The sequence below is a fragment of the Cupressus sempervirens genome, chromosome 2 (genome assembly GCF_028749045.1).
Source record: "Cupressus sempervirens isolate cs-2001-9-10 chromosome 2, ASM2874904v1, whole genome shotgun sequence".
NCBI classification, from domain to species: Eukaryota; Viridiplantae; Streptophyta; class Pinopsida; order Cupressales; family Cupressaceae; genus Cupressus; species Cupressus sempervirens.
Genome location: NC_143119.1, coordinates 475,357,412 through 475,501,590, shown reverse-complemented (window position 1 = coordinate 475,501,590; position 144,179 = coordinate 475,357,412). Strand labels below are relative to the sequence as shown.

Genomic DNA, 144,179 nt, shown 5'->3' with positions numbered 1-144,179 from the left:
TGTAGTTGTTGCAGCTAAAATTCTCATTTCTTTAATAATTATGAAATTGTATTATATTAAAAACACATTCTTGTATGTATGTATGTATATCTTATATATAAATATTATAAAGAAATATTTAATTATAAATTTATTTAAATCATTACTCTAAAAAAATTATTTTGTTATCTTTATTTTATATGTATAAATTTATACAATATAGATAAAAATTATATCTATGATATGCATAATTTAAATCTGTAACAATTTATGATCAAGAAAAACAATGTCTAATCATTTTTATGTGTTTTCTTTTTCCAAAAACAAGACTTAAAAGGTCGGGCAAACAGAAAAGCTCAAAGATAGGGAAATATAATGTTCCAAAAGTAGATATTTATTTTGCAGCCAAGAACTATCAGAGATGACTCGTGGATTATAATGTGTGCTTTAAGTGGATATTTTACTAAGGAATATGTTAGTTATGAAGCTCGTGAGACATTTTAGAATAGAATAAAGTTGAGATACATTTAAGCTATGAAGTAATGGTAAAATATGTGTTAGATATATATTTTATTAAGATGTATGTTAATTTAAATGGGTGGTTAGATTTGTGAAACTACTTATTCAATTCTTTTGACAAAGATTTTATATTTAGATAACACTGTTTATTAAAAGTAAATTTTTACTTAGAATGAATTAAAAAATATTAAAAAGAATTATAGTAGAAATGGAGGAAATTAAGTTGTCTATTTTATAATAAAATTATAGTTTAATTAAAAAGGTAGAAATTGTATATAAAGTGTGCATGTTTTACTTAAAAATTGAGTATTTTTATTTTGATATTCTTATGAATGTTGATTGCAAGTTTTTTTCCAATTCTTGATTTTAAGTAATTTATTTTTTTATTATTGTAATTGAATCTTTATTCTCTTTTTAAACTTATTATTTTATTTCTTTTAATACTGAAACTAAATAATAATTTATATAATAGTGTTCATTTTAGTTTATGTGATTTTCCTATTGATCATATTTTAACATGAAGGAAAATATTTTGTATTGAAGTCTAATAGTAAATCTCTTACAATCTTAAAGAAAAGGGAATGAGTTTTTGTCTATGGGGTGGGAAGGGTTTATCCTTTTTGGCTAACTTTCTTTTATCTATACACCAAAAGTATCATGATCTTTTGCAATTATTGCAGTATGAATTTGGTATGACTTATAAAATTGCTCCATAAGATCTAGATTTATTTTTATAGGTGTTTGAACTTTTAGATAACTCCTATATACTATCAATAACACATGACATGAGTATATCATATATTGAAAACTTGATAAAACAACAAAACAAACACTACTAACATAATATCTTAAGGAATATTGCACAATAAATGATAAATACTTTTTAAAAATATTATATTATATATCGATTGATCAAAAAGATAGGTACAAAAATGGAAGGGGAGGTAGGGCCTCAACCTAGCAAGTTTACATCGTAAAAAGTAGATACAAAATAAGACTAGATCAAAAGAAGATACAACAGATGTCGAGAGAGAAGCACCTGAAAGGGAGCCACAAAAAATTAGTGCAAAACATCACTAAAATCTTCAACCCAGGTTGTCCACCCTTGGTTACCTTCGATCCAAACAAATTTCTTCGTATCAAGGACATGAGCAAATAACTCTAGCTTGTCAAAATAGAGTCCTTTGGTATCCCTGATTTCCTGAATCAACTTTTTGAGAGCATCATCAAATGTAGCCTAATCATCTGCAATAGCACCCCATTCATAACCATTCTTCATTTTATTTATGAACATAGTGGCATGGTCATCATGAAGAAATCTTTTTAGCTTCTCCCGCTCAAGCTGCATCATGGAGGGAGACTTACCGAAGGAGGATTCAAAATTATTATTTGACTTCCTTGCGGAAGATTGGGCAAACATCCTGCTGGGGAGGAAAGAGGCCAAGAAGCGTTAATGGCTCCCTCCTTCTATTTTTAAATGTTGTTTATCTATTGGTTCCTAGACTTGGTTGGGTTTAAGGCTATTATGCTTTTGTTCATATATTTAAATAGCTTTTCTAGACTTAATACAGGAAATGTTAGGCATGTTGATACTATTTTAGCTATGTTTTCAAACTATATGTTTTTGTTTTTCAAGTGGTAGGGGGTTGTTTTAGTTGTTGGTAATCTGCTGGTAGTTGATCAATTTAACTGTTTATGGGTCAGCCCCCTAGTTTTGGCTGCTTTTAATTCAAAAACAAGCATTCCACAAATAATGAAGCTTAAGACTTTATCTTGTGAATGAATGCACAAGTTTAGAAAATGATGGAACCTATTATTAAATAAAATTTTTAGGTCAAAATTTAAGTATATATTATCTTTTTCAATAATCATTAATTCAAGGAACTTGCTTGGTCCCAATATGTTGTTTGTGATGAGGTCATCACATCATCTAATCCAAGATGGGTTATCATTAAAAATGTTTCATCTTTTCTATGGCATTTTCTTCCACAACTTCTTGAACCCTTTGGAAACATCATTCAAATTGATAAAACTACCAAACTTATCTCTAATATTGATGCCAGGTTACTTATGCCGATTAAACCAGGAATAGAGATTCCTCAATGTCTCAATCTCAACATTAATGGAGATATCTTCTCTTGCCCGATTGATATTCTTGGAGGTTAAATACTTGCTTCCTCTATAAGCAAGAAGGGCACCTTCAAAAGAATTATCCTATTATTTTGAGAAATAAACCTAAACTTAACTTGGCTGAAACCCATGCTGACCCACCTGTTCCTACCACTACCACGACCAAATCTTGCTCTCTAGATTCTAGCGATTCTACTCTTAACCCCAAGCAGAACCAAGCTCAATGAGTGGATAAAAGCTTGGAGGTTGTTAATTGTAGGAAAAACTTGGCTATGTCTCCATAGCTCCCACCCCCCAATTGTTAATCCTTTCCCTCTCGTGAATAATACTGCCCTTGACACCAACAAAACTTTAGCCCCCAATATTTTGTTTCAAAGTGCCACTATCCCTGATATAGAAAGCTTTCAAATAGTAAATAAGAAAAAGTGAAGGTGAAAGAATGCCTAGCAGCTTGCCTTGGAACAACTATGCTCTACTAATCATAGTTCTAATCCATTTTTGACATTGTCTTCCCCTTCCATGCTTATTGAGGATACGGCCTATACTCCTAATGGTGTTGATGTTTCTAACAATCTCTCTCACACTTGAGGATGTTTCAACCCTTGTGACTTTGCACCAAGAACAATAGGTTGCTATATAAATAATAGGACTGATGATGTTGTCATGAGCAAGATCCCTGCAACCAAGTATAGTGAAATTGTGGCTCCTATAGGTTCTAACTCCAATTTTGTTGCAGCGACTCCCCTGATGCTAACATCATCAACCCTCCTATTTCGGCTCTTAATGAACATGATGATGAGTATGTTATTGAGGTTATCTATTGCAAATCAAACCCCCCCTACTCTACTATTCAAGATCCTATGGGTTTCTGTGTTATTTGAGACTCTAGTACGAATAACTCTCATGCTACCAATCTTCAAGTTGATGATAATAAAATTGATGAAGACCTCCTAATTAGAACTAGTACTTCTAAAAAAAATGGAATGCATCTTGGTTCTAAGAACAAAAAGAAGAATAAAGAGCTTATTGCTCCTCTTACTAGCCCTGCTCCCAATTCTTCATCATGAAGTGTATTTCTTGGAATATTCGATGCCTTAATTCTCCTGAGAGGAAGTTTATTATCAAAGATTTTTTAATGGGTCATAATCATGTTTATTTTCTTATGCTTCTCTCTTACTTTTGTTCTCAACTGTATATGGAAAGATTCTGTTAAAATTGTCACTAATCATTCTAAAGGAAAGGGTGGAGCTACTTTGTTTATTAGCCCCTAGTGGACTAAATTTATTCATTATTCTAGTATCTCTCCTTGTAACCGAGTGGCTTGGGCCACTTTTGATTTTAAAGGCTCCTTCTTTGGTGTCTGCTCTTTATATGCCTATAATGATTTTAAGGAAAGGTGTTCTCTTTGGAATTGGCTTTTTGATCTACCTAATGTCCCTTGGATTGTGGTTGGGGACTTTAACATGATTGAGAATCAAGATGATAAAAGTGGGGGTGCTCCCTCTGAATGGAAACACCTTGAAAGGATCCACTAGGATCATTTTAAACATCATCTCCATCTCTTTGATCCCCTTGAAGGCCTTAAGCCTAAGTATTCTAGTCTTTGGTTTACCTAGTGCAATTTCCAGAAAGACCCTAATCGAATCTACTCTAGAATTGATAGGTTTTATGTTAATTCTAATTTTTTTTCTTTCTCCTCCAGTTGTCTTAACTCCCCAATTCTTGTTGCCGCTTCTACCCTCTCTGATCAACTCCCCATTTTCTCCACTATCAAGCTTAGGAACTCTATTGATTTTTGCAATTCCTCTAATTAAAAATTTATTCTCAACTCCTCGCTTTTGAAGGGTCAGGATGCCCTTATTGCCATCAGAATGGTTAGATCTTTCAATCTATTCTAGCACTACCCTACCCTCATTGCCCATTGGAATATAAATGTCTCCTCTTGGCATAAAATTTTTCGAACCTTAAGGCAAAAGAAGGCTAAGGATTTTTGGTCTTAGGAAACCATTCTTAAGAATCAACTTCTTCTGGTTGAGTAGGGAATCCAGCTTAATTCCTCCTCCCCTATTCTCACTAATCATGTCTCTCATGCCAAAGATTGTCTTAGAAAGCATCAACAAGTTTGTGTTAGGGGGGCCTGCACTAGGGCTCGCAAACACTGGCTCTAGTATGGTGATAAAGGATCCAAATTCTTCTTTAACCTCTTGAGAAAAAAACAAGTTAGAGAAAGGATTGATAGGTCTATTGTTCATAATATTGATCTCCTTAGCATTAATGACATCACTACTGCCTTTGAGAATTTTTGTAAATCCCTATTTACTTCAAAGGATAATGATGTTTCTAAGCTATTAGGCACAAATGTAAATCATTAATTCCCAACAAGATCTCTAAGGTGGATGTTGTCTTACTTAACTCCAGGGTCTTCCTCCAAGAAATTATTAGTTCCATCAACTCTCTTAAAGATGATAAATCTCCTAGCCTTGATGGCCTTCCTACTAAATTTTACAAGGCTAATGTTGATTGGATTGCAAAAGACCTCTATGATCTATATTTTGAAGCTTTTGATTCAGGTACTCTTGGTCAATACATCAACACTGGCATTATTAAGCTTATCCCTAAGGATGGGGATAAGGCCTTTATGAAAAACTAGCACCCTATCCGTCTTCTTAACATTTCTTATAAAATTATTGCTGAGGTCCTTATCTCCCACCTGGTACATATTCTCCCCAAGTTTATCTGCTCTACTCAAACTAGCTTCATCAAGGGGTGTCATATTTTGGAAAACCTCCTCACTAGCTAGGAGGCCACGGAGTGGGCCAATTCTTCCAGCCAACATGTTGCTATGTTCCTTATTGATTTTGAAAAATCTTATGACCGTGTTGAATGGGACTTTGTTCTCATCATGCTCTCTACTTTTGGATTTTCTAACATTTTTTGCAGATATATTAAGGTCCTCCTTCCAGATGCTTCTACCCTCGTTGAAGTCAATGGGAATCTCTCTCATCCTATACCCCTCTCCCACTCCATTAGGAAAGGTTTCCCTCTTGCCCCTCCCCTCTTCGTTATTTCCTCTTAGGACTTGTTTTACCTACTAAGAGATAGTACATTGTCTCCTAAGGTCCAAGGCATTACCCTTCCTGATAATTCTGAACTGCTTAATATCTAATTTGTTGATGACACCTCGATCTTTCTTGAACTTACCCATCATAGTATTCAAAACCTCGCCCAAAAACTTGATTTATTTGAAAAGGCTTCTGGTGCCCATATCTCTACCTCTAAATCCATTCTCTTTGGCTGGGATGAGATCCCCTCGGATTGGCTTCAACATACTGGCCTCTCCTAGGGTGGCTCCCATAAAATTGTTGATATTTGGGTATACCCTTCTCTATTTCCCCCTCTCTCAAAGATATGTGACTTTGGATTAAGGAAAGGATTAGTAAGAAGCTTACTAAATGGGATAGTAGAGTGCTTACTCTTGTCGGTAGGATCCAAGTTTGTCAAAAGATCCTTTCAACATACATCATCTATTATTCACCCACTTGGATGTTTAGCAATTATCAGATCTATGAAATCCAAAAGAAAGGGAAAAGGAAAACTCATGCTATTAGATGGAGCTGGTGTCATATTGATAAGTCTCTTAGCGGCTTTGGTTCAAAGGATCTTAAATTGTAGGGGATCTCCTTGTTGCTAAGTGGATTTTCCAAGTCCTTGATGGTCATGAACCTTGGAAAGTGCTTGTTAGAAACTATATCCAAGTTGGTGTCCCTAAACATGCCAAATCTTGGAAAAATCTCCCATTTAGTGATCCTATTGCTGGTTCCTTTCCTATTTCTATTTGGGGTACTTCAGTTTTCAAATCCATTTGGAGAGCTTGGGGACATGTTCGTGGCCATATATATAACTCTAAGTTTGACAACTATAATTTCCTACATGGTGAACATTTTATCTGGTGGAACCTCCAACATAATGGTAAACCCCTTGCTTTGACCCGAGGATGTTCTGCTAGATACTAGCATAATAAATAGATTGAATGTTTTATGGATATTATGGTCAATGGTAACCTTATCAGCTGACCTACTCTTGTTAACAATTTTGATCTTCCTACTACCCACAAGAGAACTTACAATATTATTAAAGATGCTTGTTCCCTTCTTAATTTTCCTTGCAGCATTGATGTGGACTCCCACAGATTTCTCTCTTTTCGTTGGTTTGATGGATCCCTCCTCCCTCTAGTCAAGGCTAAAGACATTTATCTAGTTTGTAACAAGGACTCCTTAATCTTGAATCACCTTAACTCGACTTGGTCTATCAATATTAACCCCTCTAACTGGAAAAAAAATCCTGAGTAAAATTTGGAAATCTTTGATCCCCCCAAGGTTAAATGCTTTAGATGGCATCTCATACTAGATAAGTTGCCAACTAAGACTCAACATGGTGGATCTCCTACTCAAGTCTTGTTTGTAACATGCCTGAAAGTATGCAGCATATTTTCTTTAACTGTTCTTTTGCCAGAGATATTTGGCATTTATTTGGAATCTCCCTAACTGATCATGCTTTTCCTTTTAATATCATTACTAGCTTTATTCTTGGTCTCAAAAAAGATGCTAATCTTTTTTGGCATATTCTATCTTCTTACATTCTTTGGTTTATTTCAAAATTTAGAAATGAGGATAGCTTTCAAAATATTGACAGAGTTCTTACTGAGTTTCATAGGAAATTCACATTTTAAAATCATTTCTTAGGTGTACTATGTGATGTGGCTTGAGTGGGAGAACCAAAAAAGATTTCTTCATGATGGTCATGCCACTATGTTCATCTATGAAATGAAGAATGGTTATGAATGGGGTGCTATTGCGGATGATTAGGCTATGTTTGATGATGCTCTCAAAAAGTTGATTCAGGAAATCAAGGATACCAAAGGACCCTATTTTGACAAGCTGGAGTTATTTGCTCATGTCCTTGATACGATTTTTTTTTTTTGGATGGAAGGTAACCAAGGGTGGACAACCTGGGTTGAAGATTTTAGTGATGTTTTGCACCGATTTTATGTGGCTCCTTTTCAGGTGCTTCTCTCTCGACATCTGTTGTATCTTCTTTTGATCTAGTCCTATTTTTATCTACTTTTTATGATGTAAACTTGCTAGGTTGAGGCCCTACCTCCCCTCCCATTTTTGTACCTATCTTTTTGATCAATCGATATATAATATAATATTTTTAAAAATTATTTATCATTTATTGTGCAATATTCCTTAAGATATTATGTTAGTAGTGTTTGTTTTGTTGTTTTATCAAGTTTTCAATATATGATATACTCATGTCATGTGTTATTGATAGTATATAGGAGTTATCTAAAAGTTCAAACACCTATACAAATAAATCTAGATCTTATGGAGCAATTTTATAAGTCATACCAAATTCATACTGCAATAATTACAAAAGATCATGATACTTTTGGTGTATGGATAAAAGAAAGTTAGCCAAAAAGGATAAACCCTTCCCACCCCATAGACAAAAACTCATTCCCTTTTCTTTAAGATTGTAAGAGATTTACTATTAGACTTCAATACAAAATATTTTCCTTTATGTTAAAATATGATCAATAGGAAAATCACATAAACTAAAATGAACACTTTTATATAAATTATTATTTAGTTTCAGTATTAAAATAAATAAAATAATAAGTTTAAAAAGAGAATAAAGATTCAATTAGAATAATAAAAAAATAAACTACTTAAAATCAAGAATTGGAAAAAAACTTGTAATCAACATTCATAAGAATATCAAACCTAACATTGTTGGACAACGATGGGAGCGGACAGCGATGGGAGCAGAGAGAGCGGGTGTTTTCAAAATTTGAATTCATGCAAGAGCAAGAATTCCATGAATGGTTAGTTTCGGGCCCCTGGACTGGAGCACAGACAGCAAGATGGAGGCTATATGGCTGCTCCTGGCACTGGGGACAAGTTGGAAAGCACGGTAGGGGGTCTAGCTGTCCTAATCAAGGAAGCAACCAAGTTTCCTCTGGCCTCCAAATCAAACGTGCTAGGACCTAAAAAATGGTCCTCACTCTTCAGGGTTAAACCCTCTAGTAATTCCTCTTTCTCGCTTGTTAAAACTATTCAGAATTTGGCGATTGGTTCTTGTGCGATAGCCATCCCAGATGAGATTGTGGATCACAATATTCAGACTATGGCTTCTACTTTGGTTGGGAAATTTTTGGGACCTAGACCGAGCATTGATGAAGTTAGGCAGCTCATAAAGTATAAATGGGCTCTCAAGGGCTAGGTCTCGGTCACAGCTATGGCGAAAGGCTTTATGTCTTTCGAGTTCACTTGCTCAGAAGACCTTGATAGCATTCTGAGTGAAGGGCCATGGGTCATTCTTCCCTTGTGCTCTAGAAATGGTCCTCTGGCATGAGCTTGAACGATTCTTTCTTCGCCCAAGCTCCAATGTGGGTAAGACTGCCAGAACTGCCACTTGAATACTGAAATGAGGACGTCTTTGGAGGTATAGCTAGGACCTTTGGGGAACTTCTCTCAACGAATCCGATAACTGCTTCCAAGCGTCGCCTTAACTTTGCACGCATCTGCATTGGGGTGAGAGATGGAACTGACATGCCTGAGTTCGTTGAACTTCATTCCAAACTTGGAGTGCACAACCAGAAAATTATCTACGAAACGATCCCCTTTGCGTGTTTCCTCTGTCTAAAGGCAGGTCATAAGGTCCACCAATGCCCCAATGAAGTAAAGAAGAAGATCACGGAACCAGTCATCCCTGATCAAACCAAGAAAATTGCTACACACCCTTCTGGTAAGGGAAAGATGAAGATGCTATGGAGGCGCAAACTTTCTGTGGCGCAGGGGAGAAAAGTTGTTAGCCTAAAAGATGCAGTAGCGAAGAACACTATTCAAAAGGATCCCCCCAAGGAAAATGTCATCTCCCCCCCCTTTGAAGAGGGCCCTGTTTTGGAAAGGACAATCTCTATCCTGTTGAATGACCCTAAGGTGCGGGTTAGCTCCCCCTCCTTAGCCACAAGTCCCATTGTTATCTCTGACAGCGGAGGAAGTCCCTTTTTTGGGTACTACTGTGTTGAATTGCCTGGAACGGGAGTTCCCAGCCCGGATCGAGGAAACCCAAGCTAAGTGTCTTCCTCTTGGGAACACTTTGGCTTCTCCGAGGGTCATCTCCGGTAAGGGGGAAGATTCTGCAGCCCCAATAGGTATTGAGGCCAAGCTTCATCTCCTCATTAAGAACACTGATCCATCTTAGCTAGCCCTTTGGGAAGATAGGTTAGCTAACAGTGCGACGGATAGCCTTGATGACTGGTGCATGGTCAAGAAGAAAAAGAAGAACCAGAAGAAAATTCCCCCCCCCCTCTATCGCCTGCTTCAACTAGAAGTAGGGTTAAAGCTCATATTGGATCACCCCCCAAGGGAGTAGGAAGAAAGAACTTAAATCAGATACTACAAGAAGAAACAAGAAGGAACCTGGCAGATGGAAGCCAGAGGTCCATCAAGGATTTCTCAGGAAGTAAGAAATGAAAGTTATCTCATGGAACATAAGGGGCCTTAATGGGGCTCACAAACAGGAACTCATTAGAAATATGATTAGAGACCAAAGACCTGACTTTTTGTTGTTACAGGAAACTAAGATGAAAAGTGACCTGGTAAGAAGGATATCTTTTAGTAAAACTTTTGGCTGTGAAGCTTTTGATTCGAATGGAGCTTCAGGTGGTGTCCTAACCTTGTATAATACCAGAGCTTTCAAATTAACTACTCTTTACAGCTCAACTAATGCTCTTCTTTGTAATGTATTTCACATCCAAAGCAATGATTCTTGGATAATCCTTAACCTGTACGCCCCCAATACCAAGAAAGAAAGGAATTGCTTCTGGACTAAGCTCCTTGGCATCTTATCTAATTGTAACTTGAATAAAGGGATTATAATGGGGGACTTCAACTCGCCTCTATCTGATGCAGACAAAAGGGGGGGCCAGGCCTCGAATCAGGATAGCAAACGCGACCTTGCTTCTTTCATTTAGAATCTTGCTTTCTTAGATTTGGACCTTCAAGGTGGCAGCTTCACTTGGTCTAACAGAAGAATTGGGGGAGATAGTATCCAGGTTCGCCTTGATAGAGCCCTCATTTCCCCCGAATGGCTCCTCTCCCACTCCTGTCGATTATCCCTCCTCCCCAGGGTGGGCTTTGATCACTCCTCGATTTCTCTTTCTGCTTCCCCCCTTTCCAGCAACAAGGCTTTCCCTTTCCGCTTTGAGAAAATGTGGCTCTCACACCCTGCGCTGGAAGACAATATTTCCCTTTGGTGGAGCATTGAGGTTGAAGGCACTGCTATGTACAGAGTTGCCCAGAAGCTGAAAAATGTGAAAAGAAACATCAAATCATGGAATAGAACTGACTTTGGACACATTTTCAAGGAGAAAGACAAGGTTTCTGATCAACTCTCTTCTATTTAGGATGAAATCCAACATTCAGGATACAATGGACATAATAGCCAGCAAGAAAAGGCCATCCTTTCGGATCTGCACAACATCATATCTAAGGAAGAGCTTTTCTAGAAACAGAGATCAAGAGTCAGTTGGTTGAAGGAAGGAAACCGCAATACCAAATTTTTTCACCTAACCACCCTTAAGCATCAGGCTAATAATAGAATATCCAACATTGTAAAGGGCCAGGATCAGATTACCAAAGAGGATGAAATTGAGAAGGAAGATGTCTGCTTCTTCTCATCTCTCCTCTCTGTTGATCCTTCCCTCTCTAGGTCTGAACAAGAGGAAATCCTTGCGACCATTCCCCCAATTCTTCAAGATTACCACAACTCCATGCTAAACGCTATCCCCTCCTTAGAGGAAATCCATCAGGCCCTCTTCTCTCTCCCGGGGGATAAAGCTCCTAGCTCAGATGGTTTCCATAATTTTTTCTTTCAGATCTTTTAGAATGTTGTGAAATTGGATGTGGTTAAAGCAGTTCAGGAGTTCTTTGGAGCCAGGAATTTGCTTAAAGAACTTAATGCTACCTTTCTAGTTCTCATCCCTAAAATCTCGGGTGCTGATTCCCTGGATAATTTCAGGCCCATTAGCCTCTGCAATTCCTTCTATAAGATCATTGCCAAGGTTCTCACTTCCAGGCTCCTCAGAGTTCTCCCTCTGATTATCTGTCCTCAGCAAACTGGCTTTGTCCTTGGCAGGCAGATCCTTGATTCGATTGTTTTGGTTCATGAGGTCATCCACTCCCTTGAGGCAGGTAAAAAGGAAGGATTCCTTCTTAAGCTGGACCTGTCAAAAGCTTATGATAGGGTTGACTAGAAGTTTCTCTTTGTTGTTCTTCGTGCCTTTGGCCTCGATGATCAGGTTTGCAAACTCATCTCTCAACTTGTTTCTTCTCCCTCTTTATCGGTTCTGGTCAATGGCCACCCCTCTCCTTTTTTCTCCCCCTCTAGGGGTCTAAGGCAAGGAGACCCAATCTCTCCACTCCTGTTTGTTATCATGGCAGAGTGCCTTGGCAGACTCATTTAGAAGAAGATCAGGGATAGGTGTTTAGTGGGTTTGAGACCTTCTTCGGGTCCTTCCTCTTTCACTCATCAACAATTTGTGGATGACACTATTTTAGGGGGTGAAGCTTCAGTCCGGGAGGCTAGAATCTTCAAAAGCATCCTTAATTCCTACACCTGGGGTTTTGGCCAAGCTATTAACTTAGACAAAAGCTTTGTCTTCTTCCTCAACACTCCTCCAGAGAGGCAGAGGAAAATTGCTCGAATTTTGGGTTGTGGCATTGGGTCCCTACTGGCGACTTATCTTGGGCTTCCTCTTGGCTCCAAACCCCTGGACTCCTTTTGGACTGGCATTATAGACAACTTCAACAAGAAACTTGCTGGCTAGAAAGGGGCCACCCTCAGTCAGGCAGGTAAATGCACCCTGGTTAACTCGATTCTCCATAACCTCCCCACCTATGCCCTCAGTCTCTTTGGAATTTCGACTAAGTTCGTGGACAGAATGGAGAGGATTCAGAGGGACTTTCTCTGGACTGGAACTGATGACCACAAGAGATACCACCTGGTAGCCTGGGACCAGGTTTACTTGCCCAAAAGCCAGGGAGGTCTTGGTATCAAGAAAATTTCTCACCTCAATCAATCCCTCTTAGCTAAACTCCCTTGGCGCATCTTCCATGGCACAGGGGTCTGGAGGGATATTTTGGCTGAGAAGTACCTGGGAGGCCTGTCTCTCTCATCCATTTTTCAGGGGGCCGAGCTGCCGATGGGTTCTTACATTTAGAAAGGTATTATGAAGACCCTTCCCCTTGCCAAATCTAGGGCCAAATGGAAAGCTGGAATGGGAGACAAAATCCTTTTCTGGCAAGACAGCTGGCTTTTTTAGGAACCTCTCATTAACCATCCTTCTTTTGGCAGATGGGATGATCAGGCAATAGGCAGATATGGCATGCTGGTTAGGAACTACATAAATGGGAATGATTGGCACAATCTGGTAGATCTCTCACAGGATCTCAAGCCTTTGATGGCCTCTTTGAATGCTATTAACATCAACCAGAAAGGCAATGCCTTAGTCTAGGGAGACTCTTCTGGAGGCCATTATACTGTAGCCTCAGGCTATCTTTCCCTAGTGGGAATAGGGGAGAAACCTATTTGGGCCAAGGCTTGGACCCCTGGATTAACACCCAAAATCAACATTTTCTTTTGGCTCCTCTTGCAAGACAAGATCCTTACCTTGGATAATTTAGCCAAAAGAGGCAAAATTATTCCCAACAGATGATGCCTCTGTAAAATTGACCTGGAAACGGTTAATCACATTTTCATTCACTACCCCTTTTCATCTAGAGTGTGGAGTCTTCTGACTTCCAATATGAACTCCTACTGGTGCCTGCCAGCCAACATCCAGAATTTCTTCATTCAGTGGAGAAGCAACCACAAAGGCCTAGAATCCCAAATTTTGAGTTCCTAGATTATCCCACACTTTTGTTGGGGAATCTAAAAGGAGCACAACAATAGGACATTCAGAGACAGAGAAGCTCCTGAGGGTATTATAGCAGAGAAAATTGATAGCCTCATGAAAGAGAACTATTCCAGAACTAGAGATGGAAACATAAAGGACGAATGGAAAATTAAGACCAGGAAAGAAGACAGGATTAAAAGAAGACAATAGGCTTCTTGGTCCTCCCCCCCCCCCCCGAAAATTGGCATAAGGCAAATTTCGATGGAGCGGCTAAGGGGAACCCTAGTCCCACCGGATGCTGTGGAATCATAAGAAACAGCTTGGGAGGGGGCATTGCTACTATCTCCTCCCCTATTGGTCACCAAACCAACAATTTGGCTGAAGCCAGTGTGGCCAGACTCACTGTTAAGCTGGCCCTGGACTCAGGGATCGAACAATTGTGGCTTGAAGGTGACTCCCTAAATATAATTAATTGTATTTTAGGAGTTACCAAACCATCATGGACCATAGAAAGCATAATAGAGGACCTCAAAATGGACTTGAGCAAATTTAAAAATTACCACGTCGACCATGTCTACCGTGAAGCTAACGTGGTTGTTGATTGGTTTGCAAACATAACGGTCACATTAAACTCGATGATGACGTGGGGGAACAATACTCATTTTCCGACGACGGCTATTGAGCTCATCCAAAAGGAGAAAATTCAAGGTACTAACTCAAAATCTTTTTATGATGATGACACATGCTAAATCATGTTTTAAAAAGGGAATCAATAGGAGTTATGCGGAACCCCCACCATTTCATAATATCGTGTATGAATTACACGAGCAGAAGAAAGCCAATGTTAAACCCAAAAACACGCGCATTAATGCTCTCGTCCTTAGTGATTTGTCCATATTTGAGCTCTACAATTCTGTTTAGGGTTTAGGGTTAGAGCGGCATAATTTTGCAATGGTGGGAGAAAGGATAAGAAGAGAGCCATGGGGAGAAACAGAGAGCTGGAAAGAAAAAGGGAAGGTTTGGAAAAAACTCCAGAAGGGCGGCATAACCAGCTTCATGGAGAGGCTCCATGGTTTCGACGCGAGGGTTACCAAGATAATGATTGAAACCTGGCACAACGAAAAGGTCATAATTGATGGCATCTCCCACCAAATTACAAAGGGTCTCATTGCGAAAGTGACTGGCTTCTCCCAGGAAGGCATTAGCTTCTTCAGGGATAAGAAGATGTCCGCCAATGCTGTCAACGCGTTTGTCAAGAACGACAAGGAGAAAAGAAAACTGGTGAAGATTGACACTTTTTACGACATAGAGTCCATCAAGAAGTTTTGGGGGCTTGTTCTGAGGATCATCATAGAGTATGTCACTTTGGAGCCCAGGTTTGATAGAGTTAGAACCCATCATTTTGTTCTGCTTAATCATTTTAGACATAAAGTGAAAATCTCCTTTCCTTTCTACATTTTTACTTCTATGACTAAGAATATAGAGAGTTACAAAAAATGTCCTGTCAAGAATCCCGCCCTTCATGAAGGTCTTCTGCTCCTCATCTTTGAGTTTCTGAAAACCCAAACAAGAGTCAGGCCCATTGGGGCTTCGAGTGGCTCCTCGGAGGACACTGCTAGCTCAGAATCAGGGGAAGTGCGCGTTGTGAAATCTGTCAAGTCTGAAACCCCAAAAGCCAAACCCTCTCCCCACTTCCCTAGCAGGAAGAGCCCCAAGGTGCCCTCCCCCTAACCCCCCTACCCCTCATCCTAAGGAGCCTAGTGAGGAGTCGGATACAGAGTCGGAGGAAGCGGATTTGATGGCAAAGAAGGAAAGTGAGTTGGAAGATGATAAGGAAAAAGACAATGTTAAGAAGGAGGTGACCCCCTTGGTTACCTAGGATAACCCCAAGAAAATAAAATTGGACCAAACCTCAACCCATGATCACCTCAGCGACAACGCTGATTTGCCCCCCAGCCCCACTGCGCCCACCTCCCCCCTAGAGATCCCCATTTCGCCCCCAGAAGAGATGATAGAAATTATGGTTGAAAAGGGAGGGGAGGCCATCAGGAAAAATAAGGTAAGAGCCTAGCGAAATTTCAATATGGATAATGTTAGTATGGGCATTGTTAGAGAACCTGCTAAAATCCAGGTGTTGGGGGATCTCGACAATAGCACCCACTATGACGAGCTCCTTGACCCGACTCTTCTGGTTCTCTCTAACAATGCCTATGAAACAGGTTTCAACTTCCTGAACAATGCAAAGAACAGCCTGATTGACAACTTTCGCTCCATCAAGTGGCTTTTTCAAGAAATTGAGACTCTGAAGGACAGGTCCAACCAGACCAACAATAGGAGGGAAGTCAAGGATCATGAGGCCAGAGGCAACAAAGACCAGGTGGGCAGCCAGGAAAAAGACAGAAGCAAGGACCCCAGTGACAATCAGGAGGACAGAATCACCCGGCTAGAGCAGAAGGTCCAAAGGCTGGACTCTGTCCACCAGAGCACAGAGAACGGAACCAACCGGGAGGATCCTCAGAAAGAGACTAGAATCCAAGAAAGCTAGGGGGATCAACTGCATTTCCCCCCCGTGACCTAGGAGGAGGAGGCTATCCAAAAGGAAAGTGACACTGCAGAAATCCTGCAGGCAATGGAGAAGAAGGGACACTAGTCTGCCCGCCAGGCTCATTTCCTGGCCTTTGTTTCCCTAGCTTCGAGCCTTTTTGATTCTGGCCTTTTGAAGTTGTTTATGTTTTTTCTGACTTTTTATGCTTTATGCTGTTTAATGCTGTAAAACTTTGGGTTTCAGGATCCCTGTAAAACCTGTTTTCCAAATAAAAAACATTCATAAGAATATCAAAATAAAAATACTCAATTTTAAAGTAAAACATGCACACTTTATATACAATTTCTACCTTTTTAATTAAACTATAATTTTATTATAAAATAGACAACTTAATTTCCTCCATTTCTACTATAATTCTTTTTAATATTTTTTAATTCATTCTAAGTAAAAATTTACTTTTAATAAATAGTGTTATCTAAATATAAAATCTTTGTCAAAATAATTGAATAAGTAGTTTCACAAATCTAACCACCCATTTAAATTAACATACATCTTAATAAAATACATATCTAACACATATTTTACCATTACTTCACAGCTTAAATGTATCTCAACTTTATTCTATTCTAAAATGTTTGACGACCTTCATAACTAACATATTCCTTAGTACAATATCCACTTAAAGCACACATTATAATCCACGAGTCATCTCTGACAGTTCTCGGTTGCAAAATAAATATCTACTTTTGGAACATTATATTTCCCTGTCTTTGAGCTTTTCTCCTTGCCCTACCTTTTAAGTCTTGTTTCTGGAAAAAGAAAACAAATAAAAATGATTAGACATTGTTTTTCTTGATCATATATTGTTATAGATTTAAATTATGCATATCATACATATAATTATTATCTATATTGTATAAATTTATACATATAAAATAAAGAAAACAAAATAATTTTTTTAGAGTAATGATTTAAATAACTTTATAATTAAGTATTTCTTTATAATATTTATATATAAGATATACATACGTACACAAATGTGTTTTTAATATAATACAATTTCATAATTATTAAAGAAATGAGAATTTTAGCTGCAACAACTACATTATAAAAGTTAACTATTATTTATGTTATAATCAATTACTACTAGTAGATTATTATAATTTTCAATCACAATATATATAAATTTTTTTGTAAGAATAACAACAATGTTAAGAAAATCAACCATTATTATATTATGAAAAACTACAATCATAAAATATAATACTTAAAAAAAAAAAACTAAATTTTTTAAAATATTATAGAGGTTAATTTTATTTAATTAATATTATTTATTATAGATTTAAAAAAATGGATATAAGATATTTAATTAAACATATATTATTTACAATCCACTTTGAAACATTATAACTATATCAAATATCATTAACATCATAAATACATTTATGTGATCACTTTCTCGATGTCTATACTTCACATTTTATTCACATTTTATTGAAAATAAATATATGTAGCTATTAAACAGATTGATGTTAGACATTTAAATTATTATTATTGTTATTGTTATTGTTAATCATTTACTATCCATTACCTGAATCCCTGTGGGAACACCAATTTCATAATTTTTTTCGGAGGCGAGTTGATTATATATAAAAGAACTATTTGCATAGTTACCATTCTTTACGTAGTCCAATACCATGTTGCCGGTATTTATTCCTGTACATTAGGAGATGACATTTCTTTAGATATATACAATTTTTTATTTCTTATCTTGCCTTTAAAAGGTTAAAAATTACCTTCAAGATAAGCACCGTGCACATATCCATTATGTTCTTGACTGACATGTTCTCCAGTGAAATATACAGGCCCTACTGGTGCTTGTACAAGAAGAAGAACAAAATGAGCACCAAAGAAAGATAGTTATGGAGATCATGATGCTTTAATTGAAGAAATACATCAGTTATGAGATGAACAACCTTTAATTCGTAAAAGTCTTGGACAATGACACCAATTGGCGAGTTGGAATAGGTTCCCTTGTAAAATCGATCATGTGACCATTTGGGAATCAAGATATCTGTCATCTCTGGAATGTCATCGCCAAACATCTTTCTCAAAACCACCATTATCTCAACTTTTGTTTCCTCCTCTGGTTGTTGTTCTCCTGATATAAATTACCAAATGGTCTGACTATAGTGGAAATGAGCAACAAAGTAATAACCCCTTCTCACAAGTAGGAGTGCAAATTCAAAAATGAAATTCAAATCTAACTGCAGTTGTCCCTATCACCGTCTAACTGCAACTGTCCTATCACTCGCAAGAGTTAAAAAGATCCGTAATGGGAAATGAAATAGGGACAAAATGTTGGATGGGCCCACACTAGCCACCTAAGTGGTCAAAGCTTAGTGTGTGATGGTTAAGCCAGGCCCTTTGGAAGGGACAAACATTTTTAAAAACAAATAACGTGCAATGTTCCTCTTATAGTAGTGTTGGCATTCAAACATTCTTTATCCGTGTGGGATGATGATTCAATGCAAGCATGGCTTATTAATTCTTAAACACTAATGTCTACGCACATCAAAGGTGAGGCTTGGATCATGGAATGACTCACCAAGTGTGAAAATCTTCTATAGTGAATGCTTTGGAACTGTCAAATATGGGCCACAAACCAAATGTAACATTGTCCTCATCGAGTGAGCCAATAAACATTCTCTTTGCATATAGTGGCTCCAAGTCATTGGGAAGTAACATACCATGAGCTGGAGGTGGCCATTATTTCGGTGATTGCTATCGTGCTTTAGTATTACTAAACATCATGGTGATGATTTACTGCCTTTATACTCACATGGGATACCAAAATTGGGTGTAGAATGTGTTACCAATCTCTTCATGCCAATGCAATTATGCCTAACTGGTTTGAGATGGTTCATCTTTCAATTCTCATTCTTTATCAACTTGGACAAAGAGGTGGACTTCAATCTTAACCTTTTTTTAATTTTGGAGCTTAAGGTTTATGATACAAACACGTGTTTGAGAAGTTTATCTTAACTCTTTTCTTTCGATGAGAGGTTAAGATTTTAGATTAAAAATAAACATTTTGTACTCTGAACTAGGTTAATGATGTGGATGAAAAACATGTATCTCAACACCTTTCATTAACCTACGATATCTTGAGACTTGAGCACCAAAATTCAAAAATTCAAATGCTGGGCAAAGCTGGGGATGAGCTAGTATCATTAAGATCACAAATTAATTCAAAGGGTCATTGATCATAAGATGCTTTAGACTTTGAATTACAACACATTTGGACTTCCTTAAGTTGATGGATGCCACATAACCAAATCTATGTTTTTTTGAGTAAACTTGCTGGAAATCACATATAAGACCTATTTTGGATGTCCAAGCATTAGGATTGGCAATCTTCATTGAAGACCACAACGTGTACATGCTATTTAAATTTGAAAAATTGGCATTTTGTTTCTATTTTTAAATAGCATGTAAGCACTATTTAAATTTGAAAAATTGGACCTTTTTTTTTCTATTTTTAAATAGCACATATGTACTATAGTGCCTATGTGCTATATTTTGCCATACAAAGCATAGTGTGTATGCACTATAGTGCATATGCACTATGTCTTAAATTGGGGAAAAACAAAAAGTGACAATACCCAACACAAAACATATATCAACAAAGAGACAAGGGAAGAGTTAAGCCATCTTCTTTAGGGTCTCCATAACTTCCTCCTCAAGCACATGCATCCTTTGCACAACCTTTTTTAAATGAACAATATCCTAGGGTAGAATGAAACTCTTATTTCTAGTCCTTTTGCTGGGACCTTCAATCTTATATGTGATTAAGTCATTGTCCTAATCCACATCCAATATATTGCATTTATGATGAAACACCTCTAGCTTGGTAACTAAAGTGTCCATATTCTCCTTTGAGGATTCAATAGTTTGGTCCCTTATCTTGTGCAAAGTAGTATCACATTTACTAACCTTGTTGTTCAACTCATCAATTTTCCTATCATAACGCTTCCTAGTCAATTCAATAGCTTCAACATTCTTTGTCAACAAGCACATTTATTTTTTGTCTCCATCCAAAGAGTATAGGTGGAAGATTCATCATTTTTTTCCTTTGGGTCAGTAAGGGCTTGATTATTGCAACCCTCTTAGCAGCTGATTCAACAACCTTAGTCTCCATCTCTTCAAATTTAGAGGAAAATGCCCTATAAGTGAAGATTTTTTTATTTCATGAAATGCCCACCTCACCAACTCAAATGAATAGAGAGAGCTCACCATAGCTATTTCAAGAACACCAAACTCCCCTTTAACCTTAGCCTCAAAAACTTCCACACTCAAATTAACTGAAAAGAGTTCTCTATATCAACAACATTGAGATAATGGGCAAATTCCCAAAACCCATTAGAGAAGATGGGGCCTCTTGGTCATTGAAGAAGTCGTAAGCAACCAAAACAAGATTCTTAGCAACATCATTCTCAATGCCTTGAGGGACAATATTTATCTGAGGGGAACCCTTCCTCCTTTAAGAAAGGGTAGGCTTAGCTTTATTTGCAAATCTTTGAGCAACATGACCCTTACCCTTGGGTATAGACTCTTCCTTACAGGGGTGCTTGGGTTGTGATATTGCTATCACAATTTAACTATATGTAGTTTTTGAGACAAACTTATTGACCCACATTTAATGAGTAGTGATTCACACAAATCCATCTCTCATGAGAATAAATGAAACACTCAAAACTCAGTGGATTTAGGTGACGCTCACATAGGTGAAGCACCAAGACTTCCTAGGAGGTCACCCATCCTAGTACTACTCCAGCTTGAGCATGCTCAACTACAAAGTTTCCTCCATGGTTAAGCCCACTCTACTTGCAACCCTATTGGGATTTTTATTGGGAGAAGGAGGGGCTTCATCTTCATCGTCCTTAATAGCGCACCTAGCGAAGGGAGGGGGCGGGTAACTCTATCCTCAAAGTACTTAGAAGTCATCAGAATAGAACCTTGACAAAGCACAAGACATTTAGTAAGGCAATATGATGAAATACATTTTATTATTTATTTAATAATGTTGTAAAAGTGTATTTAAAAATAAGAAATATTAAATATAGAAATTAGCATAAATAAAATATGTGATAAATAATTATTTTTATTACAATTATAATAAAAATATAATGCAAATATTATACTAGTAGTTGCTAATTTTTGTACGTGCAACAATAAGCTGATATGAATGATATAAGGTTGTCGAGAAGGACATAGAAATAATTAATAATTTTTTTTTGATGAAACAAATAGATACATTGATTCTTAACAGAAAACAACAAATTTATTTCATATGGGTTTCAGGACCCCTTAAAACCTGTTTATCTTATCAAAAACAAATTTATTTCATAATCATAATAAAATTGTACGATTTTTGAGCCTCATCTTATACTTATATATAAATATTGTAATAAAATTGGATTTTTTTTATAAAATTACACAAATGTTCATACATCAGCCCTAGTATATTTGTGTCCACCAAAAAAAAATGATGTTATGTGTTAATTTTTATAATAATTAGTTCACTTTTATATCCAAAAAAATTATTTTTAAAATTTAATGTCAAATAAAATAATAATTACCCCTTTTTTTTATTCATACATCATCTACTTCATCTATTATTATTAGAACTATTTTAAAGTGTGACAAAAATTTAGTCTTATTTGAGGTTAAAATGTTAGAAAGCTAAATATATATTTCAATTATAATCTTTAAAATTAATTAAATTATACACTTTTTTTAATCCTATCATGCGAATCTTATTTTTTATTTCATATTGTTGGATTTTTACTAAATATTGGTCTTATCATATAAGCATTTAATCATGTCCAATACCTTCTAATTAAATTTACTTTAAAAAAAGAAATAATGATAAATTGAAACAATTCTTTAACATTATTACTTTCAATTCATCTAAGACTACTAGTTTCAAATAGTAATATAAATTAATTGTGTGTATATACATGATTCACTTTTCAAATTTAAATCATAAGAGATTATTAATAATAGTACATAAGAACTCTTCAATAATTTTTTTTAAATATTTAAAAAATATATTTCTAATAATTATTATAAAAATGTTAAAAAACTATTCATATAGTTGCATTTTATAAACATTTCAAAAAAATTGGAAAGATCTTTCAAATAATTTATACATATAAGAGAAATATTGTGTTATTATATTTATATTAATAGATATGAAAATATACTATTATAATAATTTCTTTCAAAAATAAAGTAAGCTATTTTGATATTCTCTTTTTACTTTTTTAATATATTCTCTGTTCTAAAGGAGAATAAAGATTTTTCTAATTGAAAAGTCCAAAATGAATATAGAAACATCTAATTACAAAAAAACTAATAGACAAATAGAAACTAATGCAGTACTGCTCTGATACCACTGACGAAGGGCCACACCACCCTTACCAACTCACAACCAAGAATGCAACAATATGGAGACAACAAGATGACAAAATGTTTCAAACAATTTTATTATACTTGAAATCCAATAGCAATTACAATAACATTTCTGCAAGATCTCTCAAGATCCAATCCAAATCGAAGCTAGTCCAGATCCACACTCTGGTAGAAACCTCCGAGATCTCAACTTGTGCTCACAAGCCACCAAGCAACCTCCTTGTTTCTAAACCGCAGTCACTAGCTCTTCTCCAACCTTATCCAAGATCCAAGTGTAAATTGCCTCACATTCGACGCTCTATCTACACACTCACAAGTCCATCACAATCCTTCTGTAAACTGTCTCACATTCGACACTCTTCCACAGACTCAAGAAAACTCACTCTTCACTTCCTCCTTCTCTTTCACACCTTAAAGCCTTCAGACCTTCCAACTTTCACACCTTGAAGCTTTTCCTTCCAAAGCTTTCACCTTTCCAAGCTTCACCTTCCACAACTTCTACTTCTCAAGCTTCTCCTTCTCGAACTTGATTATAAATGCTCATATGCCTTGCTTAAATAGGCACTTACCACCCAATGAGTGACTTATCCACAACCTTCTAGAATTCCTCCTACACAATATCCACAACCTTCTACAACTTCCATAACCTTCTACAATATCCACAACTTTCTACAATATCCATAACTTTCTAGAATTCTACCCACACACCTCGATAAATGGAATGACAACCATTTTTTATTTTTTATTTTTACTTTTCTATTTTATGCCATCTATGCACTTTGAAAATAGAAATTCCTCTTTTCTTTTCTTTTCTCCTTTTCCCCTTTTTTATTTTTATTTTTAATTTCTCCTCTAATTTTCGTCGCTTTCTCTCTCCTCTACAATTTTTTTTTTTTGTAATTTTTTTTTCCCATGCAAGATGCTCCTGCATCAAATATTATTTTATTATATTTATATTAATAGATATGAAAATATACTATTCTAATAATTTCTTTGAAAAATAAAGTAAGATATTTTGATATTCTCTTTTTACTTTTTTAATATATTCTCTGTTCTAAAGGAGAATAAAGATGTTTCTAATTGAAAAGTCCAAAATGAATATAGAAACATCTAATTACAAAAAACTAATAGACAAATAGAAACATGTCAATTTTTAATAAGAAAAATAAGATATTTCTAATTATTGTATTATTAGTATGCATCTTTATTTTCAAATTATCTTCTTATTATTATATAAATTTTCAAAGAAGAGATTTTAATATTTATAAATATAAAATGATTTAATTTATGTCAAATAACTAATTAATAGAATTAAAGACATCAAATAGAAAAAAAATTGTTTCTTAATGATATTTAAAAATATGAAAAAATAATGTAAAAATAATTTTCTAAAATCTATCTTATCTATAAAATTTTAATAAGATCTTATGATATTTTTTTTCTATTCTTTTAATATTTTTATTTTCTAACTCAGAATAAAGATACTTCTAATTGAAAAGTACAAAATGACATCTAAATACAAAAAATTTAAGAAAATATAGGAACATGTCTATTTTTAATAAGAAAAATAAGATGTTTCTAATTGCATTTTTATTGTATAAGTAGTATGACCTTTATTTTCAAATTATCTTGTTATTGTATAAATTTTATAGGTTTTTCAATGAAGAAATCTTAGTATTGATAAATATGAAATGATTAAATTTATGTCAAATAATTATATAATAGAATGAAAGACAAAAAATAGAAATAAAAAATATGTTTCTTAATGATAGACTTCATTTTATTCTAATGAAAAAATCTATTAATAAACTATTTTTTTCTAAATTTTATGCAACCTACTATAATCACGTCAAACTTGTTTGTATGTCCAATTTGTTTGGCACATTCAAATTTCCAATCTCTCAAAAATATGGCTACAATGGCATACAATGATTGTAAAATTTGTATATAAAAAATATGTAGAATATGTCATCGATTTAAAAATATTTTCTTTTGGCTCATTCCTCTTAATTGATTCTAATGAAAGCTTTTAATAGGACATGAATTGTGTCAAAAATAACATTTCCTAAGGATTTGTATCAAATAATATAGCCACAAATGTTGTCAACATGCATGCAAAACAAAGAAGCTCAAAGAAAGCACAATGTTTTTCATGCATGCAAAGCAAAGAAGGATAAAGCACATAGAATGTTTTTTTAACATAAACATATTTAAAAATGGCTTTCTGAGTCTCTTGAAAAATGTTTATAACTAAAATATAATAAAAATAGGTCACATACCATCATATTCCAAATCTAAGCCAGATAAGAATAAGACCAAAAGAATCATCCTGCAAAGATTTAAAATTCTCTGTCATTAAAAATAGGCCACCATCAATAATTATAGCAATCTAGGAATTATTAATGGCTTAGATTATTAATACTCAAAATATTTGATCACAGGTCATGTTAGGCACTGTTGGATACGATCCATTCATGCAACCTACATTTTAGACAACCACATTTCAGATAACTGATCTAATTAGAGAACTAACTATTCAATATAGGCTACAAAATAAATCATATAAATAAAGTTTCTTAGAAAATCAAAGATCTTGAATCTACTATCAATCTTAGCTCACCAATCTTTCAAAATTTCAGAGTATTGTAGAAAAAATCAAACATTCAAATGTATTCCTTCATGCAAAAATGAATATACCTATCTCATTAGGCTCGTTTGAGAATGTTTCATGCAAATGTATTTCACCTTTTTGTTGTCCATTCGAATTTAGCAATGATATTTGAGAATGATTAAAATGCATCATTTCGTCATATGTATTTACATCCAAACAACATTGTTGAATCTAATTTAAGCCTATTTTTTCAAGCTTTCTTTTCAGTTTTTCTTAATTTTGAAATTGTGAGTTGGCAATAGAATAGAAAGGGTTGGAAATATAAATAATTCTAAAATAACTGAAAAAAGTTAACTATAAATAAATTTTTAGGCATGGGGATGACAATTTTCTGGCGAAATTTTGTAAAATTCGGGAGCAAAGCTCCCACATATAAGCCTATTGACTTAATTATCTTTTATTAATAATTTAAAAATAAAAAATATTAAATTCACTGTACTTGTTTAAATTATTTGATATCTATTCATTTTACAAATACAACATATAAACTATTTTAAATGTATAATTATACAATATATTATATTTCTAAATATGTCAACAAATTGCAGTAAAAGTAAGGCTAAATTTTCTTCAACAAGTTATAAATATATTCTTTTAAATTTATAAAAATTCAAAAGATATCAAATCTATAAATGACAAAAGTTAAGTTTTCAAACATAAAACAGCTAAAGTAGAAAATTGCCACCAATAATAGTAATATCTAAAAACTCATATAGACCTAAATAAATAAATCAATAAGACTCCAAAAGTTTCATGCAAGAAAATAAATTTAAATAACATATTTGGTCAACATAAATCCAAACCTCAACCATGGAAAATTATAGCACTGAATTAATTAATAGGCGCAAAAATCAAGAAGCAATTATTATAATTATAATTATTATTAAGAAATGGAGGATTCAATTCGGTACAAATAATAAAACTGGTGGCCACCCAGGAGCAGCGACACAAGGGAGGCAGACACATCCCATGTCATAATCCACGTGCTGGTTGGAAAAATACAGAGACAGTCTTGCATGAAATTGCTCCTGTGAAGAGGAGCAGTTAGTGCCGTCTGTGACTAGGATTCCACCCCCACTCTCACACCTGTCCCAGAGTCGGCATAGTTGGCTGGGCCAAAAGAAAAAGAGAGAAAACATAGTCCCTCGTAAGATTGAAGCAATCATTCCGTAAGAAGAAGAAGAAGAAGAAGAGGCATCAGCAGAAGCAAGCGGAGATATGAGATTGGAATCAATCATGGTGTGGCTGGGGCAGGTGAAGGGGCTGCCTGTTTACGGCGAGATTTCTGTGCTGGCTAACATCTTGGTTCTCATCATAAGCGTGGTGTCAGGGGCAGAGAGGGCGTCGAGAGGTTGTCGAAAAGGGAAGAGGCTTCAGAATCGAGGGGATGGAGGGTCCGGGCGTTATGAAAACAAAATTGTAGCGGGGGTGGTGTACAGAGTGGCGGTGGCGTGCTGTATGTACATTGTGGGTTGTGAAATCGCGGTGTTGGCATGGGAGGCTTGGGCGAGATCAGAGTGGTGGGTGGTGTTGTCTCAGGCATTGCAGGTGGGAGTGTGGGTGGTCACCACCAGCGGTACATGGAGGCTCAAGAGGCAGGGGCTGCCCCTGTTTCTCAGAACATGGTGGCCTCTCTCCTTGGCTCTCTGCCTCTGCACTCTTATCAAATACAAGAACACCTTGCCCACCACATATCTCCTCCTCAAAGCCCTCTCTTCCCCCGCCCTCGCTTTCCTTTGCTTCATGGCCGCTCGTGGGAGCCTGGGAATTCTCAATAGTGTGAACTCGGATCTACAGGAGCCCCTTCTGGAGGAGAATAGCGATTTGAATGTGAATGGGAATGGGAATGTGACCCCCTATAGCGGGGCTGGTTTGGTGAGCGCGGCGACTCTGTCTTGGCTTAATCCGATCCTTAAAGTGGGTTACAGGCGGGCACTGGAGCTTAAGGATGTGCCTCTGTTGGCCCCAAAAGACAGAGCAGAGAGCGCGTATAAGGACTTGACGGAGAACTGGGGCAAACTGAAGGCCGCCAAGCCCGAGGAGCATCCGTCGCTGGCGAAGGCCATTGGCATGTCCTTCTGGAGGGAGGCCATGCGGAATGGGGTGTTTGCAGGGGTGAATACAGTGGTGTCCTACGTGGGTCCCTTCATGATAAGCTATTTCGTGGATTATTTGGGCGGAAAGGAAATGTTTCCGCACGAAGGTTACATTTTGGCCTCTGTATTCTTCGGGGCCAAAGTGGTGGAGATCGTGACGACGAGGCAATGGTACCTGGGTGTGGACATTTTGGGAATGCACGTCCGCGCGGCTCTGACTGGGCAGGTGTTCGAAAAGGGCATGCGCCTGTCGAGCGTGGCAAGGCAGAGGCATAGCAGCGGCGAAATCATCAATTACATGGCCGTGGATGTGCAACGAATCGGTGATTTTTCGTGGTACTTGCACGACATCTGGGTGCTGCCTCTCCAAATCGTCCTCGCCCTGGCAATTCTGCTCAAGAATGTGGGCCTCGCGTCGCTTGCTACCCTTGTCGCCACCGTCATCTCCATTCTTATCAACACTCCGCTTGCCAAACTGCAAGAAGATTACCAGGACAATCTCATGGCTGCTAAGGATGACCGGATGAGGAGCACCTCCGAGTGTCTCAGGAATATGCGCATAATGAAATTGCAGGCGTGGGAGGAGCGCTATAGATTGAAATTGGAGGACTTGCGACAGACGGAGTTTGCGTCGCTGAGGAAGGCGCTCTATGCACAGGCGTGTGTCACTTTCATCTTCTGGGGCTCCCCCATTTTTGTGTCTGTGGTGACTTTTGGGACCTCTATATTGTTGGGTGGACAACTGACTGCAGGAGGAGTGCTATCCGCATTGGCCACTTTTAGAATTCTTCAGGAGCCTCTGAGGAATTTTCCCGACTTGTTGTCCATGATTGCTCAGACCAAAGTGTCCCTCGATCGCATTTCAAGATTTTTGGAAGAGGAGGAACTGCCTCATGATGCAACGATATCACTGCCTAATGATTCGTCGGAGCTTGCTGTCGAAATTAAGGATGGAGATTTTAGCTGGGATCCTAGTTCAGACAATTTAACCTTGTCCGGAATTAATTTGCAAGTGAAGAAGGGTATGCGGGTGGCAGTTTGTGGCGTGGTGGGAGCCGGAAAGTCGAGCTTTCTGTCGTGTATATTGGGAGAAATTCCTAAAGTGTCAGGTCAAGTAGGTTCTCTTGAAACTTCAATTCTCTTTTTAATCAAATCCTGCATTTGATTGACGGTTTGTCATATCAACTTCAATGTCGATTTGGGTTTCAATTTCAGTCCACTGTCTTTACCGTACAGCAAGTCTATCAATTGGATACCTTGCTGGAAACATCGCTTTGGCCTCTAGTCTCAGAAGCGTATCCACGATTATGTGTTCCACTATATCGTTGTCTTATCAGATTGGCCCTGCTAATCAGTTATGTTGCTGTGGAACTACAGGTAAAGATTAGTGGGAGTACAGCGTATGTGTCACAGTCTGCATGGATTCAGACTGGTAACATTGAGGAAAACATTCTTTTTGGTGATGAAATGGATAAAGCGAAGTACAAGAATGTTCTTCAAGCTTGTGCTTTGAAGAAAGACTTGGGGTTGTTTTCACATGGCGATCAAACGATCATTGGCGAGAGAGGGATCAATCTAAGTGGTGGACAAAAGCAAAGAGTACAGCTTGCTCGGGCACTTTATCAGGATGCTGACATATATCTTCTTGACGATCCTTTTAGTGCAGTTGATGCCGAGACAGGCACAGAACTGTTCAAGGTATGACCAGATAGTGTCTCTTACTGTTTGGTTAACTTGTTCATTAATTCTTTTATTAAAAGCGATCCCCGTTGTTTACGGGGATTTCCAGCAAACTTAAGCTATTGAATTGAAAGAGCAATCGACTTCAAGTATAAAGCGACCATTCAATCGACTTCAAGTGTGAAGTGACCATCCAATGACTGTTTAATATTGTGGACTTGTCGTGCAGGAGTACATATTGGGAGCTTTAGCGACAAAGACTGTGGTGTATATTACACATCAAGTAGAATTTTTGCCCACAGCCGATCTTATTCTGGTATACGAACTAATTTTTTCATATTACAGATATTATTTAACTTGCTATACTTTCGTTCTTTCTAGAGGCTCCGACTACTTCACATCTGTTGTTTCATAACTGATTCAATGTTACAGTACATGTTCTTTGGTCCTCTTTCCAGCATATTAACTTTGTATAGACGATATTCCGTCAAACTTTATCTGCTTGCTGATTAACCAGGCCAGTTTGCAATGAATCATACTGACTGCTATTCCCAGAGTTTCAATTTTGTGATGGAATCTCTTATATTAAATTTAATTTTCATTCCGACACTAAAAGCTTTGATCCCAACTTAAAATTAACAACTTGTACTGATATTATGAAATCGCTTCAAATTACGCTTGATATGGATATATAGATGGAGGTAACAAAGTTTGTTGAAAGTGCCTATCTATGTTCATTTTGCGTTTCATCTTGATCTGTTTTGACTTTTGAGTCCTTTTTGTGTTTTTATATTTTCCTCAGTTCAGTTAGTACCAAAAACGTTTCTGTCGAATTTTAACTTGATGATTTTACCAGGTGCTACGCGGTGGCAGAATCATACAGGCGGGCAAATATGAAGATCTTCTGCAAGCTGGTACTGATTTCAACACGCTGGTATCCGCACATCATGACGCTATAGAAGCTATGGATGTTGCAGAGTACCTGATGGATGAACCAGATGAAGAAAAGGAGTCTGTCGGGGTTATCAAAGAAGAAGATCCAAAACCTTGTGAAATCAGCAATCTGCCGATGCAAAAGGCAGATAAGGAATCGTCTTCTGATAAACAACGAAAGAAGGAGAAGAAAGCCAAGCGAATGCGAAAGAAACAGCTCATACAGGAAGAAGAACGTGAGAGGGGAAATGTCAGCTTTAATGTGTATTGGTCTTATTTGACTGCAGCCTATAAGGGTGCTTTAGTCCCTCTCATCATACTTGCACAAACATTATTTCAAGTTTTGCAAATAGGAAGCAACTGGTGGATGGCATGGGCAAATCCACAGACAGATAGAGACGAGCCCCGAACAAGTAGCTTCACACTTATTCTGGTTTACATGGGCCTGGCATTTGGAAGCACAGTGTTTGTATTCATAAGGGCTCTACTTGTGGCAACCTTTGGTCTAAAGGCATCACAAAAGCTGTTTGCTAATATGCTACGGAGTATTTTCCGTGCTCCAATGTCTTTCTTTGATTCAACACCAACTGGGCGTATCCTCAGCCGTGTAAGTATATTTTATGATTGCATAGCATTCTTTTGTAAGAATGAGGTTGTGCATGATGGTGGTTTGGTATTTTTCTAAAGTTTAACAATGACATGTGATATTCCATTAAAACTCAGCATCCTCTGATGTACATTGTAATTCCCGTTTTGATCAGGTTTCTATTGATCAAAGTGTTGTAGATCTAGATATTCCCTTCAGACTGGGTGGATTCGCTTCTACTACCATTCAACTGCTTGGCATAATTGCTGTTATGTCAAAAGTCACATGGCAAGTTCTAGTATTGTTTGTACCCATGTCAATGGCTTGTTTATGGATGCAGGTATGGACTTTATCAGTTATTTTTTATTAGATGTTGCAAATCATATCTATCTACTTAATTATATCATGTCATTCTTTATTAGAGCAGGGCTTTCTTAGATCAGTGCATCATTTAAGGTGTCCTTTACACAAAATAAAATTTTAATTCTTTTTTTTGTCTCTGAAGTGCCTTATGTGGTCAATTTTCATTTAAATTTATATACCAAAAGCAAAAATTTTTCACGGCGCTCTTAAGTACCTTGATTTTACAATAGTTGGAGCGTGTTTACTCATAATATGATTCATGACTTATCTACTTTCTCAGTTCATATTATATTACCAATTGAAGTATTCTATATAATAACAGCCCTTTGTTTGGTCAAATGGGAGTTTGGATGTATAATTTAGTACCTCTTATCGTTTGTGATGTTTTAGTTTGTGTATGCATTTTAAGTGTAAGTTATGGTAATGCACCATCTAAAGTGGCATGCCATAGACTTTCAGGACATCCTCAAAGTAAGATACTCTTTTAATGGCATAAAAAGTGGAATAGGTAAGCAATGCCATGGTGTATGGAATAATAAAGGGACAAGATAATGTTTATGCAAATGCCTTGTCATAATGTTTCAGGTGGCATCACTTTTGGAAATGTCCCTACCAAGATAATACAATAGACTTGCAATTTTTCTGATTTTAACTCAAATATTCAATAAAATAGTTGCCAAACAATGATGTATTCAATATCTCTAATCTAAATACGCATAGCAGCTGCAGCTAACTCACAATACATTGACATAATCACAAATACTTTGCGTCCATTGAGTTTTACTGGGGCATTCTATAAAACAGGTGTGAAACAAATCATTTACTAATATCATTGAATGAGTATGACATAATCAAATGCTATTTTAATGGCATAAAAATTGGAATAGGTAAGCAATGCCATGGTGTATAGAAAAATAAAGGATGAGATAATTTTTTTGCAAAGGCCTTGTAAGAAATGTTTCAGGTGGCATCACTTTTTTAATGGAGGTCCTCCAGGAAATATTTGTAGCTACCGAATGCGGGAGCACAAGCCTTATGGCTGAACCTCTTCGGCTAAGAGCCAAGGACTAAGGGATATCCATTCTGCCAAATTTGCATGGGGCACGATCCTAGCCTCATCCTTTTACAATGTTGGAGCCACGCACTCAGCGAGACTTGATCCTTGGTGGGCTCTTAGAACCTTTCAACTTCACTGGTAGACTAAGGCCCATTGACAGGTGGCATCATTTTTGAAAACATCCTTACCAAGATAATATAATAGACTTGCAACTTTTTCAATTTTAACTCAAATATTTATCAAATAGTTGGCAAGCAATGATGAATTCAACATATCTGATCTAAATACTCATAGCAGCTGCAGCTAACTTATAATACATTGACATAACTTCAAATACTTTGTGTCCATCGAGTGACACTGGGGCGTTCTAGAAAACAGTTGTCAAACAAATCATTTACTAATATCATCAAATGAGTACATGACATAATCAAATCCAACCTCAAGATGCTGGACAACATTACTAAAGTAGTTGCAAGTCACTGTAAGTTGAAACAGGCTTAATCCATATCTTTTCAAAGATGTCTTCTTTCTACTAAAATGCTCTTACAGACATAACCAGGACTTCTGATCTGCTTGAAACTGTCTGAAGTTATACAAATTATGCCCAAATTTTCTGTTAGCCACCTCAGATAGCTGTGTGAGGTTGAAATAATGATGTGATTGGGTGTTAGGAGCACCAACATGCTAGTCCCAGGCAGTGACCTCCTCCTGAAGCTCTCATGCCTTCCTCTGGGTACTGCGACCAGCAATCAATGATGCTAGGGCTGCCATATGGGGGCTGGAAGTTAGTTTTTAAAAAGCTTAAAATATATGCAGCTGCCACTCCAAGAGAAACTCACTTCTTCTCAGTAAATAAACTGATAAAATCTTTTTAAATATCTTCACAACTCCACAATGCCTCTACTTCATGGTACGGCCCAGATTGTAGAATGATATGATTCACATAATAACAAAATCTTAAATCTTACCAATAATTTCACCCTCAAATCACTCTTATTGTCCAATATGATTTGTGTGCAAATGATTTATTTTGATTAACTTACAATCTTTAACCTGCACCTGCACTGGAAACCAAATAAGGCAAACTGTAAATGATATTTCAATTTTCCATTGCAAATTTTTAAAAATCTTGCAACTTTCAGCACTTTGACAACCTTTGAATGAGATTTCAAATTACTCCAATGAATGTCAAGATTTTTTCTGCCCAAAGCCAATTATCTTCAGCCTATAGGTGACTTCTAGATGAATTCACTCTTTAATGGCTAGGAAGGTTTTAATCCCCAAAACTATTTGTACCTCATCTTTTTCATCCTAGGCATAGAATATGGACAGAGTTCAATCTTGCAAGAAAAGTTCATTTGATAATGAACAAGTGATGCTTAACCTCTTGTCCAAACCCTCCTTAAATAGATTTCTAAGGCTATTTTGTTCAATTCAAACTTTATTTTGAGTGCTAGAATAAGTGACATTTATGTCTCCTTATATAACAACTCCTTTGTAAACAATTAAATATAAGATAAATAAGACAAGATAAATTTATTAATGTCCAATATGAGACCACAAATGGATCTACGGGACTGCAAAGAGTACAACAAAGCTGTAGCCAACAACGGTAACACCAAACAATGTCCGTAGAAAGAACAAAACAAGAAAGCAAAAAGACAAAAAGCAAGTGGACAAAACAAGTGGCAAGAAAAGCCTAAGTACTTCCTACAGGTAAGAAGTAACCAAGAACCGAGGGATAAGGCCTCAGACGAAGGCGAGTATAAATAAGTCTTGGGCCTCCTTGAAGAGCTTATGAGTGTAGGGTGGAGTAGCCGAGTGTAACCATTGCGAGGTCTCACTGATCTGTTGTGACTTGGAGAAGTAAAGGGACAACCAAGCGGCCTCTTCCTCCCCTAGGTAGGAGGCACAAGAGGGAAGAATGAGTGATCAACAAGTGGGAATCCTGACTCAGACACTAAGGCTCGAGAATGTGGGCCCAAAGCCGCATGACCTCCTGTATGTAGAGCGCAAGGCACTATGGTCAGTGCATCTGGAAAGGAGGATAGAATCTTACACTTTCTAAATAGGTAGTAAAATCTCCTCTTGATCTCATAGTAAATGGGGCAACGAAAGAGAAAATGTGTTTTTGACTCCACCTCACTAAGAGAACAGAGGTGGCCAACACTATCCTCTTTGGCCATTTGATGGTTTGTTTGGATGCGAAGCTAATGTGAACCCCTGTTGACAAGCCCAAAGAGATGCGAAGGGCATGTGTCCAATGACGAGTGAGGTAGCAAGGGCGAACAATGATCCCATTCTGAATATCCATTTAGTGCTCAATGTAGAAGGCCATCCTTGAGTGGAGACCCCTCATAGGGGTAATCCAAGTCGTCCTAATGTATTGTTTGTAGATATTTGTTCTGACAATCCTATTGGAAAGGAAGGAGGTGAGTTAAGGCATTGAGGGAAAACTAAAAAGGGGGGGAGACGATCAATTGAGATCCCAATTGTTCCAAGAAGAGTAGAATCTTGAGCAAACCAACAAGGAGCCCTACTAGCAGAGTCGGACCCGACGACCACCACAAAGTTGTATGCCAAGTAAGAATATTTGGCGCAACCCTCCGAAGAGTCAATGAATAAGCCAAATTAGATAAAAAATGGTCCCAAGCATGAAGTAATGAGCACTGAACTCTGCCAAAATGATAGTGTGGGGAGTGAGTCAATGACATCTGAGGATGCGCTGGAGCATGAGGGTTTGGGCTCTCTCCACCAAAGCCCAATTTGACTCTAGGGGAGACGACCCCCAAATAGTAGAACTGTAGAGGACTGTCGGTCTAACCAAGGAGTCCAAAAGGGACATCTTGGTCATGGTGTCCTAGAAGTGGTTTTGTGGTGCCTTGGAAGTGGTGTTTGAAGCACTATTGCTCAAGCATAGCAAGTGAACCCAAACCCTTGTTAACTCAGGGCTTTATGGTAGGTCTCAAATTGAAATGGGGCCCGAAGAACTTGACCCCCAAATAAGCATTAGTAGCGATTTCAACCTCCCGACCCTGAAAATAATTGTGGAGATGAGATGTCTTCAAATAGTTGAAGACCATTACCTGGGTCTTGCTCAGGCCCACAACTAATTGTCTCGTATCATAAAACGAGGCCAAACCATCCAGAATCTGCTAGAGCCCTTCAGGAGGAGAAGCCAACAAAACCACATCGTCAACAAAAAGTAGAATGGATATTAGCTAAGTCACAAGAAATGCTGAATTTAGTGAATTTTTACCCTTTCCGAACTTTATCCAAATTTTATGATATTTAATATAATATTATTATTTTATTTTAAAATAATATACAGTTATTTAGTTTAATTATTTAGCAATGTCAAAGTATTTTGACAATTTTTTGGATATATTACTTATATTTAAAAAGAAATAAATTTATGTAAGTTAAATTTAATGTCGTTTCTTTTTTTCCAAATTTTTACCCTTGCCTAATTTCTTCTGAATTTTATGATCGGTGAACTCAAATTTGAATTCGATCCTTGTGACTTAGGATATTAGGAAACCTTGTGACATAGGATATCAAGAATTGGTGTAGGTACCAACCTTCCCTAGAAGGTAAGAAATCCTAAAGGAAAGAGTCCAACTCATCAATATAAATGACAAAGAGAGTGGGGGAGAGAGGGCAATCTTGCTTCACCATGATGGTGCTCTGAATCGGATATGAGAAATCTTGCTTGTTAGGAATAAGGTGTCTCAACCTTGGATAATTTCTACTCTTATTATTTGTTTTCTAAATGTATTTTTTGCAAATAATGTAATTAAGCATGAGTGTACATGTCTAGTTGGCATGTTGATGTGTCACTCCACTTGCATGTGTCGGCATCTTGAATTGTAAGGAAATCATGACTGAAACGGTTATGATGTATTCTTGACATGTAAGAGCTATCTTTGGAATATTTAATTGTGTGTAAGGAAATCATGATTGAAATGGTTATGATGAATTTCTATGACGCGTAAGAGCTATCTTTGGAAGATTTAATTGTGTGTAAGGAAATCATGACTAAAATAGTTATGATGGATTCCTATGATGCAGAAGAGTTATCTTTGGAAGATGCCCTAAAAATGGAAAGCGCATTATATAGGCACTTTGAGGGCTGTAGATAGTAGTATGTGAGTAGTGTATTGTTGGTTGCTACTGGATAAGTCTTCCGTGTCCTGAAAGAGCTTGCACTGTAAGTGTGTTGTAACCTTTGAGTTGAAGATAATACATTGTGCAGGTTTTGGAGGGGTGGGGTTGTTTTACCGAAAGGTTTTTCCCCACCTGCATATCTTTGTGTTTATGTGTTATTATTTCTCTATCTGTTTTCTGTATTCATGGTTGATTGCAATATTATTGTTCACATAATATCGAATTTGAAATTGTAAGGATTTAATAGGAATTTGCACAATGCTTTCCTTAAGGGATTAGTGTAGGAAGCGGTTTCCACACTTGAGTTTCCTTACAAGTGGTATCAGAGCTTGATTAACTTTAGGTGTTGGGTAGGGTTTTTTGAGCTAATCTCAAGTTGAGTGGGAGTTTTGTGCAAAGCATTCTGAATCTTATTTGCATATTGAGATGGCTAGTTCATTATACGGAAAAATCGAGTTGGAGAAATTTAATGGCAGTAATTTTGAGTTGTGGAAACTCAAGATGGAAGACTTGCTTGAAGATCGTGATCTATGGGAGGTGACTTCACTTGATGTGAGACCCGCAACAATATCTCAAGCAAATTGGGATCTCAAGGATCATAAAGCTAAGGGTCTCATTAGACCCTGTCTAGCTGATTCAGTTCTCCTGAATGTTCTTGATGAGAAGATCACAAACAGTTTGTGGACACGGCTTGGGTCTGTGTATCAAGCCAAATCTCTAGTGAACAAGTTGTTCCTAAGGATGAAGTTGTATTCTCTAAGAATGGAGGAAGGAGGATCTGTTATAGATCATCTAAATGCTTTTAATTTGCTCATTACATAGTTGACATCTTCTGGTTTCAAGATAGAGGAGGAGGATTGATGTATGACCCTGTTATGTTTTTTGCTAGATTCATAGGACCATCTTGTGATGGCTCTTGGAAGTACTTTAGTCACTTTCAGAATGGATGATGTGGTGTCTTCGCTGTTCTCTGAGGAGACGAGGAGAAAGTCATTAGATTCGGCTAAGGAAGCTCTTGCTGTTTGCGGTAGATCCAACAACAGAGGCAAGCAAAATGACAAGTCTGGAAAGGGTAGATCCAAATCTCGTCCTGGAAAGTCCAAGGCAAAATGCTGGAACCGTGATAAGACTGGGCACTTCCGTAAAGACTATAAGGAGCCAAAGAAGAAGAAGGCCTTAGATTCAGGTTCAGGAAAATCTCAAGAAGATGGCAATGCTTTCATTGCAGCCTTGACAGTGCATGCATCTGATGATGTGGGGTTGATAGACTCGGGTGCTTCTTTCCACATGACCTCTAATCGAAGCTGGTTCTCAAAGTATGAAGTTTTCGATGGTGGAAAGGTGTACTTGGCTGATGATTCTCACCTAAAGATAGTTGGACGAGGATGGATCACTATCAGATTCCCTGACGGATGAGTAAAGGGGATCAACGGGGTAATGCACATCTCTGGTTTGGCACGAAACCTATTATTTGTAAGTATGTTGAATGATGTAGGTGTGCAAATTGTTTTTTCTAAAGATGGATGTAAGATGATGAGTGGAGCTATGGTGCTTGCTAAGGGTACTAGGAGAGGTACTCTATTTCAGCTTGATGCATGCATTTCTCAATGTAACAGTTCTTCCGTTTCAAAGAAGAGAGCAGCTATCATTTCATCCCCACCATTTAAAGAAATAGTAAAGAAGACTGTGGTTATTGGTTCTGGTGGCAATGCAACATGTGTACCTAAGGGTGCAAACACATTGGAAGGAAAGCTTCCTGCAGAAAAGACTATGTTGTGGCATATGAGATTTGGCCACATTGGTGAGAAGGGTCTCATAACCCTGAAAAACAAGAACCTTGTTGAGGGGTTAAATGATTGTAATCTCAAGTTTGACTTCTGCAAACATTGTGTCTACGGTAAACAAAATCGTGTTCAATTTTACTCTAGTTCTCACAAATCTTCTAATGTTTTGGATCTTATTCATTCCGATGTATTTGGTCTTGTAAAAGTTCCTTCAATCTCCAAGTCTGTATTTTTCGTATCTTTCATAGATGATTATCGTAGGACATGGATTTATTTCCTAAAAAGTAAGACACAAGTCTTTAGTTGGTTCAAGGAATTTAAAGCCCTTGTAGAGAATCAAACTAGTAAGAAGATTAAGTGTGTGAGAACTGACAATGGTGGTGAGTTTTGCTTAGCAGAGTTAGAACAGTTCTGTAAAGAACAAGGTATTGAGAGGCATAAGACAACTCCTTATACCCCGCAACAAAATGGAGTTGCAAAAAGAATGAACAGGACATTGATGGAGAAGGCTAGGAGTATGCAAAGTGGAGCTGCTCTTGAACAAAAGTTTTGGGCTGAAGTTGTGGCCACTGCTTGCTATCTAGTTAACAGATCTCCTACATCAGCTCTTGTTAGTAAGACACCCATGGAGGTGTGGTCTGGTAAGAAGCCTTCGATTAGACATCTTCGTGTTTTTGGTTGTGAAGCTTATGCACATGTTCCAAAGGAGAAAAGATCTAAGTTGGAAAACAAAGTTGTCAAATGTATTTTCATAGGATACGGTGTTGGTTTGAAAGGATACAAGCTTTGGGACCCTGTGACTAGTAAGGTGTTGTATAGCAGAAATGTTATTTTTAGAGAGCTAATGTCTTCTCCTATTGTGCTACAACCAGATGAAAAAGAAAAGAAGGAAGATATTGTTCAGTTGCCTCCTACCCCTAAGAAGACTGAACAGAAAGACCATGTTGGGTCTAATGATGAGGAGAGCTCTAGTAGCTCTGATAGTTCAGAAGAAGAGGAAGAACAAACTCAACCTCAGCCCTTGAGGAGATCCACGAGAGTAAGAAAGCAACCATAAAGGTTTGGTTATTCTATGTTAGATTCCAGTTGTGCCTTTGCTTTGATTACTAACACTAATGAGCCTAGATCTGTGAAAGAGGCTTTGGATATGGAAGATGTCAGTTCTTGGATTGAGGCCATGGATGATGAGATGGCTTCATTGGATAAAAGAAAAACTTGGGATCTTGTACCTTTGCCTAAAGGACGAAAACCTGTTGGTAGCAAATGGGTGTTCAAGAAGAAATTCTGTGTAGATGGCAGTGTTGAAAGGTACAAAGCTAGATTGGTTGCGAACGGGTATTCACAGGTAGAGGGAATAGATTATGCTGAAATATTCTCGCTTGTTGCAAAGTTGACATCCATTAGATTTCTGTTATCTCTTGCTACATCATATGAATTAGAGATAGAACAGATGGATGTGAAGACAACTTTCCTTCATGGTGATTTGGAGGAAGAGATTTATATGTCATAGCCTGAGCACTACATTGTTAAAGGTAAAGATTGGTTTGCAGATTAAAGAAGTCTCTGTATGGTTTGAAACAATCTCCTAGGATGTGGTACCTAAAGTTTGATGCCTTTGTGTTGTCAATTGGATTTGTAAGATCGAAATCAGATCATTGTGTTTACTTTAGATTTGAAAATGATCGCCTTCTTATTGTTGCATTATATTTTGCTGTTTGGAAAGGGTAAGGGTATGATTTCTGATTTTAAATCTCATTTGTCAGCACAGTTTGAGATGAAAGATCTTGGGGCAGCAAGGTACATCTTGGGTATGGAAATCGGTAGAGATAGGTCTAACAGAAAACTTTGGTTGAGTTAGAGTAAGTATGTGAAGTCTGTGTTGGAAAGGTTCAACATGGCAGATTGTAGACCATTGTGTGTTCCTATTTCTATGGGAACAAAGTTATCTGTAGATGATTGTCCAAAATCTCCTAGTGAGGTGGAGGGCATGAGTAGAGTACCTTATGCTAGTGCAGTTGGTAGTCTTATGTATGCTATGGTCTACACTAGACCAAACATTGCCCAAGCAATTGGAGTTTTGAGCCAGTGTATGGCTAATCCTGGACGGGTACATTGGGATGCAGTTAAGTGAGTTTTCAAATATTTGAGGTGTACATCAGATTACTCCATTTGTTATCATGGTAACTCTTTTGGAGCTTTGCATTCAGTTTGTATTCGTGGGTTTGTGGATTTCGATTGGGCAGGTGATATTGACAACAGGAGATCCACCAGTGCTTATGTGTTCACTATGTTTGGTGGTGCCATCAATTGGATGAGTACGCGACAACCTGTGGTTGCTTTGTCTACCACAAAAGCTGAGTACATGGCTGCTACTTATGCTTGTAAGAAAGCCATTTGGCTTAGGAGATTGTGTTCTGATATTGGTGTTGGTGCAGGATAGATTACTATTTGTTGTGACAGTCAGAGTGCTATTTGCCTTGCAAAGAATCCAACTTTCCATGCTAGAATGAAGCACATTGATGTGCAGTTTCACTTTGTGAGAGATATGGTGGAAGATGGAAAGGTAAAGTTGGAGAAGGTAGATACTATAAAGAATGTTGCAGATGCATTGACAAAACCAGTAGGCACAGAGAAGTTCAGATGGTGTTTGGAGTCTATGGGCCTTTTGGCCTATAGCGATTAGTTCTTGTTATGTTCTTGTTGCTTTTACAAGGTGTTTGACAAGTGGGAGAATGTTAGGAATAAGGTGTCTCAACCTTGGATAATTCTTACTCTTATTATTTGTTTTGTAAATGTATTTTTTGCAAATAATGTAATTAAGCATGAGTGTACATGTCTAGTTGGCATGTTGATGTGTCACTCCACTTGCATGTGTCGGCATCTTGAATTATGTGTAAGGAAATCATGACTGAAATGGTTATGAAGAATTCCTATGATGCGTAAGAGCTATCTTTGGAATATTTAATTGTGTGTAAGGAAATCATGACTAAAACGGTTATGACAGATTCCTATGACACGTAAGAGCTATCTTTGGAAGATTTAATTGTGTAAGGAAATCATGATTGAAATGGTTATGACGGATTCCTATGACGCGTAAGAGCTATCTTTGGAAGATGCCTAAAAATGCAAAGCGCATTATATAAGCACTTTGAGGGCTGTAGATAGTAGTGTGTGAGTAGTGCATTGTTGGTTGCTATTAGATAAGTCTTTCGTGTCTTGAAAGAGCTTGCACTGTAAGTGTGTTGTAACCTTTGAGTTGAAGATAATAAATTGTGCAGGTTTTGGAGGGGTGGGGTTGTTTTACCGAAAGGGTTTTCCCCACTGGCATATGTTTGTGTTTATGTGTTATTATTTCTCTATCTATTTTCTGTATTCATGGTTGACTGCAATATTATTGTCTACATAATATCGAATCTGAAATTGTAAGGATTTAATAGGAATTTGCACAATACTTTCCTTAAGGGATTAGTGTAGGAAGTTGTTTCCGCATCTGAGTTTCCTTACACTGCTAAGTTGTAAACTTGCCAACCACACACTTGTAAAGCCTCAAAATATAAGGGTCTCAGAAAGCCTGATATCTCTAAGCTTTTGGTAGAGAGCCGTCCAAGGAACAGATTCTAAGATCGCTAAGGTGGAGCGGCGGCTGGTTGGGGATCTTGAAATGGGTGGAGGTGTGGGAGAAAAGAGCGCTAAGATCCAGGGTGGAGGGGGGAGGCAGATGATGAGGGAGAAGGGTATGCCAAAAGTGTTGCGAAGGTTGAATAAGAGAGGCCCAAAGAGATCTACACTGCAAAGCGATAAAGTTTTTCTTGTAGTGAAGAAGACGTGGTAGTCGAGCTTCAACTGAGTGAGCTTGGGTGGCAAACTAGAGAGGGTTGAGCGAATCAAGCGATGGAAGGATGTGCAGTCCTCATCTAACCACTGATTCAAGGGAGAGGTACTACTGCATTGGGGGTTGCGAGAAAGGGGGGAGGTGCAGTACAAGATCAAAAGGAGGGCCAACTCCCACATCGTGGAAGAGAGTGAGCTAAACATGGAGGTGTCACCTAAGGTGGTGGAGGAAGAGTTAACCATCACTCTCGGCAAAGCAAATTGAGGTATGGGTGGGGGGAGTGGTGGAGGCAATGGACGATCCAAGAGGCAGGGGGGGGGGTTAGGGGGCAAGAGTGAGGTGGAGGGTGAGGGGAGGGAGAGGGGGTGGGAGCACAAAGGGCAAGGTTGAGGGGGCGTGGTTGGCCATGGGTAGGTGAGAGGTAGTGAAGTGGCTAATGGAGGGGACAAGAGAGGCATAAGCAAGAGCATAATTGATGACACTCGTGCCACCACAATGGGCCCAACAGGTGAAATGCTTTGAGTCAGGAAAACAAGGAAGCCCATTCAGGATGACCAAGTCAGAGGATTCACATAACTAAAGAAGATGGCAGCCATATCTAGTATACGGACCCTGGCACCTAAAGAAAGTTGCGACAAGCACGTAGTAACATGATCTGTCTCTACAAGGCAAGCAAACTCCTATCCTTGATTATGGAGGGGGAGTTTGGTGGTCCTTGGTATGTGCATTAAAATCACCCAGGACAAGGACATCACCTAGGGTAAAAATCTTGGCAATGAGCTCATAAAGGTCCTCAAATGGGTCCCAACTCTCTATGCTATGAACTACTTAGTACGAGGAGGTCAACAAAAAGTAGCAAACTGTGATGAAGATGTCTTTTTAATGTGGCGTCCGATCCATACTGATCCACATGAATCTGGCAGAGGAGTCAGAATGAACAATGGAAGTCGTGCTGAAAAGACGGGTCTTTGACGAACCTAGTGACCCCACCAGACTCCTTGACCACATCTCTGAAGGTCGACAACCAATGATAACCCAAAACACATGGAAAAGGATGAGTGGGGCTCTCATGAGTCTTAGTGGCGAGGAGAATTTAAGTAGGACCAGGCAAGGATTATAAGGAACCATTGCCATTCCAGCAGTGGACAAGCAAGGAATCACTGTGAAGCTCCACATTGCCCTTGCCTTTGAAATCATCATTTGGCCTTAGCAGCCAACCTCATGTCCCAACTAGAAGGGGAATCACGAATAACAACCCTAAGGTTATTGATAACAGTCCACTTCTTGTCCTATCTGGCTTTTTTACAATACCCCTTGCCTTCTTAAACTCAACAACTTGTGATTTAGTGAGGTCCTCCTCAAGATAGATCTTCAAGGGAAGAGGGAAGAGCTTTCTCCTAGCTCTAAGAACCCGAAGTTTATTTGAGAGGTTGAGGAAGTGAAGGAATAGAGTGGAGTTGTAACCAATCCAAGTCTTATCTAGAGAGATCCGAGAGCTCAAGCTAATCCCTAAGAAATGCATATGCCCTACCAAATGGGTTGATGTGTTAGCTGGTGGCAGGCAATGAACCTTCAAATTAAGTTCCTGCATTCTCCTAGTTTTTTCTTCCACCAGCTTAGACTGAATTATGGCCTCCACTTCTAACAAAGGAGGGGCAGAAGCACCATTCTCGTTAAAGATTGTAGCCCAAAATTTCAATTTAGATTTAAAAGAAGTTTGTTTGTTGTCCAAAATCTATTGCCTTTCCTTTATCTTTTTGATTTTTGAGACATGTTCAACTTGTGAGACAAGTTGTTGTTTACATCCAACAAACTCTGTAATGATCAAGGAGACTAAAACAATGGTCTATATAATTTGCTTTCTAAGTTCAACATTCTTAGCCTGTATTCCTTGCATTCTTTCCTTCAGGATTATGATATCGATCTCTAATTTGTCCATCCGGTGGAACAATTCCTGGAGCAAAGAAATATCCAGCAGAGTCTTTCTCTAGTAAGTATGGAGAGCTTGCGATTGTCCATTCGAAGGATTTGAAGTAGCAGGGTTACCCGAGCTGAGAGCAACAACCATGTAGTTTTTAGAAGCTAGCATCATTCCTGCCACCTAACAGTTGCGCATACTATATCTGCACGCTGTCAAGAGCAACAACCATGTAGTTGTTAGAAGCTAGCGTCATCCTTGCCACCTGCAGTTATGGTTACTATATCTGCATGTTGTCAGCAACACTCATCTCGGTGAGAAGATCCCGAGAGTTAGTGTAATTATCCAAACCTGTACAACAATAACAAATACTGATCTGACTTAATTATTAATAGAAGTGGAGACCTATGGATTTGCCTTTGCTTTTGAACTTCCCCACAATACAACAGAACAACAATACCATAAGGTGTTTACACAAAGGAAATTTAAAGATTGTAGTATGCTAACAAATGCATCAAATCTCAATAGTTAGTTCCCCAAGTTGTATTACACAATGGATATTTAGCAACAATATTTGGAAATGACTAATGCAATTTTGACATTATAGACTCATCATTTTATATGAACAAGGTATGAACCAAACAATAATATTCCTGGTGTTGCCGATATTGGCCTACCTCTTCATGTGAATCCTATTCGGGAACTGCTTCAACTTCACTTCCTTGCGGTAGTAATGTGAGAGATACTTGTTCTGCCAACCTCCACATTTTAACCCGACTGTCATATCAGTATAGCGGTGTGCATCAGTACCGTTCTCTTTGTTGTGCTAATACCCTCACGTCCTCCAACTTTTGCCCTGCTGAGTTACCCTGTGGCCTCCCACTAATCTTTAGAATATCCACTCCCCGTATAATCTCGAGATACCACTAACTAATGGATAACATTCAACAGCTACAGATATCACTACTCAAACTCCCACAGTCCTCTTCAAGAGTGACCCAATTATCTTTGTAAATTCGTAGCTTATTACTATTGCTGCCACACATATGCACACCTTTTCGAATATGCTGGACCTTTGGTCACACATTATCACTTGCTAATATATCAAGGAATTCGCACATACCTATCAATGCATACTGACTTCCTGTTCAATGTGGATCTACTGGAACCATATACTAATTTGCACTCTCCCTTCTTGAACCTAATACAATCTCCAACAAGAGATTGGGGCTACGTCCAGTTTCTCAAATTCTCTTAAGGGGTTTCATCCTTAAGAAAGCACAATCACATTTAAGCAACTTGTTTGTATTTCGATCAATATCATATTTTTCATGGTGACAATCCCAAGGAAGTTCATTGCTGTTATAACCTCGATATGAGGGGAAGTACAAACGACTAGGCAATGTGGGTTCATCTTCTAGTCACTTAAGTTACTTTTGTTATAAAATGACTTTAAGTCATAAAGCAACTTTATAAATCCACTTTATAAAATAAAGTCACTTAACTATAGACAAGCTCCTCCACTTAATTATTTCCCACGAAACCAAATAAACTCCTGTGACTGGTTGACATCCTTGAGATTAATGCCGTTAGCCTATCTGGATGGGGAGATAGACCAACAAGGCGCCAGGTAAGGCCTAGCACAGATAAGGGGATATTGCAGTCAAGACCAAAGCACATTAGACAGAAAGCATAGTGAATCAGGATCAAGTCGCATCAAATAGACAACTCTTGTAAAGCAAAGTAACTGCAACAGAGGCGGCCCAATAGAAAGAATCCTAGAAAAAACAAAAGGAACACAAGAACACACGAAGACCCTAACCTTTGCACGACAGAAGCAACACTTAGAAGAGCACGATTAGGGTTGTAGGGGAACAAGGAAGATGTGGGCAACCAAGCATGCATCAACAACTTGAGCAGAGCAAGGACAAAGCAAGCTCCACGCCCAAAACATTTCACTTTTCATTTTCCACTTTTTGATAGTTTAAATAGTTCTAGAATATAAGCTATCTTTTAATTCTCCACTTTTGATAGTTCTTAGAACATAAGCAATCCTTTAATTTTCCACTTTTTGATAGTTTAAATATCTAACCAAATGTCAATTTAATTGTTTTTTTGCGCTAAAATCAAATTTATGAAAATTCTTAAACCAACTCACAAAACTATGACTTTAGGCAAACGTCTCGTGAGATCTCTCTCTCCTCTCAGCAATAGGGGATGCTTCTTTCTTACCATAGGTGGCTTCAACAAGAACTTAACTGAAATTACAAAATAGGTGATTCTCTTAATCAATTTCTTTATTTTCAGAAATGATTTGCAAACAACAACCACCTTCAAACTTAACAAAAAGTGCCTATTGCTACGAGAATATTGATGGCTTGAGGGTTGATGTAAGAACAACTCTAAAGACACTAATCTACTTTACATTTGGTGGAACAATTGCAGAAACCCAGTCTTCTACATTTATTCCAAATGATTGTGTAAGAACTTGAATAAATGGCAAGACAAAAAGCCTCATACCAAATACTTTCTAAATTCTATGAAATTACTTAACACTATAGCACAAAGTCTTTCAGCCTTAAGTATTTGAAGCCAATATCAATGATAACAATTTTCCCTTATGCAACACAAAGTCTTCAAAAAGCTCAAATTGAACTATAACTCTGAATGCAATATGCAGCTCAAAGTCTGCAAGATTGAATTCAAATCCGTCTTGATCAAGGCACCAAACCTCACAATCAACTCAAGAAAATGTCATCACATAACAGTTTGAACTTGCACAAATTCTCAAAACAACCTGCCTCTTTTATTGAAAGCAATCTAATTTAGATCTAAGCACAAAGTCTTAAGAGTGCACATACAAATTGGCAGAGGCTTTATGCATTGCAAAAGATGAAAATTACAATGAAACTTTTGCCTATATATAGGTGAGGGTGTGACAAAGAAAGCTGGGAGAAATTTAACAAACATTGATTGATTTCAAAACCTACTTTTACTTATTCAATGTTGCAAGTCCTAATGTCTTGCAATGTGATTACATGTTACAACTTTGCAGGTGATACTATCATGTGCAATTGCTTCTATTTTTACCCAATTACATGTAATCTATCAATAAAATGCACGATGAAAAATAAACCAAGTGCTTGACTAGATATGTACCCTATTACATCATCCTTTGTTGGTCTCTGTGCTGCTACAAGATGCTCTGCGATTACTGTGTTTAGGTTTGGGAACATGAATCTGCATCCTTGATTGTTCTGCATTGCTGGCATCAACAAATCACCCACTTGAAATCAGTCTTGAAAGCTTTCTATGTTGTCATCAGTCCATCACTTATTCACCCCATTGTATGGTCTGTCACGATGTTTTTGCTTTGTACTCTTCTGCAATATTAGAATGTATAATCTATTATCAGGATTTAGAAATCCGATTACATGTTTGGAAGAACATTATTATGCCTTATGGGTAGAAACAAATTTTGGGAAGAGCATTATATATAGGTGAGGGGTTGAGAAAGAAAGGTGGAAGAAATCCAACAAACTTTGACGGACTCAAAAACCTATATTGACATATTCAATGTTGCAAGTCCTAATGTCCAGCAATGTGTTTACATGTTACAATTTTGCAGGTGATACACTTACGTGCTGTTACATTTTTTTCCCAATTACATGTAATCTGTCAATAAAATGCATGATGAAAAACAAATGGTTCCTAGTACATCGTCCTTTGTTGGTCTTCATGCTGCTAGAAGACGCTCCGTGATTAGTGTGTTTAGGTTTGGGAACACGAATCGGCATCCTTGATTTTTCTGCATTGTTGGCATCAACTAATTACCTGCTTGAAGTCAGTCTTGAAAGCTTTCTATTCTGTCATCATTCCATCACTCCTTCACCCCCTTGTATGGTCTGCATGTTTTTGCTTTCTACTCTTCTGCAGTCTTGGAATCTATAATCAGGATTTAGAATACCAATTACATGTTTGGAAGAACATTATACGCCTTATGGGAAGATCATTAGCTACAACACAGACTTGAAACATGAGGGGAATAACACTTTTGTATTCTTGAGTTTAATTTGAAAAAGAAAACATTCTCCCATTTTGTGGGGTTGTACTAGCTCTTTAGGGGAAGTTCTCTCCGCATATCTGAGGTAGGAAAGCTCAGATTATAGGAACTTCTCTGTTTGGAAATGGACATCTTCCCTTAAACCCATTTGTGTTCATAAACCATGAAGCCATTGCCATGCAATATTACGACCTCCTAGTTTCCTTGGTGATCTTATGATTACATGAAGACCCTTAAGATACTGTCACTACATAGAACAACTATGAACACACTGGAGCAGCTATGAGAGCATGACAAGAACATAAGGCTGCAATAAGTTTTCACTTATACGAGCAGCAGTTGACATCTTTCATCGCTCAAATTCTGTAATGAATTAAACTGATTTAACCCTGGATGCTTCATTGAAAAGAGCCCTTGGTATTGTGTCTATGACAATTGGCTGTCTATTGTCTTTGGCTCTGCTTTTAAACTACATATCATTTTCTTTCAAGGTTCTATAATTTTTGACATTGAGAACTTTCATTTTACCATTCTTTGTTGTGTCACTGTGATTTGCCTCCTCATGATACAATCATCTGATAAGAAGGAACACACTTGAAAACACAGGAATTGGAGGCAAAATTTAATCATTTCATAAAAGCTTACTTCTTTTTCTGATAAGCAACTTACACAGTGATCATAACTACTGTGGATATAATATCACCTACAGTTACTTGAATCATAGATGAAACCTATGCTTATTGCTCAATTGCTCTTTTGGACAACTTTGCAAGCAATATTCCTGCATTTAGTTCTGAGAAAATAAGTATATAACCTTTCCAGCCACCATACTTTTTTTTTCTTTTAAGCTTATCGAGATGACGATTATATTTATTACACCTTGTTCTATCTTGATAATTAACATGACAGGCTGGGTAGTAACTGCAATTATGTATATATCATCTGAAACCATGCCATCTGCATCTCCAAAACCAACTATTATTGCACCAAATTATGTTACATCTTTTGCAAGATCATATGCTTTTTCCTTTGTGGTACCCTCCTTGAGTTGTGTAACAACAGAGCTATATGAAGATACGTGTTGCATGATGATTCTAAATAAAATACCACCACCAAACCCTAGCTCGGGTGACATGGGCTCAGATCATAAAGAAAAACGCAGGGACTTAATGAAGCAAAACAATCAACTTCGGAAGTAAATGCACAAACAAATGTCTTAAAACTGCACATGGATATACCCAAAAACACACACACACAATATGCTTCTAACACATCATTTGCCCTATAAACAAAAAGAAAACGTGGCTGGCGGAGCAAAACTGACCAAGAAATCTTTAGAAAAATCTCAAAAAAACCATGAGTCTATGCTGATCTGCGTTCATAGAGATGAAATGATTTGCAAGGATGCTTTAAAATACAAAACTGCTACCAAGGATTTCAAAATAAATTCATCATGAGCCTAAATAGGCATTGACAGAGTTCTAAATCAAATGGAAAAGAAAACTCCGAGCATTAATGCGTTGAGTCCTGGAATAAAATGTCATTTTGAGGGAACAAATCACTCACTTAAATTTTCTGGGGCTCTTTGCAAGTGCTTAAAGCATATTGGCATTCACTTTGGCATTGCAAGTCACATCCAAAATGAAGGAAAATAACTTCTAAATTTTTGTCTTCCCTGTAAAAGTTGATTAGAATTCCCTTGATGGGTGGGGCTTTTAATTAACGATACAAAAACAACTGCATTTTAATCAGCAGGGACGGGTTTTAAATGCTACGATGCATATGTGAAAATGATGCATCCCTTCCAAAATTGTGTCAATGCCTATTGATGGCCTTTTGGGTCGTGTCTGCAAGTTTTAAAACTGCATTCTTCTTAAAAAACCAGGCACTATTTGCCCTGTGGGTTTACAAGTTTAAAATGATTTGTGAATAAGTAATGATGGGATTTAAAACAGAGATTGCATATATAACATGACCCTGCAAGATTAAAAACTACTTTATGATATGTAAAGCACCACAAAATCGCTGCCCATGGACGATAACAGGGTTTAAGATATGAAAAATATGTTAGAATGCCATTACATAGGCAGTGATGGAATTTAAAAGAGCCTTTGCAAGTCATTTAAACATAAAACAGTCTTTTTAATGTGTAATCCATGCTAAAAGCACCGCCTTTTCTTTTTAAAGCCAATAACAGGCTTTATGTGAGTTTTAGCATGTCTAAAACATAATTAATGTCTTTACAAATAAGCACCTTGAATAATGACGGGATTTAAAACAGCAATATGCAAAGTCAAAATATGTTTACAAATGCAATGATGGATTTCGATAATAAAGTAGCAAGTCATTCTAAACACATACATGAGTTTTGGGATGTTAATGCATCTAAAAGTTGCCACCTTTGCTTTCAATGTTTAAGCCTTTTGGCCATAATGGGTTTCTCATGTATATTGAGAAGCCTTCAAACCTTTTAAAGAACAACTATGTAATGGGCTTTTAAAAAATATGTAACGAGGCTTAAAGAGCCCACCAACACAGAAAAATCTTAACAGAAGTTCACATATTTCCTTGCAAATATGTATGGTGGAGTTTTAATTCCAGATTGCAAGTAAATGAAACCCAAGATGTTGTAAAGTTTCTGCAAATTCTGTTGTAAAATCAGACTTTTCGTAATACCCTTAGCTTTCTGTAGATGATCTTCTTTATCTTCTGAATGTAGGAGGAGTTATCAGAATATTGAATGCTATTCTGAATTTAATTGTCTACGATAAATTCGTATAGGGCAGTATTGTTTTAAGTAGCAGACATCAATGTATTGTGTGCTTAAACTAAAATAACGCCCACCTATTATACCATGACCAAGGGGATGTCCCTCAAAGGGACATGACCCTCTCTAGGTCGGCCCATACTACACTTACAGAAATCGGCGTCCACAATGGAGATAATACAAATATTAACTAACATAACTGTTTAGTTATAGTTAGTGCTAAATATGAATATTTCCCAAGGATTGCCGCTCATCCTTTTGCCAATTGTAAAGTATATATTGCTTTAAATGGTATGCAAGGGAGAAGATTAAGGTGCGTTCTACACTCTTAGACCAGTATGATATCACTGTTATAAATTTAACACTCCCTCTTAACTTGATAATCATATTGAGAGATAACATATCTAGCATCATCAATTACGATGAATAAGCATAGATTGATACTCTATATCTATCTGAATCTTCTGAGCAAATGACATCATGGAACACATGATATTGCCATAAAACCATCTTGTGATATGACTTATCACTTATACTAGTTATGTCAGTATTGCATGTAATGCAATACACAGGATAAAATCCGAAGAATGATTAAATTCTTCATTTATCCAGTTTGTGACTCATAGGAACTAGTAATCCTATATCACAACTTGATCTTGAGTTAAGATCTACTAGAAAACATGATAAAGTCTGAAGAATAAATTCTTCCTTTATCCAAGTTGTGATTTACAGGCATAGAAATGCTTATGTCACAAATGATCTTGAACTCACCTAAATCTAACAGTAGTTCTATACTGTTCAATACATTATCAGAGAGATCGTCATCTCTCCTAATATCTTTTATACAAGTATTCATTACCTTAGAGATCGTTACCTCTTAAATAATGGATACAAATGGTAGAGCCCATAACAGTCAGAGTAGTTCTATATTGTTCAATACATTATCAGAGAGATCATCTCCTCTCATAATATCTTTTATACAAGTATTCATTACCTTAGAGATCATCACCTCTTAAATAATGGATACAAATGGTAGAGCCCATAATAGTCAATAGCCTGACAATAAAATTATTTTATTAATAATTTAAAGAATACAAATGAATTACAATTCAACTATACCAAGTCTTTTCCTGAAGTGATCTATCTTCACACTAGAGAGAGGTTTGGTGAGAATATCTGTTGTTTGATCTGCAGTGCAAGTGTATTTTAATTTTACAGTATTCCTGTCTACCATATTTCTTACATAATGGTAAGGAATTTCGATATGCTTGGACCTGTCATGAAAAATTGGATTCACCGGGCTTGCACAAATAATCCCACAAGTAACTTTCTAAGCCAAACTACTTCCCAAGAGGCCATTGCTGCTGCAATGTATTCGGCTTCTGTAGAACTTTGTGCTATTGAAGACTTTTCTGCATATCCAAGATGTCATTGCCGATCCTAAACTGAAACATCATTTTGAAGTACTTTTTCTATCTTTAACATTTCCACCCCAATCTAAGTCAATGAATCCATGTAAATCTAAGTCAACTTTCTCATATTTGAGCCCAAGATTAAGAGTGCCTTGTAAGTATCTCATAATGTGTTTGATTGCAACTAGCTGAATCTCCTTTGGCTCACACATAAATTGACTTAAGGCATTAATAGCATAGAAAATATCAGGTCTTGTATTTACCAAGTACATAAGGGCCCCGATCATGTGTCTGTAAAGAGTAGAATCTATGGAAGGTGATTTTGCTACTGCTTTTTAAGTTTATGTAGATTAGACTCCATTGGAGAAGACATAGACTTGCAATTCCACATTCCAACTCTCTTCAAAATATCTGATGAATACTCCCCTTGATTAAGTATAATGCTGTTAGAATTATGTCGTACTTCCAGTCCTAGGAAGTAATAAAGGAGTCCCAAGTCTTTCATCTCGAATTCTCTAATTAGATCTTTCTTGCATTGATCCATGAGATGATCATCACCTATTATTAGTAAATCATCAACATACAGTATCAGAATTAGCATATCATCTTTATCCCTTTTATAATATAGATTTGGATCGGCTTCATTTTTGGAGAATCCTAAGCCAGTGAGATATTTATCAATTCTTTCATACCAAGCCCTTGGAGCCTGTTTAAGCTCATAGAGAGCTTTCTTGAGCCTGCAAACATAAATGTTAGAATCATGATTTTCAAATCCTTCAGGTTGCTCCAAATATACTTCTTCTGTAATCTTTCCATTCAGGAATGTTGTTTTTACATCCATCTAATGTACTTTCCATTCCTTTGATGCTGTAATGGCTAGGACTACTCTTACAGAGGTGTATCTGGCAACAAGAGCAAAAGTTTCTTCATAATCAATTCCCTCTTTCTGAGAGAATCCCCTGGCTACAAATCTAGCTTTATATTTTTCAATGGTACCATCTATAACATGCTTTATTTTTAAAATCCACTTGGAAGAAACAATAGATTTTCTTTTAGGTCTTGGAACAATTTCCCAAACATCATTTTTCATAATAGATTGGTATTCTTCTCTGATAGCATCTTTCCAAGCTATATGTTTAATAACATCTAAAACATTGGTTGGTTCTAATTTAGACAAATCATTCATGTTTGCTGTATAACTAGAAAATCTTTTGGGTCTTTTGCTTTCTCTGATGGTACCGGATGGTGCAACAAAGTCTTGTGCTTCCTCTACTGTCTTAATGGCCCAAAGTGGTCTTTTCTTAGAATTTTGAGTTTCTTCAAGATAAAGATTTTGAATTTCATATTCAATTTCTTCAATGTTCTCCCTCTGAGACTCAATTTCAGTATTTTTTTCAGAACTAGGTAAAGGAGAGGGTTCTTCAGAACTTAGGGCATTTTTGAATGCTAAGTCTTCTTAAAAAATTACATCCCTACTAAGTTCAATGTTTTTCTATCCAGGTAGGAAAATCCTATATGCTTTAGATGTTTCACTATACCCTACAAAAATACCTTTCATCCCGGAGGGTTCTAACTTAGTTCTCTTTTCTTTTGGAACATGGATATATACGGGGCACCCAAAAATCCTAAGATGACTTATATTGAGTTTAACCTTAGTAAAGACTTCTTCAGGAGTTTTATCTCTAAGGTAGGAGTGAGGGCTTTTGTTTTGAATATAGACAACAATACAAGAGGCTTTGGACCAAAGATAATATTCTAGATTTTGATCAAATATCATAGCTCTAGCAGCTTCTATAATTGTTCTATTCTTCTTTTTTGCTACCCCATTTTGTTGTGGGTTATAAGGAACGATATACTCCCTCTTAATTCCTGTTTCTTTACAGAACCTTTTAAACAAATATGAGGTGTATTCCCCTCCATTATTAGTTTTAAGAGTTTTAATTTTATGTCCTAATAAGTTTCCAGTTAATGTTTTAAATTTTTAAAATCTCTTTAGGATTTCTTCTGATTCTTTGCATTTTAAAAAGTAAATACAAGTTTTCTTAGAGAAGTCATCTATGAATAGAATATAGTACCAGAATCCTCCAAGAGAAAGAACAAACATAGGTCCACATAAATTTGAGTGGATTAATTCCAAAACATTGTTGGTTTTTCTAGTGCTATCATGAAATGGACTTTTGGTGTTCTTACCTAGAGCACATCCTTTGCATATGATTGAGTGGTCTTTATTTAGTTTAGGCAAACCAGCAACCATCTCCTCCATAGTTGATAAAGTTTTGAAATTTAGATGTCCTAGCCTTCTGTGCCATATTTCATTTATGTCCACAGCTTCATGAATTAAGGCTTGAATAGGTCAACTAGATTCTGAATTTAATTCATACAAATACCTTTTTCTTTGACCAATCAATTTTGCTTTCTTAATAGAGGAGTTTTTAGCGCATGTTATGACTTTACTGTCCATGAATGCAACATTATGTCCATCATCTTCAAGTGCCGTAACCGAGATTAGATTCCTTTTTATTCCTGGTGCATAGAGTACTCCTTTAAGAAGTAGAGAACTACCTGACTTTAGTTTCAAGGTGCAATTTCCAATTCCTTTGACGGAATGTGCTGAATTATCACCAATGGTGACTTCACCATTAACTTTTTCTGACTTTGAGTCTAGTGCTTCTTTGATTCGTGTAATATGTTGAGAAGATCCACTATCACTCACCCATGCTTTACTTGAGACTTCATTTGATAGTGCTGAATACAATACACGATTCTCAGGATCATAGTTATCTTCTTCTCTAGTGATGTTTGTACAGTTCACTTGTTTAGAATTCTTAGGGCAATTTGATCTGTAGTGTCCAAAATTTTCACATTTTCACATTTTATTTTGGATAGATCTTTCTTAGGTTTATCATTCTTTTGATTACCCCTTTTCTTCTTGAAATGCTTCTTTTTACCTTTATAGGAATTTGTATTAGGAACATGTAGTTCTTCATCTTCCGTTTTTAGTTTTTCTCCTTTCTTAAGTTTTCCGGATTCTTCTTGAAGACAGTCTCCCTTAAGTCTATTGAAGTCAGGAAGATTATCCTTTGCACTTACTCCTTGTGTGAATGTTTCCTATGAATTTGGTAATCCATCTATAGCCATCAGTGTTAGTTCTGTATCATTAATGGTGGTTCCTACACTTGAAAGTTCATCTTTTAGGTTGGCAACCCTTAGGAAGTAAGAATTCATCAATTCTTCCTTCTTTATTTGTATGTAGTTTAGTTGCCTTTTTAGTGCGAGAACTCTAGTTGCATTGTTAACCTCATATGCATTTAGTAATCCATATTAAATGTTGTTTGATGTTTTGTTAGCATGGGTACTATATCATTTTTCACTCCATCTAATATGATCTGAATGGATTTTCTATTTCCTTTACTCTAGATAGATTTATGAGGTTCAATAGTAGGTTGTCTTGATTCTGAATCAACAAATTGTTCTACTTCATTTTCTTCAAGAATCATCATGATTCTAAATTTCCAGGCATCAAAGTGTTCTTTCCATCAAACTTGTCCTGGGGTTTGGTTGTGTATGCCATTGAAGATAGGAGAATGATGCTAGATATATATCAAGTCTGATTATTCAATTTGCAGAGCTTAGGTTCGACTACCAGAGCTCTAATGCCGTGTAAAGTTTCTACAAATTCTGTCGTAAAATCAGACTTTTCTTAATACCCTTAGCTTGCTGTAGATGATCTTCTTCATCTTCTAAATGTAGGAGTTATCAAAATATTGAATGCTGTTGTGAATTTAATCGTCTCTGCAATAAATTTGTATAGGGCAGTATTGTTTTAAGTAGCAGACATCTATGTATTGTGTGCTTAAACTTCAATAACACCCACCTATTATACCATGACCAAAGGGCCCACACTACACTTACAGAAATCGGCATCCACAATGGAGATAATACAAATATTAACTAACAGAACTGTTTAGTTATAGTTAGTGCTAAACATGAATATTTCCCAAGGATTGCCGCCCATCCTTTTGCCAAGTGTAAAGTATATAATGCTTTAAATGGTATGCAAGGCGAGAAGATTAAGGCGCGGTCTGCACTCTCAGACCAGTATGATATCACTGTTCTAAATTTAACAGATGTTATGTAATGACTGACCAAAGGCCTAATTTTACAAGTTTTAAACAAGAAATGAAAAATTGCAGTCAGGCTTAAAAAGCCCACCTGCAGTGTACTTAGTTCCTTAGAATCTCTTGAAATACCGCTCCATTTTAGGCCCAAGATAACTCGAAACAAGCAGAACTGAAAATACAACAAACCTAGGATGAACGCAAAACCAAGATTAAACCAAACAACTAAGAAAATGCCTTAGAGAGTTTAGACTATGAAATTTTCCATAGTGTTGCCCCAATTTTGCGAGTACAAAATTGCCGACAACTAAATGCTCCTAAAAGTAAAATATTGCATCCACACACAAAAAGCATTAGTATACTCATCTTGGCTCTCTCTGTCACTTGTCAGAACATATTTTTTCAATAAAGCTGGCACTATATGAAAGTCAGAGTTTCCAAGGATGTTGAAATTGGACCAAATAAAGGGGATATTATTCATCATTTCTGGATGTTAATATTCTATACCAAAGTTTGCAAACTCTCTGAGCTGCTGACAACTCAAATTTTTTTGCTCTGCACGCCTTCATACGTTTAACTCCTGTGTTTTTTAACTTTTTATAGGAGGAAGACGCGGGTTAAAATGTCTGTGAGAAAAATGCTGGTTAAAATGGAATATTCACTAAAACAAATTGCCATAAAACTGTGCATTTTCTCTTTTGACTTGTCAACTTTTATCTGTATGATGTTATTAGATATGAAACTTGCCAAGACTAAGAAAATAAACTTATACAACTAATAATCTAAGGTGCTTTGTCAGGATAAGTCAAGTTGTCCATGTATAACACCTTGAAGAAGTAAATGAATCTTGGTATATTCTGATCTGTTAAATATATTGTGATCTTGACCTTAAGCAGGTTCTTCTGCATGGATTTCCAATAGATGAGAACTCCCTGCCAATTTCTTCTTATTTTTCCCTTTAATTGCAACCTAGAATGTTCTTTGAATTATCTATCATAGGAAATCTATGAAAACTTTTGTCACGCAATTGAAATTTAGACCTTGCATTGTTGGTTTTATTGTGCAAATGTGATGTTGTTCAGGATTAAAACAAAACCAACTAAAATTTAATACGTAACACACATTGGTAAACACAAACAATACCTTTATAGAAAAAGAAGTCCTGCTACATAAAGATGTAAGCAGAGGATGTTCGTAACAGCCCTCTAATAGAGTATAGAATGTCTATATGTGGCGTTAAGGACATGTGTGAATGCTTAGCTTTATCAACACACATGGTTAAATGACAAGCTCTATATCATATGTTCTTGAATTTCTTAGTTTGTTGATTTTAGATAGGTTACACATACTAGCATCAAGTATTAAAATACTAGGGCAATATTGAATGTGCCTGTGTCTCTAGATTATGTGACATCCATCATCAATGTGCTTGTAAGAGTAGAGATGTTTATAAATGTTACAGCGTAAAATAAGTCTGAAGTGACATGCCCCTAGAATTGAATAAGTCACATCCAAAACTATTCTCCATCTCAAGAATGATAATGTTTATTGATGTAATTTGATTACTCAAAGCAATCTATAATGATGTTGGGAAAAAGCCCCTTGAAGACCACATGATAAATTGTCACACATAATCTTAGATCAAGGGCTAGTTGGTCTCTTAGTATGTATTATAGGGTAATTTTGAAAAAATATGGGGGAGAGGAACGAATAATTGTTAGGGCTAACTTTGTGAGCATGTAGTAGTTTCATGGATTATTGCTAGACCTCTTTTTTAAGAATTTTGAGTTTACCCCTTCTCTATCTGCAACTAAGGTTTGGAGGTGTGGCTTATTATACAAATTGCCACATTAGCACATATGATGGTTTCCCAGTAGTTGATCACTTTTGTAGAATATCACTCGTTAATTAAAAATACAATTTATATGCAACCTAAATGGCCCAAATTTCTATTGGGAACCATAAATCTCTGTCATCTCTAACTTTTATATCCAATATGTCCAACACATATGAACTAAATAGTCAACACAAACTTTTTGACAATCGTTCACATTTCCAATGTAGTTATTGTGCTCACTTCTTAATTTTTTGACAATCCTTTACATTTCATGGTAAAATACAATGTATTCATCGTGCTGATCTTTATATATTTGTGATAGGACAAATTATAAGTATCATACTCCACTGCTTATTATCCCAATAGTTGTACATATGAGAATAATATGCTTTTCACTATGACAAATAAATTTGTTTATATGAGCACCTTATGTTATAAATGACACACTTATAGTGGATAGTAATGATATTTTTATTTGAATCAGAATAGTATTTATTTCACTTAATGAATTTATGTTCTTTTACATAACTTTTGTAGGTTTAATGCGTGTTCAAGTATGGCTCCATTTTGACCAACATTTGGTGTTTTCTTAAATTTACTTGAGGACTAATTATTGACATTATATAGTATAAATGTGTTTCTGAAACAAGTCTTTTTTAAAATAATCTTGTGAAGACTGAATCTGAAAAATTAGAAAAATAGATTGAGTATTTTCTGTTGCTGAAGTATTTTGTTACATGTTCAAGATAACAATTTTCTATTATCTGAACTGAGAAAAAAGATACCAACTTGTGTTTGGGATGGACACTGCACTTTCCCAAATCTGTCTTTGCAGTTTGACCTCTTAAAACTCTTTTTTTATAATGCTTTAAAGCAATAGTTTGTTCCTGTTCCATGCAGGAAAGTGGATGTTTGTAATTCCCTTGTGACAAGATTCATTGCAACTTCCTGTAACACATTATATGCTTGTGAATCTTGTGCCTGCCTTAATATTCTTTGGAACTCTAGGAAAGCTAATATGACTTGCAACTTTTTCATTTTTCTGTTTTTTTCTCATTGAGTTAATCTGATTAAGATCATCAGAGTATACAAGATCTTAATTGAATGAGATTGAGAGCTATGAAACAGAATCAACAGGTCTCTTAGTATTTGACTCTTACAGAACTACTCCTTTTTACTCCACTCTAACCTTTATGACAATATTTAATAACTGTTGGTTATTCTAATAACTATGAACAGGTTGTATATGAATTCCTTCTATATCGTATGGTAATATGTGCGGTAGAAGTTATTTATCAAGATATGAATATAACTTGCATGATTCTTGTTGTTTCTTGATGGAAGATTCCTTGCTAGGAAAAGAGTTGCGTACATGGCACATGCTTTATTGTATGTGAAATTGTAGTAGTTGGATATTTTTTAGTGCAACATTTGATTTTTAGGCTTTAGCCAGTTTTGTTAAACTATGACAAATTAGTTCAGATATACTCCCTTCCTCTTGCAAGGACCATCTTTCAAATCAATCTTTGATATTTACAACGAAACTTTTGGAAGAATAGGTTACCATTGGTTCAGAGATCGCCCAAATACCAATTATGGAGCAAACAATTGCTGTCAGAAAATTGTGCTGTAGTCTGTGGACATTTCATGCTTTTTAATAGCACAATTGTAACTCATTGCTGGCTTTTTGTCTTCTTGATGGCAGTTGATCCAGACATTAGTTTCTTTTTTCTAGAATATCTGCATGACATTTATAGATTGACAGCACAAAATATTATCATTGGACTTCTCTTTAGCGCTTCTCACATTTATTATATTTAGAAGGTAATTCTGTTTCTTGATCTTGCAGAAATACTACATGGCATCCTCAAGAGAACTAGTTCGAATGGTAGGCATACAGAAGGCTCCCATTATTCATCACTTTGGGGAATCAATTGCTGGAGCAGCAACCATCAGAAGTTTTGGCCAGGAACAAAGATTTATGGAAAGAAATTTATATTTATACGACTGCTATGCTCGTCCATTCTTTTATACTTTTGCAGCCATTGAATGGCTTTGCTTACGGATGGAACTGTTATCAACTTGTGTCTTTGCTTTCTCAATGGCTCTCCTTGTGAGCTTTCCTGTTGGTACCATTGATCCCAGTAAGTGCGCTTTTTTACCCATAATGTTATTAGGTTCTTTGGGATTTATATTTATAAGGCATCTTCTTCTGATGTTGATTCTGTTGTAGGGATATATGCATGATATCTCATATGGTCTAGCATTTTAGATGTGAAAAATCATGCTTGTGATTTTAATGCTTGGGAGGTTTTAATGGCTGTCCTTTCTACAAGAGTTTCGGCTGTCTCATATTCAGGTTCTGTTCAATTTAGATAGAAAACAAGACATACTAGATTGATAGAAGTAATGAGAAATTTAACCACGTTTTCGAAATGCAAAACATACTAAGCACATAATATGGATAACAATTTCACAGTTAAAGTATTTATGCATGGATTTTTATAAATTATAAATGAATGACCATTTAACAATATATTCGACACTTCTCTTTTTCTTTATTGATTGGTAAGTTAAGGTGTATAGACTTGACATACCCCTTTTTTAAAATTTTGTCAGAAAATCCCATAAACAAGGAATTAAAATTCTTTTTATACCTTTAAAGGAACAGCTTAGGAGACTGGAGAGCCCTGAAATCCCTTCTTAAAATGGGATTGCAGAAGCATTTTTGACTGATCCTTTTACATCTTGCCAGAAAATTTCATTTTCTCTTTAACCATTGTCCATTGATTTGCTTTATTTTCTGGGTCATTGATTTCATGTGCATATCTTAGAGTTGGGATAGGCATAGCAGTACAAATAATTTAGGGAAAAAACAGCAAAACCAAAGTTAAGAGTTCTAGAAAAAAAAGGGACCAAAGAGGAAAATTTTGGATTTTCAATTTTTTTTAAAATTTGCAAACAAAAAAGGACTGTTATATAAATTCAGAGGCATATTAATAGTATAGAGATATAGAGGAAACAAAAAATGAGAGTTTAGCTCATAATTTGTGGAATGTAGATCTTTCATTTATGTTCATGTTGATGTTTACATTGCATGCACAATGCACTCTACATGGTGTAGCAATTATTTTAGTATATCCCATTCCTCTATCCAATATAACGCCTTTATTAATTTAAATGAACACTCAAATTAAGAGTCCTATTCCACTTTAATACATCAACACTTTATTATTCGGGCCCTTAAGTGAGCCCTTTATCTTATTTCATTGTAACCTCATATGGGTCCTATGTCATTTCAAAGTTCAATGCACCTTCTCCCAAAGTTGCTGGTTCATATTCCAATACGGATGCAGGTTTGAAATCCAGTTTTTTTGGTTGGATTCAGATTCATTTTGGGTTCGTCCATACAAGTTTATTTATATACAGAAAATAAGTCCATACACAAATGGAGGTAAGAAGTTTTTCTTTTCATTCACAAATGCACAAATGACATATAAAACAACTCTTTTGGTATTTTTAGTGGTCTCTTTTAGGATTGGAGGGTTGAACAGACCTAAGTTGGCAAATTTTTTTTATGAAAAAGTCCAATAAAATTGACATTTTTAGTCAAACTCACCCCAAATTTGTTTTCGGTTCATTGTCCAAATCAAAAGTATTCCAAATCCGTCCAAAATTGTTACTAGGTCTTGAGAGAATTTTGAGCGAATTTACTTGACTGTGGCAGAATTTTGAGGGAATTCGAACTGAATCTGACTTTGGAGCGAACCGAATTCAGAAATCGAGCTTCCATGAGCGAATCTGGTAACTTAGCCTTTTCCCACGTAAACTTTATATCTTTTCATAAAAATATATTTTTGGTACCAAGACCTTGATATCTTGCATCCTTGAAAAGTGCACTAACTACCTTGCTTCTTGAGCAACACAACTTATTGAGACCCTACAGAAATGTGATAATTCTAAGTCAGGCAAATTGGATTTACCACTAGTGTGTTGGTTAAGTGGTAGTGGTGTTGTGCTCACAATGTTCAATTCCTTGCTAGATCCTTGCAATCGTAGAGTTGTGTCTTCGCTGATCCAATGTGCTCACGTGTTTTGAGCCTCAACTTTGTTAAATGGGGATGAGGTCCCATGTTTGTGGCCTCACCCAGTAATAGCTCCAAGTCAAAAGCATTACGTGGGGTTGGAAGGCATTTTGTGCTAGTGTCACCAAACATGATAGAAAAAATCCCAGCCAAATGGTGATTTTATTTTAGGGTTTGGGTATTGTATGGTCACTCAGAGACCTAAGACCTCAAAAACCTAAAAAATCTTGAAGAACATCCAAAAGGGTATCCTAATTGGGAGTTTGTTTAGAGGGTTCTTTGGCATGTTTTCAAACTAGAGGTTGAAAACCTAAAAGGGCTAGAAGACCTAAAGAGCAAAATGAAGAGATCACCAAGAGAGGTTGTGAGATCAAATGAAATGGAGTGTAAATATCAATTTATTTTTGGATTCAATTGTGTGTGTGTTTTCAGTGTCAACATTTTGGATCACACTTTGCGATCCATCATCAGGAAGAGCGAGTGCAAGAGTAGTAATGGAAAGGAGTGTGATCCAGTGTGATCCATTTCTATTCTTGCACTCTCTCTTCTTGATGATGGATCACAGAGTGTGATCCGAAACGTTGATGCTAGAGATACTGACCATTACTATTCTTGCACTGTCTCTTCTTGATGATGAATCACAGAGTGTGATTGGAAACATTGATGCTAAAAGCACACACAATTGAATCATGAAACAAATTGATATTTACTAATGGATTGTGGAAATCTGATAATGTTAAATGGAGTGTTTCTTGCTTGAATTGGTTGAATCTAAAGCCCTGGACTCTTACAAGATGAATGCGAAAGTGCTAGCAAGTGATGCTTAAGTTTGTCATAGTGAAGTCAAGGTGTAAGGAATTGCATTTCAAATTGATAGAGGAGCTCTAGGTAAGGAGAGAAGTGGGTCAAACCTCCTAATTAATAGGGTTGTAAGAGAAAGATTGTGAGATCAAACAAAATGGAGTGTTTCATGCTTGAATTGGTTGAATCAAAAGCCCTAGACTCTTGCAGGATGAATGCAGAAGGGCTAGCAAGTGATGCTTAAGTTTGTCATAGTGAAGTCAAAATGTAAGGGATTGCATTTCAATTTGATAGAGGAGCTCTAGGTAAGGAGGCGAGAAGTGGGTCAAACCTCCTAGTTAGTAGGGTTGAGACTTGGATATTTAGCCCTAAAGGGTCCTAGAAGTGACTTAGAGTAAGCTTAGAAAGCCTGGAGGTAGAGCCTCCCTATCAAATCTCCTTTATATAGCATGAATGATGTCTTGAACCCATACCCACAATTTTTATGATGGTCCTAATAAATTTAGTTACGTGCCCTAATGTGGATGGCACACTCCTCTTTCTATTGGTACTCATACCTCAACAACTCCATTTAACTTTGGAAATTGTAAAGATGGAGATTTCTAGATAACTCTATGATCCAATTTTCCAAGTATTGTCCATTAGGAAGAAATTGATTGATTTTGCAAATGATGTTAAGCAACATGCATAGTTTGGATCCTTGGATTTAATTCAAGTTTGTCAACTCAACAACTTAAAATGGTCATCAAAGATGCCTTTGCACCAAATATCATAACTTCAGATGATTGAAACTGTGTAAATTATGTGGTTTTATCTATACAATCATTAGCTTAAAGTTCTAGTGGTCAAGTCCCTCTACATTCCAATTGAATTTAGATGTTTCCCTTTGTATGACAAAATATACATATAGATATTGTAGATAATTAGTTAGTTATGGTCATATTCCCTCAGTAATGAATTTTAATTGAATTTAGATGTTTCCTTTTTTAGGACAAAACATACATAGATATTGTAGATAATTAGTTAGTTATGGTCATTTTTCTTCAATAATGAAATTTTCAATGAGGAGGAGATCAAGATTATGCATTATAAATATTCTCACCTATCAAGGAGTGGTGTTATACATGTAAATTGGGAGGAATACTAGACAAAAGGAAAATTTAAGCCTACTTGTGAACATATTCTTTGAAGCCTTTGAAGATGTCAGTGATGATTGCTACATTTAAACATAATACATAACTTTGCTAGTTGCGCCTATATTGATGCCTTGTGTGATGTCTAAGTGAAGCTAGGAACATTCGATTTAGAGGAACATTGAATCTTGAAGTATCACATTCTCCTATGACCTTTCATTCAATTAGAACTAGAGCTGGTCAAAGTTAAGATAATGGGAGAAACCTATTGATGTTTTGTAGCTCCAGTCAAACATATAGGACAATACTAATGTGGATATATATACATATATTTTTATTATATATGAGATATAATTTATATATATGTTCATATAAAGTATTATTTTATTAGAGAAATTAATATAATGATTAGTGGAATAGATAACTATAATTAAATCGTCATTATATTAATGAATAGACATGTCCCATGAAGGGACATGTCTCTTATTGGTTTATTCTCCATATAAATGGAAGAGATAATTTGCATTTGGAAAACACATACCATAGAGGCAGTGTTGTTACATTTGCAACGATCCAGAAAAACTAACATGGTATCCGAGCCAGCTGCAAATGTAGAAAAAAAGATGAAACATGCAAACTTCAACAACTTTTGCATGCATTTGTCGTGCCTATCACAAATTATAGTTGAAGATGTGGATAACATGAGGCTTATGGATATATGTAGGTACCTTTGATACCGCAACTTAGATTGTTTGGCAAAACCCCTCCATGAGATATTAACTGAACGAAATGGATTTCAATGATCACAATTTATAGACAAAAAATTGATATGGTGAAGAGCTTATAGACATCGCAAAGATCTGCTGAAGTCATGCCAAATCTTTCATTAAATAGCATCATATGTAATTGCCTAGTGCATAAACCATTTGACAAAATTCCTCCAAAATAAATGCTCCACCACAAGAGACACAGAGTGAAAATCGAGGGAAATAAACATTGGTGAACTACACAAAGAAGTAGTGGATAATACAACGGCCAAGTCAATAACATTTTTGCATTCCAAGTGCGTTGGTATATTAACTATTATTATTGCTGAGAATGTCGTCTTCATCGATGACTATGGATGGAGGTGAATGGAATTTCTCCAAACCATTGAGACAAGGAAAGTCACTAAAGTCCATGAATTAAGACGACGTGAGATTGATGAGAATGCTAAGGAGGACACTCAGAGAAGAGTACAATAAGTAGTTGCGTGGAAGAATAATGTTTGGGAGATTATAAAAGAGAGAACACATATAATCCATGTGACTCGTAAGGACGTGGAGGTCAATGTGTACTTGCAACTCACACCCTAACTAAAGATGGAGTGACCAAGAAAATAGGAGTAAGTAGTGGATTTCACATTCTACTCATATATGCGATGAAAGATATTGCACCTACACCAATCAAAGTCAACTGTCAGCAATACGAAGGATCCATAAAATAAAGGAAGACTTATATCCAGACATAGGTGGTAATCCCATGTAAGGAGGTCACACGGATGCTACCTAAAGGACAATTGAAAGAGGTGAGTACAGGTCACATATAATATAATTCGTATTGGATATTCTGATTATTTAACTATATATAAGGAATATAATTAATCATATATCTATGAGCTTGGAGGATGGAGCATTAATTTATGTAATGCTAAAGTGGATCAACTATTGTTTGAAGGGCATTACCCATTGACTACAAGAGATTAGTATTTTCTGATTATTATATCTTGAGAACTACTTTTTCCTTCTTGTAATTAATCTCTTAGTTGTATTCCTATATGTACTATAAGAGCTATTTGTCTCAATCCTTTCTTTTCTCTCTAGGAATGTTCTTGCAGAAAATGGAAGATTGATATCAGATTTAGAGGGAGTCCAAGGCAATATTAGGCAAGGAGCTCAAAAGATTGATATTTAGATGGGCCTACCCTTGTGTACATCATGAGGAAGTGATTACTTCCAAATGATTATCACTTGTATTTGTAGGAGTTGTTGAAAGGTGATGATCTTTCAATAACATAATCTATTGTGAATGACATCTTATGATGGCTGAAACAAATCATGATAGATTAAATATTGCATGGTGGATTAAGTTCCTTAAATAGACCATGAAAGTTCATATGGAGGCATTATTGAGAATGTGTGTGTACATACCGTATGAATATTTTGAGAACTTGGTGAATGATATGCAAATTGATGTTCAGGAGTGCTTTACATAGAGTACTTGGGTGAATATCATGTGACTTGATGTTCAAGAGGCCATCACTCACAGTACTTGGTGAACATCTTGCAACTCTACATTTAGGAGGCAATTACTCAAAGAGTACTTGGTGAATGTCATGCGGTGTGACATTCAAGAGGCCATTACTCTTAATATTGTTTCCCAAAGTACTTGGTGAATGTCATGTGACTTGACATTCAGAAGGCCATTACTCGATATTATGAGATGATATCTAAATGATGGATATCTTCGGATCAAAGATATCCTTAAGCTTGCTAACTTGATATTACATTGAGGTAATACATGTGTTTATCCTCCCTAGCTAAGAGGGAGTGTTGATGTTTTGTAGCTTTAGTGGGATAAAAATATAAAACAATACCAATGTAGATATATATACAATTTTTATTATTATATATAAGATATAATTTTTATATATGTTCATATAAAGTATTATGATATTAGAGAAATTAATATAATGATTAGTGGAATATATAACTATAATTAATTTGTCATTATATTAATGAATAGACATGTTCCATGAATGAACATGTCTCTTTTTGGTTTATTCTCCATATAAATGGAAGAGATCATTTGCATTTGCAAACGACATACCATAAAGGCAAACATTTGCGATGATCCAAGAAAACTAACAAAACTTATTGCTACATAACTTTTATTTTAGGGTCAATGTTTAAGAGTGAACAAGACAAATCCCTAGCACCAAAGTAGACACCTCCAGACAAGAAAAAGCCATCCAAGATAGTTAAATGTGCAACAAGCACTAATCCAACAGCCACTTAAATGCGAAGTGCCACAAATAGAAGGAATCGTTTGTGCATGTAGATGTAGAGGGTTCCTAAAAGATAGAGGTGAATATGGTTTTTAAGTTGTTTCTCCTCACAACATCATTCACTAGATATAGAAGCGAAGTGCCTATCAATTGAACATGTGGGTGTAGGGAAGCTTTTGGATTTTGGGTCAACATTGGTAGTGTGAAAAACCTCATTTTTGAAGCTACTATTGCATACCTAAATATGTGAACTACACATCATACACAATCTTACAATTAGGATGGATTAAATCTTGCAACAAATGAGGTAAATGTGTCTAGATAATGTCACTTTTTGATGAGGAGCTAGTATGTGACATGCTATTTGATTCTAGACACATAACCTTTGAGCATCTCAATTGTAACCAAGTTTACTCGACAATCCTTTAATCATCATCAAATTCCACCAATGATTCTGTTGTCCTGCTTTTTTTCACCACAAAATGTAGGTAACTGTGCAAAACTTTTTCAACTTAGTTTTGTGTGTCTTTGAGTTGATTCTTTATTTAAGTGGCTAACATTGATTAATTAATCAACCCCAATTGGTATAATGAATCCTTTTACTGAAGGCTTTTGTCAAGTCCTTTTCATTTTTCATTTCAATAAGCGTGCGCTTGAAGCCTTTAATGTCCTTTTTCACATTTTTGAGTGTGTGTTTTGTTGTTGGTCTTTTGGTTTTGTTCAATCTCTTGCTTTCGATCTTCCCTTCGATTCGGTATATCTTAGGGCTTAATCAAGCTTGGCAATCAAAAGATATGACTATTTTAGTGCCCAAAAGGTGGACTCTCCAGATGCAATTGCATAATTTAAAATATAATGTTATATTTTAATGTTGACATTCACTTTTTGAAAAATATAACATAAATTGACTTCATGTTATGTTTTTTTAGTTACTTCATTAAATTTTTCTCTTAAGTGACTTTATTAACTATATAGTTTGATTTATTTTTGAGATACTTCATGTTTTAATTCAAAACATCTAAGTTAATATTACTTTTTGAATGATATTTGTACATAATATATTAAACTGTATAGTGTAAATATTATTTTGACCCAATTAAATGATATTTCCTCAAAAATCAATTAGATATGTGCTTAATTGATGATTTAAGTTGTGCAAATACATGAATGTCAACCCATTTACATGTAAACATGTAAATGCCTTTAGAGAATGTGATTTTGTACTAGAGAGGCATTTTGAAATACTTAAAACATGTAAATGCATGTATCTTAAAACATGCATTGGGTCTCCAAGAGTGCAATTTGCATCTAAAGGCTTCAAGACATGAAAATGCATTGTTTTTAAAATATACAAAGAGCCTTGGAGAGTGCTATTTTGGACTACTTGCATTATTTTGACAATTTCAAAACATGCAACGACACTCCCAAGAGTGAGATTTGCATCTTGATTCCAAAAAAATGTATAAAACATGTTTTTTAGAACATGCAAAGGCACTCCAAGAGTGCGATTTTCTAAGTGACCAAATTCCATGCATTTTAAAACATGTAATGCCTTCCCAAGAATGCATTTGGACTATTCTTCATATGTTTTTGCAAGTTGAGACCATGATTTTGTTCTCCAATAGCAAAACGTTTTTGCCAAAAAATCTCCAGATCTGCCCATTGTATGGCTTGAAATCAATGAGACTAGGGTTGTTTTTGCACCTTCATGTATACCCATGCATTAGATGTTGAATTTCTTTGCAAAAAAATGACAATTTATGGTGTTTTGAGGGTATGTTTTAGTAAAAAATGTCCAGATTTGGAGTATTTAGATCACGTTTTTTTACCAAGGAGGAGCTGCTTCGGTGTTTCAATCCATATTCTTGCTATTAATGATCATGTTTTTGCCCTCCAATACCAAAAATGACATATTTTATGGCAGCTTGAGACCACGTTTTTGACAAAAAAACGTCTAAGAAAATGGTTTTTGCAAAAAAACGTTTGCATACTTGGAAGTTATTGAGCCTGTTTTTGGCATTCATATTCAAAAACGTCCCATTGATTGCTCATTAATGTCCATCATTTGCAAGTATTGAAGAAGTCAATATAGTTAATTTGGAGGAGAAACATATTCTTCAAACCTATCAATCTTCCATTTTTGGCTCCTTGATCACCAAGTAAGTTGAAGTTGTCAATCCTTTGCTATTTCATTGCATATTTTCATTCATCCTTGTACATTTGTCCAAAGATATGCCATGCATTGTGTAATTTTTCTTTAAATAAAATGAGAACTTCCATTTTTGAGTGTTTGGAATTTCACTATATTCCAAATTCGAATTTGCATAAGAGAGCAACTTGTTTTTTGTCATGTTTGAATCAAAGACCAAAGGTACGTGTTCGTTTTGTGTTTAATTTCGTTGGTTTGCTTGCTGTTTTGTTTTCCTTAACTTGAAGAAGTTGCAAGTTCTTTCCCAAGAACATTTGATCATTTCACTTCATTACACTTTTCATCTTTTCATGCAAGTGCATCACTTCACTCCATATGCGTTATCACATGTCAAGCTTCTTTGCATCTCATTCTCCATATGCATTTATATGTAATCTCATTCTCCATCCTCATTTACATGTAATCTCATCCTTCATTCCCACTTGCATTTTCATCCTCCGAGCCTAAATTGCATGTTCACTTTAAAACAACTATTACATGTAAATCACTTTACATGTAATTACATCTAAAGAACTCAATTTTGGTAAAAGATCACACTTTTAAACACCAATGTCGTCATTTGCACACATCCATATGCATCTCAATTTGCATTCTTGGCCATACCCACAAAAGGCCATCTTTGCTCACATGCAATCCACCCTCAAGATTCTGATTTTGGCCCTTTTCACCCAAATACAAATGCTTTTTGGTTAATTTCCAGCCATCATATGTGTTCCATAAGTATCTAATCCATACTTCGAACACTCATACCTCATGGGTTTGTCATTGTCACTCAAATCCCAACGTTTTCATGGATCCAATCCTATTGGAAGATGCTTTCATCTTCATGTTGCGGCATACTCTTCAAGATATGTCAGAATTTCTTCAAAGATCAGAGACATCCCGTTGAGAAGATATGCTTTGATCTTCTGGAAGAAATAATAAATTTGGTCTCCATTTTCCCAATGGTTGTCCAAGAACCTGAGTTTGTGTGGGAATGCGCCAAGCACTTTGCTTCAAAAAGAAAAAGTTAAAGGTGGTGATGGAAAGTTGTTTTGAGTTTACATTTGGACACTATCGAGAAGGTTTTAAAATTGTCAGAGATTCTAGAATGTGCTAATCTATAAAGGAGAATCCATGATAACTCGAACGAGAAAAAGCTTGATCACATCAAGTTTAAAATGACAACGGGCAATTCATTAAAGAGAGTCGCATGCTATTGAAAGATGCAACACCATGATTATCGAGGTGAATGCAGTGGCACAAAATACAAGAACTCCCGATCCTTTGATCATCTGGATTTGCATCAAGTACAAGGTCTTTGTTGACAATCTACAGGATTGATTCATTCAGAATCAACAACCTCAACATTTCTTCAAGTGTTTTTCATGTTTGTAGATTGGAGAGGATGTATTGCATGAAATCGTGTAATTACATGTAATTGGAGTACATGTCCACATGTCAAACATGTCGTGGAGTCTTCACAATAGATTTCACAAGTTTTCTTAAGCACAACCAGGCCTCTTTCATGAAGATGTGAGTGATTTGCAAATTGTTGTGTCGTATGTGTTGCCAAATATCAATACCATTGTGCACAAAGTTGCATATAGATCCTTACACCATGCACCATGTTTGTAAGGCTAGGAACCATGTGTGCTTAGATGCAATTCCTTGCTTATGTGCAAGTTTAGCACTTGGAAGCAAGCTTTCTTAGTAACTCAAAAACCACTTTTCGAGTTCATGTCCTTATGACATGTAATCCAATAATTTCTCACACCTAGTTTGATCAGGGCAAAGTTGGTTGAGTTCCTCCCCTTTTTTCTTAACTCCTTTTCCTATATAAAGGAGTGCCCCCTCATTGTAAAAATCATCTTTTGTTGTATGCAAGAAAGCTTTGCCAAACTTGTGCAAGCATAACTTTGATTGTGTAGTACCAACTTGGGAGAAAAGTGAAGAAAAGAAGCTTTTGGATTCAAAGCTTTGACCAAAAGCAATTGTGATAGAGAAAATTAGAAGCTTTGACTGTAATTTGTACCTATTGATTCATGTTATTATTGTGTGTTCAATAATAGAACAAAGTGAGTTAAGAAGTAATCGGAGCCAAAGCTTTGACTAGGAGCGATTGTGGTGATACATAGAGTAGAAGCTTTGATTGTAGCTTGTATTACCATCTCAAATTCACAAAAATTAGTTGGAATTTCCCTACTTCTGTAAGTCTTTGCGCCCCAATGGTAGAGGTTTTTCTTATAGAATAGAAATCATTTACTTTTGGAAGTCTTTGTGCCCCAATGGTAGTGATTTTTCTTATAAATTAGACAAAGAGGACTTAGAGCCAAACCAGTACTCTTTCAATTAGCCTTTGAGTTGATGTTGGTTTATCGGTATCATCATTTCTAGCTATTAGATAGAAGTATAGTTTAGAGATTTAATCTTGTCTATTACTCGCTCCGTGGGTAAGTAGATTCTTTCTTGAAAGTAAAGAGTAAAGAATATTAGTAACACCCCTTAAAGAATCTCGCAACTTCGTGGTTACCTTGAGTTGATCCAAGGAACGGTGAGAAGGGAATGGTGAGAAGGGGGAGCCTTCCCTTTAATGTGGAAGAGACTTGGTCTCATATGCTGTGGCTGGTCTACCTATTTTGTGACTAGATTTTAACAAAACTGTTAGTTGCAAAATATCCACCCAACAAATTCCACATGTCAAACATGTTGTGGAGTCTTCACAGTAGATTTCACAAGTTTTCTTAAGCACAACCATGCCTCTTTCACGAAGATGTGAGTGATTTGCAAATTGTTGTGTCATATGTGTTGCCAAATATCAATACCATTGCGCACAAAGTTGCATATAGATCCTTACACCATGCACCATGTTTGTAAGGCTAGGAACCATGTGTGCTTAGATGCAATTCCCTGCTTATGTGCAAGTTGTTTAGCACTTGGAGGCAAGCTTTTTTAGTAACTCAAAAACCACTTTCTAGTTCATGTGCAATCCTCTGCATTATGTGTGTTTGTGCAATGCCAAGGATTATGTTTCATGACCTTAATGATTTCATTTGCATCCAGTGACACAAATTCTTGTGCTTTAGCACACACAAGACACAGATTAGAATTCAATGCAAAATCTTGCACAAGCTCACAAACATTGTGCACCATATCCACACATCTTTTGGTGTTGTTTGATCACTTGCAGCTTGTTAGCATCATAGTTACAAGACTTGATTCAATTTTGGCAAGTTGATTTTTGACTCAAGCTTGGCGCTTAGACTTCATAGAGAGTTTCTAAAGATTTAAAGCTTTTACTTTACCCCTTCAATAAATCAACTTCAATCAAATGAGTTTTATAGTAGATTTAACTTGAATTAGACATCATTGCAAAATACATTAATATTCACATGTTTTATTCATGCAAGAACCATGGATTTGGATGTCCATGACATCAACAACTAACTTGCAACTTGTTAGCATCATAGTTACAAGACTCAATTCAATTTTGGTAAGTTGATATTTGACTCAAACTTGGTGCTTAGACTTCACAACTTTCAAAGAATTGAAAGCTTTTACTTTGCCCCTTCAATATATCAGCTTCAATGAGATGAGTACTAAAGTAGACTTAAGTTGAATTAGACATCATTGGAAACTACATATATTCACATGTTTTAATTATGTAAAATTCATGGATTTTGATGTCGAAGACATCAACTCAACAACTAAATCACAATATGGAGTCATGAATTGTGGTAAAGAGGAGCTTGTATCAGTCAACTCAACATCAAAAGCTTTATGTGGAGTCTTGTGCTTATATCTCAAAGAGTCGCAAATTTTTCTATATCAGTAGGAGCGTTACTTACAAAATGATGAACCAAAAGCATACATTTTCTTCAATAAACTTATTTCAGTTACTCGGGATATTTTCTTGGAAAAATTTGAAAGAAGAAAATAATTTGTTTTCAATTCGACATGACCCAAAATGATTTTTAGAAGTAGAGAAGGGGTTGGGGTTGGATCTACCAAAGAGGTCCAAGGATAGTGCCCTTGAAATGCTCTGAATTGTGATATAGGACAAGCTCAAGTGGTGTAGACCTTGCCATAAGAACTGGGTTAATGCCTTTGAGACCCCAAAAATATTCATGGCGCACACCATTTTGTATAACTATAAAAAAGTTGATGTCAGTGATGAGAGATTTTCACAAACTCTAAACTATAAAAAACTTGATGTTGATGATGTTCTAGAAATTGTCACAATTTGTAATAGGAGAGCATGCTCTTTTTGGATTCAATATTGTTCAAAACTTTTGCATCAACACTTCAGATCACACTCCATGATCCAAATTAACTTGTAAGAGAAGTAAAACCAAATGAAAGAAGTAAATGAATTCAAAAATCAAATCAATTGATGCAAAGATAGTTATCATAATAAAGAAAGGAAATCATATGAATATATAAGTTAATAAAAGAAAGCATTATTTGTGTCTATATCAGTGAAACATGGGGATGTGTAACCCATGAGTTTTTGGTATGCGGACAAGGGAACTCATTGTCTCCCCCCCACCCACCTCCATTTTATCATCCACATTCCGACCCCCTTAAACCCTTGAGTTTCTAGTACCAGGATGGGGCATTCCCCACCACCTCCATTTTGCCCCTTGCTTGTCACTGGGATGAGGGGATGGGACAATGTCCTTGGGATGACTGGGGATGATTGAGGATGCTTAATCATCCTAGGTATGTCTACATGCCCCTCATCAGCGAAAAAATTAATTAATTTTTTTTTTTAAAATTTGTTTTTAAATTTCCAATTGGTAGAAAAATATTTCAAAATTGAAGAATCTAAAGGCCACACAATTCCCTGGGAGCCTGCAAGGAACATTGCTCCTTTGACCCCACTAGAGGTCGTCGCCCCTAGGCCCCTACTTTCAAATTAAAAATCAAAAGAAAGTAATTGATGGGGAGATTGTGTCAAAACAAGTTGATGTTTTTATATCCACATTACTAAGTTCTAGTGATGAGGAGTTGCCTTGACGAAACCCCATTTTGACATTTTGTATTTATTTTGATATAAGGTACTCATTCTAATCATCTTTATGATATTTTTGGTATAATAGAGATCTTCCATCAGCCGATTTGATAATATCATTTATTCTTCTAATTTCTTATGGTAATTACTGCATAGTAACACGGGGACGCGTCCCCCCCTTTTGCCCTACACACTAGGGACAGGGACGCACTGGGGACTTGGAGACTTTGTTTCCCCGTCCCAAGTGGTGCCACCAAATTCCACCACCTCCGTCAAGGATGGGGGACGCCCGGTGTTAACCATTTGCTGATTTGACTATTTATGTTCAATGTTCGATGTTCCAATTCAATGCAATGTTCAAGTATTTACTCTTTTACATATTTATATCTTAAATTGCTATACATCTTTTCAGAACTAGCATTTTAAGTACCATATGTATAGTATATACAACCCCCCCAATCCCCAGCCGCTGCTCCCCCCATTGTCCCTCTGCCATCCCCAATTAAGGCCCTTTTGTTCTCCTATCCTAGAAATTTGACCCCTGTTCCCCCATCCATTAGGGCGGTGTTACTATGGTAACTAGTAATTGAGATTCAATAGTCAATTTCATTAGTTAAATGTTCAAGTAATACAATATTTAGTATTTGGCATTTGCAATTTTTCTATTTTACTTCTGATGTGTTATACATATTTTTATAACTAGCATTTCAAATAATATATGTATAGTATATGGTATATATATCACACACCCTATTGTCATCCCCCCAATGTCTCCAATTAAAGCCCTTTTTTCTCTGTAATGGAAACATGTCCTACTGGCCCTGAGTCCCCAAGCCATATGTCCCCATGTTACACTGGTCTAGAGATACAATGATGATGATGATAAAAAGACAAACAATATAAGAAATAATTATGTCATAAGAAAATATAATAACACCTAAGAAAATCATTTAAAACTATATGAAAATTCAAAACTTTATAACTACCCAAATCTTAGTAATAAAATTGGCTTGTTTTTTGGCAAGTCTGGTAGATTTGTTGGGTACTTAAGTTGCCACTGTACCCCACCTTTAGACTCGTTGATTTTGGGTCTTATTACTATGGTTAGCACAATGCATGACCAGGATACTACTAACTGCTAGAAAATAAAGTGCCACAAATGGAAGGCCAATTTCTTTAGTCTCTGTAATGACCTTTTCCGTCACAATTATATAAATTACAATTGTGCATCTATTGTATAATAGTTTATATTGCAAAATAGGATAGTTAGGAGGTAGCATACAACCACACATCTCCCACAAGAGTATGCATCTAGTCTGTTTAGGTGTTATATTCTTGTTTGTCTAGGCATCTTGTTCCCACATTGCTTGTTCCCTATAGAAATATGGGCAGCAGGTGCAGGTTCAATGCCTATAACACATCAGGGTCGTCAACTAGTGTGGTGTCCCCTAGATTACCTGAGGTTTTGATCGAGTCTCAGAAGGGCACACACCTTTCTACATAGCAAGGTACATCCTTTTTGACATTTCGAGTGGGTTTTTTTAGGGTTGGAGGGTCGAATAGAATAAATTAACAAAAAAAACACTTTAAAAAAGTCAAAGTGTTGCTTTGAGCCCAAAGTCGCCTTGAGCAACAACACCTGTTGCAAATTTGCCCAAATTCAGCCCAGGTCCATCTGATGGACTATGGACTGAATTTGGGGCTCTGCAGCCAAATTTGGACAGGATTTGATAAGGACCAAACTTTGAGGGTTGCAGGAATGAATCTGGTAACAACAGCCCTAGAATGTATCTTCAGGACATACAGAGGCCAAATAATTTAATTCGTAATTGAAATCAATTGGGCATACGGCCTGTATAGCTGGCGTCGCCGGATTGCAGTACTTTCTTCTTTCCATAATTTCCTTTTTTGCATTCAATATATCTTATCTTCAACATGTGATAAACAGTTCCTTTTATGATATTGCTCGTCTTGCTTGCTTTGCAGTTTGTGTTTGTAGTTTTTTCCTTTGATGGGTTTTCTAATTGTCTGCTTGAAGCAAGCAGTTTTATTATTTATCAAAATTCATATGCCTCATCTGTTTGATATGTGGCAGGTATGGCTGGTCTTGCAGTAACGTATGGTCTCACATTGAATGCAAGGCAAGCTCGCTGGATTTTGAGTCTGTGTAAACTGGAGAATAAAATAATTTCAATTGAACGGATTCAGCAGTATTCTTGTATTCCTAGTGAGGCTCCATTAGTGATTGAAAGCAATCGGCCTTCAGCTTCTTGGCCATTTAAGGGAACTGTTGATATAGTAAATTTGCAGGTAAGCAACTTCTAATTTCCTTGTCTATAGGTCTATATGATAATCTGGTGTTCTAGAAAATCTTGGTTTCTACTGACTGGTAAAGTATTCTAAAACCTTGTAATGGTTGAAATCTTGAGACTTGAAGCAGATTTTACTGTACATCTTGATTCCAAGACAAACTTTTCTCATTTCTCATTTACCATTACTTTTGATATAATATTTGGAAACCTCGTTTCTTATTTGATGCTTGTTATAGATTTAAAATGTTGATAGTTGACTGGTTATGCTGTCAGAGTCCAAACATGTTTTACCTGCCTTCAAAAAACACAAGTCAAATGTGTTATGGTGTGATCTCCAGAGATTGTTCCATTTTCTTCTAAATTGTAAATGTGATTTCCTGCAGTAAAAAAATAGATTTAAGTTTTATTCACCGCATAGTGATAGCAAAATGTATATGACGTTTAGTTGAACACAGAAGATACATAATAAAGCATTTTAACGGAGAGTTTGGTCTTTAGAACCAGAGAAGTGATAACGTGAATGTAAATGATAATTGTAGAGTACACTCTTTTAGAGTGGACCAATGGTGCCAGGCTGCTCACACTTCATCTTCTACGTTTACATGCACCAGAAACATTGGGGACTGGTATGATTAGAGTTTTCTAAATATAAAGACAACAGGATATCATGATTAGTTATTGCTTCCAATAAGGTACAGCTCTGATATTCTCTAAATGTATCTGTATGTGAAAAATAGTTTTATTCAACGTCTGAAAGCATCCTTGATATGCAAAATACAGTCACCTTCAAATAAAATACACCAGGGTCGGTAAATCTATACAGGTAACCAAATTTGAATCGGGTAATTGCTCGAAGCTCTAAGAAAGTGCTATTTGTGTCAGTGACACTAGAAATGTTACTAAATGTAACTGTGTGATGGAAAAGATGAAGTCTACACGAAATGGCAGAGGAAAAGTTAATGGTCTATAGTTTTATTATCCACAGCTACATGTGGTGAGAAGTTTCTCCTGTTCTAGCACAAAAGGATGATCCCTCTACATGGATGGAAAATGATTGTAGAGGGAAAATGATGATGTAGGAATGGAAATCAGTCTGCCTCAGGACTCGGGAGCAAGCAATTCTCAGATATCTCCTTTCCAGTTGCTGATCAGGTAAGAGACTTTACGTTCTGTTTTCCTATGTCTTGTTCAGCTTTTACTCCTGTGTGGAAGCCCAATTTGCCTCGAAGATATCTCCAGAGTTCAAGTCTGAATTGACTACCTCTGTATTCTTCTAATGAAAGCCTCCGAGCTTGAAAGATAGACTGACTGAATAGCTGTTTCACTCAATGGGGGGTCTCCTCTCCCTGTTTTGGAATTGGTATGGGAGAGTGATGGATCTTAAAGCCCTATGAACAGAAACCTATAGAGGATATCCATATTGCTAGTCCAAGTGAAGGGTCTATTTACTTATATTCTAATAACATGGTTTATTCTGCTCTAACCTTTTCTATTTTATAGGCTTGAGAAAATGAAGTTAAGCTGAGGGAGAAATTGAGTAAGCTTGACACTCTTACTCCTTTGACAAATGAAACGAGAGCTCTAGAAGAGTTTGAGTCCCTGCCTTATGGTAGGGTTAGAAGATAAATTATTTTTATGCCTTAGTTATATATTATATTTTGTGTGAAGTATAATGATATTCAATAAATTATTGAGTTGCTCATAAGAGAAGTAAAATATATTTATGTTTTAAATTTTATATATATCAATCTAATGAAAAATTAATTATAAAAAGATGGATGAAATTGTGAAACATCTCTATTTTTTTACATTCATATTCTTTATCATTTTCTCTCAAGATATTTTTTTATATTTTATCATAATTCAAACTTATATTTATTTAAAAAATTTGATATCTTCATAAATATATAATAATTTTAAAATATTTTATATCAATTTTTTTAAAGATAAATTTAAAATCTTTTTATTTATTATTGATTTAATTTTTGGGTCTAAATGTATTATCTGGAGAAAAATTAAAAGACTAAAATATTTTCAATATAATATTGTAGTTACTAATGTTGGGATTTACTATTTTAATAATATTTTAAAACATTACTATTATTAATCAGTTTGGTGGAAGAGCATTGGAGCAGTTTGAAGATATGAAAAGATTTTAACCATCCGTGATTGTGGTAGTTGAAATTTGTGAATGTATCACTTTTTTTCCTTAATCCTACCTTTGAAACTAAGGAACAAATTTAACAACATTCCTTAAAGGAAATGATGGTAGACACTTACCATACCATATGGTTCTTTTGTGATGCTAGATTTAAAAATATAGTTTTATTATTATAATTATTACTCCAATATGAACTCATCATCTTTCTATATCAAATTTTATATTTCTTCTAAACCCATACAATGCAATGAGCACTTTCAGAAAATGCATATACGTTATGGTTATTCTATAGATTTTGAACAATGATCTTGGTTTATTTGAAGCGGTAGAGAGGAAGCATTGAGTTGCAGCAATGCTTTAACGTTGAGAAAGTTTCGGGGGAACAGGTCGCCAAGCAGCAGGAGGTATGGCCGTGCAAAATTTCAGGGGTTTCTTTAGTTTTGAAGTAGTTGGAGCTTTTTGTTCAATTTTTTAAGAAGTTTGGTAATTCTTGGACGAGTTAATGGGGATCCTTTGTGACGCGCGCGGTATGCTTGGACCGCAGTCGTTAAGATCTGTAAATGTCTTTTGCTCTCTACTTTAACCATTATATTGCATCTAATTCTCATTTTAGAAGACTACTTAATGTAGGCCATGCCCAGTTTTTTCCACAGCCTTACCGCATGTTTCTATGCTCCTAGCTAGGGTTCCACAGAGGCGCACAGATGCGAATGCTGCCATTAAATCCTAGTTGACGACCTGAGTTCAAGTCCACAAACGCCCACATTCCCAGGGGAAAATGATGATAGTTGAAGCCGAAACCCATGTTTTGAAGTGAGAATTTTGGAAGCCGAGGAACATTCCAGATTTTTTTGAAGTAATTTTACTGTTAAAAAAATAATTTTACCCCTAGCAAAAATATAACTGGCCAACCACAAATTAGAAATTGTTGTTTAAAATTTAATTAAAAAATAAAGTGATTTTTAGACTTTAGAGAACTCAGTAACTTTGATTGGAAAAATAATTGTTACCACCACTGAAAACATTAGTTCCCTGCCTATCAATACGCAGGGACTAACAATTGAATAGATACGCCATAAACATTTGTGACTGCCAGCAGTACCCATGGAAGCCAATTGGATTTTTGTAATCCAGGCGAATTAAATGACTGCAACTAGGGCCATCTGGGGAAAATTGAATTCCACATGCTGCCAAGAAATAAGCTGCTTAAATGACTATTTTCAGCAGCACTCTGTCACAAGCAACCTGCAAGGATTCAATCTTTAAGACAAACAACTGAACTAGTTTTTCATCTCGAGATCGTCGAGCAATGATATAACATGACAATCATACTGACCCAAATTAGAACAAACCCTGTCAACACTATTCCAAATTCAAATATGTATCTTTTGGGAAGTATCAAAGGGTAACTTCAAGATTCCCACTTGTATTTCTAACATATAATTGATTTATAGTCTCGAATCATAGAAGAATATGTTTGTTTCTTGTTATTCAGGTATGTGTGTACGGAAAATTCTTTTCCCTTGGATATGGGTATGGTTCCTATTGTCAAAGGTAGGATACTATTGCAATCATTCAATTCTACAATTTAATTAACCAATCATACCACAGAATTAATGCAACTTCTGTAGTTTATATTTATTTTTTATTGACATAATTACGTAAATCTTATTTTTCCTTAATTTGATTGGTCAATCCTAATTTTTTAAGCAAAAAATATGATAAAAAACTTGTGACTGTCATTTGTACAAAGTGTATAGGACAAACATGACAAGAGTCAAATTTGATGAGATAAATGAACAGTGGGCAGTAGCATATTATTTATTTGTACAGAATCATTAATAACTTGACCATATGCATTAAAATCTGTACACATGTTTGTACAACATCACCATTTACTGCTGCCATCGGCATTGACTTCACTATCAAGCCTACATTAATGCAATAAGGCAAAACACTAATTTCTTAACGAGGCAAGAGAATTAAACTATAACAAAATAAAAATTAATAAATGATTGATGGTGAACCTTCTATATTCACAAGTTTGAATTCCCACTACTTTAATTCATTCAAACGTCCTTTTAAATAAACATTATTCTTTCTTCTTTATTTTTAATTGGGCATTATCATCTCTTACATTAGCATGTGTTTCAAACGCATGAATATAGCAATACCATAAATTCATAAGGTTTGCAACCACAACAGGGGTACACAACCACAATAGCCCATTAATACACACAACATCAATTTAATTTGAATCATATTTGACAGTTATGTTAGAAATATATATCATTAAAAATTTAAATTACATTACTAATATTTTTGATTAATTATTTATGGAAAAAATCTAAACAAAATAATAAAAACTGAAATCCTAAAGATTTTTCTTCACAATGTGCAAAGAAAATGTAATTTGATTTTTCAACTTCCACTTCAACTTGTTGCTACTTCTACCTCTAACTGGGAATTAAAGGAATCATGGATGACCTGGACTCTACTAGATGTAATGCCGCCGATGACTCCACCCATATAGTACAAGGTTCTAAGGAAACACTCACATGGGTTTTAAATAAATATATCATCTCCAATCCCATTGAATTGGATGCAAATTAAAGATTCAAAACTAATCGTAGTTAAGTGCATTCAATCATCGGCTTACAATACAAGACACCCTTACCATCAGCAAGAGGTTAGTGGCCCAAATTTGTTTGAGTCAAACAAGTAAGCATCCACAACAACTTACATTTAACTAAACCACTTCAACACAAAAAATAACCCACTTTAAGTGAAAGATTGAGGAAACCATGCAACACTTCACAACATTATTAAGTAATCCACCATCAAAAAACCAATAATGAATTATCAGTTACTTTGACAACTATTATAGCAACAATTTGATCAAGTCTCTCCCTTAGCTAGCCGACCCTTCTCTAGCTCTTTGGTTCCACCTCCTAAACTAATGCCTTATAAATGAGAAGGCCTTGACAATTTATAGTTGCTCAAATACAATGAAGGGCCAAAATACATTAAAGATCAAGGGCTAAGATTTAGTCCCACAAACCCTAATAAGAGTTATCAAAAAAACACATAAATTACACGAAGACACCACAATGTGGGCCAATAAGAAAATTACAAAACTTTTGATAGCCAATGAGAGAATAGGACACTGGGACACTTGGCATAATTTGATTGATGGTGCTTGAATCTGGAATTTTTTTATTGGTGGAGTCTACTCGATGCCATCTCACCATAGGTCTTTTTAATCCTTTGATGAGGACAAAAAATTTCTAACTCTGAATAACTCTTTCAAAAATCAATTCTTGTTTAACTTTTCTCCATCCTTCTGAAATATTTCTACATCTAGTCCAACTTGAATTCTTATTTGTATCTATAAGCTTGACATGTGGTGGGATCCCTTAATATCCCAAGTTGAAAAGAATTTTTTTCCATTCATAGACTTTGATTCTTCTTCTTTCTAGGATTCCCCTAACCTTGATTTGTATCTATAAGCTTGACATGTGGTGGGATCCCTTAATACCCTAGTTGAAAAGAATATTTTCCATTTGTAGACTTTGATTCTTCTCTTTAGGATCTCCCCTAACCTTGATTAGGGGTTGAATTGCACTATGATGACTTGAAACTTCCTATTGTCTGAAAGTCTTTGAGCTTGAATTTGCTATCCTCTCCTTCAATGAAAACGACCTTGCAAAACAAAGCGAGGAAAACATGCATCAAGGCTACAAAACAATGAAAAGAGACAAATAACCATAAAAAAAGGTCTTATGATTTTCTTGAAATATAATTTCGTTAGATTCATCCTCCCTTTTATTGAAATATATTTTTCGTGAGATTCATCCTCCCTTTTATTTAATTAAGACTTATTATCATCAAGGGAGCTTCCAAATTAAAATTTCAGTTTGTTCAATAAAGTTCCCCAGTTATCAGACTTAATTTTATTTCGATGATCCCTCAACCATTCATTTTATTCCACTTTGTTAATATAGAAAATCAAAAGTTCGATTTTAATTAATAATGTTGACATTTCAGTTAGGCAAGCCCGCTAGAATTTTAATCATTATTGAAAATTTGAACATTTTTGAACAGCTGTAGGATAATAATAATATCCCTGCATTCATATCACCACCCCTTAAATAACACCAAGGAAGCTTGTTGCCTGCTAATGATACATATCGCTACCCAGATAGATAACTTGCTGGCTTTGATAATGTCAATTCGCTGCCCACTAATGGTTTATCACTGGTGTTGTGACAAAGAGAGATCATCATTTTTGAATGGGTGCAAATTTGCAATAATGATTTCATTTGATCTCTTTATATAGCTGATGTATGAGGCCGGGTCTGACTTTGAGTTAGCTGACTTGGCCTTCCAACAATCAATAAGAATTGTATTTGATTTAATTACTCCCAAAATTGCCCATAAACAGCTCTTGAAGAAGCCAGGCGCTGGGGCTGCCGCAGAACCCAGGGACAAACCTGGACTGGAATCCAGAGCTAAAGTGCAAGAGTCTGGTAACATTGGTTTCAGCCTCTCTTTTTCTTTGGTCTGTTTAATAATTGTTTCTTTTAGATGGGATGACAAGAGGGAACAAGCTTTTTAGAAGATTATGGAATAGCCGAGGTCAGCCCTTGTGTTGGTCCCTTATCAAGATGACAAGTCCCTTCCTCTGTACATATCGGCATTTGTAGCACAAAATGATCAAAAAGGAAAATAATGTGCCATCTAATATCTGGAAACTGTGTGGAACGAAGACATTGTCATTGTAATGGAGGATGTGTATAGTAAATACTATAATAAGATATAGACAACAAAAACGTTTCCAACTCCAATTCATTGTGAAATGAATCAAGCAAGATTTGTATAATTTGACAAAAATTGAGTACTAGCAGAATTATAGAATACAACCTGCGCAGATTGTATATTATACAACCACATGCATCCCCATGTTCTTTAGGGAAAGTGCTAATTGTCTCATACAGGTTGGATATTTTGATAAATATCAGGGTGACATGTTAGGTACGTGGTACTGAATATTGTTTGCCATTCCGAGATGTACTGTAAATTTTTGAATAATGGTTCTCTCTAAACTAACATGTTATTTGGCTTCCTCGTGAAGACCTTAGCATGCTAATTTTTTTATTGTTCCACTTTGGAATGATCTACGTTATATCTGAACTCGTACTTTCATTTAGTTTTATTGTTAAAAGAAACTTCTTGTGGATTCAACTGACAGGTGAAATATAAAGAGAGTCTTCCAAAGGTTCTACATGGTATAACCTGCACATTTCTTGGAGGGACGAAAATAGGGATAGTGGGTCGGACAGGCAGTGGGAAATCTACACTAATTCAAGCCTTGTTTCGGATGGTGGAGCCTGTGGATGGAAGAATTGTCATTGATGGCCTAGATATATCAACCATTGGCTTGCATGATCTGCGCTCACGTTTAGGCATTATCCCACAAGACCCAACTTTGTTTGAGGGTACAATCCGTTTCAATCTCGATCCTCTTGAAGAACATTCAGACAATAAAATCTGGGAGGTATGCTCTTGAATGGTGATAATAATTTTCGTAACTAGAAAACTCTGATCAAGAACATGAGATAGTATTGCATTATGATAGTGTTATTGATTTGTGCCTTAAAAATCTGGGAGGTATGCTCTTGAATGGTGATAGTAATTTTTGTAACTAGAAAACTCTGATCAAGAACACAAGATAGTATTGGATTATGATGGTGTTATTGATTTGTGCCTTAATGGCGATCATGATATGCCTGTGTTACTTGACCATGAAATGGGTTTTGTTTTGCAGGCTCTTGACAAGTGTCAGCTTGGAGATATAGTACGGCAGAAGGAAGCAAAACTCGATAGTCCAGGTTGGTTTTGTTGTCGATGCTAACTTAAGTGCTTAGATGTTTGTTTCATCTCATTTACATGGATCATCTGCAGGCCGGTGGCTTTGCATTTAAATCTAATGACGCTTTTCCGCTTAGAAGTGATGGTGGACATGTTATTGCAGTGACAGAGAATGGAGAAAATTGGAGCATGGGTCAGAGGCAGCTTGTATCTTTAGGTCGAGCATTGCTGAAACAAGCCCGTATACTGGTGCTTGATGAAGCAACTGCATCAGTGGATACAGCGACTGATGGCGTCATTCAGCGAACAATTCGTGCTGAGTTCATGGATTGTACTGTCATTTCTATTGCACACCGTATTCCAACAGTAATAGACAGTGATCAAGTTTTGGTTTTAAGTGATGGTAAATATCAGGGTGCTCATTGTGTATTCAATTTTCTTTAGGCTTAAACTAAACTGTGATACTAGAATTACAAATTTGAAGATTTCTTTCTAAACTAACAGTTTTGAGTGGGGTTACTATCACTGGTTTTAGGTAAGGTGGCGGAATTTGATACTCCATTAGCACTTCTAGAAGACAAATCATCTTTGTTTTTCAAACTTGTATCGGAGTATTCAATGAGGTCGAGTAGTGTTTCCGATGTGGCAAACATGAGCTAGACACAGATTGTAAATTACAGCGGTGTTTAAGGGATTGCCTAGGAAGTCCGGCCTATGCGATCGATCGTGATAAAAACGGACCTAACAAAGTAGCATTTGCACTTTCGCTGGGCTGTGCCGTCATTTAGCTACTAACCGAAATTCTCAGTTGAATTGAGGAAGTCAGCATGCAACTGATTTCCAGAACGGGGAGCAGAATTCCTAAAGTAAATCTCTTATTTTTCCCAGGTGAGGTCAAAATATGACCAATGAGCAGATATGAGCATTCGTAGCTGAAAAGAATTTGTTTGTGGACCACTTACCCCAGTTCCCTTTTAAGTGTTATAGATGGCCTTTGGTATCTTGGTGTCAGCTACCGATACATGATCATCTTGTAGCACATTTATCCTGTTTGGGTGTCATTCATGTAATGGTGCTCTGCAATTCTCATCTTTGTAAGAACACGCGAGTTGGGTCAAATATTTTAAATGTAATTGTATTATGATCAGGAATTCTGAAGCCATTTTCTAAGTACATGAGAATCGGGAATGCTTCGTCAATTGTGAAGCATCGCTTCCTGTTAAGGCCTTTGGATCTTCTTTACTCTCAATTTGTTTTTTAACAGTTGAGCAATCCGATTTCAAAAGCAGTCTATATTTTGGAAGCAATATTAACTTATTAATTGAAGCGGAGAACAATGTTTTAAGAGATTTTGAATAGAAAGTGAAAATTAAGGAGGAGTCCATTTGAGTTTTTATATCTTCGTGAGGATTTCAGAAGTACTGTATTTTATGATTATTTCTAATTAATGGGTCATATTTTTAGTTTGAAGGGATTATTGAGAGAACAAGAGCTTTTGTATTCCTAATGCCATACACCGGATAATGAGGTTGTGTGACAGATGCATGTTGCGTTTGTATCCCATTTTTGTTTTGAATGGCGTATAACGTTCAACTAATTTCTATTGTGGGCATCGTGTAACTTGGAATCTTTTTTTCATTTATTCATTTGATTTCTGTATTCTCGTATCAAATGGAGGACTGATTAATGTTCGATATTTTATTTGCTTGCAAAATCGATATGTGATCTTTTATCTCACATGGTTTTATTCGAGTCTGACATTCAGTAGAATTCAGCACATAAAAATCAATACTCCGTCTAGATCAATGCATATAATTTTATTCGAGCGCAAGTAGGTGTGCAACATTCCATAGAGTTCAGCACATTAAGCAAAGATCAACCATTCAAACTGTTAAAGTAAGCATATTACAAATAGAATCATGCCAGTAGAATTTCGATCATGAGATATTGGGGTAGCTTTAGTCGGATCGATTCGATCATGAGATGTTGAGATATTGTTGATGAGATGTTGAGATATTGTTGATGGTATATATATGGTTATTTATATTATTATTATCTAATGATGATTATTTAACGAACATTATATTGATGGAAAGCTGAGAACGTTCTCAAGAAATCATTTTCGTTTCATCAATCTAGATGAAAAAAAAGTCAGTCAGCTATATGGTTGAAGTCAGAAACACACAACTCTCATATTTAGAAGTCTTTAAATCTGCATTTGGAACACACCAATAACAATGACAGTGTAATACACTTGCAGAAAACAATCCTATATAACATTTATATAACATTAACATGGTATTAGAGCAGGCTGTAAATGTCATCAACATTTCATCCATATATCATGAATGATGGAAGAAGATCATGACGATCATAAACCGAGCTAATATAATATAACTGAACTATTGTACAGAGACAATCTATACAAAGAATATCTACTTACAAGTGTCAATTTTTCTGGGTGCATATATTTGGTGGGCCAGTCCACTGAAGACTACATTTGAGGAATGGAATAATACTTCCAGACTCGATTCAATTATAGTTCGATTATATTTTATTTGGCCCTGTTGAAATATTTTATCAGGCCCATCTTTAGTTCAAGAAGATTTTCCAAGGCTTGGAGCAGCTATTAAAGCTCAAGGAAATATTGTAAATTGTTACCAGCTCTATTGGAACGGCAATTAATATTTTAATCCTAATGTTCTGACTTAGCTGGGTGAAATATTGGCCTGGCTTAACCATCACTCACTAAGCTTTGACCGCTTAGGTGGCTGGTGTGGGCCCATATAGCATTTTGTCCCTTTTCCGTTTTCTATTACGGACGGTTGTTTTAACTCTCCCAGGGGATAGTGACAGTTGCAGTTAGCCAGTGACACCGACAGCTGCAGTTAATTTGAATTTCGTTTTTAAATTTGCACTCCCGCCTATGAAAAGGGATTATTACTTTGCCCGCTCATTTTAGTGTGTGATGGTTAAGCCAGGCCGACTCAAAGGCCCTGAGCAGTAGTTACTGTCATTGCGCTGCTGAACACGGACATAGACATACTCTTCCCTGCTCGAATCTTCAACTGTTGTCTCCTTGGACGGATCAAAAGGACTGAGACCATCAGTAATCAAATGTGATAGCAAGTAGTTTTCGAAAACTGCTCGTCTCCTGACTGAAAATCTCAGACCCACAATTGATCTGCCTCAACCTGGCCTTCTGTAAGCTATGAAAATGGGCCAAAGACAACCAGAATAGAGCAACGAGCTTGAAGAATGCGAGTGGGATAAATGGAAATGAGTTTTTTTGTTTTCTATTCTCTCCGGAAATCCCAATTAGTGATGAAGTAAGGAACTTGGAAGCTATATTTTTTCGCTTTCTTTTTCCTTCTTTCCCCTTTCTTGGCAGAATGAATTAAAAAGCGTTAAAGATTAGTTATTGTGTAACTACCACATACCCCACTCTTCTATCGGCATATTAGATATTCACTTATTCTTTTATTCTCAACAAACTAGAATTAAATTTGGTTTAATAAGTGCCAAATGGAAACATGATCATCCATGCATTTGCGTATGAAAAGAACAGGTTGTGACATTGAGGTTTGGATAGTGTTTGGTTTAAAAAGAAAGATTTATAAATAGTAAATCAAATGACAGTAAATATTCTTGGACCATTCAATTCTCGCGCCCAAACAAAATAACCAATAAAGATTTTGATTTGAGTTTAGTTGAGATTGTGTTTTGAGCAAATTGAGCTTGACTTGTTAAGTGAGTCGATCGAGGAACATGACATATGTGAGCAGAAAAGAAATGCCAACTTTGGTTATTTTAATGGCGGTTGCCTTGCATTGCGTTGCTGCGGAGAATAACACTATTGGAGGCAGCTCGGGGTGGACATTAACCACTAGCAGTGGGCAACTATACGACCATTGGACAGGCAGAGAAATTTGAGGGATGAGGATGGGTTTTATTTTTGGAAGGATTCAAATGAAATGGGACTGAAATTTGAGAGTCAAGCTAAGCTTTTTAATTGGATTAATGCTCTGATATACCTCCAAAAGGTGAGATTTTAAAATGGATCTGTTTCAAAGGCAAGCAAACTTCAAGTCAATGTAATGGGAAAATGTAAAGTTGGATTTCACATCTTTTCGGTAGCCTCGCCGCCTGTGCAAGTATTGGAACTCTGTTCTTTGTTCTTCAATGTACATGGTTGTTTCTATTAACCATTTCATTGTAACTTTAGTTTTTAATGTTATTGGAACTTGATTTTTATGATTTTTGGGTAGGTTGAGAAATTGATTTTTATTATTTTTACTTTTACAATAGACATTCTCTTAATGCACCATTTTAAATTTATCTTTGATTAAAATAAAAAAGGATGCCACCATTGTGCGATGTTGCAAACTTAAAAATTCTACAAAACAAAGAAATTTTGATAAGTTGATTTTTTTTAATATTATTTTATTGTAGCTCTATCCATGTTGTCACTTTATATTTTAAAGATTAAATCTCAATCTTCAGATTAAATAGTTTATAAAACATTACAAAAATCTTAAAGATAAGAAGAGATTAAAATCATAATTATTTGATTATTTTACCAATTTTAGGCAATATTGGGAAGCTTCAAATTGATTTTATGGTCAAATATTGTAAATTTTAAAGATATATTCAATTGAATATTTGTATTGAAGGTCAATACTTTTTTTTACTAGTTTAGATTGGATATATAAATTTAAAATTTCAAGATCTCTAGGGAGTAGAAATGAATAAAAAGAGAAAAATATAAAATTTATTTCAAATATTTCAAAGAAATAAATTTAAAGACTGAGATACCTAAATAGAGTAGGGAAATTACTCTATCATGTATTTTCCTAATTATACAAAGTTGCAATGAGGCATTAATGATGTATGAAACAAAATAAGTAAATTTTTTATTTTTCTTGTATAAAATATTACAATAATTTTAGATAAATGTACAATCAAAAGACTACTAGCAACTTGGGCATTAGGATTTGTGCTATTTTGGGTGTCAATTCTAAGTCCATGTATTTAGTGTATGATTTAGTATTTTCTTATTTAATATATTTTGAAGTATAGGTTTTGTCTCCTAAAATGGTTTTCTCTATATTAACCATTGTTATGGCATATTTTAGAATACACATTACTTCTTAATTTCTCTTCAATTTTCTTAAGATTTAGAGTGAGTTGACTGCTAGAAAATACCATGCATAATCACTTTTTTCATATTAAATAAACAAGTAATATAATCTAGGTTAATTTATTCTTATTTACATTTACTTAATAATTTATACCAAAATTATTTTTTTCTTCATAGATTGTAAGTATTGGTAAGCGTTCTTGGCACAAATGAAAGCAAAAAATACGAAAGTCCCAATAGGCCTAGTAAGGTTTCAAACATGGGATCTATAGATAATCATTTGACCCTACAAATAAAAAAGAAAACAATTATCTTTGCACAAATTTTTATTAATTTAAAAGCTGCAAATTAATCGTTTGTACAAAGGAGAAATGAGTGCACACTAGAAAATGGTTAGGAATGGTAAATCTATATATTGTAGAAAATGATTGTTTTGTTTTTATTAATATAAAAGCTCAAAATTAATTATTTTCAAAAAAAGAGATATTTCAAATAAGATAGAGATGAGTAGAGCAGGAGAGAGACAAAGAAACTAAGATAGAAAAATAGAGATAGATTGAGAGGTAAAGATAGAAAGAGATCTAGGGAGATAGAGAGCGAGAGATAGAGAAGAAAATATAGATGGGGAGATAGACTAATAGAGAGATGAAGTACAACAAGATGAGAGGGGGAGACAAATAATGGCTCAAATACTTAATTCACCTTCCATACCTCTGTGACGCATCCATTGCACACTGTTTAGATTATGGGTGTTGCACACATTGCATGATATTGTTATATTGTATCGTTTTATTTTATTATGTAATGTTGCACTTAGGAGCTGTAGGAGTTGATGAAATCCAACTCTGCAGTCACCAAGATCATTTGCATGCAAATAACCTGTCGAAGGGAAACCAAGGAAGGAAGAGGTGGAGCTTGGAAAAACCCTAAAGGAACATGAGAGAGAACGATATTGCAAATAAGAAAATGTATTTACAATATGCTAAAAAGAGATGATGTTATGTGATATGAAAATATAATGGGGGAGTCTAAATATAAAGTCTTCAATGAATCTTCTAGAACAAGCTAGAAGATGCTAGGAGATAAGTGTGACAACTAAGCATACGTCCACATAAGGTGGAGAGTCCTCGAACAAGGTGAGAGGATAAGTATGACTTAGATAGGAACAGACTCGTGTGTTGTCAATAACTTATCACAAACTCCTAGACTACAACTATTAAATAAATGCATTAACCTAAGTAAGCTTAAGTAAATAGAATAAATAATAATAAATTAATTATTTACTCTAACACCCCCCTTAAATGCAACTTAGGGGAATGCCTTAAGCTCAAAAAACTAAGAGAAAATGCAAAATGGGTCCCAACAACGAGGCCATGTTAGGTACCCATGTACAATGCAATCTCTATAAACCAGAGAAAAGGAGAAAACCTAGTGGGAAAAACCCCTCTCCAAAAAGAGATAACCAAAAATCTAGTGAAGGACTGAAGAAGCCTCCAACTAGAAGAATGTTTTGGCAAATAGGAACAAAGAGTGATCATGAAGAGCATCACTGAAGCATGAAGAAGCCACAAATTTTTCATCAGAAAGAAATTGTTGATCTGAAGAACCACCATGGAAGAAGAAGGCATGAACTGAGTGTGTCTATATGGTAGATGATCCATCTCACCAAAATGCATAGGTAGCCAACCACTACAATCACATTGTATATATGATCAACCACTGAATACATAGCTCACACTAACGAACCATCCAACCATGGAAGCATTAGAACAACAAAATAACCCCTCCCCTTAATGCAAATGGGGTGAAATGATAGGCAACTGAAAAGGTGGGCCAAAGTCTCCTATACATAGACCAAGAATGACAAGAGAGGGAAAGAGGTACAAACACCTATAAAGACACGATCACACCGACTCTACATGGGGCAAAAAGGAAGAAGGCACAAAAGCGGCAAACAACTATCCCCCACATGGTGCTTTATAAAAATAGTGCAGGTACAATTATCTCAAAACAACGTTCCCGACCCTCGAAATGCAAGAGTGGCACTTTATCTCAGTGCGTATACATAAAGATGCTTACAAATGACAGCTTCAATGATTACAAGCTAATACAAAAGATAGTACAATCCAAAACGAAGGATCCCATACTAAGAAAACGATCCTCAGACCTGTAACACCCAAGATATCCACCATAGAGAAAAAATGCAAAAAATATGATATAAAGAGCATGGGGCAGAATCTGAAGGAAATAACACCATTTCTAAAAAGTAGATAGAACTAGCTTTCCAAAAATATAACGTTTTCAAGAAATGGATAAGGGACGCAAAAGAAAAGCTTGCCAGAGTAAAAAAAGCAAGAAAACTAGATCAAAACCTGAAAATACCTGCACCAATGTCTCCATCTTAGAACCAACTTTTTGATGCTTCTTTCGAATCCAAAAAATACCTTGGTATGCTCAAGATATGGCCAAAAAATCATAAGTAGGTCAAAATGACTTTGGAGAGCGCTTGGAAGGTGCTGATGCAAGATGATGTCATGTTGACGTCAGCAAAAGACTAGTTTAAAATTAACGGCTATGTGGCCATCCTAGCAAAAATGATCCATGTGGTAGCCACGTGGTAGAGGGATGGCATGGCAAGGTCCACATGGAAAAGTGCCACGTGGCATCCGTGCGATGTGTCACCACCACAATCAGCCAATTGTGCACAAAACCCATGCGGCAGATCCAACTCAGCACAGAGCACAGACACGTGTCTGGTGGTGCGCAGGTGTAGAGATTAGTGTTGGAATGGAGGAGGTAGTGATAGGCAAGCAGAGGCAGAGAAATTTGGGGGGTGCCATTGAGGCCGCGGTGGTTGGAAGGAGGCTCGGCGACGACGGCAATGGCTGGGTTGTGGCGTCAGCGTGACTGTTGCAGGCTGCACGTTGGCGGGGCCATGGTGGCACAACGGTGGCCACCTGGCTGAGTGCGAGTGGAGTGGCCCAAATGTATTTTTTAAATTTTTCTGCCAAAATTTGTTTGTATGACCATACGATAGGTCCTGCAAGCAAATTTTTTTTGCCTCCCAGAGCTTTGTCTCCAAAATTGAAAAGTTTTATATGAATTCTAACTATAAATAGCCTTTTGGATCCAATGGCAGTGTTTGTTTGCTCCCAAAGTGCTTTGGAAAAATGCTATTCCCCTGAATTGAAGCAAAATGCATAAACAAACTAGAGTTTGTGTCTCCAAATCGTAGCTTCAAAAAACTTTCAACCAAGTAGTAGCAGGGAGGCTCTGATATCACGTAGGAGTTGATGAAATCCAACTCCGCATTCACCAAGATCATCTGCATGCAAGTAACCTGTTAAAGGGAAACCAAGGAAGGAAGAGGTGGAGCTTGGAGAAACTCTAAATGGACATGAGAGAGAAAGATATTGCAAATAGGAAAATGTATTTACAATATGCTAAAAAGAGATGATGTTATGTGATATAAAAATATAATGAGAGAGCCTGAATATAAAGGCCTCAAGGAATCTTCTAGAACAAGCTAAAAGATGCTAGGAGATAAGTGTGACGACTAAGAAAAAGTCCACATAAGGTGGAGAGTCCTCGAACAAGGTGAGAGGATAAGTATGACTTAGATAGGAATAGACTCTCATGTTGTCAACAACTTATCACAAACTCCTAGACTACAATTATTAAATAAATGTATTAACCTAAGTAAGCTTAAGTAAATAGAATAAATAATAAATAATTAATTATTTACTCTATCAGGAGCATCTAGATGGATGTGCAACATGTAGAGATTTCCTTGATGAATTGTATAGTAATATTGTGATAATATTGAATGTTTGAAAGATATCAGATAATCATGAAGAAGATGGCTCCAACTCATGCTCACGGTGATCCTGTTGCTCTCACTCATGATTTTCAAAAAGCGGATGCTCCCACCCACCGTCCTCTTGCTACTATTGTGACTGCTCATCGTCCTGTTGTTGCTCATGAGAGGCTCTTTGCCCATTTTACTGCATCTCTTAGCGGGTCCATTGGGACATCACAGATAACCCTCTCTAGGTCTTAGGTTGCTGCGAGGAGATCTGCAATATTTTATGTGGGTGTGGCTACTTTTGAGGCAGGCCTTGGTGGTTCTGCTTTGGTTGGGAGAGGGGGATTCCTTTCGGTTGTGCCCGTCTCTATAAGTAGCCCCATTTTGATTAATCTAGATTTAGAAACTATTGATGAGATTTTCAAATATGTAGAGGATTACTCTTCTAATGTTGTTATTTTTCATTTTAGGGGTTTCTAGCCATCTCTTCTAGATTTGCATGCTTCGATTTCCAAACATGGGGAACCAATCATATTAGATTTAGTTCATATTTACCTTGTGGCAAGGGGTTTTTTAATTGTGAAATTTGTAAATTTTGCAGATAGGAAAACCATTATGTGTCATTGTTTCTCTTGGGAGGAGAGGTTCCCCTTAATGGCCAAACCTTGGTATCAGGGTTTTGATTTTTCTATTGAATCCTTTCATAAGATACCTTTATGGGTAAGATTGCTGAATCTTCCCCTTCACTTTTGGCTGAATTCAATCTTGGAGGCTGTGGGGGAGGTCATTGGGGATTTCCAGTTGGTTGATTGAGAGTCTACTAATGTGTACAAGATGATGTATTCTTGCATTCTTGTGGAGATTGATGTTTCCAAAGCTCTCCCTGAACATATTACTTTGGCTTCTCTGAATGGTTCTTGGACCCAAAATCTTGATTATGAGGCTATTCCCTTCAGGTGCAAGAAATGTCATAAGATTGACCATCTTATTGCGTGGTGTTCCTCTGATAAGGTTAGATTGAAAAAATCACCTTCTTGGTGGTCGGGGGTTTCAAACCATCACTATATGGTTCAAATGTTTCCAAGGAGGGGGATGGGATGGATAGTTCATCTCATAATGATCTTTCTTTGGTAGATGTTTCTGTTGTTGTCTTTGATGATATGGACAATGTCTTTAAGGGAACTTTGATTCAGAATGTTGATGTTGTCCCTTCTTTTGCTGCTAACTCTGTCCCAAGGTATTTTTTAGAGGCTAATATTTGCAAATTGGCTAATTTTAGAATTCTTTGGCTAGTAATTTGCTTAATAATTTAAGATTTGATACAATCTAAATTGCCATAGTTTTATAAAATTTAGTTCTAGAATATTTACACTTGCTCAATAATTTATTTTATTGAAAAATTTAAACTCAAATATTTGCCACAATATTCGTTACATAATTAGATTTGAGTCACCTAAATATAATATATTATTGGAGAAATTTTATTGAAATGGCCAATAATTATCATAATTATTAGTTACTTTAGGGATATATCACCAATATTTATTTTTCACTATTGATATAAAGTATATGTAACGATCCTCATAATATTCCACGAGGTAAAAAAAGTTCCAATTTTGATTTGTAATATTCCATGGTGATTAATGAACTTCCTATTATTATTGAGATTCGTCAATATTTTATACAAAAAATGGATGATTCAAAAATAATCACCAATTTGAATTATATTTAGAATAAAAAATTGAGAGATTCGCCAATAGAAATAATTTTGTTTTTTGAAAATAATGAAAGATTCGCTAATATTTTATATCTTTTTTTGGAGGTGACTTTCTTAAAGTTTACCCTGCTTTGTCCAGAACACTATTGCTGGTGCTGATTCAACTATATTTTCTCTTGTTGCTCTAGGTATTGAGGTCCATGTTTCTTCTGCAAGGGTTTTGGGGGTTAGTAGTGGTGCTACCCCTTCCCCCTTTTAGATAATCTTGCGGTCTGTCCTAGTTCTTCAGGTTTATCTCTGGATTAACAAATGGTTGCTGAAAAGGTGGAGGATGGATGAACATTAGTTAAAGGAAAAAAAATCAAATCCTTCAAACCTTCGTTTGATATGTCATTACGTTATCAAAAGATTAGACCAAAATGTAAATCTTGATGGTCTTTTTAAAAAAATTTTTTAAAATTTTTTTTAATTAATTTTTTTTTTGGGTTAATTTATAGCCCTCTTGTTGAGAAATTTTGTGTGTCCCTCTAGTTTGCCGGGTGGTGTTTCATAGTTGTATTAAGATCCTTCATTGATATATCTTTTTTGTCTCTTTGTATAAGGTTTCAGGTCCTTTCAAAACCTGTTTTTACTTAATCAAAACATTGTGATAATATTTTATGTAATTATTTAATATTGGGGAAAAAGAATTAAATGTACAATATTAAATGTGTGGTTACTAGGTTAGGTACCACAGGATTTTAGGACATGGTTTACATACTACCAATTGGTGGTTTTGTGGGAGCTTGCTACAATATAAGTAGGCACAAGGCTAGTTGTAGTGGCAAGGGCAAAAGACAAAAATAAAATTTGAGCAAGACAAGGTGAGATAGGCTAGTCAAAGGAGCATTTGTGAAGGTTGAAAGCATGCAATTGGATGTTTGGATTCATGGTTGTTCATATGAATTCATTGGTTGTGGCTATGGCTTTGAAGACTTCCATAGTTGTATTGCAATGATATTTTTTCGAATAATACAAGGTGATGAATGCTTTTTGATGCTTGGTTTTCCCTCAATAAGGGTTTTCTAGGGCATATCTTGTGTCACAATTTTTTGTGTGGGTATGTTGTATGTTCTCTTGCACATGAATTTTAATTTCTCATTTATTTTGGATCTTTTATGTGTTATGTGAAAACAATGATTATTTTTTGGTTGCAAGTTTCCTTACAAGTGGTATCAAAACTATGGTTTTATTGTTGTAACCCTAGATTGAATCCATGCGAATGCATGAAAGAATAAAAAAGGACAAGATATATGGATTTTATAGGTTGTTTATTGTAGATATGAGAGTTTTAGGTTTGCAGTTATGATGAATTGTTGACAAAAATGGGCATGTGAAATTATTAGTCAAAAGGTTGTTTCGGATGTTTAATTTGAATGATGTTTTTAAAAAAAAATTTCTTTGGTGGGGGGGACTTGCATCCATGACCTCTTGGGCAAAAATAAACCTTGACATTAGATCCGGGTTGACCTTTCCATAACTTTTGATATATAATATGTCTTAATTTGGCCATGTTTAGAGAAAAATGAAATTTTTTTTAGTTGCAAGCCCATGACGAATGTCAAATTTAACCCTGTCAGAATAATTCTCATAAAACAAAAAAAAATTCTTTGAAAGTGGTGTAAAGGTTGTCTTGGTAAAAATACCATAACTTTCACTTAGGATATTAGATCTCAGACTTCTTATACTCATTGGAAAGGTAATTTAGAGCACTACAACTTGGCGAAGGTTTAATTCTATGATTTTGATTACTTCTCAAGTTTTAAAAGTCTAAAATTTAGATGTCTATTTTGAGCACAAATTTATTTAAATCCTAGCCTATCCCACATGCACCTTAGCCCATTCACTTTAATTAAGTACTTCATTTACTTAATTAATCCTTTGTTAATCCCACTTCAAATTAAATATTAAATTTAATTCTATTTGAGCACATGGCTCTTAACTTTAACCCTCACCTAACCTCACTTTCCTAACCTAACTCATCCTTCTAAACCTACCCACTACCTAATCCCACTTACTTTTCCTAATCACCTTACTAATTCACTTTTAATCCTAAGTGTGTGCTCACACATGTGTGAGGAATCCTTACACATGTGTGAGAGATGTTCACACTTTCCACACCCCTCATGCCTTCCATGCCTCCTTCATGTTTGTCCCCCTTCACATGAGAATCAAGGTCTCACACATATGTGAGAACTTTTCATAGACATGTCACCATCAAAGGTTGCTCACACATGTGTGAGCATATTGCCCGCTTTATATGGTCAAAACCCTAACCCACATGGAGTCTACTTGGCCTCCACCTCATAGACACCTCATTAATCCTGAGAGATCCTTGTCCTTCATCTTGCATTGAATCTCAGCCGTCCGTTTCATCTCATTTCCTATAAAAGGAGAGCCCTCTCCTCATCTTCATAAAGCACTATCTACCTCATTGTTATGCTATAGGAATTGTGAGCAACCACATCCCATAAGCAAGGAAATCATCAACCACTTTGTGATTTCATGAGGTTTGCATTGGTGTTATTTTCAATAGTTTGAGATCTTTGTTATTTCATGTTATTCTTAGTTACATGTTATCTTGCATATTTTGAGTTTGCATAATCATGTAGGAATAGATGTTAGTTGCTTAGTGTTTATTCCGTTTATTACATCTTTATGTAATATAGGAGTGTTCGAGATTTTTTTCCAGAGACATTCCAAAGACTCACTCCCAAAATTCAGTAGAGAACCAACATGGTAAGCATGGAAGGTATCGTATTAGAAAATAGGTTCAACAAATTGAAGACATATGGATTACAGAGCATGTGAAAGTGGAGTTGATGGAAACTCCATTTTATCAATTCTGATTTTGCAACAGTCATATAGACCGGCACTCAGTATCAAATATCATTTTACTCCAACATTATTTCAAAAATCACTTTGGTGAGAATGGAGATAATTAGGTTTGGAAAAACATATCCAAAGTTGAGCTCGATCCAACAGTGGAATCAACAGATATTCCCCTGCAACGAGACCCAAGTTTACAGATAGACTTATTTTTCAGTTTGACCAACAAAGGAACATTTTGATTTGAATTTAATATATTTTGATATCACTTGTCCAAACATCATTCAAATATGTTAATGTATATCCTTATAAATCATAGTTTATAAATATGTCATTTTTCAAAAGGAAGAAGATGAAGAGATCAAAGATCAAGAATCAGTTACAAATTGAATGGTCATTGAAGAGTTGATGAGTCAAATGGAGAATATCTATTTATTATAAAAACCTTTTCATTTGCAAGGGGTTTTTCTTTTCTGCAAGAGTAGCTATTGCTGGAGTAGAGAGGAGATAGTAGTTTATTTTATTCATTTCATTTCATGCATTTAAGGGTTTTATGTTTTGATTTATGTAATACATTTGGCCAGAGTTGTAGCAAATAAAAATTAGAGCATTGTATTTGTTGTGTTGAAAAAAAAAGAGTTTTGCTTCGAATCAAAGAATTTGGGTATTATTTTCGTAATATATTCAATCAGAGCATTGTTGTATTCAGTTTGCATTCTGTGTCAAATATGAATGTGTTGTAGATCAGAGCATTTTCATGCATGCCTATTGCAGAAATCTGAATATTAATTTTTCATTTCTTCATTGCATTCACATAATATGCATTCATATTGCATTACCAGTATCAAGAAGTTGTAGGTATTGTGGGTTCTTGGCATTGGCTAGGTTTAGGAACTAAAATCTGCTTGAGTTAGTTCTATCTAGGGCTAGCTTGGTTTTCCTCTTTCATTCTCGGGTTAAGAACGTACCCAATTAGTTTAGGAATAAACAAATTCATCGAATATCATTGATAAGGGAGTTGTACCTTTCAATTTAGAGAAAATTTATCAATCCAATGATAGCTTTGCCCCATGTAGAGTCGGTGTGACCATGTCTTTATAGGTGTTTGTACCTCTTTCCCTCTCTCGTCATTCTTGGTCTGTCTACAAGAGACTTTGGCCCACCTTTTTAGTTGCATGTCATTTCACCCCATCTGCATTAGGGGGGGGGTTATTCTATTGTTCTAATGCTTTCATGGTTTGATGGTTCATTAGTGTGAGCTATGTATTCAGTGGTTGATCATATATATAACGTGATTGCAGTGGCTAGCTACCTATGCATTTCGGTGAGATGGATCATCTACCATATAGACACACTCAGTTCATGCCTTCTTCCATGGTGGTCCTTTAGATCAACAGTTTCTTTCTGATGACAAATTTGCAACTTCTTCATGCTTCAATGATGCTCTTCATGATCACTCTTTGTTCCTGTTCGCTGAAACATTCTTCTAGTTGGAGGCTTCTTCAGTCCTTCACTAGATTTTCAGTTATCTCTTTCTAGAGAGGGGTTTTTCCCACTAGGTTTTCTCCTTTTCTCTAGTTTACAGAGATTGCATTGTACATGGGTACCTAACATGGCCTCGTTGTTGGGACCCATTTTGCATTTTATCTTAGTTTTGTGAGCTTAAGGAATTCCCCTAAGTTGCACTTAAGGGGGGGTGTTAGAGTAAATAATTATTGATTTATTATTTATTCTATTTACTTAAGCTTACTTAGGTTAATGCATTTATTTAATAATTGTAGTCTAGGAGTTTGTGATAAGTTATTGACAACACATGAGTATGTTCCTATCTAAGTCATACTTATCCTCTCACCTTGTTCGAGGACTCTCCACCTTATGTGGATGTATGCTTATTTGTCACACTTATCTCCTAGCATATTCTAGCTTGTTCTAGAAGATTCATTGAGGCCTTTATATTCAGGCTCTCTCATTGTATTTTCATATCACATAACATCATCTCTTTTTAGCATATTGTAAATACATTTTATTATTTACAATATCGTTCTCTCTCATGTCCGTTTAGGGTTTTTCCAAGCTCCACCTCTTCCTTTCTTGGTTTCCCTTCGATAGGTTATTTGCATGCAAATGATCTTGGTGACTGCGGAGTTGGATTTCATCAACTCCTACAACTCCTAAGTGCAAAATTACATAATAAAATAAAATGATACAATATAACAATATCATGCAATGTGTGCAACACCCATAATCTCAACAGTGTGCAATGGATGCATCACAGAGGTATGGAAGGTGAATTAAATATTTGAACCATTATTTGTCTCCCCCTCTCATCTTGTTGTACTCCATCTCTCTATTAGTCTATCTCTCCATCTATATTTTCTTCTCTATCTCTCGCCCTCTATCTCCCTAGATCTCTTTTTATCTTTACCTCTTGATCTATCTCTATTTTTCTATCTTAGTTTCTTTGTCTCTCTCCTCCTCTACCCATCTCTATCTTATTTGAAATATCTCTTTTTTTGCAAATAATTAATTTCGAGCTTTTATATTAATAAAAACAAAACAATCATTTTTAACAATATATAGATTTACCATTCCTAACCATTTTCTAGTGTGCACTCATTTCTCCTTTGTACAAACGATTAATTTGCAGCTTTTAAATTAATAAAAAATTGTGCAAAGATAATTGTTCTCTTTTTTATTTGTAGGGTCAAATGATTATCTATAGATCCCATATTTGAAACCTTACTAGGCCTATTGAGACTTTCATTTTTTTTGCTTTTAGTTGTGCCAAGAATGCTTACCAATACTTACAATCTATGAAGAAAAAAATAATTTTGGTATAAATTATTAAGTAAATGTAAATAAGAATAAATTAACCTAGATTATATTACTTGTTTATTTAACATGAAAAAAGTGATTATGCATGGTATTTTCTAGCAGTCAACTCACTCTAAATCTTAAGAAAATTGAAGAGAAATTAAGAAGTAATGTGTATTCTAAAATATACCATAACAATGGTTAATATAGAGAAAACCATTTTAGGAGATAAAACCTATACTTCAAAATATATTAAATAAGAAAATACTAAATCATACACTAAATACATGGACTTAGAATTGACACCCAAAATAACACAAATCGTAATGCCCAAGTTGCTAGTAGTCTTTTGATTGTACATTTATCTAAAATTATTGTAATATTTTATACAAGAAAAATAAAAAATTTACTTATTTTGTTTCATACATCATCAATGCCTCATTGCAACTTTGTATAATTAGGAAAATACATGATAGAGTAACTTCTCTACTATATTTAGGTATCTCAGTCTTTAAATTTATTTCTTTGAAATATTTGAAATAAATTTTATATTTTTCTCTTTTTATTCATTTCTACTCCCTAGAGGTCTTGAAATTTTAAATTTATATATCCAATCTAAACTAGTAAAAAAAAGTATTGACCTTCAATACAAATATTCAATTGAATATATGTTTAAAATTTACAATATTTGAAGATTTCTTTATTACCATAAAATCAATTTGAAGCTTCCCAATATTGCCTAAAATTAGTAAAATAATCAAATAATTATGATTTTAATCTCTTCTTATCTTTAAGATTTTTTGTAATGTTTTATAAACTATTTAATATGAAGATTGAGATTTAATCTTTAAAATATAAAGTGACAACATGGATAGAGCTACAATAAAATAATATTAAAAAAAATCAACTTATCAAAATTTCTTTGTTTTGTAGAATTTTTAAGTTTGCAACATCAGACAATGGTGGCATCCCTTTCGCACGCGGAGTAAGGACAATTAATTGATATTTTTTAAATTTTAATCAAAGATAAATTTAAAACGGTGCGTTAAGAGAATGTCTATTGTAAAAGTAAAAATAATAAAAATCAATTTCTCCACCTACCCAAAAATCATAAAAATCAAGTTTCAATAACATTAAAAACTAAAGTTGCAATGAAATGGTTAATAGAAACAACCATGTACATTGAAGAATGAAGAATAGAGTTCCAATACTTGCACAGGCGGGGAGGCTACTGAAAAGATGTGAAATCCAACTTTACATTTTCCCATTACATTGACTTGAAGTGCAAATTTAAAAACAAAATTCAAATTAACTGTAGCTGTTGGTGTCACTAGCTAACTACAGCTGTCACTATCCCCGAGGAGAGTTAAAACAACCATAATAGAAAATGAAAAAGTGACAAAATGCTAGATGGCCCCACACCAGCCACCTAAGTGGTCAAAGCTTAGTGTGCGATGGTTAAGCTAGGCCTGAAATATTATACATGAAATACAAATAACAATCATACATGAAATAAAAAAACCAACCATCGAACTCCATTACATCGGATGCATACAGTAACAAGTGGAATATTTTATCGAGGGAATAATCAGTTTTAAATATTGAAAGGGATAATCAAAACAAAACAATGAGCAGATAAAGGAGGATGGCAGGGACAAAGAGATGTGGAGTAGCCATAAAAAAAGGCAAATGAATTATAAACTTTCGCATATTATAATTACTGTGCCACATAGGCACGACGATATCACAATCAGGGAGGATAAGGAAAAGAATGTCCAAAAGAGTACACAACATTATAAAGTATGTATGAGGTGACTGATTATGAATTTCTACTGGTTAATGAAAGATGATAGAGATATTGCATCTGAAGATTTACCTCAATGGTTGTTGTAGCTTGAATTAAGCTAGGAAATAATGGTGGACACAATTTATGTACGGAAGACATTGAATAGAAGATCAATGAAGACTTTGGTGATGACTTGAAATGCTTGCAACTAATACTCCTCTTGCTGGTTAAAAATGAAGAGAGTCCAATTCAATCAGATAGCCACATGTATTGGTTATGCAAACTAGATATATACATATGATAGAGATTTTACATATTCTACATATTATACATCTTTGAGAATAGTTTCGAGAGTACTCTTGTAGGCCTGATAAGATAGGAAGAGATATATGAATGAAATCATAAAGAGATTTCAACTTTTTAATTTCAAGAAAAATTTAATTCAGTTGCTACATGGGCTACTAGATGTAGTTGGTTGAAAGAGGAGATATTCATATGATGCTTATGGCTAAATCAAAAAAATTTCAACTATATAAGAGTGAGAATTTACATTGTAGAGGGGGAATAATAACAAATGTTTCATTCCCACTTGAACCATCTTTAGAAAGAAGATGTTCCATTCTCAAATATCTTTGATCTTTATGTGTAGATAAGTATTCTCATCTTTTAAATTTATCTACACATTGAAGTCTCTCCTAGTTGTAATTTTATAAATACTATAAGAGTTATTTTCCTTGATATTTTTCTTTGTATCGGAACATGATCTTGGAGGAAAAGAAGGGTGGTACTTTACACATGCTGCCAAATATGCTGTAGACTCAATCTTATGACAGTAGTCCAAAATTAGTTGTGTTCTAGAATTCATTACTCATCTGATAGTTAGTGAGATTCTTGAAGTGAATATTCTTGATGATTGAGATTATGAGTTTTCTTCTCTTTAGAGGGAACCTAACACTACTTCAAAGGCAATGTAGGAGTTTAGAAGATTGACATTGAGAGAGTCTAAAAATACATGTGTATCACTACATGATTTTTATGGGCCTACTCTAGTTTACCTAATGAAGAAGTAATGATTTGTCACTAGAAAGTCAGAAGATCGATATTAGAGCTCGAAGGGAGCAACTAGAGGCCTTGAATTCCTAGGATTGTTGTTCAGAGGGAGAATTTTGAAGTGTGATCTCTTCTTTATAAGGGAAAAGTTCAAAGGGAAATACCTTGTAATGCACTCTTCTCTGTGAGAGACAATTTTAGGTGAAAGCCCTTATTCCACCCTTTGACTTGGTTCACGGTTGTTACTATTTTGCATATGTGGATTATGTCATAAAGGTGACGCTCTTATATATATATATATATATATATATATATATATATATATATATATATATATATATATATATATATATATATATATATATATATATATATATATATATATATATATATATATATATATATATATATATATGGAAGGTAGCTATTGTAAGGTGACGACCTTATCAATAGTTTGACCTATTGTCATGACATACGTCATTAATTTGTTGTCCCGGAGTGTCGAAGATCATGATAATTGTCATGATAGAGACCATGACATTGTGATTTCTTGTTATCTGATAGACTACATTAAGTTGTTGTCTTGGAGTGCTAGAAATCAGATAACTCATATCCTACTAGATATAACATATTCTTTTGGTAGACATCAATGATTTGATGCCAGTGCACATACCGAAAGAATACAAGTTGAATCATACTTCATATTATATTGAAAGATAACATCTAAGTTGATGGACAAATGTTGAAATCCTTAAATATGTCATTCTAAGAATACCATACTGAGATAATATCTCTTCATATACTTGAGAGCATATGTGTTTTATAACAATCCTCCCTAGCTAAGAGGGAGTGTTAAGTTTGTAGCTTCAGTCAGATTGATTTGATCATAAGATACATTTTTGATGGTAAATCATCATTTATATATATATATATATATATATATAAGAATATTATATTATATATTCTATATATGGTTATTTATATTATTAATATATTATTATTATCTAACGATGATTTACTGTAAAGACAAGTCTCTTCATGAGATGTGTCTCCTCTCATATTTATAAATCTTCAAATATGCATTTGGAACACACCAATAAAAATGGCAGTGTTATTACACTTGCATAAAATAATTCTATATAACATTAACACTCACTTGGGCTTAGAGCCCCTGATTGGGTGTTTGGGCACCCCAGGATGGGTACACCCTACACCCTAGCACTATCATGAGTAGATTTTTTTCCATTGCACCACTAATGTCCTTGTCCATGTCCTTGTCTGGATTGGGTGTTGGGGTGCCCCGAGATGGGTACATTTTGCACCCTAGCACCATCACCAGTAGATTTTTTTGCCATTGCACCACTATTGTCCTTGTCCATGTCCCTGTCTGAAACTTCAGGATGTGGGTGTGGGGGACTGTATCAGGCATTCCTTGACCACACTAAGTATGAGATGGGTCTAGTTGGCGATGACAACTCAAAAGTGAATAGGGACATGTACAAGTGGACTGTACCAGGCATTTCTTGACCACACTCAGGATGGGACAGGTCTACTTGGTGACAACGATTCAAAAGTGAAAAAGAATAGTTTTTAAATTATTATTTTTCCCTATTGAACCCTAAATTTTTGGGTCCCATATAGGGCCTTCTAAGCTTTCAGAAGGTACATATACTTCATTAGGCATTTTTTTGTAACAATTTCCTTTTTTTTGGTAACCATTGAGAGCAAAGTGAAAAGAAGTTTGGAAGAGCTTGGAGAGTGACCGCAAGAGCAAGACTCAATCTTGCAAGTAATTCATAATTTTACTATTTCTTTTGTTTTACATTTATTTTTAGACTCCCATTCTAATATGTTGCAATTACATGTTCAAATTTATCATTAGAATGTATTGTTTAAATTTAACTTTTAACTTTTGAATCTTTAATATTCGTATTTGTAGTCTTTTTGTTATTGAAATCTTACTTTTGAATGCGCTATGTTATTGTTATCTTTAAAAATTGCGCATAGACTTGATTCTAACTCAGTCAACTTTGAGTAACATGGAAACACTCCTAGGTAGGGGGTAGTACTTAAGTTAGGAGTGAATCTTTGGGTTATAGGGAAAATCCTCTTGATGTCTCACTAATTTACTTCTTCAAAATGGGAAAATAAACTTGAGAGGGAAAGGGATAGAAGGATTGCTTGAAAATGCATGCTAAAAAAGTAAAATGGGGTGATACACTGGATGGTAGGATGAAGATATTACATGCTTGACTCGATGGAACGTTTCTAGGCAGCTAACACGAACTCAATATTGCAAAGAACATTCACATATAAATATTTCACAAGAAGGATGTACTTCAGACAAGGAGTTGAAGGAAATGCTAGCATTCACAATGTCACAACTTGAAAAATAGTAGAATATCTCAACTTGCAACCTACATGAACAATATAATCTCATTTGCAATTAAAACTGAGATAGAACCCAGGGATTCGAAAAGCAAATCTCAAGAAATTTTATCAAATCAGAAGCTTAAGAAACAAGGAGACACAATAAGGGTTCTAATATTGTTCCTTTATTCAGATCTCAAAGGTCATTGAACAACATTCATCTAGATTGACTATAAAGTAAAGTGATTTGCAAAGGGAAATCATGAAGGACTCCTGGGAGATCTTGACAATACTATCTTGCATAAAACTTCAAAATTGCCAGCTCCTCCACATCTTAGGAATCCTTAAATAGACAAGGATTGCAACAAGCTTTAGATGGGAGGAGCACATGTCAATAATCTACTGGAAGAGTCAGAGATTTTAGAGAAATACATTCACATTTATGTTTCACATCTTCCCATTATGGGTAACACTAGGAGAATAATCATGAATTACCAGGTGCTACATGCCACAAAGTACCTAGGCTATCTTTTTTGCTTCTTGTTGTGTCCAAAGATTAGATCTACAACCACCCCCGCTGGTATAGTCATTAACAGTTACAACTACCTCTGTAATGAATCATATTTTTTAGTGATCATCCCATGGGATTGATTGGATCTGATCTCCATCCTCTTCATTCTCAATTGTGAATCAGATATACATTAAAACTTGGTTGCATTGACTACCAACTCACCCCTTTAATCGGTGCCAGCCCGTGAATTGCACTATACCCTATATCTATATATTATCATCACCCTAGAGTCAAAATATCTGACCATCAAGTCACACCCATGTGTCAGCACTCAATGGGTTGGACCCATCACCTTTTGTGTATTTATATCGATGTATCATTGTGCTGACCAAGTTGACCCATGATATAACGATATATGATCTTACGATTAGGAGACACCCCTGCTTCCTTTTGAAAATGTGTCATCTATCAGACATTGATTTTCTTCCCTACATTGGCCTGCTAACTGGGTCCATTAGGACACACATCACCTCCTTGCTTTGTCACCATGGATAACAAACGTGCAACTCTCCAAAGTGACAAAGCGATATCCACACATCTACTATGAGATCTACGTACATCGATGTTTTGATAATTGATGTGCTTAACTATGATTTGGGCTGGCCAACCTGTCCACGTATAATTTGTTTATCAATTTGTTGCTATAGATAACCATCATTCATTTTTTGTTAGCGACAAAGAGATAACCATAGATTTGCCAGAGATCTATGACAAAAAATATCATTGAATTTTCTCTGTGCCCTTAGAAACTTCAGGCAATGAGAATGCATCTGTATGCCAACCTGTTTTGACATCGCTTTTGTTATATCATACCCCACCAACCAAAGTCAACCCCACCTATCCATGTGAGAAGTGCTCTATATGTCGCATAAATTAAAGTACTCACAACTTTCCATAATGACATAGCGAGGACCATTGATCTTTGGGAGAATTGATGGTTGGGAAGATGCACGATAAACTTTGATAGAATTGATGAAAAGGGGGTACACCATGCTACATGTTCATTCATTGCTTTGTCACCATTGATTAAAAATGTACAACTCTCCAAAGCAACAAAGAGACAACCCTTGATCAGCTAAAGATCAAGGGCTCTAATATCGTGACATAAAACAGGACCTTCAGAACTCAAAGATTATAATAAATTTTTGTGTATCCATAAGACATGTGGATTTAGAAGATTAAAACCTAGGGATATACATGATAAAGAAATATGGTTGACATTTTATGTATCCTCTAATTGCATGGACATTAATGAGTTAAAAAAATTGTTTTCACTCCCCTTAGGAAAACTAATTGGTCAACCCTAGTCAATTTTGTGCATGGTGACAAAAATGGGTAACACTTTTGGCGATTTCTATTGAATAGTTTCCTGCTAGACATTGAATTAGTAGCCTTAGGAAATCTATTGGGCACAGAGTCACCAAGGAATGATAATGGACTTAAAAATGGCAGTCACACATGCTCAAATATATGCATTTGGATCAAACATTGCCATGGAAGGATACAAAGAATAGAGACGTTCTATACTAGCATATGTGCAATAACTTGATTGCTCAGACCTTTGGAACCTTAGGAACTTATTGAAAGTAGGGAAGACTACAACTAAACACACTTGTGCTAGAATACAATTATGGAAAATGAAAATAGGAATATATACAAAATATATAGGATACATAGGCAGATTATACCTCAAAATAGAGCTTGAGATTTATCCCATTCATAGGGATGGGTAGGACTTCTCCTTCCATAGTAGCTAGCTAGTATACATTGTGTTCCTTGTATTCTAAGATCATTAGTAGGCTAGTCCACATATTATCAAACTTATTATGATGGCCCGGTCTACTTTTATGAACATCCCACCACAAAACTAGATCTCCTTCCTTGAATACCATGGGCTTAGACCTCTTGTCAAACACCCTCTTTGTTTGCATCTATTGGTGTTCCATTGATTGCATTGATTTACTCATTTCTTCTTCAAACTCCAACAACTTGGCGTACCTCAACTTTAGAGGATCATCCTCTTCAAAAAGCATCAGACTATCAACAAGCTCTAATGATGGAAACTCTATAGAGATAGATAGTTTGGCTTATTTCACATTCACTAGAACATAGGGTGAGTTGCTCAAAATCTACTTGGAAGTGATTCTATCAACCCATAAGATTGATCTCAATTTGGAATGCCGGTCCCATTTGTTGTCTGCTAAAGTCCTTTTCAATATCCTCAGCAAGTTTTTGTTTGTACTCTCAACTAGTCCATTACCCTAAGAATAATAATTCAATTAAGTGTTGAGATATACTCCATTCTTCAATTCCCATTTAGTTATTCTTTTTCCCACAAATGCCAAGGCATTGTCAGATACAATGGAGTCAAGAACTCCAAATCTGTAGATTAGATCATCATAGAAGTTCAAAATAGAAGTCTCATTGGCCTCTTTCAGAGCTACTACCTCTGTCCAACATGTGAAATAGTTTGTGGTAGTCAAAATCCATTTGTAGCCAACACTAGAATTTGGATTAATGGGGCCCACAAAATCTATAACCCACTTCATGAATGACTAATAAATCAAAATAGGATGTAGGGGTAAGGCAGCTAGCCTTTCCTTCCCATAAAATAATGCACATTATTTGCACTTTCTTGCCCTAGCATGAGCATACTTAAATAGGTTGGGCTAATAATATCCGACCCTTATGATTTTATATGTTGTTTTTTTTGGAGAAAAGTGACCACCTGCATCATGAAACTGCTCCAAAAACTTGCTAGTATCATCATTGTCAATACATCTAAGGAGAATTCCATTCAAATCCTTTCTAAACAAAAGGACATCCACTAATATATAGGGTACAAATTGCAGTCTGAAATACCTTCTTTTAGCCCTGTCAAGTGAGGGGGTACATTCTCCAGTTTGCAAAAAATGTGTCATATCTTGTAGCTAGCTTTCTTGTTGACCTTGTTGGGAAACATCTTGATTGGTTAGTACAAATTCTACTATGTCATCTGTACTCTGAGTTCTTCTATTAGCTAACTACTCACATAACTCTTTTTCTTTAAGAAGTTTGGTTACTTGAATATCCACATCATATTCCATGGCCCTAGTTATCCAACCAACTCTTTTCTCATTGAGGTCCTTGCTTAACAAGAACTCTTTCACATTAGGATGGGCCACCATATGATGAATCATGTTATTAGATAACAAGTGTCTGGACTTCTTTAGGCTTTTCACCACAACAAACACATGTTTCTCAATGAAGTAAAATCTTTGCTCATAATCTTCTAAGCCTTTACTAAAGAAAGAAATAGGTTGTTCTATATCTTGATCATTTTTATATTGTAGAAATTGTATCCATACTACCATATGCATACAAGGTGAAATCTTTTGAAAAGTTAGGATTTACCAAAGTAGGAGCAACAAACAATGCTTCTTTTATGGCCTCAAAACTATGCTTGGCTTCTTTTGACCAGCTGAAAATGGTGTTCTTCTTAAGCATTGAGGTCAATGGCTTCAATAGGTTATCAATATTTGGAATAAAGTGTCTAACAAAGTTGATTCTCCCAACAAAAATTTGTAATCTCTTCTTATGATATGGCAAAGGCAATTCTAGGATGGCTGCAACCCTCTCAAGATCAATGGTGATGCCTTGTTGGGTTACAACATATCCCAATAACTTCTTTGGATTGAGAGATATGCCAAATTCTCTACATCTCTCTAAGTTTTGTCTTAAATTTTCAATATGTTCCTTAACACTTTTGGAGAAAATAGTGATATCATCTAGATAGATCAACAAAAATTTGTATATTAAATTACTGAAAATCATCTCCATGGCCTTGTTTTTAATCAGGATTGCGCCTACAGGAAGATGTAAAAACTAGCCATCCTATTAATACATGGAAACTCTCTTGGGTGGTGGGTTGTCCTAAAACAAGAGATGAATCTCTGTAAGCTAGGTTGGTTCCTAAATAGTGATCACCTAAACCTAAATTATACGCGAGATAAGGGATGAGAAGTGAATGAAAAATAATGAATACTAACCTAAATGAGGTGATACATCAATGGTTTTGAATGTAATTTCAATTAGATCAACACGAATTATGAAAGACACAATTGATTCACAATACTCAGACAAACATGCAACCACAAAAGTGTTTCTATGCAAGGACCAGTATCTTCTGCTTTGAAAGGAAAGCCTAGGTTTTACCAATTTTTTACAAAAAGAACAATGGTCACAAACAAATACTTGTAATCACATGTATTAAGATTCAAGTCTATAATAAGGAATATAACTTAAATGAAGGAAAACACAACATGAAATTAAAGAATCTACAATATTGCACGAGAATCAATGAGAAGGAACTACTGAATCTCTATAACCAATGCTAAAAAACCTCTACTACAAATTTGCTCTTACAATCAACTCAAAATCTGTAATGCACAAAAATTTGAATCCAAAAGATGATTTATAATGAGGTGAATGTACAATATATAGAACTCATAACCCTAATTCGGATTCCAAGATCATGGCTAGAAAAAATAAATAAAAAATGATAGAAACTATGAAGAAGCCTTTGAAAACTGCCATCAACCACCTACCCAACTGATAGATAATTGGAAAATTGCCTCTAGCACCTCCAAATCATGCATAAAACTCTAACTTGGATCCCTCAAATAACACAAAAATATAGCATATAAAACTCCTCCAAAATATGCAAAGTATGCATAGAACATGCTTTTATCATGAACTGCATTCAAAACTAGCCTTAACAACTCCATAAATCACCAAAAATAGCACTAAAGTGCTTCATCATTGCATGAGAAACTCAAACTGTCCTTAGCCTCAAAAATAGCTCTATACTTAATTCTATTACTACATGTAACATTCAGTTAACTCAAACAATCCATCTTTGCTAAAATAAAACTTGTCTTTGCTTGAAAGAGTTAACTGAGTGTCACTTTGGAGTTCAAAAATAGCCACTGAAAAACTCTCCTTGCATTTAGCATTTAAAATTGTCAATTCATTATAATTCCCTTTATTTAATTAATAAAATCAAAGGTTTTATAATTATAGCCATTTGATATATTAATTTTACAATAACAATCTTTTTTTTAATATAAATTTTATATTTATTAATATTAATGTGTTTAATAATTAACATTATATTCGTTAATTTTAAAAAAATTAGTATTAATAAATATAAAAAAAGGGAATATATAAAATGTATTTTTATAAGTTATATATATATATATATATATATATATATATATATATAATAATTGTAATAGATATAACTCATTTAATATATATAAGACTTATAAAAATATCTTTTAAAAGTTTAAAAAAACAATAATCAAAAGCCCTTATGTATGGACCCAAAATCCTATCAAATACAACCAATATAACCAAAGACAAAAGAGCAAACACTTATTTTGTTTTTGTCATTTGTTGATTCACACAAGGAAGAGGAAATGGGGTTTAAAAAACCCTAGCTGCCATCATGGGAGAGATTACTAGTTTTCTTCTTTATGGTCGAGTCTAGATTTTGTCTTTGTGCTATCATTGCATTTGCTGGTTATACTTCTTGTTGGACGACTGCTGATTTGAGAAGCCATGTTTGCTACCTGTATGATTTTTCTCTCTTCCATGCCATATCTTAGACATGTTTCTCCATGCGGGTTTCCTCATGGATGCCATGAGACACCATTTTCTTGTAGATTCTGGGCGTGAGTTTCTTCCAGGCAGATTTCTTCTTTGTTTTGGGTATTTTACTAGTTCTATTTTGCTATTGATATTTGACGTGAGCCTCCTTTATGGCCAAATCTATTGATATTCAGACTCTATGATGTGAAAACTGTTGGTATTTGTCTATTGGGTTTTATGAGCTGTTGAATCCTTAAGGTTTCTTTCTTCATCTCATGGTTTTTTAGATGCCATGGCTGGTATTACTGTCATTTCTCTTAAGGATTTCATCACGAGTTCTTCTAGCCGTGGGTTCTCTTATGAATTCATCTGATGTTCATGGATGCTATGAGGGTTTTCCTCCATTCTGCTTGTATGGTGTGATCTTGGATGGCTTGATGCTCTTGGCATGAACTCCTTTCATGGACGCCATAAGGGCTTTTAGTCTTGGTTTGGTTCTTGTTACTTGGCGAGTTCTCCTTTCATGGCCATGAATTTTGCTAATTTAAGCTCCACACTTCTTTCGAATGGGGTTTCTTTAATGTTGTAGCCCTATCATAATTTCATGGTTTTATCTATTGTTAGCATGCCATGAATTTATTCTGATATTCATAGGTTGCTATGGATGTATGCTTCTATGAGGCTATATCTCCATTATTTTCCTTGAGAATTTAATCATTACTTATGGCATTTTAATTTTATTTTTTTTTATAATCAGAGCTAGAGTTTCTTTATCTGCTGAACATGATTAAAAATTCTGCCATTAATGAAAATCTGCACATTTTTATTAAAGGAATTTGGAATTTTTTGGAATATATACCTCTATTGTAACTGGAATTGCTTTGCTTGTAATGAATTCCATTTTCATGATCAGACTTGATACTTGCTTCTATAATTTATGTAGATGTTTTCTATAGAAACTTGACATTTTTTGATAAAAAATATAGTCTTGTCTAATGTTAATTTGGTTTAGAACACTCATGAAATCCTTATATTATGCATACATGCTAAATATCTAATTTTAAAAGGTCGAACACATTCCATCCATTTATGTGGTAGTTGTGAGTTCATTTTTGAGATTGCTAGTGTGAACTCCCTTTCACGTCTGATTTAATGTTCACTCTTGTAAAAAATATATTTCAATTTTCAGCATTCCCTGCTATAGATGAATAACAACCACCTTGATATACCCTTTTATAGATGAACAACAATCTGTCCCAAACCATATGATATTAAATTTATCTTCAGCACATACACTTTTTCATTGGCCAATACTTGCAAAAACCATTGACTGTATTCCTTAACGATATTTTAGATTCACCCATTAATAAATGATAGTTGATTACTTTGTAGATCAAAAACATTTATGACTGTAACACAGAAACACTCATGCCTTATTGCATTAATTGCTATAGCTTTATTCAATTTCATTACATATCACAACTTTTCCATAAAATCTCTATGTTTAACACCTTTTTATTTCCTGCCCGTATATTTGTAAAGATCCAATTTCATTAGCTTGTAGACTAAGAATTCCATATGCCCTCCTTGATTTGGCTGAAAGGTTTCATACCTATAACACATGTATGTCCCTTTAACAATCTCCTCGTGTCTTCAATCTTTTGCTATGGTTCAACTAGAAGGTCCTATACTTGTATTTTACGTATGCCCCCTCAATAGTCCCCCCATGTCTTAAGTCTTCACTTCTACATGATTTGGCCAGAAGGTTTCATGCTCATAATTTATGCATGTCCTTTCGATAGCCTCCTTAGTCCTTCAGTCTTGGGCTCTACATGATTCAGTCGAAAGGCTTCATACGTGTAATTTATGAAAGATCCTTCAACAACTTCAAACTTCATACCTGCATCTACACATGAAACAAACTCATTAGCATAAACATGTTTTACTTTTTAGATTTCTCTCTTGCCTTCTTGTCTTTTAATATAGTTATATGAATAACCATGTTGTAGGAATAGTAGTGTATAGATAACTGGAAAGATTTCTATTGCTCAGTTCATATGAATTGGACCTCCTCTTCTTTTATTTTTGTAGGGCTATTCCCAAGCGGAGATGCAGGCACAATCCTTCAGCATTTAGAACAAAAATTTTTCCATTCAGGCAATGGAGACATTTTTTTTTATCTTATCAGTACTTTTCTATTTATATAACGTGTTTATTCAGATATTATGTTAGAAGCTAAGAATGCTTGTGTGGTATCAAAATGCATTGTATTTAAGTATTGTGTAAAATTTGAACACTTTGTACCTTATCAAAAAATAGTGTTGAATACTTCAATAAAAATGTACTACTTTGTTACTTGTATTTTAAATAAGAGTGATGAATTTTCTTGTTTACTGATTTTTGTACTTTACTTTTTGCATCCATTTCATTCTGTAATATGTATGCTCAACACCTAAAAAAAATACCTAGCTCAGTATAAAGACAAGCATAACATAGCAATTTAGGAGGTATGTTAAATTGGTAACATTTTTGGCAACCTCTCGGGATTGTTTGCCTGCTAAACAGTAATAGACCGGCTATCTTAGGCAAATCTATTGGGCACAAAGTTATCTTCAAAATTTAGAAAACTGAACCTTCTCAAAGATTTAGAGAACTACCAAACTGAAAAACTGAAAAGCATTGTTGAAATAAACACACATTACCACACCAACTAAAATTGAAACTAAAATGAAAACTAAAAATAGATCTGTTAGTTTCCATAGTATCCCATATCTATTCATTTTGATAACTAGGATGGAGTTGTATCACAACAAAGATATAAATATGGTTTCTTTTTTATGATCTCTTTTCTGTGGTATAACAACTGTATCATAGTTGTGAGGACTAATAGTGGCTAGCTATTATGACACCTTGCAAATTTGGCTAAAAAATCTATTGAAAACAACTATAAAACTTCAACTACTAAGCTTGAATCTATACTTTGTGTTATAATAGCAATGTGGTGTGTTATTTATGATTGTACTAGGGTGATATACCAACTATTGACCATACCTCCTATTTTTTAGTATTTTCATGTTTTTATATAGTAGTATATCAGTCTAGTATGATGGTGGATAATGCATCATATTATTATTGTGCGGCAAGACGATATTCAAGTCAACTATAATTCAAGAATCTATACTTATTGTTTTTCTAAAAGCATTTCAAAAGAATTTGTACCAGCAATATGCCTGAATGTTATCTAATTTGCTTACAACTGAATGACTGAAAACTATACCATGTCATCATGAACCTGTTATGAACCTGTGGAATATGTATGGTTCAAGGCATCAGAATTCATTCCATGCTTTGTGTGATATGTACCTCATGTATTGATAGTAGATTGATAATGATGTGTTGTAGTTTTCAGTTTTATTACTAACAACTAACATGCTGAAACTTGAATCTGAATGTGCTAAAACAACACTTATTGAAATCTAAAAACTAAATCACACCTCTACTCTATTGTGCCAAAACATTTATTGTAATCTAAAAAAATACCTCAAAAGCATTGCTTGAGGTGGATCCCATTAACCAAGATTTTTAACACCTCTCGTTCAAGTGTAGATAGATGAAAATCATTATGTGGTGTATTGCTCATTATGATATATGGACCAGCCTACATGGCATCAAATTTTGTATGGTTTCCAGGTCTACTTTTCAATTCATCCCATTTTAATACAATGTCTTCTAGCTGAAATTTTTTTTGAGGTGCTTTCTTGTCAAACATCCTCTTCATTTGAGCTTGATGATGCTCAATTGTTTTCAAAACACCTCTTCTTTTCTCTTCTAACTTTATGAGTTGAGCCAGCCTTACAGTCATAGGCTCTTCATCAATCATGTCTAACTGATGCATAAAATCTAATGTTGGAAACTCAATTGAGATATGTAATCTAGCTTCTTTAACATAAACCAGTGTAAAAGGAGACATACTAGTTGATCTTTTAGGAGTTATTCTATCAACCCACAGTGTTGATTTCAACTTTTCATGCCAAGAACACTGATTCCCTTCTTATGTCCTCTTTATAATATGAATCAGATTCTTGTTAGTGGATTCAACTTGCCCATTACCTTGTTGGTAGTAATTTGATGAAGTATTCAGATACATGCCCTTCTTAACAACCCATTCTACAATCTTGTTTCCTGTGAATGCAAGTGTGTTATCTAAAATAATTGAATCTGGTACACCAAATCTGCAAACTAAATCTTCATAAATTTTTAAAACAACGATTTTATTTTCATCTTTAAGAGTTTCTGCTTCAGTCCACTTAGTAAATTAATCAGTGGCTATCAATACCCACTTATGACCTACACTTGATGGTGGGTTAATGACGCCAATAAAGTCTAGTCCCCACTTCATAAATGGTTGTTCCACCTGAATAGGCTGTAAGAGCATCGCCGCTACCTTTTCTTTACCCACAAAAATTGAGCATTGCTTGCACTTTCTTACCCAAAAATGTGCATCCGTAAATACACTTGGCCAATAATAGCCTGCCTTCATCACCTTAAGAGCTGTAGCTCTTGGTGAGAAGTGTAATCCAACTGGCCCTTCATGAAATTGATGCAAAATATGTTCAATCTGATCTGGTTTAATACATCTCAATGACACACCTTGCAAATATTTCTTGGCTAAAATACCATTCATTAAACAATAAGGAATGGCCTGCAATCTATAATACCTTCGATTTGAGCTTTCCAAACCCTTAGGACAATGTCTTGTTTGCAAGAATTTTATCATATTTTCCACCCAATCATTCTAAATATTATGGACAATAGGTTTTTCATCATCTAATAGGGTCAAAACAACAACATCATCATGATTTAAATCATTATTTCCATTTCCAACAAGTTGTTCACATAAACCTTTGCCTCTTCCCAGCTTGGTTACATTGATTTCAATGCCATATTCCATGGCTTTTGTGATCCAATTTTCTCTTTTAGTATATAGATCTTTGTTGAGTAGGAAACCTTTAACAGAAGGGTGAGCAACCATTAGTTTGATCTTATTATTTGAAAGCATATGTTTATTTTTTAAAAACTTTTAATAATAGCAAGAACATGCTTCTCAACAAAAGTATAATGCAATTAATAATCCTTAAGCCCTTGACTAAAAAATGCTAATGGTTGTTTAAAACCTTCGTTAGTTTGTTTTACTAACATAGCAGCAAGAGAATCAAAATTTTCATAGGCATATAATATATAATCTTTCAAAAAAATTGGATTTAACAATGTAGGGGTAGCAGCTAATGCTTCTTTTATCAGCTCAAAATTATGTTTACCTTCTTTTGTCCAGCTGAAAATCATACCTTTTCTTAGCATAGTTGTTAATGGCATTAATAATTCAACACTATTCAGAATAAATCTCATCACAAAATTGATTCTACCTAGGAAACTTTGGAGCCCCTTCTTATGTGCTGGAAGTGGTAGAGCGAGAATTGCACTTACTCTTTTTGGTTCAATAGTAATACCTTCTTTAGATACAATGAATCCTAACAGTTTGCCTTCATGAATAGAAAAAAAATGCTTTTCTTTGGATTCAAAGATATACCATATTCCTTGCATCTCTTGAATATTACCCTTAAGTGCTGAAAATGATCGGATGCATTCTTTGAAAAAATAGTAATGTCATCAAAATAAAAAAGCACAAACCTATTCATTAAGTTCAAGAAATCCTTATCCATTGCTTTCTAGAAGGTTGCACCTGCATTTGACAGACCAAATGGCATCTTCTGATAAGCCATAGTTCCCCACTTGGTAGCAAATGTTGTGTTAAATCTATCCTCTTCCTTGACCAAAATCTAATTATAACTAGAGAAACCATCCAGCAATGAGAACCGTTCTGAACCTGAAACAACTTGTAAGATTTGTTTCATTGAAGGCAAAGGATGTCTATCCTTCAACGAAGCTCTATTTAAATCATGGAAATCAACACACAATCTAATTTCTCCATTTTTCTTCCTAACTGGAACCAAATTTGAAACCCAAGAAGTATGCTTGATAGGGAATATAATATTGCTCTCAATTAATTTATTTAGCTCCTTCATCATAAGAGGTCCTAATTTGGGATTTATTGACCTCTATTTTTGTCTAACTAGTTTTGCACCAGGTTCCAATTCATTGGTGTGTTGAGCAATGTTAGGATCAAATCCCTTCAAATATGAATAATTCCAAGCAATAATATCGTGGAATTCATGGCATAAATTCATAAAAGTTTGACATTTTTCAAGAGTACATACCTTTCCAAGTTTCAGCTTTTTATCTTTTACTACTTCAATTTCTTCATAGTGTTCTTCCTTGATCTGCAAGTTGGATTTATCTTCTTTAAATTGATCATCAGTATTAAAAATAGATTCTAAAGTTACTAAACCCTTAGGCTTCTTATTTTTTTTTAATTGAATAATCTGGTCCTCATAATGATCTTATAGTTTCTACTGGTTAGGCCAAGAAAATTCAGCTTCTTCTCTTAAAAAATTAACAATATGCTGATCAAATTCAAAAACTTGCCAACTTTCAGCATTATTTGGTACAACAGGTCTGACAATAACTTTTACATGATTATTTCCTTTATTTTCATTGATTTCAGGTGGTATATCATATTGTGCACCAATCGTAGGAAGTTTATCAACATGTTTATTCTGATTTCTAGGTACAGATTGCAAATGAAATGCTTCAAAACCTTCAATAAAATCCCACACTGCATGTTTATAACTTTTCAACAGATCATTTTTAGTAGCATGGATGCCTCTAACTTGGTTAACAATCAGTTCAAAATCAGCAAAAAATTGTAGACAACTGATACCTCACTTTATGGTTGATTTCAATCCATTTACAAGTGCTTCATATTCAACAACATTATTGGTACAACTGAAAGTAAATCTAAAAGAAGCATAATACCATTCATTTGCTCTTGAAATCAACATACCACCTCCTCTCGCAACTATTTTTCTACATGAACCATCAAAAAATAATTTCCACACTATATTACCTTGTTGTTCTGAACTTAAATCTACACTTTTCATGACATTTGGCAGAAAATCAGTAATTTCATGAATGACATAATTGTCCAAACTTGGTTCTTCAATTTGTTCTTCTGTAATTTCAACATTTTCAATAGCCCATTCATCTAATAATATATCAGGAACATTGTCTATCTATGTTTTGGACTCATGAACAACGTTAATTTCCTCTTGGTCAAATAAAATAGCTTTTGTCTCATTTTTAGAAGTAACGATATTGTGTTCAAGGCAATCCTCAGCAATAGGTTTAGATGGAATTGTGATCTTAGTACCATACCTAGTGTGGCAAAGCATGTGAGACCAATCTACATAACCTCCTATTTTGGTAGTGAAATCACGTGATAAACATATGGAAAAATAGGTAGGTAAGTCAATGAGGTATATATCTATAGGGACCAAAAAATTAGGACAAGCATGCAAGGTCAAATCCATGTTCCTTATAACTCTAATTGTCTCAATAGTTGTCCCATCTAGTTGAACTAACCCCTTTTCAATTGGTTCATATTTAAGGCCTAGTTGGTCAACAATCTTCTTTGGCATAACTAAGCTAGTGGCACCTAAATCTATCATGCAATTATGAACAAGGTACTTTCCTATTATGACTGTAACGTAAAAATGTGGTAGTTTAACTATATTGGATGGCTGTTGTGACTTATTAGCATTTTTAGCCATTAGAATTGTAGGAGTTTACTGTGCTAAAGTGTCATCAAATAAGGTAAGTGATTGTAATGCTTCCTATAGAATATCCTTTTGACCTGGGAGTGCTAGAATGTCCCACATGGAAATAAGAACATGAGTCCTCTTTAGATGCTCAACAATATTGAAATTTTGTGTACTAACCTTAGACTAGTTTTTTGATACAGCAGGCTCCTTTTGCTATTGTGATGGTTGTAAACTTGCTTTTTGCACTTGTATTTATTGTCCTTATTGTCCTTTTGGAATATATTACATCTTTTGCACATTTGAAGGTCCTGGTTGAGTATTATAAGCATTAATCTATTGTTGTTTTGCCTTATCAACTTGCTATTTACATTTGCAGCTCAGGTCTTTGACCTTGTTCCTACTGAAACAGGTCTCCAAACTTGGTTTTGATCAAAATTTGCTACTATAACAACCTCATCTTCACTAAAATTCACTAGAGTGGCATCTGAGTTACCTTGTTGCTGTACTTGATCATGATGAACTTCTCCTTGAGTAGTTATATGCTACCCTTTAAGAACATTTCTTTTTCGTGCTTCAAGTGCATGCATACAATCAAGCCAATAATGACCAACATTACAAGTATTGCACCATTTCTGATCATGTGCATAGTTGTTTTGAGGAATAACTACCAAATATTTAGAATTACTAGGAGTTTCATAATTGTAAGGCTGGTTAGCTCTTTGACCATAATTTTTTTGCTTTCCTTGAGGTTGCCTTTGTTGGTTTGATCTTGAAGCTTGATTGAATTGCCTATTTTCCTGATAGGAAGCTTGATTAGACCTATTGCATTAACCTTGTTGTCTTTTCAAATTCATTATTTCATTTCTATAACTCTACAAAGTTCACGTCATACTGTCACTTTTCTCAATTAAGTCCAAATTGTACTTTTTTAGCTCTCTAATAGGAGCTGTAGCAATGTGTTCTTATGCTAAAACTTGCACATTGAATGTTAGTAATGCTAGCATAGATGGAATTACAGCTAACAGTGGTATAACAACTAGTTCAATTTACTATATTTCTGCATAATAAGACATTGGAGGCCTAAGAAGTAGTTTGTCGACTTGTATTAAATTGTTTTCAAATAATACAACAATATCAAATGCATTAGGAAAAGTACATCCTCCCATAGATTGTATCATAACTAAAATATCATTGTTAAAAGCCTTCAAATAAAATAAGAATGGATAATCATTAAAAGGCTTAATAGATGTTGGAATTCTATCCCAAGTTTGCTAAAAATGAATGTTAAAATTAGAAATATGCTCATTAGGATGCCTTTTGGTGGTAGTCAACTATTCAAACAAGGAGAGATTATCAGACTTATCTTCAAACTTGCTGATTAACAAGCTTTCCAATGCATCCCATGAGGTAATTGAATTTACTGCTAGACTTTTGAAACAAATTAATGCTTTTCCTTTAAAAGAGGTTGCTAATAATTTTAAGGCCACATCCTCATGTTGAACTTGATGTAATCTGCAAAGGGTAGCTATATCCTTGATATGTTCCACTGCTGAAATATGATTTTCACTAGTAAAATATGACACACTTTTCAATGTTGCTAGTGGAATATCATGATGAGAAACAATTTGTAAAGGGTTTCCAGCATTAAAAGTTGCAAATGGAAAATTTTGGGCCATTTGATGGACTGGTGGTACTTGCTGTTATACTGTAAATGATAGTAAAGGTTGGGTAGGCTGATTTACCTTCTGCTGATATGTTTTTAGACTTTTAACAATAGCTGTAGTACCACTTGTAGATGCTAAAAAAACAAATTAATCTTTTGGTAATTCCTCAAAAATGGGCACTTCAGATTTAGAATGATCACAAAGACTTAAATCTTCAAGAAAACCAATATCTTCTTCAATAACTATCTCAGATTCTTCAGAATTTGTTGGCTAATCTTGAATTATAGGATATTCAAATGCCAAAAAATCTAATCCAGATGGTGAAATAGACCTTCCTCTTATAACCAATGGTGTCCTTCTTCCTCTTGTTGACCTTCTAGGAGTTCTTAATAAGAAACTCACCAAAACTATAACTGTATCTACGATAAACCTTCAAAAAAAGAGAGTTGCAAGGTGTTGATAAAATACCTTCAAAAAGGCTGAAATCTTGTTGTTCACACCAAAACAACAGTAAGATCTTGTAATTTAGAGAACTGTGAAGCAATTTATGGTCCCACCAGGTGTGCCAAAAAATTATTGTCAATTAGGATTGCGCCTATAGAAAGATGTAAAATCTAGCTATCCTATTGAAACATGGAAACTCTCTCGAGTGGTGGGTTGTCCTGAAATGAGAGATGAATCTCTGGAAGCTAGGCCGGTTCTTAAATAGTGATCACCTAAACCTAAATTATACACGAGATAAGGAATGAGAAGTGAATGAAAAATAATGAATTCTAACCTAAATGAGGTGATACATTGATGGTTTTGAATGTAGCTTTAATTAGATCAACACGAATAATGAAAGACACAATTGATTCACAATACTTAGACAAACATGCAACCACAAAAGTCTTTCTATACAATGGTCACAAATAAAGACCTGTAATCACACATATCAAGATTCAAATTTGCAATAAGGAATATAACTTAAATGAAGGCGAACACAACATGAAAGTAAAGAAACCACACTATTGCATGAGAATCAATGAGAAGGAACCGCTGAATCTCGATAACTAATGCTGAAAAACCTCTACTACAAATTTACTCTTACAATCAACTCAAAATCTGCAATGCGCAAAAATTTGAATCTGAAAGAAGATGATTCATAATGAGGTGAATGTATATTATATAGAACTCATAACCCTAATTTAGATTCCAAAATCATGCTTAGAAAAAATAAGTCAAAAATGATATAAACTATGAAGAAGCACCTACAAACTTCCATCAACCACCTACCCAACTGATAGATAATTGGAAAATTGCCTCTAATACATCCAAATCATTCATAAAACCCTAACTTGGATCCCTCAAATAACCCAAAAATATAGCATGTAAAACTCCTCCAAAATATGCAAAGTATGCATAAAATAGGCTTTTATCATGAACTGAATGCAAAACTGGCCTTAATTGTTCCATAAATCACCAAAAATAGCACTAAAGTGCTTCATCATTGCATGAGAAACTCAAACTATCCTTAGCCTCAAAAATAGCTCAATACTTAATTCCATTATTGCATGTAATGTTTAGTTAACTCAAACAATCCATCTCTGCTAAAATAGAACTTGTCTTTGCATGAAAGAGTTAGCTGAGTGTCACTTTGGAGTTCAAAAATAGACACTGAAAAACTCTCCATGCATTTAGCATTTAAAACTGTTAACTCATTATAATTCTCTTTATTTAATTAATGAAATCAAAGGCTTTATAATTATAGCCATTTGATATATTAATTTTAAAATAACAATTTTTTAAATATTTATTAATATTAATGTGTTTAATAATTGACATTATATTTGTTAATTTTAAACATATAAGTATTAATCAATATGAAAAAAGGGAATATATCAAATATTTTTTTTATAAGTTACATATATGTTAAATGATTGTAATAGATATAACTCATTTAATATATATAAGACTTATAAAAATATTTTTTAAAAGTTTTAAAAAACAATAATCAAAAGCCTTTATGTATGGACCCGAAATTCTATCAAATACAACCAATATAACAAAAGGCAAAAGAGCAAACACTTATTTTTTTTTGGTCATTTGTTGATTCAAGCAAGGAAGAGGAAATGGGGTTTAAAATACCCTAACTGTCGTCATGGGAGAGATTACTAGTTTTTTTCTTTATGGGGCCAAGTCTAGATTTTGTCTTTGTGCTATCATTGCATTTGTTGGTTATACTTATTGTTGGAAGGTTGCTAGTTGAGAAGCTATGTTTGCTACCTGTATGATTTTTCTCTCTTCCATGCCATATCTTAGACATGTTTCTCCTTGCGAGTTTCTTCATTGATGTCATAAGATGCCATTTTCTTGTAGATTCTGGGCGTGAGTTTCTTCCAGGTGGATTTCTTCTTTGTTTTGGGTATTTTAATGGTTCTATTTTTATATTGATATTTTACGTGAGCCTCCTTTATGGCCAAATCTATTGATATTTAGAATCCCTGATGTGAAAATTGTTGGTATTTGCCTATTGGGTTTTATGAGCTATTGAATCTTTGAGTTTCTTTCTTCATCTCATGGATTTTTTAGATGCCATGGCTGGAATTATCGTCATTTCTCTTGCGAATTTCATCATGAGTTCTTCTAGCCATGGGTGTTTTTAATGAATTCATCCGCTATTCATGGATGCTATGAGGGTTTTCCTTCATTCTGCTTGTATGGTGTGATCTTGAATGGCTTGATGCTCTTGGCATGAGCTCCTTTGATGGATACCATAAAGGTTTTCAGTCTTGGTTTGGCTTTTGTTACTTGGTTAGTTCTCCTTTCATGGCCATGAATTTTGCTGATTTAAGCTCCATACTTCTTTCAAATGGGGTTTCTTTAATGTTGTAGCCCTATCACAATTTCATGGTTTTATCTACTGTTAGCATGCCATGAATTTATTCTAATATTCACAGGTTGCTATGGATGTATGCTTCTATGAGGCTGTATCTCCATTATTTCCTTGAGAATTTAATCATTACTTTTGGCATTTTTTTTATAATCAGAGCTAGAGTTTATTTATCTGCTAAACATGATTAAAAATTCTTCCATTAATGAAAATTTGCACATTGTTATTAAAGGAATTTTGAATTTTTTGGAATATATACCTCTGTTGTAACTGGAATTGCTTTTCCTATAATGAATTCCATTTTCATGATCATACTTGATACTTGCTGCTTTCTGTAGATGTTTTCTACAGAAACTTGACATTTTTTGGTAAAAAATATAGTCTTCTTGATGTTAATCTGGTTTAGAAAACTCATGAAATCCTTATGCATACATGTTGAATATCTCATTTTAAAAGGTGGAACACATTCCATCCATTTATGTGGTAGTTGTGACTTCATTTTCAAGATTTCTAGTGTGAACTCCATTTCACATCTGATTTAATGTTCACTGTTGTAAAAAATATATCTCCATTTTCAGCATTCCCTGCTATAGATGAACAAAAACCACCTTTATTTAATGATATACCTTGTTATAGATGAACAATAGTCTATCCCAAACCATATGCTATTTTATTTATCTTCAGCACATACACTTTTTCATTGGCAAATACTTGCAAAAACCACTGACTGTATTCCTCAATGATATTCCAAATTCACCCATCAATAAATGATAGTTGATTACTCTATAGATCATAAATGTTTTATGACTATAACATAGAAACACTCATGCCTTATTGCATTAATTTTTGTAGATTTATTTAGTTTTATTACATATCACAACTTTTCCATAAAATCTCTATTGTTTAACACCTTTTTATTTCCTGCTTGTATACGTTTAAAGATCTAATTCCATTAGCTTTTAGACTAATAATTCCATATGCCCTCCCTAATTTGATTGAAAGGTTTCATACTTGTAACACATGTACATCCCTTTCACAATCTCCTCGTGTCTTCAATGTTTTGCTATGGTTCAACTAGAAGGTCCCATACTTGTAATTTATGTATGCCCACTCAATAGTCCCCCCATGTCTTTAGTCTTCGCCTCTACATGATGCAGCTAGAAGGTTTCACGCTTATAATTTATGTGTGTCCCTTCGATAGCCTCTTGAGTCCTTTAGTCTTGGCCTCTACATGATTCAGTTAAAAGGCTTCATGCGTGTAATTTATGCAAGATCCTTCAAAAACTTCAATCTTCATACTTGTATCTACACATGAAACAAACTCATTAATATAAAAATGTTTTACTTTTCAGATTTCTCTCTTGCCTTTTTGTTTTTTAATATAGCTATCTAAATAACCATGTTGTAGGAATAATAGTGTATAGATAACTGGAAAGATTTCCATTGTTCAGTTCATATGAACTGACCCTCCTCTTCTTTCATTTTTGTAAGGCTATTCCCAGTCAGAGATGCGAGCTCAATCCTTCAACATTCAAAACAACAAATCTTTCATTCAGATAGTGGAGGCTTTTCATTTTATCTTCATAGTACTTTTTTGTTTATATAGTATGTTTATTCAGATATTATGTTAGGAGCTGTGTGGTATCTGAATGCGTTGTATTTAAGTACTGTGTAAAATTTGAACACTTTGTACCTTATCAAAAAATAGTTTTGAATACTTCAATAAAAATGTACTGATTTGTTGTATTTTAAATAAAGTGATCAATTTTCTTGTTTATTGATTTGTATACTTTACTTTCTGCATCCATTTCATTTTGTAATATGTATGCTCAGTAACTAAAAAAACACCTAGCTCAGTATAAAGGCAAGCATAACATAGCAATTTAGGAGGTATATTAAATTGGTAACATTTTTGGTGACCTCTTAGGGTTTTTTGCCTGCTAAATAATAATAGACCAACTGTCTTATTTAAATCCATTGGGCACAGAGTTATCTTGAGCATTTAGAAAATTGTACCTTCTTAAAGATTTAGAGAACTATTAAACTGAAAAACTGAAAAGCATTGCTGAAATAAATACACCTCACCACACCAACTGAAATTGAAATTGAAATGAAAACTAAAAATAAATCTGTTAGTTGCCATAGGATCCTGTAGTTGTTCATTTTGATAACCAAGATGGAGTTATATCACAGTAGAGAGATAAATATGGTTTCTTTTTTATGATCTCTTTTCTGTGGCATAACAATTGTATCATGGTTGTGAGGACAAATAGTTGCTGGCTATTATGACACCTTGCAAATTTGGCTAAAAAATTTATTAAAAACAACTATAAAACTTCAACTACTAAGCTTGGATTTGTACCTTTCATTATAATAGAAATGTGGTGTGTTATTTATGATTGTACTAGGGTGATATACCAGCTATTGACCATGCCTCCTATTTTTCAGTATTTTCATGTTTTTATATAGCGGTATATTAGTCTAGTATGATGGTGGATAATACATAATATTACTATGGTGCGGCAAGATGCTATTCAAGTAAATTATAATTCAAAATCAAAATTTATACTTGTTGTTTTAAAAGAATTTGTACCAGCAATATGACTAAATGTTCTCTAATTTTCTTATAGCTGAATGACTGAAAACTATACCATGTCATTATGAACCTGTTATGAACCCATGGAATATGTATGATTCAAGGAATCAAAATTCATTATGTTCTTTGTGTGATGTGTACCTCATGTATTGATAGCAAATTGATAATGATGTGTTGTAGTTTTTAGTTTTATTACTAACAACTAACATGCTAAAACTTGAATCTGCATGTGCTGAAACAACACTTATTGAAATCTGAAAACTAAATCACACCTCTACTCTACTGTGCCAAAGAACTTATTGTAATCTGAAAAATACCTCAAAAACATCGATTGGGGTGGGTCCCATTAACCAATATTTTTAACTCCTCTTGTTCAAGTCTAGATAGATGAAAATAATTATGTGGTGTGTTGCTCATTATGATATTCAAACCAGCCCACATGACATCAAAATTTGTATGCTCTCCAGGTCCACTTTTCAATTCATCCCATTTTAATACAATGTTTCCTAGCTGGAATTTTTTTGCAGATGCTTTCTTGTCAAATGTCCTCTTCATTTGAGCTTGATGATGCTCAATTGTTTGCAAAGCACCTCTTCTTTTCTCTTCTAATTCAATGAGTTGAGCCAGCCTTATAGTCATAGGCTCTTCATCAATCATGTCTTACTGATGCATAAAATCTAATGGTAGAAACCTCAACTAAGATAGGTAATCTAGCTTCTTTACCATAGACCAGTGTATAAGGAGGCATACCAATTGATCTTTTAGGAGTAATTCTATCAACCCATAGTACTGATTTCATCTTTTCGTGCCAAGAATGTTGATTCCCTTCTAATCTCCTCTTTCTAATATAAATCAGATTCTTGTTAGTGGATTCAACTTGCCCATTACCCCGTGGGTAGTAATTTGATGAAGTATTCAGATACACGCCCTTCTTAACAACCCATTCTACAATCTTGTTTCCTGTGAATGCAAGTGCATTATCTAAAATAATTGAATCTAGTACACCAAATATGCAAACTAAATCTTCATAAAAAAATTAAATAGTAGTTTCATTTGCATCTTTAAGAGCTATCGCTTCAGTCCACTTAATAAAATAATCAGTGGCTGTCAATACCCACTTATGACCTACACTTGATGGTGGGTTAATGACGCTAATAAAGTCTAGACCCCACTTCATAAATGGCTGGTCCACTTGAATAGGTTGTGAGGGAAACACTGCTAACTTTTCTTTACATGCAAAAATTGAACATTGCCTACACTTTCTTACCCAAAAATGTGCATCCTTAAACACACTTGGCCAATAATAACCTACCTTCATCACCTTAAGAGATGTAGCTCTTGGCGAGAAGTGACCTCTAGCTGGCCCTTCATTAAATTGATGCAAAATATGTTCAATTTGATCTAGTTTAATACATCTCAGCAACAAACCTTGCAAATCTTTCTTGAATAAAATACCGTTCATTAAATAGTAAGGAATGACCTGCAATCTATAATACCTTCATTTTGACCTTTCAAAACCTTCAAGATAGCGTCTTGTTTGTAAGAATTTTATCATATCATCCACCCAATTATTTTGAATATTGTGGACAACAAGTTGTTGATCATCTAATAGGGTCAAAACAACATCATCATCATGATTTAAATCATTATTTCTATTTCCAGCAAACTATTCACATAAACCTTTGCCTCGTACCAGCTTGGTTACATTGATTTCAATGTCATATATCATGGCTTTTGTGATCCAACCTGCTCTTTTAGTATTTAGATCTTTGTTGAGCAGGAAATCTTTAACAGAAGGTTGAGCAACCATTAGTTTGATCTTATTATTTGAAAGCATATGTTTGAATTCTTTTAAACTTCTAATAACAACAAGAAAATGCTTCTCAACAAAAGTATAATGCAATTTATAATCCTTAAGCCCTTGACTAAAAAATGCTAATGGTTGTTTAAAACCTTCATCATTTTGCTGTACTAACATGGCAGCAAGAGAATCAATGTTTCCATAGGCATATAATATGAAATCTTTCAAAAAATATAGATCTAACAATGTAGGGGCAACATCTTATACTTCTTTTATTAGCTCAAAACTACTCTTACCTTCTTTTGTCCAGCTAAAAACCATACCTTTTCTTAGCATAGCTGTTAATGGCATTAATAATTCTGCAATATCCGGAATAAATCTCCTCACAAAGTTGATTCTACCTAGAAAACTTTGGAGCCCCTTCTTATGTGTTGAAAGTGGTAGAGCAAGAATTGCACTTACTTTTTCTAGTTCAATAGTAATACCTTCTTTAGATACAATGAATCCTAATAGTTTGCCTTCATGAACAGAAAAAATATTATTTTTTTGGATTCAAAGATATACCATATTCCTTGCATCTCTCGAATATTACCCTTAAGTGCTGAAAATGATCCAATGCATTCTTTGAAAAAAATAGTAATGTCATCAAGATAAACAAGCACAAACCTATACATTAAGTTCAAGAAAGCCTTATCCATTCCTTTTTGGAAGGTTGCACTTGCATTTGATAGACCAAGTGGCATCTTCTAATAAGCCATAGTTCCCCACTTGGTAGTAAATGTTGTGTTAAATCTATCCTCTTCCTTGACAAAAATCTGATTATAACTAGAGAAACCATCCAACAATTAGAGCCATTCTGAACTTGAAACAACTTGTAAGATTTGTTCCATTAAACGCAAAGGATGTCTATCCTTCAATAAAGCTCGTTTTAAATAATGGAAATCAACACACAATCTGATTTCTCCATTTTTTTCCCTTGCTAGAACCAAATTTGAAACCCAAGAAGTATGCTTGATAGGGAATATAATATTGCTCTTAATTAATTTATTCAACTCCTTGATCATAAGAGGTTCTAATTTGGGATTTATTGGCCTCTATTTTTGTCTAACTAGTTTTCCACTAGGTTCTAATTTAATGGTGTGTTGACCAATGTTAGGATTAAATCCCTTCAAATTTGAATAATTCCAAGCAATAATATCATGGAATTCATGGTATAAATTCATAAAAGTGTGATGCTCTTCTACAGTACATACCTTTCCAAGTTTCAACTTTTTATCTTTTACTACTTCAATTTCTTCATAATGTTCTTCCTTAATCTGCAAGTTGGATTTATATTTTTTAAATTGATCATCAGTATTAAAAATGTATTCTAAAGTTATTAAACCCTTAGGCATCTTAATTTTTCTTAATTGAATAATCTAGTCCTCATATTAATCCTATAGTTTCTGTTGGTTAGGTTGAGAAAATTCAGCTTTTTCTCTTAAAAAATTAACAATATGCTGATCAAATTCAAAACCTTGCCAACTTTTAGCATTATTTGGTACAACAGGTCAGGTAATAACTTTTATATGATTATTTCCTTTATTTTTATTGATTTTAGATTGTATATCATATTGTGCACTAATCGTAGCAAGTCTATCAATGTCTTTATTCTGATTTCTAAGTATGAATTACAAATTAAATGCTTCAAAACCTTCAATTAAATCCCACGCTACATGTCTATAACATTTTAGCAGATCATTTTTAGTATCATGGATACCTCTAACTTGGTTAACAATCAATTCAAAATCACCAAAAATTTGTAGACAACTAATACCTCACTTTATGGCCGATTTCAATCCATTTACAAGTGCTTCATATTCAACAATGTTATTGATACAACTGAAAGTAAATTTGAAAGAAGCATAATACCTTTCATTTGCTGGTGAAATCAACATACCACCTCATCTTGCACCTGTTTTGCTACGTGAACCATAAAAAAATAATTTCCACACATCATTACCTTGCTGTTTTGAACTTAAATCTGCATTTTTCATGACATTTGGTAGAAAAATCAATAGTTTCATGAATGACATAATTGCCCAGACTTGGTTCTTCAACCTATTCTTCTGTAATTTCAGCATTTTTAGCAGCCCATTCATCTAATAATATGTCAAGAACATTGTCTATCTAAAAGTTTTGGACTCATGAACAACATTAATTTCGTCTTGGTCAAATAAAATAGTTGTTGTCTCATTTTTAGAAGTAACAATATTGTGTTCAAGGCAAACTTTAGCAATAGTTTCAGATGGAATTGTGATCTTAGTACCATACCAATCTATAAATACATAACCTCCTATTTTGGCAATGAAATCATGTGATAAACATATGAAAAAATAGGTAGGTAAGTCAATGATGTATATATCCATATGGACTGAAAAATTAGGACAAGCATGCAAGGTCAAATCCATGTTCCTTATAACTCCAATTGTCTCAATAGTTGTCCCATCTAGTTGAACTACCCCTTTTTCAATTGGTTCATATTTAAGGCCTAGCTAGTCAACAATCTTCTTTGGCATAACTGACCTAGTGGCACCTGAATCTATCATGCAATTATGAACAAGGTACTTGCCTATTATGACTGTAATGTAAAAACATGGTGGTCTAACTATCTTGGATGGCTGTTGTGACTTATTACCATTTGCAGCCATTAGAATCGTAGGAGTTTGCTATGCTAAAGCATTGTCAGATAAGGTGACTGTAATGCTTCTTGTAGCATATCCTTTTGAATTAGGAGTGCTAGAACGTCCCACATGGAAAAAGGAACTTGAGTCTTCTTCAGATACTCAACAATATTGAAATTTTGTTTACTAACCTTAGACTGATTTTTTGATACAGTAGGCTTCTTTTACTATTGTGATGGTTGTAAACTTGATTTTTGTGCTTGCATTTGTTGTCCTTACTGTCCTTTTGGAATATATTGCATCTATTGCACATTTGAAAGTCCTGGTTAAGTATTATCAGTGTTAATCTACTATTATTTTGCCTTATTAACTTGTTGTTGTACATTTGTAGCTTGGGTCTTTGACCTTGTTCCTACTAATATAGGTCTCCAAACTTGGTTTTGATCAAAATTTTCTACTAGAACAACCTCATCTTCACTAAAATTCACTAGAGTAGCATCTGAGTTACCTTGTTGCTATACTTGGTCATGATGAACTTCTCCTTGAGTAGTTCTTTATTGCCCTTTAAGAACATCTTTTTTTCTTGCTTCAAGTGCATGTGCACAATCAAGCCAATAATGACTAGTGTTACAAGTATTGCACCATTCATCATCATGTGCATTGTTGTTTTGAGGAACAACTACCAAATCTTTAGAATTACTAGGAGTTGCATAATTGTAAGACTGGTTAGCTCTTTGACCATAATTTCTTTGTTGTCCTTAAGGTTACCTTTGCTGATTTGATCCTAAAGCTTGATTGAATTGCCTATTTTCCTGATAGGAAGCTTGATTAGGCCTATTGTGTTGACCTTTTTGTCTTTTCAAATTCATTATTTCATTTCCATAAATCTACAAAGTTCGCATCATACTATCAATTTTCTTAATTAAGTCTAAATTCTACTCTTTTAGCTCTCTATAGGAGTTGTACCAACTTGTTCTTATGCTTCAACTTGCACATTGATGTTGGTAATGCTAGCATAGGTGGAATTATAGCTAATAGTGGTATAACAACTGGTACAATTTGTTGTATTCCTGCAGAATGAGGCATTGGAGGCCTAGGAGGTAGTTTGTCAGCTTGTATTAAGTTGTTTTCAACTCTTACATCAATATCAAATGCATCAGACAAAGTACATCCTCCCATAGATTGTATCATAACTAAAATATCATTGTTAAAAGCCTTCAAATAAAATAAGAATGAATAATCATTAGAAGGCTTAATAGATGCTAGAATTCTATCCCAAGCTCGCTGAAAACGAAAGTTAAAATCAGAAATGTGCTCATTAGGATTCCTTTTGATGGTAGTCAACTATTTAACCAAGAAGAGATTATCAGACTTATCTTCAAACTTGCTAATTAACAAGCTTCCCAATGCATCCCATGAGGCAATTGAATTTACTGCTAGGCTTCTGAACCAAATTAATGCTTTTCCTCTAAAAGAGGCTACTAATAATTTTTAAGGCCACATCCTCATGTTGAACTTGATGTAATCCACAAAGGCTAGCTATATCCTTGATATGTTCCATTGTTAAAACATGATTTTCACCAATAAAATATGGCACACTTTTCAATGGTACTAGTGGAATATCATGATGAGTAGCAATTTGTAAAGGGTTGCTAGCATTAAAAGCAACAAATGGAAAATTTTTGAGCTATTTGATGAACTAGTGGTACTTTTTGTCGTACTCTAAATGGCAATAAAGGTTGGGTAGGCTAATTTACCTTTCGCTAATATGTTTTCATACTTTTAAAAATAGTTGTAGTACCACTTGTAGATGCTGAAAAAATAAATTGATCTTTTGGTAATTCCTCAAAAATGGGAACTTTAGATTCAAAATGATCACAGACACTTAAATCTTCAAGAAAACCAATATCTTCAATAAGTATCTCTGATTCTTTAGATTTCACTAGTTGATCTTGAATTATAGGATATTCAAATGTAAATTTTTTTGATCCAGGTGGTGAGATATACGTTCCTCTTATAACCAGTGGTGTCCTTCTTCCTCTTATTGACCTTCTAGGAGTTCTTCTCATTAAGAAAATCACCAAAACTACAACTGTATCTGTGATAAACCTTTAAAAAAGAGAGATTCACCAAGTGTTAATAAAATACCTCCAAAAAGACCAAAATATTGTTGTTCACACCATAACAACACTAAGATCTTGTAATTCAGAGAACTGTGAAGCAGGTTGTGGTCCCATCGGGCATGATTGTGCTTATAGCAAGATGTAAAATCTAGCCATCCTATTGAAACATGGAAACTCTCTCGGGTGGTGGGTTTTCTTAAAATGAGAGATGAATCTTCAAAATCTAGGTCGATTCCTAAATAGTGATCACCTAAACCTAAATTATACACGAGACAAGGGATGAGAAGTGAATGACAAATAATGAATATTAACCTAAATGAGGTGATACACCGATGGTTTTGAATGTAACTTTAATTAGGTCAACACGAATTATGAAAGACACAATTGATTCACAATACTCAGATAAACATGCAACCACAAAAGTATTTCTATGCAAGGACTAGGATATTCTGCTTTGAAAGGAAAACCTAGGCTTTACCAATTTTTTGCAAAAAGAACAATGGTCACAAAAAAAGACTTGTAATCACATGTATCAAGATTCAAATACGCAATAAGGAATATAATTTAAATGAAGGCAAACACAACATGAAAGTAAATAATCCATAATATTGCATGAGAATCAATGACAAGGAACTGCTGAATCTTTATAACCAATGCTGGAAAATCTCTGCTACAAATTTTCTCGTATAATCAACTCAAAATCTATAATGCACAAAAATTTGAATCTAAAAGAAGATGATTCATAATGAGGTGAATGTACAATTTATAGAAATCATAACCCTAATTCGGATTCCATGATCATGCCTAGAGAAAATAAGTCAAAAATGACTGAAACTATGAAGAAGCCCCTAAAAACTGCCATCAACCACCTGCCCAACTGATAGATAACTCAAAAACTACCTCAAGCACCTCCAAATCATGCATAAACCCCTGACTTGGATTCGTCAAATAACCCAAAAATATAGCGTGTAAAATTCCTCCAAAATATGCAAAGTATGCATAGAATAGGCTTTTATCATGAACTGCATGCAAAATTGGCCTTAACTGCTCCATAAATCACTAGAAATAGCACTAAAGTGCTTCATCACTGCATGAGAAAATCAAACTATCATTAGCCTTCAAAATAGCTCCATACTTAATTCTATTATTGCATGTAACGTTTAGTTAACTCAAACAATCTATCTCTGCTAAAATAGAACTTGTCTTTGCATGAAAGAGTTAGCTGAGTGTCACTTTGGAGTTCAAAAATAGCCACTAAAAAATTCTCCTTGCATTTAGCATTTAAAATTGTTAATTCATTATAATTCCCTTTATTTAATTAATAAAATCAAAGGCTTTATAATTATAGCCATTTGATATATTAATTTTACAATAACAATCTTTTTTTTATATAAATTCTATATTTATTAATATTAATGTGTTTAATAATTAATGTTATATTTGTTAATTTTAAACATATTAGTATTAATAAATATTAAAAAAAAGGGAATATATAAAATATATATTTTATAAGTTTTATATATATTAAATGATTGTAATAGATATAACTTATTTAATATATATAAGACTTATAAAAATATATTTTAAAAGTTTTAAAAAACAATAATCAAAAGCCTTTATGTATGGACCCAAAATCTTATCAAATACAACCAATATAACCAAAGGAAAAAGAGAAAACAATTATATTGTTTTGGTCATTTGTTGATTCACGCAAGGAAGAGGAAATGAAGTTTTAAAAACCCTAGCTATCGTAAGGGGAAAGATTACTAGTTTTTTTCTTTATGGCTGAGTCTAGATTTTGTCTTTGTGTTATCATTGCATTTGCTGGTTATACTTCTTGTTGGATGATTGCTAGTTGAGAAGCTATGCTACCTATATGATTTTTCTCTCTTCCATGCCATATTTTAGAGGTGTTTCTCCTTGCGAGTTTCATCATGGATGCCATCGACGCAATTATCTTGCAGATTATGGGCATGAGTTTCTTCCAGGAAAATTTCTTCTTTGTTTTGGGTATTTTATTGTTTCCATTTTGTTGCTGATATTTGACGTGAGCCTCCTTTATGGCCAGATTTTTTGATATTCAGAGTCCATGATGTGAAAATTGTCAGTATTTTCCTACTCAATTTTATGAGTTGTTGAATCCTTAAGGTTTCTTTCTTCATCTCATGGATTTTTTAGATGCCATGGCTAGTATTATTGTCATTTGTCTTGTAGATTTCATCACAATTTCTTCTAGGCATGGGTTCTTTTATGAATTCATTTGCTGTTCATGGATGCTATGAGGGTTTTCCTCCATTCTTCTTGTATGGTGTGATCTTGGACAACTTGATGCTCTTGGTGTGAGCTCCTTTGACGGACACCATAAGGGTTTTCAGTCCTAGTTTGGTTGTTGTTACTTGGTGAGTTCTCCTTTCATGGCCATGAATTTTGCTGAGTTAAGCTCCATACTTCTTTCAAATTGGGTTTCTTTAATGTTGTAGCCCTATCACAATTTCATGGTTTTATTTGCTGTTAGCATGGCATGAATTTATTCTAATATTCACAGGTTGCTATGGATGTATGCTTCTATAAGGCTGTATCTCCATTATTCTCCTTGAGGATTTAATCATTACTTATGGCATTTTAAAATTTTTTTTTAATAATCAGAGTTAGAGTTTCTTTATTTGCTGAACATGATTCAAAATTCTACCATTAATGAAAATCTGCATATTGTTATTCAAGGAATTTTGAATTTTTTGGAATATATACCTCTGTTGTAACTAGAATTGCTTTTCCTATAATGGATTCCATTTTTATTATTAGACTTGATACTTGCTGCTATAATTTATGTAGATTTTTTTTGCAAAAACTTGACATTTTTTGGTAAAAAATATAGTCTTCTCTAATGTTAATTTGGTTTAGAACACTCATGAAATCCTTATGTTATGCATACATGCTGAATATCTGATTTTAAAAGGTCAAACACATTCCATCCATTTATGTGGTAGTTGTGACTTCATTTTCGAAATTGCTAGTGTGAACTCCATTTCACGTCTTATTTATTGTTTACTTTTGTAAAAAATATATCTCCACTTTTAGCATTCCCTGCTACAGATGAACAACAACCACCTTTATTTAATGATATACCCTGTTATAGATGAACAATAGTATGTCCTAAACCATATGATATAATATTTATCTTCAACACATACACTTTTTCATTGGCAAATACTTGCAAAAACCACCGACTGTATTCCTTAATGATATTTTAGATTCACCCATTAATAAATGACAGTTGATTACTTTGTAGATTAGAAACATTTATGACTGTAACACAAAAAAACTCATGCCTTATTGCATTAATTGTTGTAGCTTTATTCAGTTTCATTACATATCACAACTTTTCCATAAAATCTCTATTGTTTAGCACCTTTTTATTTCTTGCCTGTATACTTGTAAAGATCCAATTCTATTAGCTTGTAGACTAAGAATTCCGTATGCCCTCCTTGATTTGATTGAAAGTTTTCATACCTGTAACACATGTACATCCCTTTAACAATCTCCTCATGTCTTCAATCTTCTGCTATGGTTTGACTTGAAGGTCCCATACTTGTAATTTACGTATGCCCCCTCAAATTCCCCCCCATGTCTTTAATCTTTTCCTCTACATGATTTATCTAGAAGGTTTCATGCTTATAATTTATGCATGTCCCTTCGATAGCCTCCTCAGTCCTTCAGTCTTGGCCTCTACATGATTTAGTCAGAAGGCTTCATGCATATAATTTATGCAAGATTCTTTAACAACTTCAAACTTCATATTTGTATCTACACATGAAAAAAACTCATTAGCATAAACATGAATTTCTTTTTAGATTTCTCTCTTGCCTTCGTGTCTTTTAATATAGTTATCTGAATAACCATGTTGTAGGAATAGTAGTGTATAGATAACTGGAAATATTTCCATCGGTCAATTTATATGAACTTACCCTCCTCTTCTTTCATTTTTTTAGGGCTATTCTGATGCGGAGATGCATGCTCAATCCTTCAACATTCAAAACAACAAATCTTCCATTTAGGCAAAGGAGGCCTTTCCTTTTATCTTCTTAGTACTTTTCTATTTATATAGTGTGTTTATTCAGATATTATGTTAGGAGCTAAGAATGCTTGTGTGGTATCAAAATGCATTGTATTTAAGTACTATGTAAAATTTGAACACTTTTTACCTTATCAAAAAATAATTTTGAATACTTCAATAAAAATGTACTACTTTGTTACTTGTATTTCAAATAAAAGTGATCAATTTTCTTCTTCACCAATTTATGTAGTTTACTTTTTGCATCCATTTCATTCTATAATATGCATGCTCAACAACTAAAAGAAACACCTACTTTAGTATAAAGGAAAGCATAACATAGAAATTTAACACCTAGTTCAGTATAAAGGCAAGCATAACATAGAAATTTAGGAGGTATTTTAAATTGGTAACAGGCCTTTTGGAAAGTTTCTCCTACATTAAGCAAGCCAAAAATATCCTCTTATAAGCCATGGTACCCCATTTGGTGGTGAATGCAGTCTTGAACTTGTCTTCCTTTTTAACTAGAACCTAATTATAGCTAGAATATCCATCAAGGAGTGAAAACCTTTCTGAACCTAAGACATATTGGAGTATCTACTCCATAGATGGTAAGGGATGTCAGTCCTTCAATGACACTCTATTGAGGTCTCTTAAGTCAACACATAACCTTACCTCCCCATTCTTTTTTCTAATAGGAACTAGATTTGAAACCCATCTGGTGTCTTTAATAGGAAATATTATTCCACTCTCAATGAGCTTGAAAATCTCTTTTTGTATTAAGGCCTCTAATTTTGGGTTATAAGCCTTTCCTTCTGCCTTATGGGTTTGGAATCAGGCTCCAACTCAATTGTATGTTAGACAAGGCGTGGATCGAATCCTTTAAGATTAGCACATCCCCAAGAAAAAAACATCATTATATTCTTGGAAAAGTTGGACATAAGATTGCCTTTCTTTAACAAGAATTGTTTTGCCAAAATTTAATTTCTTTCCCTCTGCAATCTCAAGATCATAATGATCTTGCTAAACTATCAAACTAGTCTTATTCTTCTTGATTTGGTCATCAGTGTTAAAGATAGACTCTAGAGTGACTAACCCCTTGGGAATTTTATTAGAACTTAGTTGTATAATCTAATCACCATATTGCTCTTGCACCTTTCATTGATTAAATGATGAATGTAGGTCTTCCTCAAGTAGAAATTTTAGGATTTGTTCATCACTATCAAAGAATTGCCAATTGACATCATTATCAGGTATGGAGGGCCTGACCACATCTTTGACATATTTTTGTACATCTTCTTTGTCAATGTTATCAACTATATCAAATCATGCCCATACAATAGCTAAACTATCAGCATGCTAATTTAATTTCCTAGGGATAACAACTATATTAAAAGCATCAAAGTCCTCAATTCGGTCCCAAAATCTTTGTTTATAGCTTTTTAGCTTATCATTTTTGGTCATGTGCAAATCTCTCACTTGGTTGACAACTAACTCACTATCTGTAGACACCTTTATGCATTTGATATCTCTCATCCTGGCCCATTATAATCCTTCAATTAGCCCTTCATATTCAAATTTATTGTTGGTGCATGTAAAACTAAAATGGAAGGTTGTATAATACTTATCCCCCTGAGGAGATATCAACATTACTCCCCCACCTAAACCATTCTTGCTCCTAGAGCCATCAAAGTATAATTCCCAAACTTGATTTTTCTGCTCAAGATGATCAGTTGTATTTTTTATAAGGTTTGACATTACTAGCTAGCTTCTTGGAACACATAATTCCCTAGACCAACATCTATAATATCTTCAATGCTAATGTCATTGGTATCATTTCTTGGGGATTTTTATATTTCTCACTCATCTAGTAAGAAATTAGGGGTACCATCAACTTGAGTATTTGTCTCTTGGGCAACGAAATCTTCTTTTTGATCAAGTGCAATAAAATTAGCATTGATCACACTGGGTGTTTAAGGTTCAATGTGGTATTTGGAAAGTAACTCATACTTGATTGTCACTTTGGTTCCATATCTAGTCCTAAATAGTATATGAGACCAATCTACTAATAGATAGCCTCCTATCTTGGCTGTGAATTCTCTTGACAAGCAAGTGGCAAAGTAAGGGGGCAAATCTATCACAAAGATATCTTGGGGAATATAAAAAATAGGACATGCACAGAGTGGTAGGCTTTCATTCTTTATGATACCTAAGGTGTCAACACATGAACCATCTAATTGGATCACACCCTTTTCCAAGGGTTCATATTTTAAACCTAGCTAGTCTGCTATTTTCTTGGGCATGATAGAGCTTGCAACCCCATTGTTAACCATACAATTATGGACCAAATTGTTTCCAATTATCAATGAAACATAAAATGGTGGAGCCATAACATCCTTACATTGGATTTGAATTCTTTTCTTGTTGTCATCTTGGGTAACAACTCCTTGATTTGTAAATATAGCCTTCAAAGGCTCATCAACAACTTGGCTTGGAACATCTATTGCCAAAGCCGCCTTCAAAAAGTCATCTTGTCCTAACATAGCTAGAGAATCCCACATAGACATAGTGATAGTCATCCTTTTCATATTTTCCACAATGCTAAATGACACAATAGCATATACCCTTGTTTTAAATTTAGGGACAACAAGGGGTACTGGTTTTTGTGGATAATGTTAACCTCATAATGCTTTTTGAAAATTGAGTGCCAACACACTTAATCACATTCTACATTGGAGCTGAGTACATCATGTATACCGAGCCACAACATGAGCCGAGTTAGAAAAGGCATCAGGTGCCGAGTAATATTCAGGTGTTGAGAAGCCTTCAGGTGCCAAGTGAAGAGCATGATGTTGAGTGAGTATAGGTGTCGAGCATGATCCAATTATTGAGCATCATTTAGGTGCCAAGTCTTAAAGGATGCCGAGCAAGATAGGAGCATGTACAGAAGCCAAGTTATAGAAGGTGCCGAGCATCAGGAAGCAGTAAGTGCCAAGTAACTCAGATTCAACATATGAGTTTGAAACTTCACAAACTCAAATGTAAACCATTTTCATAGCCGACATAAGACAAATCTTGAAGGATCTAAGTGATAAGATCAAATCATTTATATTTTCTATGCAATCTACATGTAGCCAATAAGAAAAATGGAGAAGGCATGCAACCAATAAGAGATGTGCAAGGAATAAGCAAAAATCAAAGATTAAATATGGATCGTAGATCCATACCTAACCCTAAGTCTTCGAGTGTCTTTATATGGAAGATAAAATCAAATTGAGATTAGAGAGAGAGAGAGAGAGAGAGAGAGAGAGAGAGAGAGAGAGAGAGAGAGAGAGAGAGAGAGAGAGAGAGAGAGAGAGAGAGAGAGAGAGAGAGAGCATGAAAAAGTGTATAAGGAAGTCTAATATCAGAGAGAAGAGAATCAGATCATAGAGGATCAAGATCACAGAAGAGCAGATCAAGTGCCTGTATTCAGCAATCGAAGGATTGTAAGCCATCAAGTTTATCATACCTAATACTCTTTAACCATTGTATTAGAAAGTAAATCCTATGATGATAGGTTAGCTTAGCAGTTATTTTGTAAATCCTTTCAATAGGTGATTAAATCCTTTAACAGGGTAACACTTCATGTAAAGTATTTGAAATCCTTTAATAGGGTAGACCATCAGAAGTGGTTAAACATTATTATTGCAGTGATTTTGTGGGTATCATCTCCACCCCAGTTTTACCTTCTTATTCCTAGAGGGTTTCTGGGTTATCAAATCTTAAGTGTTATGTGGTGATGCATATTTGTTTCTTATGATTGCTTAAAGTTTATACGCATCCATGCTTATTTCAAAAATATGTTATTAACAAGTTGAAACAGTTAAAAAGGCTAGTACTTCTGATTCACACCCCCCCCCCCCTCAGAAGCATTCTTTCCAACAAGACAATCCAAAAATTGGTATCAGAGCCCAATTTCTCTCAAAGAGAACCCTAACAGCTTGGAGGAAAAGATCTAAGGATGGAAGTTTTCAAACTTGGAAAGATCATTGAAAACCAGGTGATAGATGTGCATCTCGCTCTACAAAAGGTAGAGGAAGCTAGAGTGGAATTAAGAAAATATTTAAAAAGAAGAAAGGAGATAGCCATAGCTGAAAATGACATACACTACAAGGAGATTGATACCACACAAGTGTTTGCTAATGGAGACACAAAAGAATTTGATGCAACAATAGCAGAACTGATGGAGAAAAACAAAGATCAAGCAAATGAGATAAGATCTCTCAAGATGGAACATGAATCACAGGCCATAATGATATGTGAAATCACTAAACAAAAGAAAAGAGCAGTTGAGGAAAAAGTCATGATGGAAGATGACAAAAGAAATCTTGCAAACAGGCTAGAAGAAAATAGTACTGAATTAACAAGGATCTCAAACATGCAGATGGATACACTTGCTCAAATAATGAACCTTCATCATGAACTTAATATGAATGATATTGAGATCTCTACTCTGAGGATGCAGAATGAACAATTACAGAGTGAATTAAATAGAGAAAATGAGATAGCAGAAAATCTCAACAAATCAAGTGAAGCCATAAAGTACTTTGAACAGTTGCTGAAATTCCCAAGATCAACTCATGATACGTTAGGACTTGGATACAACAACACTGAGGTTGGTGAATCATCAAAGAGTGTTGAGCAAAGAAGTGACAAAGATAAGGATTCTAAACCCACTTGTCATTACTATAATAAAAAAGGACATACTGCTAATATTTGTAGGAGTAGAAGAATCAATCAGCTAAATAAAAGCAAGAGTTACTGTCACAAGTGCAAAATGCAAGGACATATGACACAATATTGTAGATTCGAAATCCCAAGAACACAAAGATTTGATGACATTGTCATAACTGTAAGAAATATGGACATAGGGTATTTGAATGTAGAACAAAGCCCATGTGGACATCATATCAACTAGAAAAATCGAATGAAAGTCACTACTATTGGGACTACAATACCAGGTATAGTTGTCACTATTGCCAGGAATATGGACATATACCCCAAAATTGCATAAGAACACATTTTAAGGGAATTTATAAAAGATGGTTGAGTCAAACTACATGTTTTAGTTGCTTAAAAACTTGTAATACCAGCAAAAACTGTCCAACAAGGTCCAAAGCACCAAATACTAATGCCAACAAAGGAAAAGAATAGATTGATGTCATAAGAGGACAAATGAACAAGACTTGGAAGAAGAAAGAAGGGTGCAGTACATCAAGCAAAGGGATCACTTCACCTAATAGGTCAAGTGATCACACTTCATCAAACTAAACATAAGGGAGATGTATGAGACTGATATACAAAGTTATATCATACATCAGTCCCAAGACAAAGAAGCACTGAAAAGAAGAATTAAGCATAAGATGAGATGCTAAGACTAAACTCGAACAATGATGCCGAGTCATCTTTGGATGCCGAGTGAAACTGCTTTGATGCCAAGTTATCAGAAAAGTTAGTAGATGTCGAGTAAGCATAGCTACCGAGTGGATGTTGAGTTGAAGAACAGTTGGAAGCTAAGTGATAGGTGAAGGTACTAACATGCATTAAATGCAAAAGTTTCTTCTGTCGTTTAAAAGTAAAATTCAATTCATTCCTGAGTCATTCAAATGAAGAGCGATTATTTCAAGCACATCTAAGCAATTTTCAAGCTTTCAATGATTTGTAGCAAATCAACATCCATCCAAGTGATCAAAGTATCTATTCAGGTATTTCCCACAAGTGCTGAGTTTTACAGTTTGAAAAGTTTTCCTTTAAAATTGTTAAAACCCTAGTTCAGATACAAATGGCGAAAAGCTCAAAAATGACCCAAGAGAAAATGAGTCATGAAAATAAACTTGTCAGCAATGAAGTTAAGCAACCTGAGTTTAGACCAATACCAGAGGTTGCAGACAAAAATGATCCCGCTGGTGCCCTATCCGCCATTCTTGAAAAGTAGTTATGGTTTAGGATGTGCGAAAATGCTACAACTGTAAAATAGGATCCATAGGACATTTGGAAATCTTCAATGCCTATGAAAAAGTCTACGAAAATGGTATTCTAAAAGATGAGTTTTCTATCATAGAAAATAAGGGTTTAACCAAAGCCCTAGTTTTCCCAATCGTATTAAAAAATGAGTGGATACGCATTATACTTAGCAAAATCCATGATGGATCATTCTGGCTAGAACAAGGGAAAGTTAAGATTACTAAAAAAATGGTTCATAGGGTTACTGGTTTTCCAACCCTAGATCAGCCAAAAACATTGAGGAGCAAAAAGAAGGAAACAATTGAGAAAAATACAGGTGCAAAGTGGAACAACAGAGGAATGACCATAGATACTGTCACTGATCCTCTTTTAGATTTTGCTGTAAGGATCATATCACATAAGTTCTACCAATCTAGCAGGTTAAA

At 35.0% G+C, this 144,179-nt stretch overlaps 1 protein-coding gene across 2 annotated transcripts; it reads left to right on the top strand.

Moving 5' to 3' along the window:
- The first annotated feature begins 26,288 nt into the window (after positions 1–26,288).
- Positions 26,289–85,904, top strand: ABCC5 (multidrug resistance-associated protein 5). 2 transcript variants are annotated; one of them, XM_089814275.1, is made up of 11 exons: positions 26,289–28,494; positions 28,758–29,078; positions 29,290–29,376; positions 29,917–30,600; positions 30,755–30,919; positions 59,747–60,041; positions 76,260–76,474; positions 83,889–84,194; positions 84,465–84,528; positions 84,672–84,911; positions 85,044–85,904. In XM_089814275.1, the coding sequence occupies exons 1-11, from the start codon at positions 26,503–26,505 to the stop codon at positions 85,166–85,168; spliced, it is 4,494 nt and encodes a 1,497-aa protein (XP_089670401.1). In that variant the 5' UTR covers positions 26,289–26,502; the 3' UTR covers positions 85,169–85,904. The 2 variants fall into 2 exon arrangements, 1 of the variants encoding a protein (XP_089670401.1); XR_016360035.1 differs by lacking the exons at positions 76,260–76,474; positions 83,889–84,194; positions 84,465–84,528; positions 84,672–84,911; positions 85,044–85,904 and adding an exon at positions 61,625–61,701 and having other exon boundaries at positions 26,382–28,494; positions 59,747–61,351.
- The last annotated feature ends 58,275 nt before the right edge of the window (positions 85,905–144,179 follow it).

What these genes read in the sequence shown, in the direction of transcription:
- ABCC5 (XM_089814275.1), top strand. Translation starts at nt 26,503, where the DNA reads ATGAGATTGGAATCAATCATGGTGTGGCTGGGGCAGGTGAAGGGGCTG. An exon ending in TGTTGGTACCATTGATCCCA is followed by an intron (nt 60,042 to 76,259) that starts GTAAGTGCGCTT and finishes GATATGTGGCAG; the next exon opens with GTATGGCTGGTCTTGCAGTA. An exon ending in AGCAAAACTCGATAGTCCAG is followed by an intron (nt 84,529 to 84,671) that starts GTTGGTTTTGTT and finishes ATGTTATTGCAG; the next exon opens with TGACAGAGAATGGAGAAAAT.